This window comes from Dasypus novemcinctus, chromosome 3 (assembly GCF_030445035.2).
Source record: "Dasypus novemcinctus isolate mDasNov1 chromosome 3, mDasNov1.1.hap2, whole genome shotgun sequence".
Lineage (NCBI taxonomy): Eukaryota > Metazoa > Chordata > Mammalia > Cingulata > Dasypodidae > Dasypus > Dasypus novemcinctus.
In genome coordinates, this window is record NC_080675.1 from 124,947,159 (window position 1) to 125,070,983 (window position 123,825).

Genomic DNA, 123,825 nt, shown 5'->3' on the forward strand with positions numbered 1-123,825 from the left:
TTGAAATTTCAACTAGGCCTAGAGCTTCAGGGTGCCTAAGATTTACCTCCTGTGAGCCTCCATGTTGCTCAAATGTGACCTGTCTCTAAGCCAAACTCAGCAAGTAAATGCATTACCTTCCCCCCAGCATGGGACATGACTCCCAGGGATAAGTCTCCCTGGCACTGAAAGATTACTACCAGTCAGCAGCTGGTGATGCAACTAGAAAAGACCTTGAATAAAAGGGGAAATGGTAAAGATGAAGGAGTTTATATGCCTAAGAGACTTCAAAACGAGGCAGGAGGTCATCTGAGTTGTCGTGCTATCCATGTCTCAGCAGGATCCCATAGACAGCCAAAGTAGATACAACCCCAGGTAGAGGTGCTCCTGAGGGCTACTGAGACACTCAGGTTCTATGGTCATGGCAGATGGCTCTGGTATTCAGTGCCTTGCCAGTGCACCCTACTGTGGAATTTGTGATCCTGAGGTGATGAAGTTGGACTCAGATGTGACCTCCATACACATGCCTCTTCTGTCACTTTTACTGAACCTGTGGTTGGCCCTGGGTATTGTGTATGCCCTGGAGACTTTAATCTCTGGACTGTCCATGTGCCCACTGTGCTCTGAACCTCAGCAGAGTTGCAACACCTACTCTCCTGTTCGTTGGACTTACCCTGGTCAGTGAAAAGGGAGGCGAGGGTGGTCAACCACCACACCAGGGAACTGAGAGAGTCTACAACTGCAAGCAGGAGAATTCCATCCATCAGCCATATGGGATCTTAGCCCCCTCTCAATTTAGAGGTGGAGTGGACATCACTATCCCAGGGTCCTCAGGATGGAGGACTAAAATATGGATTAGTGTGGACTTACAGGTATTCTACTACAGAATTACTGTGACTCTAGCAATGGAAGAAATTATATCACTGATGTGGAGATAGTGACCACAGGAGTTGCTGAAGTCAGGGAGAGGGAAAAAGAGGTGTGATATGGGGGCATTTTTGGGACTTGGAGTTGTCCTGAATGATATTGCAGGGACAGATGCAGGACATTATATATCCTGCCATAACCCACTGAATGGACTGGGAGAGAGTATACACTACAACATAAACTATAATCCATGCTGTGTAGCCATGCTCCAAAATATACTCATCAAATACAATGAATGTACCACACTAATGAAAGAAGTTGTCAATGTGGGAGGAATGGGGGTTGTGGGGTGTGGAGTATATGAGAAACTCATCTTTTTTAATGTAACATTTTGTGTGATCTATATATCTTAAAAAACAAAGATTAAAAAAAGAAGTAAATGAGACAGGTTTGGTCCCTGTTTTCACATTCTTCATAAAAGGGAAGGGATTTAATCCAAGAACTTTAGCCAGCAGCCAAATTCTCCCATTTTACAGGAAGGACAAAGTCCTTGATAAAAACAGAAATGAGCATAACAAAAATAAACAAAAATACATAAAACAGCAATGAACATCCTCACCAGGGTCAATCCAAAGGCGTTCTTTTTCACCAGGCATGTCTTTCTCCTTCAGTCCTCTCCTTGGGGCACTCCTGCTTCATTTAATGAACACAGCAAAATGAGAGGTTTGAAGTAGCGACTATGGTTGGCTTTACTGTTGGTAATTTTACATTATCATCGATATCAAGGTGTTCACTGGGCATTTACCAATGGGTGGGCTTAGCCAGCATATTTAGGGACTTTGTGCTCTCTCGAGGCCTCAGATTTGGGGGCCATAAGTTCCATTCAAGACTGGAGGATGCTGGGTACGGAATGAGGCAGGAGAGGTTTTAAGCAGTAAGGAAAATTCTTTTGCTTACAATTTAGAACTTAACCTCCACTTCCTCCTTTCTCTATTTCTCGTCCACCTCCTTTTCGTTATTATTATTGCGTTTGGTGTCATCCTCATCCTCGTCCTCATGATCATCATCTCCTATCACCTACAATAGGAATTGGCAAACTTTTTCTGTAAAAGGTCATGAAGTAAATCTTTTTCTATGTGGGCCACACAGTCTCTGTCACAATTACTTGGGACTGCTGTTGTGTGATGAAAGCAGCCCTAGACAATATATAAACAAATGGGTGTGGCTGTGTTCCAATAACACTTTATCTACAAAATCATGACGGGGTTCCTCTATTTGGTCCGTGGGCCATGTTTTGTTGACCACCGACCTGAGATGGAGCAGGGCACTGGCCTCAGCGGTGCCTTTTCACTCATAAGGGTGTGTTTTTAGTGGCTGAGGTCCTGCTCCCCTGGTCTCTGCTTCCATCTTGTTGTAAACAGCATGTGTTATGGGAGGTAGCAGGGTATGTGTTCTGTCACTTGTACCTTGTGCAAGACACTTACCCTTGGGTCCTCCAGGAAAATGAGGATGTTGAACAAAGATGACTTGAATCTCTTTCTTTGCTCAAAAGGGCCAGTTTCATGGTCCTTAGCTAGTGTGATTCTAGATCTGTCCCTGAGATGTCTTAATGGATCTCATGTAGATTTAAGATAAATGTGCTCAGAAAAATATCAACATTGTCAGGGCAGGTGGGTGGGAAAGGGTCTGGAGGGAGATACAGGGAAGAATCATGAAAGAATCAGAAAATGACTTGCAAAAGCTTTGGCCAGAAAACATTCAGAAGTGTGTTTTCCCTGAGAGAGACATAGGACTTAGAAATGAAAAGTTCTTAGAGGAGAGCTTGGAGACTGTCTTGGACAGACCATACAGTGGAGAGGGAAAGGGGCCCTGAAAAAAGTTTGTTGTCATTTTTTTCATCATCTTCAAAAGATGTGATTAGCTAAATCCCATGCCTTCTCTTGAAATACAGTAGCAGGTGTGAGAACCAGTTGATAACAATTATTTAGTAACTTCTTTATTGAGATCCACCTGGAGGCTTTCAAAAAAAGACAAAAAGGTTTTTTGCAAAAAAAAAAAAAGACAAAAAGGTTTAGTTAATGATCCTAGGTAAGAAAAGACATAAACGTTAATAGATGACATGAAGTTTGAGTGCGTGCTTTGCGTGTTTGCATGTACAAGGTCCAGGGTTCAACACCCCAGTTCCTCGTAAAAAAATAAATAAATAAAGACTAATGTGGTAGAAAGCCTTTTCCATGGTGTATGTGGGGATGATGTGTAAAAATAGGTTTTCTGAAAAAAGGGGATGTAAGGACATTTGAAGTATAAGATGTGAACTCTTTCAAAGGCAAAGGAAAGATGTCAGCTTGGAATGGGGGAAAGGCCATCTGTAGCCCCTATGATGCATTTGTGTCACTAGGAATAGGCTTCTTTTCCTCTGGACAGATGCAGTCCATAGAGGGCAACTGGCTGAGAAGACAGGATGGGCTGGGCTGTGGCCTCACTTACGCCCTTGGCCAGTCAAGAAGCCGTGAAGGGGAGTGGGTGTAGCTCAAGTGGTTAAGCACCTGCTTCTCAAGTACAACATCCCAGGTTTGATCCCCAGTACCTCCTAAAAACAAACAAACGAATGAAACAATCATCTTTAATTGGAAAGTGGATGTAGCTCAGTGACTGTGTGCCTGCTTCCTATGGACAAGGTCCTGGGTTCAATCCCCAGTACTTCCTAAAAACAAAAGTAGCCATGAAGCCTGGATACAAACCAAATTATCTGGACTGCAAAGCACGTGACTTCTGTTTGGGGAGTAAGTTCAAATAGAGCCCTGAGACACAAATGTAAGAGGTGGATCTCATGACAATAGATGGGGAGCCATTGGAGGTTTTCCAGCTTGGCATATGAGTAAAATCAAATGGAGAAATAAACAGGTAGAGCCCACTCAGGCCACTATGATTCAGTGGATTTACTGGCTTAATCCACTTAGTGGTGTGAGTTTATACATAGCTTGACATCGTTTGACACTTTGCCTGATTATTAACTTTAGTTCTCTCTGTATTTACAATTCCAGGACACTGAAATGGCTAAATATTTTGAATCTTTGGTCAGAAATGACCCTTTCTTTGAAATTCCTGCCAAGGGGCACCTCGGCCTGGTTGTTTTTCTTCTAAAGGTAGTGCCATCATTTACAGCCTGCTGGGTATGATGCTACTCAGTATCCTTGGGTTGGTGGTTGCTCATCTTCTTGGAAATGTAAATTCTGGTCTTCTGGGGATGTGTACAGGGAGAGGTGATACAGACTTCACTTCTTTTTATCCTTCAAACAGGGTCCGAATTGTCTCACAGAAAGTGTGTTAAAGGAAATAGCTAAATCTGGGCATCTCTTCCTCATCCCGGCCATTCTCCAGGACAAGTTGATCATCCATTTCACTGTGACATCTCAGTTTACCACCCGGAATGACATCTTGAGAGACTGGAACATCATTCGAGATGCTGCCACTCTCATCCTGAGTCAGCACTGTACTTCCCAACCTAGCCCTCAGGTTGGGAACGTCTTCCCCCCAACCAGGGCTCCAGAGCCATGGCCAATGGAATGTCCTTTCAGTCTGTCAGTGGGGCAGGAGACAACCCAGCCCAGGCCAGGAAGATCATCAGGCAGCCTAAGTGCATGGGAGCCAGTCCTGTGAGAAGGGAAGATAGCTGCCAACTGGAAACCCACCTGGACCCCCTTGATGACTGCTTTTCAGAAGAGGCCCCAGATGTAACCAAGCACAAGCTTTCCTCCTTCCTGTTCAGTTACTTGTCTATGAAGAAGAAGAAGAAGACAGTGCGTTCTCTCAGTTGCAACAGTGTGCCTGTGAGCACTCAGAAGCTACAGCCCACAGATGGCTCTGCAAAGAATGGGGGCTCCTGTCGGGTTAGAATCTTTTCTAGGTTTCCAGAAGAGATGATGCTCCTGAAGAAAAGTGTCTTCAAAAAACTCATCAAATTCTATAGTGTCCTCAGCTTTCCTGAATGCAACCCTCAATGTCGACCCCAGCTGCCCTATTGCCCTCTGCAGGCCATGGTTTAACCTGGGGATCTTCAGCAGAGGTCCATAACTATGATTTTAGGGAGTCTGAAACCCCTCAAAATTGTGTGCCAAATTGTGTGCTTATGTGTATGTGCATTTTTCTTGGGAGAGAGTCCATAATTTTTATGAACTCATAGGGGTCCATGACCCACAACAGGATAAAAATGGAGTGTTTAAGCCAGCATGGTCCAGAAGATTGCAGCAGGCTGGTCAGAGAGAAAGGACCAAGGGTAACGTACTGACAGGTGGCTTCTGTGCTTTAGCTTATGGCATGAAATATAATGTAGAAATAAATTATGCTTTTCCCTGAAACAAAGCATATCTTGTGTGATTAATTGACCATTGAATCATTGATTAACTTAAATGCAGGGTACAACCTGGAACCTAACTATGTCTACATTTGGATTCTGGTTTCTAGGACTCTAAAAATTTGGATTTAACTTTAAGAAAATGGGTTTGGGTAAGCCCTTAGTATGAAGAAGTAAGGGAGCTTCTATTTCTAAGCGTCTATTATGAGTCAATGTAAGGGTAGCTAGAGCCAAATAAACAGCCTAAGCATCCTGGATACGTCTTTGCTTTATCTGGGACCCAGTGACACAGCAGAACTGCACTCAGCTTCTGGGCGATGAACTTGATCTGACTGACCCATGCACCAGCTAATCAGTATATGTAACATGATAGTATGCCACTGTAACAGCCAATGATATATTCTGATAGTTGTAACATAAAAGCAGCTCCCTTGTAAACAGAGGAGCAGAGAGAACAATGAAAGCTTAAAGGAGCAGAAGCAGGGAATAAACTCAATATGCATAAACTCCCCGAGGCTCTGAGTGCCTTCTTCTTTGCTAATGGCCCTGACTCCCCCACTCTGATTAAGGGGACCAGGTTGGACTCCAACAGTCAAGGATTGACTCATCATTATATGCTCATTGTGGATTACAGTTCATAAATGAGGAAACTGAGGCCCCGGGTCACATAGTTTGTAAGTGGGAACCCAGTTGTCCTTGGCTTCAGGGAAGCCATACTATTTCCACCATACCATTCTCTTCAACGTTGTCCTTGATCAGAAGCTCACAGTCCAGCAGGTCCCTTTCTGGTCCTCATGACATTTAAATGCTCTCTCTCTATATTAAGAACTTGTGCATTTCCCCCTTTTTTGGACCCTGTAGTCAAGTCGAATCTGTGCTCTCAGGCGACTTGTCTTTGGTTAGATCTTCCCATTTGAGATGGCCCTTCCACTGGGAGTGGCTCTGACATTGGTTTTACAAAGAGCTTAACACTCATGCTGCTCCTTGTTCTTTACCACAGGTTTCTGACCATGGCTGGACACTGGATTCACCCGGGGGTCTCTAGCAATAGTGATGCTTGGCTCCCACCCCCAAGCGTTCTGATTTCACTGGTATTGGATACAGCCTGAACCAGTGTTTGAGAACTGCCTCTCTAGAGTCTCTTGCTACTCAAAAGGTGGGCGTGGACCGGAAGCATTGGCATCCCCAGGTGATTCTGATGCACTTTAAAGCTTGAGAAGCTCTGCTCTAAGCCTGTGGCTTCTCTAACTGTAAGGTGCATCAGAGTCACCTGGAGATCTTGTTAAACCACAGATTGCTGGGTCCCACCCCCAGAGTTTCTGATTCAGTTCTGTCTGGGTGGGGGCTTAGAATTTGCATTCCTTAGATGATCCCAGGTGCTTGCGCTGTTGCTGGTCCAAGAACCACTTCGAGAATGACTGGTCTGTGAAGATGTATTCTTTTCCTGCTAGAGTGGGCTCAGTGCTTAAGGATGCCAATTAGTTCTGTGACATTAGGTCCTTTGGACCTCCCTTGGCCTCAGTTTTTTCTTTTATCTAATAGAGAGTTTTGACTGGATACTCTCTAGGATTACTCTAGTTTTGTTATAGCAATTACAATATGTATGTGTGTATCTGGTAAAAAAATACAAGTGCTTACTTCATACAAATTTTGAAGAATGCTTGCAGGCTAAAGAGGATGAAGAAAGGGAAACTGGCTCGCTGAAGAATGCTTGCAGGCTAAAGAGGATGAAGTGAGAGAAGCTGGCTTGCTGCTTTATGCCGGGCCTTTCCTGGGGTCTGCACTTTGAGTCACTTTAAACTATGATCTGAGCCTGAGTTAATAAAAGATCATCTAGCTCTGAAGAACTTTCTTATATTAATCAAGCACACACAATGTGTAACTCAAATTCTTTTTTTCTAGGTCAGTTGTTAGAGTGTGACCCCCTGACTATATCCCAGATAACCTAGGAATTTGTTAGAAGTGCAAATTCAACTCTAATTCCATCTGTGGGGAATAGGCCCAGTAATCGACTTCCAAATTACTCCTAATACAGAGATTTGAGAACCACTGCCCTATCATCTATTCGTTTTTTCTTTTTCTCCTTCTAGAAAGGCATGCATGGGAAACCAGATGCTTATGGGGGTTGCTTAATGAACAGGTAACAAATAGTTATTGCCCACTATGTGTCAGGCACTGGGCAGATATGTAATGATGAGCAAGATGGACACATTTCTTGCCCTCATGGAGCTCAGAGTCAAAGAAAATGAAATCTGAGCAAAGGGAAATTGTAGGGGTAGCTAGAACCCAATAAACAGTCTTACAATCCTGGATACTTTGCAAATATCTGGGATGCAATGACACAGCATAACTGCACTCAGATTCTGGGGGATGAATTTGATTCCAAGTGACTCATGCGCCAGCTAATCAGTATACGTAACATGGTAGATATGCCAGTGTAAGAGCCAATCATCTCTTCTGATAGTAGTAACATAAAAGTAGCTCCCGTGTAAACAGAGGAGCAGAGAGAACAAAGAAAGCTTCAAGGAACAGGAGCAGAGAAAGAGAGCAGAAAAGTGGAAAACAGCATGGAATAAACTCAATATGCATACGCACCCCCCCACCCATGGGTCCACGTGCCTTTATCTTTGCTAAGGGCCCTGATTCCCTCAGTACTCTGACTGAGGGGCCCGGCTCAGATCCCAACATTTGGCATAGTTGGCTGGATGTTTTAAGCATGGTGAGTGGATCTTCAGCCCTACTGGACCTGACAGTGCATAGTGGGGGTGTGCTTTGGCCGCCTTCAGGTCTTCGGTATCTGGTGTCACTGATTCTCCTGTAATGGGATTTTATTGCAAAGGTACTGGAATCTTTGGGAACTGCGTTAACCCTTTCACAGAAGAAACAGGCTGGTTGTTCCTGACTATGCCGCATAAATAGCGTAAGGAAATTTTGGCTGTGCAAGCCCATGTTTTGAGTCTTACAAGGTGGCAGAGGGACTGGAGGCCCAACTGAGGGCATTGGAGGAAGTGACAGCTCTCGGGGTAGCTAATGGTGCTGTGATTACTTGGGTTGAGCCGCAGGCTCCATCCCTAGTTGATCCCCAGGACTCTGTGTCAGATGATATGGCACAATGCTGGGAGGTTCCCAGAGAACATTAGTAAATGGGACACTTATATGGACCTGGTTCAAGTGTGCGTGCGATGGGAATGCACCAAATGATGTTCCAGGCAAAGTATATGTGCCCAGACAGTGAAATCTTTTCCCCCATATGAAGGACATGATTCTGGCTACAGCTCCATAGGTACTTTGGGTTTTTTGAAGCCTTATTTGTCCCATATGTGGATAAAGTGCTATCATGGACTACAAAAGTCCTCTCCCCCTTCTGGAGCATCACAAGGAGGGGCCGCATGGGGGAGCAAGGGACCAGCCCAACATATGCCCAGAGGAGCATCTTCTTTTTTTTTTTCCAAATTCTACTCAATTTATTCATTTTTTAAAAAATATTACATTCAAAAAATATGATGTCCCCATTCACCCCCACCGCCCCCACCTCACCACTCCTGCCACAGTAACACTCTCCCCCATCATCATGACACATCCATTGCATCTGGTGAGTACATCTCTGGGCATTGCTGCACCCCATGGCCTGTGGTCCACACCATAGCCCACACTCTCCCACGTTCCATCCAGTGGGCCATAGGAGGACATACAACATCTGGCAATTGTCCCTGGAGCACCACCCAGGACAACTCCAAGTCCTGTAAATGCCTCCACATCTCATCTCTTCCTCCCATTCCCCGCACCCAGCAGCCACCATGGCCACTTTTTCCACACCAATGCCACATTTTCTCAGTTATTAACCACAATAGTTCACGAATAGGATATCATTAAGTCCACTCTAATCCTTACTGTATTCCTCCTTCCTGTGGACCTTGGCTTGGTTGTGTCTATTCCACATCTATGTCAAGAGGAGGCTTAGATTCCACATGGATACTGGATGCAATCCTCCTGCTTTCAGTTGTAGGCACTCTAGGCTCCATGGTGTGGTGGTTGACATTCTTCAACTCCATGTTAGCTGAGTGGGGTAAGTCCAATTAATCAGAGTGTAGGAGCTGAAGTCTGTTGAGGCTCAGGGCCTGGCCATCATTTTGTCAGTCCAGAGATTCAAATCCCCTAGATATATCTTAAACCCCAGCACCAACTACAATTTCAGTAAAGGAGCATGAAAGGCTTGTGAAAAGAGATCCCATCTGAGTCCAGCTCCATCATGCAGAAACACCAGCTCCAAAGAAGGGCCAACTGACATGGCAGTGAGCCCCATCTGCCATGACCATAGAACCTGTGGGTTTCTTTAGCCCTCAAAAGGACCAGTACCTGGGGTTGTATCTACTTTATCTGTCTCTGAGACTCTGCTCAGGTGTGCATAAGGGCAATCCTTCTGACAACCTCCAGACTCTTTTTTAGAGACTCATAGCCATATGAACTCATTTGTCCTTTCTATTTTCCCCTTACTTTAGGTCAAACAGCATTTTAAACTCCTGTTATTATATGTAGACAGGGATATTCTGCTGGTCCCACTGAACCTTTAATTCAAGGTCATTTTCTAGTTACGTCATCAGCTGTTACTTGGTAGTGATCCCTTGGTGCCAGGGAGGCTCATCCCCAGGTGTCATGTCCCACGCTGGGGGATGGCATTGTATTTACATGCTGAGTTTGGCTTCAAGACTGGCCACATTTGAGTATCACGGAGGCTGTCAGGAGGGAACTCTTGGGCACAGTGCTGCTCTAGGCCTTGTTCTTATTTCAGGTGTATAGGCTCACAAGCATAGTCATTAGTATCAGGGGCTCACTGTTGGACCCTCATTCCTTCCTGGTCCTTATCGTTGCACCTGGGGGACTGCTGCTGCTCCCGTAGGGACCACAATAGAGTCCCCCCCAGCCAGGAACCCAGTACCCCCCCAGCTGTTGTTTTTAATTGTTTCCACTATGAGTATATCCAAACATTTCCATGCACCCTGGACACATGCCCTGTATAACTCCCTGTCAACCATATGTCCCCTGTCAATAACATCCCATACCAGTATTCCTCCACTGCCATTGTTGAACCACTCTGTGATCCAAAACTTCCTGAAAAGTGAAGCCCAATATAATGTCAGGTTCCCTCACTAGTAAAATGGAATATAGCAATGAGTTTAAAGGTTACATTCAGAATACATATTGATTTGGAAAAATTCTACATCTTATCTTTTTCTTTTCTTTTTTCCTAATTATTGAGCTTCTCTTCACAAGAGCTTTAGATCACAGTAATTCATATATACAATATACAGTACTCCCATATATCTGTTATAAAACCTTTTCCCTTCCACAGCGATAATCTTTTAACTTATTCGTATCATATTTACTGAAACTAATGTACAGCTATTGAGACAATAGCTTTCAAACAAGGTAACATTTGTGTTTACATTGTGGTTTATACTCTAGGCTATACAGTTTTCTAAATTTTTTAGTTATCCTATGTTTTACATTATGGTTTACATTATTAGTCTGTCATCCCCTATATGTTTTTGGTATAATATTACATGTTTTATAGCCATCCTTGTGTACTCTTGTGAAACACTTCTTTTGCCCTCACATTTACTTTGGTTCCATCTATTCAATATCTATTTCCCCCTCCCCTTGGGCCCCACAGTGACAGTCAGTCTTCATTTCTTGAGGAGTCATGTTCAGCGATACTTGCAACAGTGTTGAGGGCTTGACTTGCTCAACTGCCCTAATACCCTGCGAGCCACCCTTTCTCTTGAGAGATACAGTTCCCTCTATTTGATGGCATTAGTCCTCCCCAGGATGTGGGTCTACCTTCACTCTCATTATATGGGTCTCTACCCAATGGTATAACCCACTCTGGCAAAATGAGCATTCAGATATTCCCTAGGAATCTATCCTGCATCAGATTATCCCCTTTGAGTATCTTAAACAGGTAACTTTCCCCATTATATTTTGAAAAGGTTTTCTCAGCATTTTACTTTCATCCAACACCTGACAGTCTCCTATGTTCGTATGTTGTCCCTCCCTCCCCCCAATTTCTTGGGCAATATTACCCATCCGCCCATCCCTAGTCCCCCTCAAACCCACAAAGCCCCACCCAAAGGTATGTCCCCATTTTATCTCTTCCTTGTGCACCTACTTACCACCAGCTTATCATAGATTTAGCCCATGTAGATGTCAGCTTACATCCTTCCTCTACCCCCCGATTTCCTGTAAGCCTATCTTCCAATCTCTAGCTCTCCGAGGCAGCTTGCCTATTTCATATCATTGAGGTCATGTAGTATTTGTCCTTCAATGCCTGGATTGCTTCACTCAACATAAGGTTCTCAAGATTCATCCATGTTATCACGTGTGTTTGTAGTGTATTTGTTCTTAAAGCCGAGTAGTATTCCATTGTATGTATATACCACATTTTATTGATCCACTCATCTGTTGATGGGCATTTGGGTTGATTCCAACTTTTGGCGATAGTGAACAATGAGGAGCATCTTCTTGAAGCCACTGAAAGTGTCTCAATTGCAAATGTGGGAAAGCCTCATTGCTGCCAGTGTGAATCCAGATAAGATAAAGCAGCAATGTAATGCAGTGCTACTAGCTCTCTGGAAGGACCTGATGCTGGAACAGCAGTACACAAAGTTGTGGGGGGAGGGGAGGAGCCCCCACTAATGGGACATCCTCTCCATTTACAAGATGTTTTACAGGCAGAACCAGAGGACGATGATTATGAAAATTGGCAAATGGGTTGAGGAACCTGATTAGGGAGGTCGGAGAACCAGAGGCTGCACGTAGTTCCCTGTGCGGCCTGTCCAGAAGCCTGATGGAATGTGATGCGCAATGGTGGATTACCATGAACTGAATAAAGTGACTCCACCTTTATATGCAGCAGTCCCATCAGCGACTGAGATCATGGATCAGTTATTACATGTGTTGGGACAATATCATTATGTGGTAGATTTGGCTAATGCTTTTTTTCTCTGTAGATATTGTACCAGAGAGTCATGAAGAATTTTCCTTCATTTGGGAAGAACACCAGAGGACCTTTTTGGTGCTTTCACAAGGGTATATTCATAGCCCAGCCATCTGTCATGGTTTGATTGTGCAGGAGATGCTAACTCTGATTCTCTTTCAGATTTAGAAGAAGGAGCCAAGGACCTATGAGATAGGCTGATAACATGGGATTGGGCAGTCAATGAAGCACAGGTCCAAAGGCTGGAGTATCTGTCGAATTCTTGGGAGTTGTTTGGTCAGGTAAGAGAAAAGTTATCCCTGAGGCAGTCATAGATAAGGTACAAGTGTACCACCCAACCTACTACTGTAAAATGGTTACAGTCATTTACTGGCCTATTAGGATATTGGAGAGTGTTTATACCTCAGTTGGCAAAATCCTCCAGCCCTTGTATGGCCTCCTGAAGAAGGGAAGTGTTTGGTATTGGACTGATGCCCATGAATACGCTTTTCAATCTTCCAAGCAGGAAGTTGGTCAGACTCAGGCCATGCAAATTATTGATCATTCCCTGACTTTTCAACCTGATGTTACTTGTCATGATGCTGGGTATGGCTGGGGCCTCTTGCCAATACATGGGAAAGGCAGGGTGCCCATAGGGTTCTGGTCTCAACTGTGGAAAGGGGCAGAATCCCACTCCTCTCCCATTGAGTGCCAGATAGCAGCAGTGTATGCCACCCTTCAGGCCTGTGAAGTGCTTGTAGGACTGCAATGAGTCCTAGTACAAACCTCTCTCCCTGTGGCAGGATGGGTACATTCGTGGTTGAATGTCCCCAGAATGGGGGTGGTTCAAACATCCACATTGGCCAAATGGGGTGAATATTTGAAACAGTGGGCAACGTTGAGCCCTAGCCCCCTGTCTGCACAGTTGCAGGAAATGAAAGGATCAGTAGAGAAAGTCGAGTTGACCCCTTGGCCAGAGGGCTTCCTGGTCCCCAGGCTTTAGAGCCTAGCTCATACAAGGGTGGAATGGGCACTATACCAACTGATGTCTGGTGTACAGGTGGGTCCAGCAAAGGCATGGTGATGTCTTGGACCACTATGGGTATCCAAGTAGATATAGAAGATATCTGGTTTGAAACTGGATTTGGTCAAAGCAGCCAGTGGACTGAACTGAGAGCCATGTGACTAGTTACAATGCATGAACCTGGCCCCATTAACATGTGTACAGATAGTTGGGCCATGTACAAAGGACTTACTTTATGGTTGCCCCAGTGGGAGCAGCAAGAATGGATGACTGGTAAAAGACCTCTCTGGGGACAATATTTGTGGAAGGACTTGGGGTCCAAAGGGCAAGAGTGCAGCATAACTGTTTATCATGTTGCAGGGCATAAACCTCTCATAAGCCCAGGAAATGATGCTGTAGACAGACTAGCACAAGTAAGAGCTTTATACCATCCGATGGATGGACAGGTCACCTGGTTACATAAGCACCTGGCATGTGGGGGCTCGAAGGCTCCTGCAATTGGCCAGGCAATATGGTATCCCATTAACAACTGCAGATGCAATGAACATGGTAACAGCCTGTGAGCTGTGTGCTAAACAATACCCATACAGATGTCAGGTGCCTATGAAAAAGGGGCTGTAAAGCAAGGAGATAGACCCCCTACAGCTATGGCAGGTAGATTGTAGTGAACCCCTGCCCTCTAATAAAGGATATAAGCTCCTGTCCATAGCTGTGGATACTAATACAGGTTTAGTGTTTGCCCTTTCATTCTGAATAGTCACCTAAAAGAGTACCATTATAGCACTGAATATTTTGAGTGCCTGATATGGGCATCCCCTTGAAGTGTGAAGTGACAGAGGCACCCATTTCACAGGTTCCAAAGTAAATACCTGGGCAAAAAATGAAGACATTGTTTGGCATTTACATGTGCCATATCAACTGCAGGCTGCAGGCGTGATTGATTGGTATAATGCTATAATATAATGGACATATTATGCATGAATCTCCAAAGGAGTTGACCATGTAGGGGTGGGCTACCCACCTGAGGGCAGTATGCCTTCTAAATGAGCAGTCCAGGGGCAGTCACCCCTAAACTTGGTTGTATAGGATGTGCTTTGCCCTTACATGTAACAATGAATACCTCAGATCCTTGCATTTCCTAAAGTTTTAGATGAAACTTTGGTAGTGCCTGCCCCCACTGCTTTGGGGTCAGGATAAACAGTGGTGTGGACATGGCCATGGATTGTTGCAACTGAAGTCCCCACTTGGAGAGCTGTCCTGTTCCCATATGGTGATGGGAAGAGGGGATTGACCGTGACACCATGGGTTTGTAAATGGCCACCTGAGGTATGAGTTGCACTGCCTGAAAACTCAGGGGTAACCCTTCTGAGGGCAACTTTTGTCTTGCAAATGTGGCCCATACCATCATTCCCACTGGAGCTATCCCCTTTGCAGTTGACATAAGTGCGGGGAGGCAAGGTGTGGTATTACAGACCAGGGGGGCCACCAGTGCCTGCCACCATTCTGTCCCAAGATGAACAGGTTGCATGTATATTGCCTGAGGGATGTGATTTACCTCTCATGGTATCTTCGGCCCTACTGTCTTTCTGTATAGTTTGTATGCAGCCAATACGGTACTGTCATGGGCTCATATCTATGCCCTTGTTCACAATATAACCCAGTGCTGGGTATGCACTGACCTGCCAGCAGATGAAGCAGAAGGCTTTCCATGGAGCATTGACCCAGTGACCAAGGTTAATTGGACATGGCTTCAGACAACCAACTGGTCCACACCAAAATGGGAGACAGCATGAAAACAAGTAGAAGCACTGCTCCAGAGATATGGACAATACCCGCCCCCCCCCCCCAGTGGGTTATGCTATCTATAATGGGTGGAGGTGGCTTCCAGCTGAACAGGTAACATTAAGGGAAATAGTACTCCAGGGTATTGAACAATATGGCAATGATTCTTAAGAATAGTTGGGTGGACCCCCCAGTTGCTTTGTAATCCTCCTGTAGTCAATAGTTGAACTGGGTGGAAACATCTAAGATCCATTTGGAAATAGGTTGTGTTAATTGGCATTGGTTTTGTAATTTTCTTAGTTATGTTTTGTTGTGCCTTATAATGTTGTGGTGGCCTTTGTGCCCAGGGTGCTGGCCGTTTAAGGGGTGGATACTTCTTTGCTATATCTGGGATGCAGTGGCACAGCATTACTGCCCTCAGCTTCCGGGGGATGAACTTGATTCTAACTGACCCATTTGCCAGCTCATCAGTATATATAACATGATAGATATGGCAGTGTAAGAGGCAATCATATATTTTGATAGTAACATAAAAGCAGCTCTCATGTAAACAGAGCAGAGAGAACAAAGAAAGCTTAAAGGAACAGGAGCAGAGAAAGAGAGAGCAGGAAAAGGTGGAAAGGTACATGGAATAAACTCAATATGCATAAACTCCCTGTGGCTCCCTGTGCTTTTATCTTTGCTAAGGGCCCTGACTCCCCCACTCTGCCTGAGGGGCCCAGCTTGGACTCCAATAGAAATTGATGAATTAATGGTAACCATCCTGATTCTCAGGAGCTTCTGTTCTGCTGGTATTTTCTAGTTATATCCGCTCATTATTTTCGTTCCTTTAACACCACATCCAAGCACTGATTATGTGTTTCCATACAATGCACGTGATATCAGACCTGTTGAATGATTTACAAGGATATCAGTTTATGCATTTAAAAACACCCATTTGCACTTTCAAATGAAGAAGCTGATTTGTGCAGACACATCTGTGGATGCAATGCTTTAGGCTGGGCCCTTTCTGTGGTCTGTAGTCACTGTAAATCTAAGAGCTGAACCTCAGTTAATAAAAGATAATCCAGCTCAGAAGAACTGAATTACATTAACCAAGCACATACAACGTGTAGCTCAGAATGCATTTTCTGACCTTTTAAAAAGAGAGAAAACAGGCTTCAAATTGACCAGCTCTCGCAGGTGATGGCTTTGTTTTCGCATGTGGGCATGTGCACACATGGGCACTTCCAAACCCAGGTGTTGAGAATATTGTGCTAATACCCTTTCACCATGGTGCCTCTTTCCATCACAATGTGTAGCTGAGCGTGAGGGTTTCGTCCTCGCTCAGGCCCAAGAGTCGGGGGGGCTTGCTCCTGCCGATCAGCCGGCGGGGGGTGCCCCAAGAGGGAGCACCGGTTCTCCAGGCGTGGGGGACGCGCGGTTGGGGAAAAACCACGGAGACCGCTTGAGCGCAAGAACAGGTCTGCTTTATTGCGGAAGTACACTTGGTTATATAGGCAGGGAAGGGGGTGGAGTATGAAGGGGAGAGCAGGGCGGAGGGGTGGCTGCGGATTGGCTAAAACTGGGGGGGCAGACCTCTGGTAATACGCCCTAAGCAGTTACTGGGGAAGAGGGCAGATTGTAGGTTAGCAATATGGGCGGGACTGGCGGGAAGGACGGCGGGGGCTGGAAGGGGAGGAGGGGTGGAGAAAGGCGGCAACAATTGCTCCTTTTGTTTTTAAAAGGAAATAGAGGCAACAAGTTTTGGTGCGCACTGTGGGTGTGAATAACTCTGTGTGCGCAGCAACAAAAGACAAGGATTATGAGGAGGAGGAGGAAAAGGAGGTTATAAGGACGGGTACTGGAATAGGACGAGGGGTGGGGGGAGACCACGAGGACCGGCTGGCCGTGAGCGGACGACATAGCATCTGGCCAGGACGCATGTGCCCGCCATTAGGGTCGGCGCACGCCGGCGCCTGGCGCGCGCCGAGCCTTGCCAGCGAAACGGGCTCGTGATGTCCCCGGACCCCCCGCCCGAGGGGGAGGAACAGTTGGGGAGAAGTGAGGGGAGGAAGACAAGAAGCTATAGGCGTGCGGTCTGGAGTAGGTGGTGCGGGCGGAAGGGGCGGGGTGGACGGCTGGGGGGGGACTCAGCGGTGGCGAGGCGTTGGTAGTGGACTTGTACAAAGGAGCTGAACACTGCATTGGCTTGATCTTTGGCAAGGTGGACTATCCTTCTGATGGCCCAGGGGCCCACAGTGAGGGCTAAAAGGATGATGATATTTGGGCGGAGGCCGCGGGGGTTAACACCCTGAGGCTGCAAAGGCCCAAGTGGCAACAATGGCGCACAAGTCCGGCACGCGCGCACAAGGTGTTTGCAAGTTTCAATGGGTAGGTCGGGGAAGAGCTTCCGGATGGACCGCGCGGAGAAGTGGAATTGGGGATGCAGGAGCTTGGCTTGATTAACAAAGTCTCCAAGTCGCGGCCCGTCGGCAGGGCTTTCATGGAGGAGGACTGGGTTTACCTGGCAGCTGGACACAGAAGCATCAGCGAGGTCATTCCCTAGAGCCAGCGGTCCTGGTAGGCCAGAGTGGCTTCTGATATGAGCAATGAACCAAGGCTGCTGCCTCGCCTCAAGCAGTCGCTGTACGAAGGCGAGCGCTCGGTCAATGTTTGAGTCACTCGGTAAGAAAGTGGCAAGCGGGAGGCTGCGGCACACTTGAAGGGTGTCAGTGAAGATGCTGAGAGACTGGTTTGGGTGGAGGTTAAGGACTGCAGCGACAGCTAGAAGCTCGCCCACTTGAACAGAAAAGTCATTTGTGAACAGCAGTTGCCATGGCTCAGGATTCCCAGGAGTGTATATGATGGCAGCAAACGCCGTTTTTGAGGCATCTGTGAAGGCAGTGATGGCTGAAGGGATCGGGTTCCGTGCGGGCAATGGACGGAATGGGTTGGAAAACGCCAATTGAGACATTCCCTGCAGCAATTGGTGATGAGGATAGTGGTTGTCAAAGGAGCCGCGAAAGAGCTCTACTAGGCTCTGCATTTGGGCATTGTTCATGATGAGGGAGGTAACTTCCTTGGCATCTAAAGGCCAGACAATGGTGTGTGGCGGGATGCCATATGTTTGTATGGAGAGAAGTACTAAGTCAGTGGCCAACGCGATCCAGGCCCTTGTAAAAGGGCAGATTTTCAGGAGTTTGCTCTTTGACGTATGCAGAAAAAGGAGAGGGCCATCTTGCCACAAGAGACCTGTGGGAATGATTGGCGTTGGCAGAACTAAAGCCAAAATTGGAAGGTTAGGGGAGAACCGCTCCAGGCGGCACTGCTGCAGAGCGGCGCTAACTTGCTGGACGACTTCTCAAGCAGCAGGAGTGATGGTGATGCTGCGGGTGGCTGCAGTTGGTGGGCTGTCTTTGGTCTGCAAGAGCTCGAAGAGGGGTTGCATCTGCGTTGTTGTGATGGGCAGCGCCGAGCGAAGCCAATTGATTTGTCCGCAAAGTTGTTGGAGTTCAGTCAGCGTCATCTTGTGAGAGACATGAATTTGTGGGCTTGTGGGCTGAATGAAGTGATGAAAATGAAAGCCCAAAAATTGAAAAGGAGGTTGGAGGTTTATTTTGTCTGATTGCACGGTAAGTCCGAGGCTTGAAAGGTTTGTCATCACTGCAGAGAGCAGGTCATTGAGGAGCGCGCTGGAGCTTGCTGCTAAGAGAAGGTCATCCATATAGTGGAGAATGTATGTTTGCTCTGGATGAAACTTTGAGTGCAGCGGCTCAATGGCATGGTTGACATAGAGCTGACATATGGTTGGGCTGTTCCGCATACCTTGCGGTAGCACTCGCCATTGGAATCGAAGCGCTGCGCCCTGGTTGTTGGTGCGTGGGACTGTAAACGCAAATCGCGGACAGTCTCGCGGGTGAAGAGGAATAGAGAAAAAGCAGTCCTTGATGTCAATGGTTGCTGCATGAAAATGTTGGGGGACTGCAGTGGGGTGCGGGCATCCTGGCTGAGGTGACCCCATTGGTTTGATATGCTTGTTGATCTCGCGGAGATCATGGAGAAGGCGGTATTTGCCAGTGCTCTTTTTGCTGATGACAAAGACTGGTGAATTGTAGGGACTAGTGGATGACTCTATGTGCCCTGCCTGTAGCTGCTCTTGGACAAGGGCGGAGAGAGCTTGTAATTTGTGAGCTGGTAAGGGCCACTGCTCGACCCAGATGGGCTCCTCTGTGTCCCACTCCAGAGGAATAGGGTCAGGTCTTGAGATGTGAGCAGTGGCCCCTAGTGGGGGGGGGGGCAGCGCAGCTGAGAAGGCCTCTGTGGTAATTCGGGCTTTTAACTGGCTGAGGACATCTCTCCCCCACAAGATGGTCTGGACAGACGAAAGGACGAGTGGGCGAATTTGGCCTTCGTGGCCTTCCCGGTCGCTCCAATGCAGAGGCTGGGACGTTTTCCAGGAGGTAGCGGCTCCCGTGGCGCCGATGACTTGAGGGCCGGTCTCTAGGGGCCAGTGATTGAACGCAGCGACTTCGAAGGGAACACAGGAGACTTCAGCGCTGGAATCCAGGAGCCCATCGAGCCATTGCCCATTGATTTTAAGCTCCAATGAGGGTCTCTGGCGGTGCGTGATGGGCATCGTCCACATTATGGCTTGGGAACTCTTCTGGAGGCCTCTTGGGGGAGGGGCTGAGGCCTGCCCCACTGGGAGTTTAAAGGCTGCTGAGGACTTTGGACAGAACGGCAGTCATGGGCCCAGTGATATCCTTTCCCACAACGCGGACATGGCGTAGAAGGGCCCCTTGGTCGCCGAGACGGCGGGTCGGAGCGAGGCGCTGGGCCTGGCTGAGAGCACTCGCGGACAAAATGGCCGGGCTGGCCGCATCGAAAGCAGACGGAAGTGGAGGTGGATGAAACAGCCATGGCAGACGCAAAGGCAGCGGTGAGCGTTTTGACTTGCGGGTCAACGTCGCGGCAAGCAAGGACCCACTAGTGCAGAGCTTTATCACGTATGGGAAGGACTACGGCTCGGAATGGCGCAAGGCATCCGTCTATGATAAGTTCTTTGGTCAGCGCAAACTGGGCATCCTCGCTGGAAATTTTCCGCTGACAGGCTTCCAGGACGCGGGCGACAAATGCTGGGAAAGTCTCATTAGAGTCTTGAAGCAGTTGCGCAAGCTTGGTGGGCTGCTTGGTGGAGACTAGAGAGAAAGACCGCTGGATGAGGACTTTTACCCGGTGCCAAAACCCTGGGTCAATTTGGAGGTAAGAACGAGGGTCTGCATAATTGTTGGTCCCCGTGTATGCATCAGAGGGATCGAGGACGCCAGCTTGGGCATTCTCCACGATTTGCCGGTCAACAGCCGCTTGGTAATGGGCGCACCATTCAATAAATTGACCCGGTGTCAGGATGGCATGGGCTAGTGCAATCCAGTCATATGGGAGAACGAGTTGGGTCCCCAACTCCTCAAGTAGTTGCTGCGCATAAGGGCTGCCAATTCCGTCTTCCTTTACAGCTTTGCGGAGGGTCCTGACCTCTTCCGCTGTAAAGGGTAGCCAAGTTTGGGGTCGCTGCGGCGTGGGCTGCGGATTTAGTGGATACAGCTGGGGGGTTTGAGAAGACGTGACACCGGGGATTGATGGAGCAGCCAAAGCAGGTGAAGGGCTATTGCCGTACGGCGGCGGCAAGGGATAAGCGGAACACGGGTAAGAAAATGGCGGCTTAGCGGCTTCCGGGCGACAACAAAATGGCGGCGGGACCCTTCCGGGCGCCAGCCAAGATGGTGGAGCAGCCACATCCGGCAGCGGACAAAATGGTGCGAGGGGCATTTCTGGTTTAGCGGAAGATGGCGACCATGCAGTTTCTGGGCCCGAACCGGATGCTAACTGGGCAGGAAGAGGCGGGTAGAGGCGGGAGGAGGAGGACACTGGCGGAGAAGAAGCCGGATGTGCGCCATCTTGGGCAGAAGTGGGGGAAGAAGGCGGAAGTCCGCCATCTTGGGGAGCGGCAGGGGTGGTTTCTGTCTGCTGCGGGGAGCTCGGGCGGGGAGGTTCGCGCTCGAGAGCAGCAGCAAGTTGGTTAGACAGAGAGTCAGTGTCGGCGGACTCATCGGGATCACAGTCTAGAGGCCGTTTAGGAGAAGCTTCATAAACGGCCTCGGTCGGAGCGCCAAGGAGACAGGTGCGAATGGCAACGAGAACGGGTAAGAGGCCTGCTGGGAAGGTGCGTTTCTCTTGCTCCATGGCGGAGGTGACTCGATCTATGAGTCGCGAGTATGTGTCCGGGCTCCAGAGTTGGCAGGTGGTGAGCCACGGATTAAAAGGGAGCAAGAGATCCCAGTACTTTTGGAGCTGCCGCAAGGAGATGCGGACTCCATTGGCATCGAGCAGGGCAGCGAGGGCTCTGACTTGCGGCGCCTGACGCAATGACAAAGAGGCGCCCATGACGGGATAGGGACGGGACGACGGCGAGGGGTCCCTTGGAGCTCGTCCGGGCGAGGGTTCCCTACCTGGAGAGGAGGACGATCACAGCAGCAGCAGCAGCAGAGAGGGGCCGGGGGAGGAGCTGCCACGTTGGGCGCCAGTTGTAGCTGAGCGTGGGGGTTTCGTCCTCGCTCAGGCCCAAGAGTCGGGGGGGCTTGCTCCTGCCGATCAGCCGGCGGGGGGTGCCCCAAGAGGGAGCACCGGTTCTCCAGGCGTGGGGGACGCGCGGTTGGGGAAAAACCACGGAGACCGCTTGAGCGCAAGAACAGGTCTGCTTTATTGCGGAAGTACACTTGGTTATATAGGCAGGGAAGGGGGTGGAGTATGAAGGGGAGAGCAGGGCGGAGGGGTGGCTGCAGATTGGCTAAAACTGGGGGAGCAGACCTCTGGTAATACGCCCTAAGCAGTTACTGGGGAAGAGGGCAGATTGTAGGTTGGCAATATGGGCGGGACTGGCGGGAAGGACGGCGGGGGCTGGAAGGGGAGGAGGGGTGGAGAAAGGCGGCAACAACAATGGAGCTCTGGCCAGAATCAGACCAGGGAAACCAGAGACTGCGGAATTCACCAGGCTGGGAGAGCAAACTGTAGGAAACTGAGGACACAGGTTTCTGAGTTTCTAACTGGAAGTTTTAAAAATGTGGGTCAAAGGAGGTCAGGGCACCTGAAGTCTACATGGGTATTGTTTAGCACACAGCTCTCAGCTGTTACCGTGTTCACTGCACCTGCAGTTGTTAATGGGATACCGTATTGCCTGCCTATCTGCAGGGAGTTTCAGGCCCCCACATGTCCCAAGTCCCTATGTAACCAGGTGACCTGTCCATCCATCGTATGGTATAAAGCTCTTTCTTGTGCTAGACTGTCCACAGCATCATTTCCTGGGCTTATGAGAGGTTTATGCCCTGCAACATGATAAACAGTTATGCTGCACTCTTGCCCTTTGGACCCCAAGTCCTTCCACAAATATTGTCCCCAGAGAGGTCTTTTACCCATCATCCATTCTTGCTGCTCCCACTGGGGCAGCCATAAAGTAAGTCCTTTGTACATGGCCCAACTATCTGTACACATGTTAAGGGGGCCAGGTTCATGCATTATAAGTAGCCATATGGCTGTCAGTTCAGTCCACTGGCTGCTTTGACCAAATCCAGTTTCAAACCAGATATCTTCTGTATCCACTTGGATACCTACAGTGGTCCAAGACATCACCATGCCTCTGCTGGACTCATCCGTATACCCGGCATCAGTTGGCATAGTGCCCCTTCCATCCTATGGGCTAGGCTCTAAAGCCTGGGACCAGGAAGCCCTCTACCCGAGGGGTCAATTTGACACTCTACTGGTCGTAACATTTTCTGCAACTGTGCAAACGGGGGCTACTATTCAACATTGCCCACTGTTTTAAATATGTGCCCCATTTGACTAATGTGGGTGTCTGAACCATCCCAGTCCTGGAGGCTCTCATCTACAAACATACCTAATATGCCACAGGGAGGGAGGTTCATACTGGGACACGTTGTGCTCCTGTAAGCACTTCACATGCCTGAAGGGTGGCATACACTGCCACTAACTGCTGATCATGGGAGAATAGTGGGGTTCTAAGATTTTCCATAGATGGGACGAGAACCCTATGGGTATCCTGCATTTGTGTTTGTGAGATGCCCCAGCCATATCTGGTATCGTGACAAGTGACATCATGTTGGAAAGGCAGGGAATGATCAGTAACTTGCATGGCCTGAGCCTGACCAACTTCCTGCTTGCCAGCTTGAAAAGCATCTTCATGAGTATCAGTGCAATACCAAACATTCTCTTCTTCGGGAGAGCATGTAAGGGGTGGACCATCTGTGCCAAATGAGGTATAAACACCCTCCAATACATTAAGAGACCAGTAGTTGTATAGTAGTAGGTTGGGGGTATGCTTGTACCTTATTTTTCACTGTCTCAGGGATAACTTTTGTCTTACCCAACCAAACAACTCCCAAGAATTTCACAGATACCCCAGGCCCTTGGACCTTTGCTTCGTTGACTGCCCAATCCCATACTGTCAGCCTATCTCGTAGGTCCTGGGCTGCTGCTTCTAAATCTGAAACAGAATCAGAGGTTAGCCTATCCTGCACAATCAAACCATGACACATGGTTGGGCTATGAATATACCCTTGAGGAAGTACCAAAAATGTCCACTGGCATCCTTCCCATGGAAAGGCAAACTGTTCTTGACTCTCTGGTGCAGCATGTACAAAGAAAAAAGCATGAGCCAAATCCACCTCATAATGTTATTGTCCCAATACATGTGATAGGTGAGCAATGAACTCAGTCACTGATGGGACTGCTGCATGTAAAGGTGGAGACATTTATTCATTTCATGGTAATCGACTGTCATGTGCCACGTTCTGTCAGGCTTCTGGACAGGCCACACAGGCGGCTATTTGTGACCACCAATCCTCTGACTTCCCTATTCAAGTTCCTCGGCCCATTTGCCAATTTTCATATTCATTTTCCTCTGGTTTTGCCCATAAAACATCTTGTAAACTGAGAGGATGTCCCGTTAGTGGGGGTTTTTACCCCTGCAATTTTGTGTACTGCAGATCTGGCATTAGCTCCTTCCAGAGAGCTAGTAGTATTTCATTAGGTTGCTGCTTTATCTTATCTGGATTCACACTGTGAACAATGAGGTCTGCCCACATTTGGGGTTGAGATATTTTCAGCCGCCTCCAGGACTTGCTCCACAGGTGTGCGTAGAGCTGGTCCCTTGCCCACCCTTCTGGCGCTCCTTGTGAGGCTCCAGAAGGGGGAGGGAACTTTTGGACTCCTAGTTCATACTTTATCCACATATGGGGCTAAGAAGGCTGCAAAGAACCCAAAGTACCTATGGAGCTGCAGCCAGAATCATGTCCTTCATACAGGCGGAAAAGATTTCACCATCTGGGCCCATATAATTTGCCTGGAACATCATTGGGTGCATTCACATCACACGCACACCTGAACCAGGTCCATGGAAGTGGCCCATTTACTAACATTCTCTGGGAGGTCCCCAGCATTGTGCCATGTCATCTGACGCAGAGTCCTGGAGATCAAGTGGGACCAGCCCGGCGCTCAACCTGAGTCATCACAGCACCATCAGCCACCGTGCGAGCTGTCACCTCTTCCAATGTGCTCGAGTGGCCTCCAGTTCCTCCTGCCATCCTGTAAGTCTCTGAACACGAGCTTGCGCCCACAGAATTTCCTTGCGCTCTTTACGCAGCACAGTCAGGAACAACCAGGGCCCTTTCCCAGCCCATTCCTTCTTGGAAATTGTTAACGCAGTTCCCAAGGATTCCAGTGCCTTCGCAATAAACGTGGCAGTGGGATGAACCACATCCCAACTCTCCGGAGGGGTCCATTACAGGAGAATCACTGCCACCGGATACCAAAGGACCCGAAGGAGGCCATAGCCCACCTCCATCATGCACTGTCGGTCCACCAGGGCTGAAGATCCACCCACCCTGTTCAGAATATCCTGGTTACTAGGCCAAATGTTTGGGTCTGAGCTGGGCCCCTCAGTCAGAGTGGGGGAGTCAGGGCTGTTAGCAAAGAAGAAGACATGTGGAGCCACAGGGAGCTTGTGCCGATAGTTTATTCCATGCTCTCTTCCACCTTTGTCTGTTTTCTCTCTCTCTGTTCCTGTTCCTTGTGGCTTTCTTTGTTCTCTCTGCTCCTCTGTTTACATGGGAGCTGCTTTTATGTTACTACTATTAGAAGAGATGACTGGCTCTGACAGTGGCATACCCATCATGTGACATATCCTGATTAGTTGGTGCATGGGTCAGTTGGATCAAGTTCATCTCCCGGAGGCTGAGTGCAGTTATGCTGTGTCACTGGGTCCCGGATTAGCAAAGAAGTTTCCAGGACATTTAGGCCATTTAAATATTGGGCTCTAGCTATCCCTACAGCCATCCTCAACTGTCTAATGCACATAAGTGCCCAGGAATTGTTTACATTGGACATGATGAGTGTTGGGAGGGATTCTGATGAGTTTTTGTATGAGTCATGTCAAGGAATGGGGTTTTAAAAAATTTCCTATTACTGATGTGGGCTATGGGTGGCAGGCTCTTTGTCTCTTCAGAGATACCTAAACTATCTGTGACTTGTGGGTGTGGGATGATGAAAGGTTGCAGTCCTGCCCTTGGTGAGCAGGAGACAGTTTAATAATGCAAGGTCTATAAACTTTAAGTATTCAGGGGAAATGCAAAGCAAATATGCTAAAAGCTTATCGAATGCCTGAGGTCCATGCTAAAAGCTTACTAAGATGTGGAAATAAATGCTAATTCAAGCCTATTGAGAACTGAAACAAAAGGACCATTTGGCCTTTCCTCTTTGTATAAAAGGGACTAAAAAATCTTGTTCGGGGCTCGGGATTCAAACAGAAAGTTCCCGAGTCTGGCTGGCCGTCAATCAACCATTTTTCCTTGTCAAAATCATTCCTGAGTCCTGGCCTCTCTATACTCAAGTAATTGAACTTCTCTCAAATTCTACAACACTTTCACCTTTTCTACTCATTTCCAAAGATTAACACACATCATTTTTATCAATTCTGTATAAGTTAAGCCTCAGCTTTCCATTTTCTAGCTCATTCTGTTTTCTGGTGACCTATATCCTAGCTATTAACTCCATGAATTTACACAATATATTTAGCTCATAATAGAACAATCACACAGTATTTGTCCTTTTGTGTCTGGCTTGCTTCACTCACCAGTTTCATCCATGTTGTCATATGCTTCACGTCTTCATTTCTTCTTACAGCTGCACAATATTCCATCATGTGTACACGCCACAATTTGTTGATCCATTCATCGGTTGATGGACACCTAGGTTGTTTCCATCTTTTTGCAATTGTGAATAATGCTGCTATGAACATTGGTTGCAGATGTGTCTGTTTGTGTCACTGTTGTGGAATTTAAGAGAAGTTCAATTATTTGAGTATAGAGAGGCCAGGACTCAGCAATGATTTTGAGAAGGAAAAATGGTTTATTGACGGCCGGCCGGACTCGGGGGCTTTCAGTTTGAATCCCGAGCCCTGAACAAGATTTTCAAACGTCTTTTATACAGAGAGGAAAGGCCAAATGGTCCCTTTGTTTCAGTTCTCAATAGGCTTCAATTAGCATATATCTTCCACATCTTAGGTAAGCTTTTAGCATGGACTCCAGACATTCTAGATAAGCCTTTAGCACATTTGGTTTTTGCATTTCCCCTAAATACTTAAAGTTTATAGCCCCCGCATTGTTAAACATTTCCTGGGACTGGAGCTGCTGCCAGTCCCCAAGGGCAGGACTGCAGCCCCCCACCGTTCCACACCCACAAGTCAAACAACTTAGTTATCTCTGAAGAGACAAAGAGCCCTCCACCCACAGCCCACATCATTCCCCCCTTTCTGCCAAAGTTTAACTTGCTAAGCTTTGGCATAATTATTGTTGGAGCTATGAGGTGGATGGCTGTTTGTTGTCTTGATTGATTATTTATCAGTCTTTAGTACAGCATCCAGGACTGTTTTTAGAAGTTTAGAACTTTTCATTCTGGACAGCAGAATCTTGGGCTGGGGCCTCCCGCAGTTATTCTGCTGCCACTGGTACTCACGTGGATTTCCAGTCAGGTTCCAGATCCATCTATTACTTTTATTTAAAAGAGTTTACACCTTTAATTTAAAAGGGGTGCTGAAGGGAGACGATCTCTTTTCTGTAACTGCTTCCTGCTGGCCATGGGCTGTAGTCATTGCCTAATAAGGTGTAAAAACTCTTTAATTTATTCTAACTGGAGGAAGATGGATCTGGCATTCTGTACGAAGTTGGATGAAGTTTTCATATGGTTAATAAGATGTTCACTCTGAAAGAAACAAACTTAATTAAAAATTTGGAATACCCGTTTTTAAAAGAGGACACATTGGATTACAGAGATAGACAAGGTTAGATGCCTATAAAGATGGCATTCCTTAAAAGCTGGTGGGAACAGCATATATATTCTTTTTTAAGTTATCCATCTTTAGAGAGAAATTGCAACAGACACTTAGCTTTGTCTGAAGACACATTCCAAGCTGTTCAATGATTGACACTCATTCACTCTGTCAGATGCTCCTGGTGAACTGGCACTCCTTGGGCAACTGGCTTCACTCAGGATTATAACACTAATTTGGAAATACTCTTAGTTTTCACCTGTGGGAGTGATCAGAACTACAGAATAAAGATTTTTACACCTTGGTTTTCATTGTACAATTTCTAGCAATTTTGACTTGTTCAATAGGTGACTCACCATCAGCAAGCAAGCCTCACTTTTGCTACACAGCAGAGTACAGCAGAATATAGAAGTTGACTGAGACTGGCTGAGACTGCCACCTTATTCTATAGACATGTTATTAACTGTTTAGAAAATGATTTTACCAGGAATTTAACATGTCTAATATACTTCTGCACTTGATCCAAAATAGAAAAGATAACATTACAATTATTAGGCATATATTTAGTACAGGATAAAAGTACAGCACTTAATATTAACTAATGTATTACTTAATGCATAAGGATTCAGAGTTGCAATTATTAGTTTTGAGTTTCAGGTTTGTAATACCTTACATGTTATCTCTCCATGAGAGCAGGCCATAATGCCAATTGTGTTTAAGTTTTACTTACAGTATCCTGGTATCATGGCTCCACTTAGCATGTTCTTCAACGCAGTGAACAAGTTGCAGCATCCTTCATCTTAGAGAGATTTTCCAGTATTCTACTAGCCTGGTGCATAGTGCTCTCTGGCACCATGGAACAGTGCCAGTCTGGAGGCGATATCCATTGTACACTTGGCTGTACCGAGTCATTATTGGCTGCAGGAGCTTGAAACTGCAATATAGTTTCCATCAACTTCAGGAGCAGAACCAGAGACTGATATAGCACATATTTTTAATTGAGGGGTCAGTGACCAGCCTAGCCAATAACTCACATGGAGAGGCCACCTGTAATGTATACAAGGCCTGGTTCGAATGCACAAGAGTTTGACAATGTTAAAGTTTATTCCTTGTTTTATATATATATTTTAAACAACTTAATGCAATATATATATCAAATGACTATTTACTTACACAATTTTACTATGAAGATAACAGTAGGTACTTTACTTTAGTAATAGAGGAAAAATATTATTTTTCATTGTTAGAATGAAAACAGAATATTTCCAATAGAATCAAGACAACTTTTTATTACCATTTACTTAAATGTGTATTTTGCAGTGGCCTTCAGACAGGTTTATTATCATGAAGTTATTTCTGCTACCAATACCAATCTAAGTTTCTTTAGTTAACAATGACTTCTACAACTAGAACTATTTAAACATTTTCAGTTTGGAAGATGTTTTTCAAACTCTTTATAATTGACTATAACCGCATTGACTAGACACCTCATGTTTAAATAAACTTACTAAATTACAATTACCAATGAAAGAAATTTACTCTTTATTTAAGAGAGCATATCTACAATCTTTTTCCTTCAGCCTAATTTCACTCACTAAAGATTTCGTACATAATGTTAATTCAGTTTATAAATTAACTATGGGAGATTACACTCAAGTTAAATAAAATTGAAACCATAATAGTTTATGCAAGGAATATTCTCTTTTTCCCTTACAGGAAGCTAAAAACTTCTTTTCTTTAAGTTATGAAAATTATTAATTTAAAAGCATAAGTGACTACCAGGTTTTAAAACACATGCATACTGACTACCAGGTTTTAAAACACATGCATACTGACTACCAGGTTTTAAAACACATTACACAATTACTTAATTTTTTAAAAATCATAACCCAGGAAAGATCTCTCCATAGTTTTTATGGACTTTCCTTTACTTACTGAAATTTGTTAATAGAGCCACTAATTACCTTATTTTGTTGGAAAGAAATCTTCTGGAAGAAAATAAGGCTCACCAGATTGTGGAGAAGAAAATAATTTATTCTCAATCTTGCAAGAAGGGGCGCAGAGCCAGATATGGCTGGTGCCCCGAACAAAGAAAAATGACACAATTTATACCCCGAAGCCTAGCATGCAAGCTCTTCCTCTGTTTTTCCATAGATTGGATACTTCAGAAATTACAGCTTATCTGAGATTTAACTTTCCCACACAAAAGTTTGATTTAACTGCTTCCTCTATCACATTCCAACCATTTTAGTTTTTACCTGCTCCCCCCTTTTTCAAATAAGGAATAGAATTTAGTGCTGAAATGGCACCGACTTAGTTAGCTCCTTCTTGGGCATCCTTCCACTGCCCATAGGACTGGCCTAAACTGGTCTCCTCCACTGCTGTCCAACCCGGGAGTGGGAGACTGAGGCAGCAGGCCGCCAGGTTACATCAACATTTTTCTTATGTGAAAATTAACCTAATCTTTGTGTGTTTTTTTCTTTTGCAATTTATGGCTGACAAAGGTTTTAAACTGGGAAATTACCAGGCAAACTGATTCTTAATTCCCTAGCCTAGTAGATAGGTTTAATCTACCACACCTAGTCTTGCCTTAAGAGCTCTTGCAAAGAGGAGGCCCTTTCCCAATTGTTTCCATAATCAGATTTCTATGACTTTTTCATCCTGCTTAGTTCAATTTGGGCTTTAAGAATATTTATAAATATAACTGCATATTTAATTTTTAACAATTTGAATAGACCTCTTTTAAGAATTTTTATTTGTTAATTTGATATTATCCTGATGTATGAGGGCATACATTGAGCATTTTTTTAAAAATGGGCAGACACAAAGAGTTAGACACAAACACAACTCATTGATATTACTTGTAATTTGCATTATTTTATATACTGTTTAGCTTAATTAATTAGGGGTCCAGAAATACATATTACTTATATAACTGCATATTTAACCTCAACAATTTGAGCAAATAGGCAGACATGAATAGTTTGACACAACAACATGACTTTAGTTACTTTAAACTTTTCAAAGACTTTTGAAACTCTTCTTAATTTGCACTATGACCATGCAGTTTACCACAAGAATTTTCTTTCTTACTTAATGGATTCTAATAACCAAAATGTTCTCAATGCCTTAGCACCATTTTGTTTTAGAACTTTATATTTTACTTTGAAATTAGCAGAATTTTGGATAAGCAACAAGATTAATTATATATATATATACTGAGGCTATTTGAAGCCTCAGGGAGACAGACTGCTTTCTCTCATGAATTTCCATTCTTAGGAACACTGACCGTCAAGGCAGGAGACTTCTCCCCCTCCACCCCCCTTTTTGGTTTTGGAGATAATAAAACTCCAGTGGCCATTTAACCTTATTCTATCAGGCAGCAATTTATTTAGTTTACACTTGAATTCATGAGAGAAAGGGTTACTAATACCAGGAGAGGAGACAGTGATGTCCCAGCTCTTCTCAATTATGAAATAACCATAGGCAAAGGCAAAGGGTGAGGTTAGGCTTGAAGTAACCATAAACAAAGGAAAGGTTAGTGTAGAATTTACACTTAAATAATAGTTTCAGGCTAAATTCACCCAGCTATAATCTCAGTTATTGTCTTTCCACTGTTTTATAATATAAATGCCTTTATAAATGATTTTAACTCTTAGTTACAGTTTTTATTAATTTTTTAAAAACCTATTAATTTTATAACACCTTTAAATACCTTTCATTCAACTTATAACATATTAAATGAACTTAACCATTACTTTAATTTTTCCTTTAAAGTAAAAGAATAAATCTCTTGTAGTTAGTTTGAAATAAAAGGCTACTTTTCAGGATTTGATTTCTAGAACATAAAATGTTCTTTTAAAAGAGGTAAGACTCTTCTTCAAACATTGAGGATATGATGAGGTTAAAGCACAAGAAGCTATTGATAAAATATTTTCTTTGTATATTGATCTTACTCAATTTAATCATAAAAATTTCCCTTCCACAAACCTTCTACACTTTCAGTATTCATTCAGGTTCTGTCCCACACTCTACTCTTTCCAATAATCAATCATTTTATCTTAGGACAAAATCATCTTCTGTTGCCTTAACAATAAAAACACACTCCATATATCCCACATACTAAGTTACCAGGCAAACTTCTTACAACATATAATTGCCATTAATACTAAACAAGTTTGTTAAAATAATGAACTTTTCTTCACTTTAAATACTTAGTAGCATGTAATACCAGAAACAGTTTTTTTGGAAGCAAGTTGGCAGGGGAGATTGGCTGCCGAATAAGTTTGTTATAAAATTGCCTTTTATTATTATTATTATCAATTCAGTTTTGTTAAATAATGACTTTCTGCAATTAGCCACTTAAATACCTTAAACAATGCTTTGTAAAACTTTTATAATTATTTATACCCTTAAGACAGATTTTACCTTCACAGAACACATTCTCTCACTTAAGGTTACTACAATACCTTCTAAGAACCTGAGCAGAATGCAGACGTATTTTGGCTTTGACACCCTGAGGGAACTTTACTGCATTTATTCTGATTCTGCTTTTCACCTCCTTCACTTCCCCCCCTTCCAGGCAGTCAGGCGCACAACAAACAGGAATGCGGCTTATGAATAGAAGGGTGGACTCACTGGAAAGGGGCAAGCCGCTCCCCCCTTTCCAGCTTTCAGCCAAAATGGGCAGACAGAACCTACTCAAATTTGGCAACTCTCCCAGGGACCCAGCCACCCTGACTGGGACATCCCCAACAAACTTGGGTGCTTGGCGCGGACACAGATGGCCTCTAAGCCCTGGCAAAGGACCAGACCAGAGACAAGACAGCAGAGCATGCACAAACATCTAGACTCCTCAGCTTTTGCCCCAGAATCATTTCACCCCCTTGCCAATGGCAAGGGAGGGCTCCAGCTCAGCTGTAATTCTACTTTATGTAAGGACACAACTCCAACACTAACATTGAGCTGACACAGACAGAAGCACAAAGGTCACTAATCTGACTCACAAGTTTATATATTTATTTTCACCACGGCTGCCCCCACAGCCATCACAAACCTCAGAACACTTAACATTTGGTATAAAGCGAATTCATTCACAAATTAGTACCATAACAAAAGATTTTAGCTAGACTTTTCCACTGTTTAAACTTTACACCCAGACCAAGCTCCACCAGAAAAGCCGATCCATTTTCCTGTAACCAAGTTTTGTTTTCCTTAATCTAGACCAATTTCCAGGACATTAGGACTTGAACCTATAAATACCCTTCCTATTAAAATCGAGACTCCACTCCTTTAGTGGATATAAGACCAGTACCTGATTCTAACATGCAGTTAGACAAACCCAAAACACCAGGGCTTTTCCCCGGTTTTCCTCCTTTTCCCAAGCCTAGAGAGAACGGCTTCCCCCCAGCCTTCTGGGGCTACTAGGGTTCTCTCGGGAGGTGATCAGCCTCCCCTTCCTAGCAATTAAAGCTAGGGCCTTCCAGACTGTGCTCACCCGGGGAGTCTTACCTTCTTCCATGTTCGGAGTTCTTTTTCGTTCCCAGAATCTTTCTCTTCAGACCTTCCATTGCCCCTCGATTTTGTCGGGAAGATTCTGGTGGAGCCCACATCTTTTCTGGATTAAATTTAATCCAGGGGCGCCCAGATTTGGGGTTCACCCGAGTCCTCCCGGCTTCCTCGGGGATTTGGAAGGGGCAGCAAAATGCTACCGTCTCTGGCCTTCATTTATTGTCCCACCAGAGTCGCCAAAAATGTTGTGGAATTTAAGAGAAGTTCAATTATTTGAGTATAGAGAGGCCAGGACTCAGCAATGATTTTGAGAAGGAAAAATGGTTTATTGACGGCCGGCCGGACTCGGGGGCTTTCAGTTTGAATCCCGAGCCCTGAACAAGATTTTCAAACGTCTTTTATACAGAGAGGAAAGGCCAAATGGTCCCTTCGTTTCAGTTCTCAATAGGCTTCAATTAGCATATATCTTCCACATCTTAGGTAAGCTTTTAGCATGGACTCCAGACATTCTAGATAAGCCTTTAGCACATTTGGTTTTTGCATTTCCCCTAAATACTTAAAGTTTATAGCCCCCGCATTGTTAAACATTTCCTGGGACTGGAGCCGCTGCCAGTCCCCAAGGGCAGGACTGCAGCCCCCCACCGTTCCACACCCACAAGTCAAACAACTTAGTTATCTCTGAAGAGACAAAGAGCCCTCCACCCATAGCCCACATCATCACTGCTCTCAGTTCTTCTGGATACATACCTAGTAGTGATATTGCTAGGTCACATGGAAAATCTATGTTCAACTTCTTTGGGAACTACCAAACAGTCCTCCACAGTGGCTTTACCATTCTACATTCCCACCAACAGCAGTAAGTGTTCCTCTCTCTCCACATCCTCTCCAACACCTGTAGCTCTGTCTTTTTAATAGTGACCATATTGATAGGTGTGCAATGATACCACATTGTAGTTTTGATCTGCATTTCCCTAATTGCTAGTGATGTTGAGCATGTTTTCATGCCATTAGTATTTATATTTTAGACCAATGTCTTTTCAAGTCTTATTTAAATTGAGTCATTTGTCTTGATGTCCTTTATCTCTTTAGCCAAACTGTCTTTCAACACACTAATTTGATTTTGGAAATTTGTGTACATTTCATTGATTAGTTGTCTCAAATCCTGCATCTCTTCTGGGGCTTTAATATGTTCCTTTTCTTCGCCATTTCATCCATTTTCTTAGCATGGCTTGTAATTTTTTGTTGATGTCTAGGCATCTGTTTAGGGTGGTGAGTTTACTCAGAAGCTCAACTCAATTCCTCTCTCTTTTGTAGGGATTTAGTGGTAGGAGGCAGTGTACTACTGCTGTTCTTTGATTCTTGGTTTAAACTGTTATGGGTCTTTAGATTGTCCCTGTTAGTTGCTCAAATATGGGCCCTGGACTAGTAATGGGCTGCAGATCTGCTTACTAGGCCTTGGGGAAGGAGGCTGTAAAGGCTGGAAAACATCTGTCTTATTTACTTTTAATTTCCTCACATGCATTTCTTTGGGTTGCCAGCAGATGGTGATCTTGGCAGCTCTCTCAGTTCAGTGCCTGGTTGGCAGGTGTTCCCTGCAACAGGACTGGATCCATATGACAGAGGTTCCTGCCTGGAGGCTAAGAGCCTCATAATTGATATCATTTCACACCTGTCAAAATGGCCACTATTAAAAAGACAGAACTACAAGTGTTGGAGAGGGTGTGGAGAGATAGGAACACTTATTTGCTCTTGGTGGGAATGCAGAATGGTACAGCCACTGTGGAGGACTGTTTGGGAGTTTCTAAAGAAGTTAATATAGACTTGCCATGTGATCCTGCAACCACTACTGGGTATATACCCAGAACTGAGAGCAGTGACACAAACAGGCACATCTGCACACCAATGTTCATAGCAGCATTATTCACAATTGCCAAAAGATAGAAACAACCCAGGTGCCCATCAACCAATGAATGGATTAACAAAAGTGTGGAGTATACACATGATGGAATATTATGCGGTTCTAAGAAGAAATAAAGTCATAAAACATATGACAAGATGGATGAACCTGGAGGACATTATGTTCAGTGAAGCAAGCCAGACACAAAAGGACAATTACTGTATGATTGCATTACTATGAACTATATTAAGTAACATATTGTATGACTCCATTTATATAAAATGTAAATATAAATCAATTTATGAAGATGGGAAAAAAAAACAGCCCCATAATTCAAATTTTCTCAGAGGCTCCAACATTTGCTGGCAGCCCTCTTCCTTTTTCCAAGTAGGAAATATTCCACTCCCCTCTGTGTCCTCAACAACCAGTCACAGTCGGTAGAGAGGGAGATTGAGAGGGTTGGATCTCTTTAGGCCTGTCCAGCTCCCAAGGCAAACATCAGTGCTTCCCCACCTAGCTTGGAAAGGCTGTGGGTCACAGAAGATCAAATTTGAGTCAGCCTTAGGTTGCATCCCTCTCTCTCCCCTTTCCTGAGGAGGTGGATCCCTGAGGCGCCCTTTGTCTGCAGCCCCTGGCCTGGAGGCCTGAGAATTCAAAAGTGCCTATAGGGTGTGGGAAAATGCTGGCATTTGCAGCTGTGGCTTTTAACTCGGTTTTGCCATTGTGATTCTTTTCCTTTGCCCCTCTCTCCTCTGGGTGATATCCAGCCTTCCCCTGGTGTCCTAAACCCTAGATTTTTTCCCAGGCTGTTTCTGCCTGTCCTCTAGCTATTTTTCTGAGGAGAGAGTTTTGTGTCTTTCTAGTCTGCCATCTTCCTGGAACTCAAACTCGAGTTGATTCTTATATAGGGAGTAAGATAGGGGTCCTCTTTCATTCTTTTGGTTATGCATACCCATCTGTTGAAGAGACTGTTTTGTTCCATTTACATGGACTTGTTTAGAAAAAAAACAAAAACAAAAACATGGACTTGGTAGGTTTGTTAGAAAGAAATCTTCTGGAAGAAAATAAGGCTCACCTGATTGTGGAGAAGAAAAGAATTTATTCTCAATCTTGCAAGAAGGGGCGCACAACCAGAAAACGTGGCTGGCGCCCCGAACAAAGAAAAATGACACAATTTATACCCCGAAGCCTAGCACACAAGCCCTTCCTCTGTTTCTCCATAGATCGGATACTTCTGAAGTTACAGCCTATCCAAGAGGATCTAACTTTCCTGCGCAAAAGTTTGTGATTAACCGCTTCCCCCATCACATTCCAACCATTTTAGTTTTTACCTGCTCCTCTTTGCCAAATAAGGAGTGGATTCAGTGCTGAATTGGTATTGACTTAGTTCTTTCTTGTGCATCTTTTTTTACTGCCTATAGGACTGGCTTAAGCTGGTTTCCTTTGTTGCTGTTTAACTCAGGAGTGGGAGACAGAGGCAGTAGGCTGCCAGGTTACATTAATCAATATTTTCTTCCTTTATGTAAAAACTAAACTAATCTTCATTTCTTACAGGTTTGTGAAAAACCAGTTGGCTGTAGAGGTGAGAGTTTATTTCTGGAATCTCAAATCTATTCCACTGAGCGATGTGTCTATCTATATGCCAAGACCATGCTGTTTTGACCACTGTAGCTTTGTAATCAATTTCAAGGTCAGGCAATGAAATTCCTCTCACATTGCTCTTCGTTTTTAGAATGCTTTTGGGTATCAGGTGCCCTTTCCTTTCCAAATAAATTTGGTAATTGCCTTTTTATTTCTGTAAAGTAGGCTGTTGGAATTCTCATCAGTACTGCATTGAATCTATACATCAGTTTGGGTAAGACTGACATTTTCATGATATTTAGTCTTCTAATCCATGAACATGGACCATCTTTCCATTTGTTTAGGTCTTTGATTTTTTTTAAAACAGTGTTTTGTAGTTTTCTGAATATAGGTCCTGTACTTTGGTTAAATTGATTCTTAGGTATTTGAGTCTTTTTGTGTTATTATAAATTGTATTTTTTCCCTTGATTTCCTCCTCAGATTTTTCAGTGTTAGTGTACAGAAACATTACTGATTTTTGCATGTCGATCTTGTACCCTGCCACTCTGCTGAACTCGTTTATTAGCCAAAGTAGTTTTATTGTAGACATTTTGGAATTTTCTAATTCCATCCATTATCTGTCATCTGCGAATAGTAAGAGTTTTACTTCCTCTTTTCCTATTTGGATACCTTTTTTTCATCTCTAATTGCTCTAGCTAGAACTTCTAAGTACAATGTTGAATAACAGTGGTGACATTGGGCATCCTTGTTTTCCTCTTGATCTGAGAATGAAAGCTTTCAACATTTCCCCACTGAGTACGATGTTGCCCATGGCATTTTCATTATATGCCCTTTATCATATTGAGGAACTTTCCTTCTATTCCTATCTTTCAAAGTGCTTTTATCAAGAATGGATGCTAGATTTTGTTGAATGCCTTCTCTGCATGAATTGAGATGATCATGTGGTGTTTGTCTTTCAATTTCTTAATTTGGTGTAGTAGGTTAATTGATTTTCTTATGTTGAACCACCCTGCACACCAGGAATAAAAACCTCTTGGTTGTGATATATAATTATTTTGATACACTGTTGGGTTCTTTTTTTTTTTTTTTTAAATCTCTTCCCACCCCCTCATTGTTTGCAGTTGCTGTTTGTCTTCTTTGTTTCTTTAGGAGGCACTGGGAACTGAATCTGGGACCTCTGGTGTGGGAGCGAGGCACTTAATTGCTTAAGCCACCTCTGTTCCCTGCTGTTTGTGCCTCTCCTTATGCTTTTCCTCGTGTCTCTTGTTGCATCATCTTGTCACACCAGCTTGCTGTCCTGCTCGTCCTCTTTAGGAGGCCCCTGAAACCTCTGCTCCCTGCTTTGTTGTGTCCTCATTATGTCTTTCTTCTTGTGTCTCTTGTTGAGTCATCTTGTGTCAGTTTACCATACCTGCCCGTCACACCAGCTTGCAGTCTTCCTTAGAAGGCACCGGGAACTAAACCACAGATCTCTCATGTGGTAGGTGGAAGCCCAATCACTTGAGTAACATCTGCCTCCTATATTGAATTCTATTTACAAGTATTTTGTTGAGAATTTATGCATCTCTGTTCATTAGAGAGATTGATCCGTAAGTATCTTCATCTGGCTTTCATATTAGGGTGATGTTGGCTTCATAAAATGTGTTGGGCAATTTTCCCTTCTCTTCAATTTTTTGGAATAGATTAAACAGGTTTGGTGTTAATTTTCAAAATTCTTGGTAGAATTCAGCCATAAAGCCATCTGGTCTTAAACTTTTATTTTTTATTTTTGGACGATTTTTGATAACTGATTCAATTTCTTTCAATGTGATTGGCTTGTTGAGTTCTTGTATTTCTTATAGAGTCAATGTAGGTTGTTTGTGTATTACTCGGCCAAAAGGGTGCTGATACAAAATACCAGAAATTGGTTGGTTTTTATAAAGGGTATTTATTTGGGGTAGGAGCTTACAGATATGAGGCCATAAAGCGTAAGTTACTTCCCTCATTAAAGTCTATTTTCACGTGTTGGAGCAAGATGGCTGCCAACCTTTGCAAGGGTTCAGGCTTCCTGGGCTCCTCCCTTTCAGGGTCTTGTTTCTCTCTGGGTTCAGGGTAACTCTCGTCCCAGGGCTTGCTTCTTCCTGGGCTCAGGGTTCCTCTCTTCCTAGGGCTTTATTCTCTTTCCTCTGTGTGCTTACTTTCTGGGGCTCCAGCTTCAGATTTCAGCATCAAACTCCAACATCAAAAACCCTCAACTCTGTTCTTTGCCGTGCCTTTTATCTGTGAGTCTCCACCTCAACTCCCTAATGAAATGGCCTAATCAAAGCCCTAATCATAACTTAATCTCGCCCAGGTACAGACCAGACTACAAACATCTATTTTTGGAATTCATGACCATAGCAAACTGCTACCATGTGTTTCTAGAAATTTGTCCATTTCATCTAGGTTGTCTAATTTGTTGGCATAAATTTCCTCATAATATCCTCTTAGGATCCTTTTTATTTCTGTGGCATCAGTTTTAACATAACCCCTTTCATTTCTGATTCTACTTATTTGCATCTTTTCTCTTTTTTTCTTTGTTAGTCTGGATAGGGGTTTGTCCGTTTTATTGATCTTCTCAAAGAACCAGCTTTCAGTTTTGTTGATTTTCACTATTGTTTTTTTTTTCCCTCTCAATTTCATTTATTTCTGCTCTAATCTTTATTATTTCTTTCCTCCTGCTTGTTTTGGGATTGGTTTGCAGTTCTTTTTCTAGTTCTTCCTGCTGTGCAGTTAGGTCTTTGATTTTAGCTCTTCTTTTTAAAATATAGGCACTTAGGGCTATAAATTTCCCTCACGCCACTGCCTTTGCTGTATCTCATAAGTTTTTTTTTAACAAGTCAATTTTATTGAAACATATTAATAAAGCATAAATCCATCCAAAGTGTACAATCAATGGTATTTGGCGTAATCACATATTTATGCCTTTGTAGAGTATTCATTATTCCAAAAATAATAAACGAAAAACAAGCAAACAAATCTCATGACCTCTCAATCTTTCTATGCTTCCCCTACCATATATAGCTGCTATTCTTTTTCCTTCTCTCTAGTATATTTGTATTTATATTTTGTAAAAAGTCATATATGCAATATTACCCATATTCGTACTTTACATGAGGCTTAACTATCTTATACAGTCCCATGTTAGTTTTTAGCTTTCCTTTTAGTAATACACATGCCCTTAGATTTTCCTTTCAACTATTCTCATGTCCATATAATGACCCTACTAGTTACAAACACTATTATATGCTGTCACTATTTCTATTCATTTCCAAAGATTTATAAACAACCTGCACAGATAACCCTCAGCTTTCCATTTGCTACCCTCCTTCTATTTTTCTGGTGACCTGTAGTCTAATTATCTCTGTGAGTTTATAAAATATATTTAGTTGTATATCATAAGTTTTGATCAGTTGTGTTCTCATTTTCATTCATCTCAAGATATTTACTAATCTCTCTTACAATTTCTTCTTTGACTCACTGATTGTTTAGGAGTGTTGTTTAGCCTCCACACGTTTGCAAATTGCCCTCTTTCTTGTCTATTATTGATTTCCAGCTTCATTCTATTATAATCTGAGAGTGTGCTTTGGATAATTTCAATCTTTTTATATTTACTGAGACTTGCTTTGTGACCCAACATGTGGTCTATCCTGGAGAAAGATCTATGAGCACTTGAGAAGAACGTATTAATATAACCCACTGATTTGGAATGCAACATTCTGTATATGCTTGTTAGGTATAGCTTGTTTATCATATTGTTTAGGTTCTGTCTAATTGTTTAATGTCATATTGTTTAATTCTGTCTAATTGTTCTATCTAATGATGTGAATGGTGTTGAAGTCTCCAACTATCATTGTAGAGATGTCTACTTCTCCCTGCAGTTTCTTTTTTTTAAGATTTATTTTATTTCTACCCCCCTCCCCAAGTTCCCCTTTTGTCTGTTCTCTGTGTCCATTCGCTGTGTGTTCTTCCATGTCTGCTTGTATTTTCATTAGACAGCTCCAGGAACTGATCGTGGGACCTTCCAGAGTGGGAGAGAGGTGATTACTCTCTTGCATCACCTCAACTCCCTGTTCTACTATGTCTTCTTATTTTCTGTGTTTCTTGTTGCGTCATCTTGCGGCACCAGCTCTCAGTGTTGGCCAGCACTCCTGTGCAGGGCGGCTTTCCTGCACCGGGTGGCATTCCCACGCAGGGGGCACTCCTGTGTAGGGCAGCATTCCTGTGTGGGCCAGCACTCTGCATGGGCCAGCTTGCCCTCACCAGGAGGCCCTGGGCATCGAACCCTGGACCTCCTATATGCTAGACGGGAGCCCAATTGGTTGAGTCACATCTGTTTCCCTCTCCCTTCAGTTTTAATAGTCTGGTCTTTTAAGAAAGATTTGTGGCAGCTAACACGGAGGAACATTCAGAGAATAGAGCTGGTTGGGTACGCTTCAAACAGGAGAAGGGTCTGAGAGTGTTCACTCTAATTTCTAGAGGTTGTAAAGAGTGAGCTTGGATATAAGCCATAGGCCATGAAGTCTAAGCATGCTAAACAGATTAGCATTATAATATGTACAGAATGATAACTGATATCACAAAATATGTACAATTGTTTATATACAGTGTTAGCATTAGGTATGGAGTATAAGAAGCCAACTTAGATGAGCTATAGTCAAATCAGCTTTTTTAATAGATTTTGTTTTGTAGTTCTCAGTATCTATCTGAATTGTGGTTTGTCAGTTCCAGTATGTCTGATTCTTGTCTACCACTTTTTTTTTTTTTTTTGAGGTACCAGGGCCGGGATTGAACCAGGACTCCGTATGTGGGAACCTGGCATGGGCGCTCAACCACTGAACCACACTGGCTCCCCTGAGTTGTTTTTTTTTTTCATTTGTTTGCTTGTTGTTTTGTTTTTAGGAGGCACTGGGATCAAACCTGGGACCTCCCATGTGGGAAGCAGGTGTTCAGCCACATAAGCCACATCCACTCCCTCTATTGTGTGTTCAAAAAATTTTTATTTCCACCCCTTATTGTTTGCATTTGCTGTCTGCTCTATGTCTGCTTGTCTTCTCTTTAGGAGGCACCAGGAACTGAACTTGGGACCTCCCATGTGGGGGGAAAGGCAGTCAATCACTTGAGCCACCCCAGCTCCCTGCTTTGTTGTGTGCCTCACTGTCTTTCCTTTTAGTGTCTCTCTGTTGCATCAGCTTGCTGTGCCTGCCTGTCGCACCAGCTTGCTGTCTTGTCTTCTCCAGGAGGCACCAAGAACCAAACCCAGGACCTCCCATGTGGTAGGCAGGAGCTCAATTGCTTGAGCCACATCTGCTTCCCTCATCTACCATTTTTGATGAGAATAATCAGGTGGCCCACTAAGGGCTCCTTTCTTCGGTCCATCATTTACCTACCCATCAGGGGGCTAGGTATATTAGTTAAGGTCCTTTTGAGTTGCAACCAGCAATTTAAAAGGGACCAAAGTCTTCCTGGAACAGTGCCAAGATGACTCAATGACTCTAGAATCATGCTGATGACCTGAGCAGCACCAGGGAAGGAATGGATTGTTTGTTCCTGGCAGGCACACCCTGTCACTGGGTTCCTCTTTGTGCCACCACCTGCAAAAACTGGATTGTTCTATAGGACACACCACCCTATCTGGTATATCTTGTCATAGTAATTCCTGCTGCCATGTGGCAACTAGGTACAAAGAACACACCTGGTACCTCCTACGGTCATAGTCCTGCCGGTGGGACAAGGGAAGGGGTGGGGATACCAGGCAGGATCCAAAAGGGAGCCACAGGAGTTCAGTCAGAAAGCAGTGCCTCAGTCCTGGGGGTTCCATGCTGTGAAATAAGGAGTCCAGACTTCTTAAGGCACTACCTCCTTTGGGTTTCCACCACACTCCCCGTTTCCTCTTCTGTTCCTCAAGGTTCTCCACCTTCTCCTGGGACTCCTTTTTAGAGGCCTCCATCTAGGTCAGCCCTGGCAGCCACACTCTCAGCACCGTACCTTATTGTGCAGTTGTAAGGGCTTACAGAGGGCAGGACTTGGGAAGGATCACAGCGCTAGATATGTTTTGGTCAAGGTCCCAGCCTTTATACAGAGTGTTGGGTTCATAGCTCTTACTGCATTTTAGATATAAATAAGAGGATCATGCATGTATGGATCAATGATGACTATGCCAGCAACTGCTGCTGCTGATTAATGTAATGGTTTCTGTGTACCTGAGAGTTATAGAGTTAAGGAAAGGTCATATATTAAGGATTTGAACATCTATGTGCTTGGCTTCATGATGATAATGAGTTGGGGGTAGTAGAAGACAGGGATTTACGCTTTTAATAATTTAGGGCCCATTAAGGGAGACGACAGGTGTGAATGCAGGAAATGTGATAGTAACAACTATAAAAAAACTATAATACAAAGCAGCAATTTAAGCCAACTATGGAGTACAAAGAATGCTTGGCACTAAGAGGGAGCAAATTTTTTGTAACTTTGGGAAAGAGATAAGATTTAAGGTGGGCTTTGAAGGGTGGGGAAGAATGGTCTTGTTGGGGAAATGATACGATCAAGAAAAAGGTTCAGAGACAACACACAAAATGAACCCATGGCACAGTAAGATCAACTGGCATACCTCAGATAAGCAATGAGGTCCAAAGGACAAGGTTATAGAGAAAGAACATTTGGAAAGAGTTGACTCTGAGTCAAACAGCATTTACCTAGAAGAGCACAGCTAAAAACTGGAAATGCAGGACAAACTTGATGATAAATAAATTATCCTTCAAAGTAAACAGTACAGGGTATCAGAAAAAAAGTGCCTAATCTCCAAAGGACTATCACCTTTTGAGAAGTGCTATTTGAGGGACCTATGCCTTTATTTAAGAATTTGCACTTGAACCCAGAAGTGCAAATTGACCTTAGTCAGTGCTGCATCATGCTAATCATTCTTCCTTTTAAGGGCCCCAATGTTTAGCTTGCGAAACATGTTAGGAAACAGTGACATAATTATCACATGGGAAAAATATTTCTTCCTTCTTGAGGCTAGACATTCTGGTGAAAAACACTCCCTGAGAGAGTCTGAAAATAGCTATGATGATGTGAATGCAGTTAAAAGAGGAAGTTTTAGGTTGTATGGTACTAGAATAAACATTTTATAAAAACCCACAGGACTATACAACACAAGGAGTGAACCCTAATGTAAACTATGGACTATAGTTAATAATACAATTATAATAGTCTTTCATCAATGCCACTAATACAAGGTGTCCATACTGGGAGGGTGGGGGGGGAAGTTATATGGAAATTCTGTATTTTCTGCATGATTTTCTGTCAACCTGTAACTTCTCTAATAAAAAAAAATACATTTAAAAAAAAACAACCACTAAAAACCATCCCACTCCCTGAACGGTAATGCTTCCCCACTCGCTTGCCAGGGCTGCTTACCTTTAGGATGTTGCTTCTTATGCAAGGTGTTAACACGGGTGCACCTAGTCCTTAATTCACTCAAACCACTTGATCGATTCTAGGTTAAAGTAAAGCCTGAGCAAGTGTCTCCACATCGCCTTCCTCCTGAAATGCCAAAGTGAAAAAAAGTGCTGGAAGAAAAGAAGGCCATTAGCAGACCAGAAATCAAGGAATTCCTGGTAGACAGAAATCAGCTCTCATTACCATTCACTAACCTCTACAGTTAACCAAGGAAAAGTGAGGTATAAATGCTGATAGAAACAATCGTTGTTATTTGCTGATTACCTAGAAGTTTGAGAATCCACTGAAGAGTTAGATCTAATTAATAAGAGATCAAAACAGCCAGACTGAGACTCCACATCAGGGGATCTGAACTCTTTTTGTTCCATGGACCCTTTTGCCAGTCCATTAAAAACCATGGACCCCTTACTAAGTCCATACTATACTGTGTATTATTTAATAAATATATCACACCTATACCAACATGTCCCCACAATAATGTTGTTTTTGTTTTTTAATTTAAATTCAAGCTCACTGACCCCTTCTTAAAAACCCCCGCTCTACGTTATGGTGTTTTTGTTTTGTTTTGTTTTGTTTTGTTTTATGGCAGCCATACCAAATAATAAATGTTAAGAGGGAAAAACTGATTCTGTAACTCAGGACTGAATTTTCACTTACATCAAAAACTGGAAATAATAATAATTGAGTTGCATGTTCAGCCAGATCCAGAGACTTAAGCAGTGTTTCTCTATAGCCCATCCCACCCCCAAATCTCTGGATTTTGTGTGGTCTTCTCTTCCAAAAAATGAAACATTGTTATACGTAATATGTTTTAAAAGACAATAATCTCCCCCTGTTCTGGGTATAAGTGGGGGGGAGGGTGACTAGAAAAAAGGGTATTCTCCTCTTGCTGGGTAGGATGGGACACAGCAGGTCCACCCTAACTTGGTGATACAGGGCATATACCACTGGTTCTGAATTCTCATCATCTAACCTAGAGAAATACGCACTATGAACAGAAAATTAAGCAAAATGCTGAATGCTATAGATCTTTAAATTGTCTTAATTTTTTTCTATTAAAGAACAGGCTGTAGGTTTCTTAGTTCTCACAGAACTTCTATCATTTTAAACTGACTTGTACATTAAGGAAAAAAAAGATCTTAAGTAGGGTGTTTCATACTATTGCCTGACCCTCTTCTGTGATGGGTATTGTGTTTGATTGTTTGGGATTTTGTGTTTTTAAAAATGTAACACTTGACTTTTTTGCCAAGGGAAATAAATATTATTCCAGTTGGGGGGGGGAAGACAATAAAAAGGGGAATTGTTGACAATTCAAGTTACTCCTAAATACAATAGTCTTATTGAATCCCAAGGAAAACTAAGTTTTGTTTTCATTTTTAAGAGGTACCAGGGATTGAACCCAGGCCCTTGCACGTGGGAAGGAGGCACTCAATCACTGAGCTACACTGCTCCCCAATAAGAGCTGGTTTTTTCATTCATTTGTTTGTTTTATTTTGTTTAGGAGGTACTGGGGATTGAACCCAGGACATGCTATATGGAAAGCAGGTGCTCAACCACTTGAGCTACATCTGCTCCCAAAACTAAGATTTTTTGGGGAAAAAAACAACATAAATTAAGACTTCAAAGGTATTAACAATTTATTCAAGTCAGAGAAATAGATAAATTCTTACTATATGAACTTTAGAAACCCAGAAGTAGCAGGAATCAGATTAAGGAATTTTAAAATACTGATTCCTTATCAGAGGTTTTATCGTTACAATCTTGGTTAAACTGGGACAAGGATAAATTTGGTACCATTTTGTCCCTGAAACAATACCATGATAAATCAGCAGTACATGAAATTGTGGATAGAGGAAAGACTCATATTCACTCTTTTCCAAATGCAGCAAAACACCAAATTTCCCATTTGATAGAATGCAATTTTCAGCAATCCTTTGAAGAAATGATTCCTTAGACTCCCTGTTTCCCCCACTTAAAGGAGGGTACTCAGGAGTACGGCAACACAGAGAGCCTTTGTGCCTTTGCTCTAACACCTCCAGTACGTCTCAGGATTTAAAACACTGGCTGAATTAGCACTGCAGGACTCCTTGTACACATGCAGGTAAACAGGTCACAAAGAAGGCTGGTTACTTCTGTTCTTGTTCTCTCACATCTCATGTCTCCATTTAGTTGGACACAGGCTGATAGAAATGGATTAAGAACTTCAGAACTTATTACCAAGGGGTCCAGATATAGATAAAGATTACTGCTATGACGTTATGAGGACAGATGGGAACAGCAGCCTTTTCGAAAATGATGGCAGTAAGGATGACCTGAAGAAACGACAAAAACCATCCTATAAGGGAGATGTGGAACAGAAGAATCACATTGCCTCTATATGCTAAAAATCTGAACTCAATATGCTAAAATAGTAAGATAACTCCTTGATTTAAAAAGCAATAAGCGGGAAGCGGACTTGGCCCAGTGGTTAGGGCATCCGTCTACCACATGGGAGGTCTGCGGTTCAAACCCTGGGCCTCCCTGACCCGTGTGCAGCTGGCCCATGCGCAGTGCTGATGCGTGCAAGGAGTGCCATGCCACGTAGGGGTGTCCCCGCGTAGGGGAGCCCCACGTGCAAGGAGTGTGCCCCGTAAGGACAGCCACCCAGCATGAAACAAAGTTCAACCTGCCCAGGAACGGCACCGCACACACGGACAGCTGACACAACAAGATGATCCAACAAAAAGAAACACAGATTCCCATGCCGCTGACAACAACAGAAGCGGACAAAGAAGAACACGCAGCAAATAGACACAGAGAACAGACAACTGGGGGGGAGGGGGGAAGGGGAGAGAAAATTTAAAAAAAAGTAATAGCAAATAAAGAAATCAAATATCTAGGAATAAATTTAGCCAAGGGAGTAAAGGACATGTACACAGAAAATTATAAAACGTTGCTGAAAGAATTAAAGCAGACCTAAATAAACCAAAGGACATTTCATGTTCATGGTTTGAAAGGCTAAATCTTGTTAAGATGTCAGTTCCACCCAAAAGATTTACAGATTTGATTCAATTCCAATCTGCTTTGCAGAAATGGAAAAGCCTATGATCAAATTCATATGGAAGGGTAACCGCACAAAGTGAAACCATCTTGAAAAAGAATAAAATTGTAGGACTTACACTTTGATTTTAAATTTATTACAAATATACAGAAATCACAACAGCATGGTACAGGCAAAAGGACAGACATATAGATCAATGGAATAGAATTGAGAATTCAGAAATTAAACCTTACATCTATAGCCAATTGATTAAAATATACATATATATATATATTTTAAGAGAAGTTGTGAACGTAACAAAACAATCATGCACATGTGTGGAATTTCCATACATCACACCTCCACCAAAACACTACATTGTTGTGGAACATTTGTTCCAGATTATGAGATAATATTTTTAGACTATTATTACTAGCCATGGTCTATAGCAGGGTTTTTAATTTTTTTAAAAATTTCTTCCCCACCCCCCTCGTTTTTTGTTTCTTTTTTTGTGCTTCTTGTCTGCTTTCTGTGTCCATTTACTTTATGTTCTGTGTCTGCTTGTCTTCTCTTTAAGCGGCACTGGGAACTGATCCTGGGACCTTCCGGAATGGGAGAGAAGCACTCAATCTCTTGTGCCACCTCAGCTCCCTGGTCTGCTGTGTCTCTTATTGTCTCCCCTCTGTGCCTCTTTTTATTGTGTCATCTTACAGTGCCAGCTCTCCATGTGGGCCAGCACTCTGCATGGGCCAGCTCGCCTTCACCAGGAGGCCACGGGAATCAAACCTGGACCTCCTATATGGTAGACAAAAGCCCAGCTGCTTGAGTCCCATCTCCTTCCTTATAGCAGGGGTTCTTAACCTTTTTTGTTTCACGGACTCCTCTGCCAGTCTGATGAAAGCCATGGACCCCTATTTAAGTCCACACTGGGCGGCGGACTTGGCCCAGTGGTTAGGGCGTCCGTCTACCACATGGGAGGTCCAAGGTTCAAACCCCCGGCCTCCTTGACCAGTGTGGAGCTGGCCCATGCGCAGTGCTGATACGCGCAAGGAGTGCCCTGTCATGCAGGGGTGTCCCCCCGCGTAGGGGAGCCCCACGTGCAAGGAGTGTGCCCCAAAATGAGAGCCGCCCAGTGTGAAAGAAAGTGCAGCCTGCCCAGGAATGGTGCTGCACACACGGAGAGCTGACACAACAAGATGACACAACAAAAAGAAACACAGATTCCCGTGCAGCTGACAACAACAGAAGCGAACAAAGAAGACGCAGCAAATAGACACAGAGAACAGACAACCGGGGTGGGGGGGGGAGGGGAGAGAAATAAATAATTAATTTTTTAAAAAGTCCACACTATACTGTGTATTATTTAATAAATACAGCACACCTGTACCAACACATCCCCACAAGAATAATGTGTTTTTTTTAAAGATTTATTTATTTATTTTTCTCCCCCCCGGCCCCCGGCCCCAGTTGTCTGTTCTCTGTGTCCACCCTGCTGGGTCCCCCCCCCCACCCCCCCCCCCCCCCCGTCCCTGTCCATTCCCGTCAGCAGCTGGGCAATCTGTGTTTCCTTCTGTTGCGTCATCTTGCTGTATCAGCTCTCTGTGCGTGCATCACCATTCCTGGGCAGGCTGCACTTTCTTTCCCGCTGGGCGGCTCTCCTTATGGGGTGCACTCCTTGCGCGTGGGGCTCCCCTATGCTGGGGACACCCCTGCATGGCACAGCACTCCCCGCACGCATCAGCACTGCGCATGGGCCAGCCCCACACAGGTCAAGGAGGCCCGGAGTTTGAACCACAGATCTCCCATGTGGTAGACGGACGCCCCAACCACTGGGCCAAGTCCGCTTCCCAAAGTAATGGTTTTTTGAATTTCAATTCAAGCTCACAGATCCATTATTAAGAACATCTGCTTTAGACCCTATCAGGTTGAGATCTTTTATGGTCACAGCATAAACCAAACCTGGTTTATGTAGCTTTCTGAGTACCCTGTGCTGAGTCAATTCAATGATGTGGGCTATGGGTGGAAGGCTCTTTGTCTCTTCAGAGATAACTAAGTTGTTTGACTTGTGGGTGTGGAATGGTAAGAGGCTGCAGTCCTGCCCTTAGGGACTGGCAGCTGCTCCAGTCCCAGGAAATGTTTAACAATGCAAGGGCTATAAACTTTAAGTATTTAGGGGAAATGCAAAAACCAAATACGCTAAAGGCTTATCTAGAATGTCTGGAGTCCATGCTAAAAGCTTACCTAAGATGTGGAAGATATATGCTAATTGAAGCCTATTGAGAACTGAAACAAAGGGACCATTTGGCCTTTCCTCTCTGTATAAAAGACGTTTGAAAATCTTGTTCGGGGCTCGGGATTCAAACAGAAAGCTCCCGAGTCCGGCCGGCCGTCAATAAACCATTTTTCCTTCTCAAAATCATTCCTGAGTCCTGGCCTCTCTATACTCAAATAATTGAACTTCTCTTAAATTCCACAACACTGAGTCAATTCAAGCTCACAGATCCTTTGTTAAGAACCCCTGGTCTACAGCAATACATTTTAGCCAACTGATTTTTTGACAAGGGCACTAAGTCCACTCAATTTATTGAATATTATCTGTTCAATAAATATTGCTGGGAAACTGGATATCCATATGTCAAAGAATAAAGATGGACTCCTACCTCTTACCATATACAAAATTTAACTCAAAGTATCAAAGTTTAAATATAAGAAACAAATACTATAGGGAAACAGATGTGGCTCAACCAATTTGGCTTCTGTCTGCTACATAGGAGGTCCAGGGTTCAATGCCCAGGGCCTCCTGGTGAGGGCAAGCTGGCCCATGTGAAGTGCCGGCTCCGTGCAGAAGCACAACCTGGCGTAGAAGTGCAGCCCCGTGCAGGAGTGCTGCCCTGCATGGGAATGTCACCTGGCACGGGAAAGTCACCCGGAGCAGGAGTGCCAGCCGATGCAGAGCTGGAGCAGCAAGATGATGCAAGAAGAGACACAGAAGAGAGAAAATAATAAGACACAGCAGAACAGGGAGTTGAGGTGGTGCAAAAGAATAATCACCTCTCTCCCCCTCCAGAAGGTCCCAGGATTGGTTCCTGGAGTCACCTAATGTGAATACAAGCAGACACAGAAGACCACAGTGAATGGACACAGAGAGCAGACAATGGGGGAATGGTGAAGGGGAGAAATTTAAAAAAATAAATCTTAAAAAAAAAAAAAAGGAGAGAAATACTATAAAGCTCCTAAAAGTACATAAGGAAACATCTTCAGGACCTGGTGTTCTTAGAAGTGTCACCGACAACATGACCTTACAACAAAAGTGTGATCAACAACAACAAAAAATAGATAAGTGGAACTTTATCAAAATTTAAAAACTTCTGTGCTAAGGACTTTAAGAGGGTAAAAAGACAATTTACAGAATGGAAGAAAATATTTGGAAACCATGTATCTGGTACGGGTTTAATGCCCAGAATATATAAAGAAATCCTACAACTCATCAAAAAGACAATCCAATTTTAAAAATGGGCAAAAGACTTGAATAGACATTTCTCCAAAGAAGATAGTCCAATGGTCAATAAGCACATAAGATGCTCAACATTATTAGTCATTAGGGAAATGAAAATCAAAACCACAATAAGATATCATTTCAGAGCTGCTAGAATGGCTGCTATTTAAAAAAAACAGAAAATAATAAATGTTGGAGAGAATGTAGAGAAATAGGAACACTCATGCATTGTTGGTGGAAATATAATACAGTACAGCCTCCGTGGAAGACAGTTTGGGATTCCTCAGAAAGTTAGGTATATAATTACCATATGACATTACAATCCCAGATCTAGGTATATACCCAAATGAACTGAAAGCACGGATTTGGACAGATATTTGCACACCAATGTTCATGGTGTGTTTTTTTTTTTTCTTTTTTTCCAATCCCAGGGCAAGGGACTGAACCCAGAACCTCCCAGGTGGGAAGCAGGCACTCAACCACATGAGCCACATCTGCTCCCAATAGCTGCATAATTAACAATTGTCAAAAGGTAGAAGCAATGCAAATGTCCATCAACAGATGAGTGGGTAAACAAAATGTGCTATATACATACAGTTGAATGTTACTCAGCTGTAAAAAGGAATGAAATTCTGATGCATGCTACAGTGTGGATGACCCTTGAAGATACCATGTTGAGTGAAATAAGCCAGACACAAAAGGACAAATATTGCAGGATCTCATCTATGTGAAATAATGAGAATACACGAATTTATGAAGTCAGAAACTAGAATATAAGTTACTAGGGGCTGGGGACGGGATGGGAGGTGGGGAATGGGGAGTTAATCTTTAAATGGTACAGAGTTTCTGTTTGGGGTGATAGAAAAGTTTTGGTGCTTGAAGTACAACATTGTGAATGTAATTAACACCACTGAACTGTGTATCTGACGGCGGTTAAAATGGGAAGTTTTAGATGTATATGTGTCATCTGAATAAAAATTTTTTAAAAACCAGAACTGTACAACACAGAACCTTAATGCAAACTGGACTATGGTTCGTATAATTATAATATTTTCATTAGTTGTAACAAAGGTGCCACACTAATGCAAAATGTTAATAATGGGGAGAGCTACGTGTGTGAGGGAGGGTATACGGAAATTGTACTTTCTGTACGATTTTTCTGTAAACCCACAATTGCTCTAATAAAAAAGTGGAAAAAAACAGACTGGATAAAATGTAAATTGTGATGTAGTCATACAAAGAGTCTAAAATATAAATAGATAGTGATACATTCATTCAATGTACACATCAATTAATAGGAATACACCAAAACTATAACCATCAACATGGATTTTAAAAAAAGTAAAAGGAAACACCAATAGACAATCTATAATTAGGAACCTTTAATGAGTTAGAATTTGTAATAAGTAGTTCAATGTAGTGGATAGAGGCTGCCATTTAATCTTGTCACTTCATGAAGGGATACTCATTTTGAGTCACCTTCTTTCATAAACCAAGAGGAAGGTGGCTTACTAGATCATGCTCTTTTTTGAGCAAAGGGCAAATGCTACTGGGAAATTAAATCACTAGACTGAAACAATCCACAAGACTGAGACAGAGCAAGCGGCAACTTCAGCTATTCCCAGTAGGAATAATGGAGAGGAAGAGGAAAAGAACACCAGGTTGTGTGGCATTTTAACTGCCGGCTGCTGGGAGAGATGTGGGTGGAACCTGTTTACCCCAATTTGAGAACTTTGTCAATAATAATTGGCCGAAAATGAAAATAAAAATAATGCCTTCCCTCCCCCAATCAATTTCCGCTTTAAATGCAGAGAGCCGGAAGGGGCCAAATGCATGAAGACAAATGGCTCAAGTGGGATTCTTAAAAACTCAAAGCAAGTTCACACCCTGGGTGGTTGAGGACCAGCACAAGCATCCTGAAAACTCAGGGGTTCATGCTAACATCTCAAACTGTTCCTATAAGGCCAGGGTTCTAACTTAGATATTCCTCAGGTGTAACCCAACTCCTCACCACCGAGGTCCAAGGGGAAACTGCCAACAGGAGACCCGCCTAGTGCCTTCCCTGGTTCCTGGGATTTTAAAACAATTCCTGCTGGTTTGAATAGTTTGGTTGTCTTTATAGTGAGGATCACTTCAGTCATCGATTCAACTCCAGTAAGGAAAAGAGGAAAGAAACTGGGGGTATAGCCAAGAATTTGAGAGGCATGCTACGGGCTTCTGGAAGGGTGACGGTGCTTTCCTTGGTCAATAACTTGGTTTAAGAGCTGCAGACCACGGCTCTTACCTTCTAGCCTGAAGACCACATCTTGCTGATGGAGAGGCAGGAGATTAAGGAACTGCAGCTGAAAGCCAGGGCAGTTGGAAACGTACTCATTGAAGGCCAGGCACAGCTGATCAGAAGTTAAGGAGCCTGCAATCAGCACCACCGCTGAGCGGGCAGGTACACTCCTGACAACCATGGCCTTACCGGTGTGCGAACTGGACAAGGGGGAGGATGCTTTCCCTTTTAACGTTCTAGGCTGGTGCCCTCCGAAAAGAGTTTGTCTATTCAAAGGTGCATTTAATAGTCTTCACGGGCCGAAGAGAAAAAATCCACTTGACCAGAGCCATCCCACTGTTGTCTTTACCAGCTGGAAGTCTCTGCATGAGCAAAGCACCTTGGCACCTAAATGCCCCTAAAAGGGGTTGTCCGGCAAGGCCGAAATGTGGGGAGACCAGTTACTGTGCGACTGCTTCAGAATGGGTTAATAAGGGAACCTTTCTAGCAAGGCCGATTTCAGTCGGCTGACGCCACCAAGAGGAGAGATCCCGGATTTAACTCCCAACATCCCGGACCCGCTGAAACCAACCTTTCTCCTTCCGAAAGACGGGCGCCGCGGGGACCTTCTCGGGGGCCTTCCCGCGGCCCCGCGCGCTTACCCCCGGCCGTGCGCCCCCAGCCCGGCGCCGCGCTCCTCCACCAGCGGGGCGCACAGCGCCGCCACCAGGCGCTGGCAGTCTCTGCCAGTGTCGTTATCCTTAGGTCTTTCGTCAGTGCCGGGCGGTGTCTCCAGAAGCTTCCCCGCGAAGGTCACGAGCGCCACCCTGCGGCTCCAACTGAGCCGCGGCCGGGGACCAGCACCTCCTGCGCCACCTGTGCCTTGGCTGGGAGCGGTCTCCCGCGTAGCGGCTAGAGAAGAAGAGAAAGAGCGGATCGAGCCACTCGGCCCACGCAGCACCTCGGCCTCGGGCGTCGACGGCCCCCGCCCTGGGCTGCGGGGCTCCGGGGCGCAGCACTCCACGCAGGCGGGCAGCAGCGCGCCGTGCTCTCCCTAAACGCGCGCTCCGCGCCAGCCCCGGCGGCGGGCAGAGCCCCGGGCCTGCTTTCCCGCCCAGGCCCCCGCGGCCGTTTCCGCCCGGGGAGGGGCTGCCGCGCCCGCCCCGCCCCGTCCCCGCCCGGCGGCGATCGTTTCGCCGGGACTGGAGGGAGAACTTCCGAGGGGAATCCGACCCCCGGTGGTTAGAGTCGGAAAGGTCGAGGATCGGAGAGGGCGAGCGGTGGTCTGATGTTCACATGGAAGTCAGAGGCGGAGTGAGGCTGTTTTGTAGTTATTGTTTAGCTTAGAGTTTTAGAGACAAAGAATCCTTCGTGGACAATATTCGAAGAGAGTAGTGGGGCATGTCTGGGTAGTTGGATTGGGCTTTCGCCTCCTCCGAAGAGAATATGCCAAGGGGTCTCTAGATTGGAGGGACGCATTCGGGTGTGAACGGGAGACACCTTTCTTTGGGTCTGACACACGTGGCACGAACAGGCTAATTCTGTGGGCTGCTAGAGTGCCAATATTGGCATTAATTCACTCATTCACTAACGTTTATTAAGAGCCTTGGGGTGCTAGACCACCCCCCGCCCCCCAGCACTGGGGTATAATGGAGGCACAGGGTCCAAGCCCTCCAGGAACCTACCGGCTAGTGATTGATGGGTGCAGACAGAGAAACAGGCCATCAAAATCAAGCTTACTTGTTGCTGTAATAGAAGTTGAGGGTGTATTCATCTCTAGGGATAGTAACTGTTCATCATATCTACCATTCCTATATCCTTTAGAGTTCTCTTGTTAAGAGCCAATCCCTCATATGCCAATCCCTTGGTATAGTTAATATTTTATATTAAACTTTCTCTGTTCAAATTACTATGTGGCTTCTCTCTCTCCTGACTGGACCCAGGCTGGTACAGAATTGGTACCAGGAGTGAAGTTCCTGACGGTTCAGTGTTCTGGATCATGCTGAATATCCAATCCAAGGTGAAAGACAAATTGCTGCACCTTTCACCACCTACTATGAAGCAAGAGAGGGACAGAGCCGGGTAGCTATTTTGGATTTTGGAGGCAATTTATATTACATTTGAGTGTGCTACCCATGTATGGGCTCAAGAACATGGGAATTCTCTACCAAGGCTGACCTGGTTAATGCTTCAGTGAGGTATTTGCCAATGCAAATGTTTCCTGTTACAGTAAGGCAAATGAATTTTATCTAGAAGAGAATATAAATCTCTGTACATCAAATTCCTATTTGAACTGGTGTTGACATCTGATTTCTTCATTAATGTGTTAGATAAAAATTTTAATTCATGTTCATGCTTTATTTGCAAGAGAGTCATGATTTTGTCTTTTGAATGTTTTACTTCAGCAGCAAGGACACAGTTTTACTTAGATTTGGAGTGGCTTGGGGGTGAATGGTAAATCCTCTGACCCTGCCATCCATTTGTAGCTCAGTAATGATCAATCTGAACAAAAAAAAAAAAAAAAAAGAGTAAATGAATTAACCTCCATCCAGCATTTCAACCCATGTGACACAAGAAGGTAATTTATGGTCAACACTTGGGTTGAAATTTTGGCTTTGTCATTATAAGCAAGTTATGGTCAAGTTATTCAATTCTCCTAACATCAATTTCCCCATCTAAAAATGGAGATAAAATATCTGCATCATAGGGCTTTTGCAAGGATTATACATATTGATATAATCCACATAAACAAAAGCATTTTAGGGTCCTCAATAATTTTTAACAGCATAGAGTGCTCCCAAGACCAAAAAAGATTGAGAACCATGGGACCAGATGAATCTGTAATTGATGACAATTACGAATTTGATACATATGTGGGGACTTCCTATGGAGAGGGAAGTAGGAAAGCACGGGGAAAAATTGGTGTAAGTGAAATGCTTAACTCTGTGCCTGGCACATAGTAAAACTCATTGCAGGTAGTATGAACACCAAGGTTGCCACGCCCTTGTCCTATTTTCAGCCAAAACGAGAAATTTTGGAATGCCTTACCAATATAATTTCTGTTGCTTTATGAAATATTGAATATAGCAAGAGACTGCTCATTTCTTCCACATATTTTTAGCAACTTTATTGAAATATTCACATGCCATAAAATTCACCCTTTTAAAGTATAGAATTCAGTGTTTTTAGTATAGTCAGAGAGTTGTGCGACCATTAAGCAGAATCAATTTTATTTTATTTAATTTTATTTCTTTAAAGATTTATTTATTTATTTCTCTCCCCCTCCCCCCCACCCCGGTTGTCTGTTCTGTGTGTCTATTTGCTGCATCTTCTTTGTCTGCTTCTGTTGTCAGCAGCATGGGAATCTGTTTCTTTTTGTTGTGTCATCTTGTTGTGTCAGCTCTCGGTGTGTGTGTGGCACCATTTCTGGGCAGGCTGCACTTAATTTCGCACTGGGCGGCTCTCCTTATGGGAGGCACTCCTTGAGCATGGGGCTCCCCTACGCAGGGGACACCCCTGCGTGGCAGGGCACTCCTTGCGTGCATCAGCACTGCGCATGGGCCAGCTCCTCACAGGCCAAGGAGGCCCAGGGTTTGAACCGCGGACCTCCCATGTGGTAGGCGAATGCCCTAACCACTGGGCCAAATCTGCCACCCAAGCACAATCAATTTTAGAACATTTTCATTACCCCAAAAAGAAATGCCACACCCTTTATAAGGAACTACCCGTTTCCCATTCTCTCTCCCCCAGCCCTGGGCAACCACAAATCCACTTTCTGTCTCTATGGATTTGCCTATTCTGGATATTACATATAAATGGAATCATACAATGTGTGGCCTTTTGTGTGTGCCTTCCTTCATTTAGCATAATGTTTTCAAGATTCATCAATGTTGCAGCATGTATTTTATTCCTTTTTATGGCTAATATTCTATTGTATGCATATACCACATTTTGTTTATTTGTTTATGCATTTATTAGTTGATAGGTGTTTGGATTTTCCCACTTTTTGGCTATTATGAATAATGTTGCTATGAACATTCATGTACACATTTTTATGCAGGCACGTGTTTTCCTTTCTCTTGGGTAGGAGCGGGAGGCTGCCTGTTATCAGGGAGCACACAAAGGCTGAAAACAGGGACCTCTGCTTCATGGTTGCTGGTTTTTTATATAAATTTAACGTTCAGCAGTGGTGTGTCATTTAGAAAACCTCAGGTTCAAAGAAGGGTATTTCTTATTGTCTTCACATAAATGGTCACACCATACTTTCATTTAGTTGTTCATATTTTCATGCATTAAATTAGAGCTTTGTTCCTGATCTCGTCTCCTCACTAAAGTCTGAGTTCATAATGACACAAATATATTAAATACTTTCATTTCTTTCACCAGAATTGGGCCCGAACCAGCCCACTGGAGGCCAGAGTCCTCTGCAGAGATGGATCAAATCATGAAGGCCAGCCTACTTCCACTCAGTCTGTGGAACGCCCTGAAGAGTGACCTGATTATCTCCTAAAGCAGAAGAGAGGGTAAGTGGTCTAAAAACATGCTCTCACAACAGAACACACAAGGGCCTCAAAGACAAGGTGCACTCAGGTATTTCCCCAACATGCTCATCAGAATTCCTGGCCCACCTCAGTCCTACCCAGTCCCAATCTCCAGGGGAGGGGCCTTAAAGATCTGCATTTTTAACCTGCAGTTAAATCCGGAAGTTTTTACGAGCCCATACATTTAGGAAATGCTGTTCTACAAATCTCTGCTTAGTCAGCTCTCCCAGGTTTGGGGATCCAGGTGACAGCAATTTGGCCCCAAGCCCAACACAGGTAATGGAATCTACAGGCTGGGTTTACCCAGGAACCCCAGTGTTCCCCTTTGAAACGATTTTCAGCAGTTCCAGGTGATCTCTTACCCTCCTCGCTGCCTCTGTGGGCCCCTTCCAGGCCTGCCATGCTCCCTGTAGCTGCTGCAAATCCTCCTCTAAGAGCCCCTCCTAGAGGCCCCCTCTTTTCAGCTACCCTTGTCTCTTCCACTTTCTTTCCCAAATTCTCCAAAGGGCTTACTGGCCTCACGGAGGTCTCACACAGAGGCCCCTGAAAAGGGCTGTTAGTCTAGATCAGCTGTCCTCAAACCATGCTTCCCGACGCCTGGGGGTGCCTGAGACATCAAAAATATTTTCATAATAATATGCCTACTCTTTTTTTTTTTAAATAATTCTTATTCTCTCAGTAGTTTTCCAGGGGCTACATGGTGTCTGATGAAATTATCATCCAGATGGCTTAATGGAATTTGTGCTTCTGTGTATTTGTTGTGGTGGTTCGACCTGTATGTACCCCAGAAAATCATGTTCTTAAAGCTAATCCATTCCTGTGTGTGTGAACCAATTGTCAGAGACCTTTTGATGAGGTTACTTCAGTTAAGGCATGGCCCAGGGTGGATCTCAGTCCTTTTACTGGAGTCCTTTATAAGAGAATGAGAGTCAGACAGAGAGAGAGAAAGCCACAGAAGCAAGAAGCTGAAAGCAATAGAACCTGGATGAGAAGGGAGGGACCAGCAGACACCGCCATGTGCCTTGTCACGTGGCCGAGGAGCAGGGGTCACCACAGCTGGTCTTCAGGAAGAAAGCGCTGCCTTGATGATGCTTTGCTCTGGACATTCTCACAGCCTCAACTGTACAACTGCAAGCTAATAAATTCATGGTATCTGCTTTCAGCAGCCTAGCAAACTAAACACTTGTGTTTAAAAGTTTTTTTTTTCAGTTTTAATTTCTAATATGAACAGTACTGGTAGATACAATCCATATAAACAAAAGCTCTGTTATTATTTTTTTTAAAGATTTATTTATTTCTCTCCCCTTCCCCCCTACCCTGGATGTCTGTTCTGTGTGTCTATTTGCTGCGTCTTCTTTGTCTGCTTCTGTTGTTGTCAGTGGCACGGGAATCTGTGTTTCTTTTTGTTGCGTCATCTTGTTGCGCCAGCTCTCCATATGTGTGGTGCCATTTCTGGGCAGGCTGCACTTTCTTTTGCGCTGGGCAGCTCTCCTTACGGGGCGCACTCCTTGCGTGTGGGGTTCCCCTACGTGGGGACACCCCTGCGTGGCAGGGCACTCCTTGCGCGCATGAGCACTGCGCATGCGGCAGCTCCACACGGGTCAAGGAGGCCCGGGGTTTGAACCATGGACCTCCCATGTGGTAGGTGGACGCCCTAACCACTGGGCCAAGTCTGCCACCCCAACAAAAACTCTCTGTGTCCTCAATAATTTTTAAGAGTGTAGAGTAATCCTAAAAGCAAAAAATCTGAGAACCACTGGACCAGATAAATCCCTAATTGATGACAATTATTAATGTGATACACATGGGGACTACCTCTGGAGGGGAAAGGGGTGGAGGAGAGGAGAGGGAAAAAAGAGGAAGGGGAGGGGAAAAAGGAGGATGGGGAAGAAAGGAGACAAGAGAGAAGGGAGGAGGAGGAAAGAGAAGGGCTGGAAAAGGAGTGGAAGGGAGGGTGATGTAGAGAGGTAGGGGGAGGGCAGCAGCGGAGGGGGAGGGGAGGGGAGGATAGGGAGAGAAAAGAAGAGAGGGGAAGGAAGGAGGGAGAGGGAATGGGGGAGGCGGAGGGGCTGCCCAAGGCTGTGCTGTGCACCACAATAAGTTCGGCCCCAAATCCTCCAGAAAAAAAAGAAAAACTGGTTAAAAAATAAACTAAGCGTTATTCTCAATATGCAAAATATAATTTATTACATTGAGTTTATCCTTAGTAATCTCCACATAGTGTAATATATTCCAAATAAAGTATTCCATCAGTAAATACTAAACAACATCCATTGCGAGGTTTCATACTTGGGGGGGAGGAGGCTTACTGGCCCATGGGCTCTATGGGACACTTTCCCTTAAACTTGCCTGATTGGAAAGTTGCGGGCTGTTCTGCGCATACATGAAGACGCTCTCCGCCTCTCCCAACACAGCCTTGGGTTTGCACCCCCTAAAGTCTCCTTTGCCCTGTCCTCCACTTCTGGGAGCCGAAGGCCCAGGTCAGATGCAGTCACAGAAGCTCTGGGGAAAGAGGGTCCTCACTGCGCTGCAGCTGGGTGGGTCCCGGGCAAACTCTGGAAGGTCCTGGGGGCGGAGGTGGGAGTCCCGTGGGACGCACTTTGGGGCCTGGCCCTTCGGCTGGCAGGACCTGGGTGGATGCTGCCCATCTCTGCACCCTGCCCAGACTGGCAGTGGGGTGGGGGGGAGCGGCTGAGCATCGTTCCCTGGATCCCGCTCCCTCCCTCCACTCGGGGCTCTCTGGGGCAAGCGGGGGCTTTTATCTTTTTCTCTCTTCCCCAGTGCTGGTGTGTGGTAAAACCTGCATGTAATGTTTTCTGGGCAAATGACTGACTATAACCACTATGTTTATTTAAAAAGAGTTGGTTGAAAAGCTGGCCTGGTTGATTTTTGACCAACAGGCCCATTGTGACGCCTGACCAAGCAGTTCTGAAGGTGGGCCTGGCTCCCCGTTTAAAGGAGCCCGGGCCAGCGGTACGGCTGTGACGGGCTCGGGTGCTGAAAGGCCCGTGGAGGGGCGGGGTGGGGGTGGAGGCAGTGGGGGGACACCAAACAATCCGTGGGACTCCGAGGACACATGGCCCTCAGGCACGGCAGGGACCTGGCCAGGCAGCCCCAGGCTACCCCAGGGCGAGGCTCACCCAGGAATGGCTTGTGTCTGAGGTGACCTTTTATTTCCCTAAGTTTCCCTAAGTAATGCATGCCATCTTTATGACAGAAGTGTTTTCTAAAACATAATAAGCTTCTACAGCAAAAAAAACAACAAAAGTTCCTGTAACAAAAGCACTTGGCATCTTCCAAAAGGAAGATTGCATTTCAAATATTTCAAATAAAGGCAATATTTTTTGTTATTTTTTTCTCAATATTAGAGGAACAAAAACACCATCATTCAAGACCCATCAATGAACCTGTATTTTTAATTATACTTGCAAAGCAATAAATAAGAGTATAGTTCATATGGACAAGAACAACTTTAACCTAAGGGTTTCTATAATACTATTAACACGTTTTTAAGTAACTTTGCTGTTTGTGATACAAATGCTTCTCAGAGCAACCAAAACCTTTCTGTGTGTGCACAAAAGGCAGTACTCAGCCTTTCCCTCAAGCGAAAGACAATGCCCTGTCCAAGTGATACAGTGACAAATCACATCTCCACATGATTCAAAGATCCCTTTACAGATAGCTCTGCTTTGTTCGTAATCAGTTCACATACCTGAAAATGTTTTATCTGAAAAAAGACACTAGGAAGCGAGATTGAAAAAGATACTTTTACATTAAAAACATTTTTTTTAAAAGCGATTCTAATTAGATTTGGAATTGGAATTTTCTTCTTTCATAAACCAGTTAACATCATCTTCCTCATACAGTCCACGAAAACCAGCACTTCAAGAGGAAGTTTCCAAAAGTCACGTGCACGTGGAAAGAAATCAGAGGATTTTTAAGGTACTTTGCTAATAAATTTGATACAAGGAAATAATAAGGAATATATTAAAGGCTTAATTATATTGTGATAAAATGAGTTGAGGCTCTTAGCATAACCTTAAAAACATAATTAAAAAAAAAAAGTCTAAACTGATAAAACACTGTACTTGAAGCTGTACTTGTAGGGCTAAAGGCGCACACTAGTGCCTTTGTAGGGGTAGTTTTAATAGTAATATGCAGAGACACTTTGCCAGCTCTCAGCTGTGCTAAGTTGCTACAAGCCTTCATTTCCTCTAGAAGTAAAATCTATTTACACATGATGATTTCAAATTCCATCCTCAGGTACCTATGTGTGCATTGTGAGAAAACGATTAGGCCCAGACCTGCAAAGACACGAACAGATAATTTTCAGTCCCTTAGTAGTAATGACTTGTAAAACTTGAGCTTGAGAGAGAAAAATAAAAGTCTAGTAAACATGCACACACACACACATTCCATCCAAAATAGGGCACTCACACATCTCAGAAGGATGACACTTTACTCTTAGCAACCCAAAGATGCTTCCTTGCCCCGGACCCACGGCCCTCCCCACTTAAGCATGAAGCACATCTGTGGCCTCTCTACCAGGGGGTCATAACTTTTTCAGATTGACAACCGAAACCACTGGTATCCACACAGCTTACTGTGTACTTTAACATGACTCTACTGATTCAGGAGGAGAAAGTCACAAATAACTTTATGTTTATCTCAGGAACTTCCTAAAAGTCCATTTTCCTACTTATCCTAAGGCTCGACTACTCAACTTACCCTCTTAAGAAAAGATACTCACTTCTCAGCACAATATAGAGCATCAAATGACACAGTTCACTCTGTAAGACTTCCTTTGAAATCTGCCCCCTCTCCTCATCCTGTGTTCAGGGATCTTAAACTATTGTACTGCAAATTTGCCCAATCCTAATTAAGCATCCCCATCAAAAGATTGCCTTAAACTAGACCCCAAAACCTCATAAATATGTCTTTGCTCTCCCCGCCTGAGATGTTACTAAGACTTTGTTAAGTCTGTAATCTTCCACAGGAAGTAAGCAATAAACTTAACTTCCCTTTGTGAACGACTTGCAGGGATACTTTCAGAAGCCTGTATTTGACAAGGTCATAGAGCTCTTTGAGAATCTGATGTAATTTGGGGACAGTTTTCCCAGAAAAATGCACATGTACATAAAATTTAATATATATTTTCAAGGGCTTTCTAGGTTTCCTGAAGCCCCTTTGTGGGCCTTATGGGGTCTGTGAGCAACGAAGGATTTGCTGCTCAAAAGGGAGACAGGTCTGGTAAAATGTAGTTTGCCAAAGGCTAGAATCGCAAAAGAAACATTGTGTGTCATCCAGCCAAGCTACTCCCTCCACTACATGCTGAGACCTGCATGTCTAGTCTCTGCTGGGTTGATGGGGGACTCTCCACCTCTCCAGGCAACACGTCCCCTCTTTAGCTACGGGCAGAGCTAAAATGAGAGCTGTTTGGTTGACCAGGCACATCTTTGAGCCCTCTACTTTAAGGAAGGCCAGTCACCCTTCTCCTCTCCTCTCACACACACAGTACAATATAAAAACATCTCTCTTACTCTTAGGGTATGGTCCCATGATCCTGAGCAGAAAGCAGTCCCATCAGGGGAAACCCGCAGAGTACTAACTCGGTTTTCATGTCCAAACAGGATGGAGACTCGGGCCCCCTTGAGAACATCCCACACATTGATAGTATAGTCGTTATAACCAGCAAACAGCAGGCGACCTTGAATGAGAAGGATATTTGCAGGGTCATTGCAGTGAAATGCTTTTGCAGTTCGATGGTTTTTAAACCAGGGTCTTCTCTCCTATTTTCCATTTCATGACTGTCACTCACTTACTCATTCAATAAACAGTGATTTAGCATCCGCTAGGTGCGAGGCACTGTGCTTTGCCCTGGGGATTCAAAGAGGAGAGAAGCACAGTTCCTGTCCCATGTGGAGCGTGGGAGAGGAGATGGAGAAAGTAGACAAGAATCATTGTAGCACCATGAAGAAAGGGCTTTGTAAAGTGCTATGGGATCACAAAGGAAAGGAAATCAAGGAAGCCATCACAGCAGAAGGGACATTTGGGTTGGATTTCAAGGGCTGAGTAGGAGTTTTCCATACAGAGCGGGAAAGGAAAGCTGTTCCAGGCAGAAGTAGCAGATGCATGCACAAAGGCACAGATGCGGAATAGGGGGTTTGTGTCTGGGTAAACAGAACGGTCCAGTGACCCAGCCTCTCAGCACTGCCTTAACCTAGCTGTGGTGACATAGGAGCCATGAGCTTCAGGGCTCAAGAAAGGGACTCTGGCTTCACCCCGCCTACCTCTGAGAGGAAAGGAGAAAGTACAGAAAGGAGAATGGAAGGCTGGGGAGGAAATGCCAAGGGTATGTTGCAGATAGGAAGTCTTGACACGTTATTGCCTTGAAGAACAGCACTGTCCTTATTTCCCCTGAAGTCACCAGGCTGGGGAAACTGCTGCTGGCAGGGCGACTGACTGCTGTCTCAAAGCAGGGATGGGCAAAGTGAGGGACAAGGAGCACAGAGAAGAAAACTGGTGCAAATGTAGATTACTCAGCATAATGGGCCACAGGACGTGTACTTGGTAGGACGCCTGTTAGAGAGTCACGTTTCATTTATGTCTGGCTTTACAGTCTTGTCAAGTTTTCTGAAATAAAAACTTACCGCTGAGGGAGAAGTCTACGCTGGATGCTCCAAATATGATACTCTCCTTGGAATAGACGGCCACCTCCCTGTCTGCCCGGAGGTCATACAGGCGGCACTGAGGTGCAAATAAAGGACAAACAAGTGCTTATTTCTGGCTCCCGTTCAGTGAGGTGATAGCTGCAAGGCTTTATCAGGAGCCAGTGGCTCCTGTAGTTGGAGGGATGAGAGGGAAACCTCTTTAGTTTTCTCTCCTAGTATTTCATCCCACAACCCCAATTCCTAGGCATCTCTGTGCACCAGTGAGGATTCAAAGGACTCAGGAGATAGATTTCTTCAGGTACAAAACCAAACACACTCCCCATTTCCTCCCCAAAAGTGTTCTTTGTAGGCAGTTCAGAAAAATTCCGAAATGTGAAAGAAGGAAATAAACGTCGTTCCAAATCCCAGAAGTAATTACTATCGTATGGCCTATTTCCTTCAGTCTCATTACTCTTTTATGTGTGTATTTAAATGGGGTCACTGTTTCATTATTATTTCTATTAACACGTCATTAGTATTTTCCCACATCATTTTGTAATCTTCCCACACGGCTGCTGAGTATTCCTCAGGTGGATATATCAGGAGCGCTCCAGCCATCCCCACAGGTGTTCCGGGTGTGTCTCATTTTTCTTTTTTATGACTAATACAAGGGCCATTCTTATATAAAGACCTTTGTACATATCTCTGTTTCCTTAGAATAGCTAAGGAAGAGAATCCTTAGAACTGTTTCCAAGAAACAGCACAGCCAGATCAGGGGTTTGGGATGCTTTAAAAGCTCTTGATTTAGATGCAAAACTGTCCCCGAAAGGGCCGCGCCGATGGCCCTGGCCTGGGCCCCTCCGAGGCGCCTGTTTTGCTCGGTCTCCACCATGAATGCTTCTTTGCTACTCCCAGAGACAAAAGGGGTATCTGCGTGCCTAAACTTGAATTTCTTTAATTTTAAGTGGCTGAAACACTTTGGAGATACTGTTTTGTACACAGTCTGTGTTTTATCCTCTTTTCTATTGCTCAGGGTGCTCATCTAATTAATTATAAAGCCCCATTCGAATCTGAAGGTTTTCAACTGCTACATATAGTAGCAAGAAGTTTCCAAAATGTATACTCTTATATTTCTTATGTATTTTTTTTAAGTACAGAAGTTTTAAATGTTCATTATTATCAAAACTCCTAATCTAGTCCCTTGTAATTTCTTCCACTGCAGCAAATCAGAATGAAACCTACTACTTAATAAAATATTTGATATTTTGAGGGCACATAAATATATATTTTTCTCCTTTGAAAAATGAGTGACCATACTTAGGCACTTAGTATCAAAAGCCTTAAAACTGGGTTTATTTTTGACTCAGGAAGACATGTTTCAGAATTAATTCTAAGGAAATAATAAGAGATATATAAAAAATATTTACTTAAAAGTAAATAAAATAAAAAAGTAAATAGGAGGTTTTTTTTTTTAACTGAAAAAACCTCAACACTCTAGATAAAACCTAAATGCCCCAAATTGAAGATAGTTAAGTAAATTATGGCATGTCCAAAACATGGAATCCTATTCAATAAAATTCAAAAAATACAAGGATACTTATCAGCATGGAAAAATTTTCATGATCTATTGCTAAGTGAAAAAAAGCAAATTATAAGACATTTTAGGTTAAAAGAAGAAAGACAGAAAGGAATTTACCCAACTGATTTTTCTTGGGTAGTGAGGTTAAGGTGATTTAATCCCCCCCTGCCCCGCCCCAAGTTTTCTTCATTGAATGCATATTATTTTATAATCACAAAAAGGTTATTTTTTTAAAAAAGATTAATTGGCACATCTTTATTTTGAACAGGAAAATCTCTCAGCAACTTTGAAACATACCGTAGCATCATCTGACCCTGAAGCAAAGGCGTCTCCACTTGGATAGTATCTGCAGAGATAAAGTTTGGGTAGAAAGCACTTTACTTAGAGCAGTCACTCCCAAACCTGGCAGCCCATCATAACCATCTGGGAAGGCTGTCCCATGCTGGGCCCCTGGAATCAGAATCTCTCCTTCTAGGGTCACAAGGACTACCCATTACGAGAGCCAGAAAGGGAGGGTATGTGGCAGGCCCGCAGACCTCCCATTTCCTTACCTACGGAATGGGGACAGTGACCCTGGCCTCGCAGTGTTGGATAGGGGTAAATGAGATGTATATTCATTTGCATCCAGCACCAAACACAAAGCAGGCCAGGACCTGAGTAAATGTCAGCTTCCCTTGATCACATACCTAATTCCTGAGACCTGGCTCAAGGCTCAGGTATAAACAGACACTGGAAACATCTATGAACCACATTCAAATTTCTTACATCAAATATTTAACTACACGTGATACTTTTGGGTAAGTGATTTAACCTTCCTTAGCCTCAGTTTCTTCATCTGAAAAGTGAAGATAATGATATATATTCCCTATTTTAAAGATTAAATGAGACAATACAGGCAAAGCATGGTACCAAATGAGTAGCATTCAGTAAAAGATGATGATTATTGCTGCAGTCATTCTATCCTCAATGACTGGTATAAAATACTGGCACTAGAGCAGGAACTGGAGGCAGGATTAGAACCAAGGCTTTTGAGTCCCTGTACTCCACTGCCACCACTCAGCTTGTTTCCCACACTCTCCACCAGCAGTTCCACACCCTATGGGAGGAGGGGGCCTTTAAAGCAGCGTGTAGAATCCCCTCTCCAACCTTGAGGAAGGCGAGCACCAAAAGACCGGCAAGGGAGAGGGAAGCCTGATTTTGTGTGATCATTGTACAGAGGTCTGAAAGCAGGGGATGGAGAATAGGAAGTCTAGAAGGGAAATGCTAAAAAGTTTCACCTCTTCCCCAGTGCCCATCATGTTGTGAGCACATTATATTTTTGAAAGCACTATAAATTCATGGAGATTTAAGCACACCTATATTCCAATGTCAGATACAATTTATTTCTAGATTATCCTTCATTTGGGACCAAAAGGGCTTTGATTTCCCTCTACTGGTAAGAAATTCAGGGACTGAGAATAGGGTATAAATTTTATCTGGAAGAGACATTTGGTGCCCCCAATATCTAACCCCCTCCTCTCTCCTATAGCTGCAGTTAAATATGAGTGGAATTTTTTGATTGTCAGTAAAGGGTCAGTTTTTTTGGTTGGCACTAAGTGCTACTGGTATGTAATTCCTGGCAGCCAGAGATGCCAAATGTCCAGCATGGGACAGTCTCTTACAAGAACTATCCTATATAAAAATGCCAGGAGGGTCCAATTGAGAAATATTTTTATCCTTTCTTTTCTTTTCCCCTCCCTTCCTCCCTTCCTTCCTTCCTGGCACACAGCAGAATGAAAACTACATTCTAGTTTTCCTGCAGCCAGGTGTGGCCACCTGATCAACTTCTGGCTAAAGGAATATAAGCCCAACTGTCCTCTTCCCATTGGCAGGAAAGATGATGTGGTGGTAGGACAACTGGATCATCTTAGGAATAAAGTAGCAAAAAGATAGGATGAGCCATCAGAGCAGCTCTTCTATGTGCTAATAAACTTTTTTTTTAATTGTATTTTTTTGAAGATATATAGTTCACAAAAAAATGTTACATTAAAAAAAATAAGAGGTTTCCATATGCCCCCCGACCCTCCCCTCCGGTAACAAACTTCTATCTCATTCAAGCCATTGTTATTTTGGCCTCTGTCCAACAAGCCCATGTCCTAACTCAGGGTATAACCAAGGGCATGCTAAGAGACCAATGACTAAATCCAGTGTGACCTCAGCCGCTGAGGCGACACTGCAGTCAGTGTCTGTCCCCCTAAACATGGCCCACTGAGTGAGCCCCTGTGGAATCTGCTGATGAATCTCAGCATCAATCTACACCATTCCATAAGGTAACAACTGGAACTCCATCCACTCTAACAGAAAGTGTGGTCATTTAAAAAATTACATTTGGACTTTTCTACCAAGATAGGGTACATTTCTCCATGTATTAATACCTTCTTCTCTTTCTTCTATTAAGCGCTCATAAACATTTATTTTCTGCTCTGACTTCCTCAAGTACTTACTGAATCCACAGTCCAGTGGGGCAGATGGATGAATAAAATGGCCATACAGTGTGATTGCTGTCATAGGGGAGGGCATCTAACTCAGCCTAGGGGAATCCGGGAGGGCTTCTTGGAGATAGAGAAGCCCAAGTTGAGACCTGATGGTGATTTAACAGATGTTGGAGGAAGAGGGTTTGGGGCAGAAGGAACAGCATAGGTGAGAAAAAAGTGCATTTTTAGGCTGTATTATATGAATATATTGGGATTTAACTTATTTTTGTTCATTTATCTTCTATTCTTCTTTACTTTATTATCTATAGCAATTTCTGGGTTGACTTCCTTTGAGTCTCTAGGTAATTACTGCATGTAGTCTTCTTCCTTTCTCCTTACCTCACATGTGAAAGTGGGAAGAAGGACAATTCTTACTAACATTTCTAATACCAAGCTAAATAAATACCCTTATTTTGTGTTTGATTTTAAGAGGAACTAGTCCAGTGTTTTTCCACTAAGTAAGATTCTTGGTTGATTATACTTTACATACTGCCTAAACAGTGCCATCTTCCAAATTTACATGTCTAATGATCTCTCCTTTGGGATCCAGGTCATAGATCCTCCTGTCTAGTTGACATTTCTTTTCGGATGTACTCACCATTACATGCAGTCTAGTACTGAGTCCTTCCAGCTCTACTCTAGAGTATTCTTGACCCACACATTTCTTGAAAGGGGACAGTTCTCCACAGGTCATTTGCATTTCTCTATGTCTTGCAAGTGAGGTACTGACTGCACTTTGTTTGGGACTCCCCATCCCCAACAAAAAGAGATGCTTCCTGACTGCTGGGAGGGACTTAGGCAGAAGCCCAGATACCAGGGGAATGCAGAGGGGTCCCCCAAAGGTCTACGGGGCTCCAGAGGCCCCTAATCATGCTCGAGGGTGAGCCTTTTGAAGAGATACTGCCCAGCCTGGCCAACCTTACTGATAAATTTCACCCCTTGCCTAGGAAATTGTTCTCCAGGAAATTACAGAGATGAAGATGTTTGTTGGCAGAACCCAGGGCATACAGGCCGTGGCATCTTCTATGGCATCCAGGGGTTTACTCTACTTATTGGGATGGCTTCTGCACATCTTGGAGGAGGGTGTGGCCACCAGCTGGTTTTGCATCTTCAAGAGACACTCAGTGCCCTCACGCTTCTCCTTGGCTAAGTTGTAGAAGAAAGTGGTCCACATCCTTCAGGGTCACCTCATTTCAGGGAAACAGAAGCCTAGGGGGAGGTAGGTGCAGGAGGCCCACTGGTGTAGGTTGACCAGGCAGCTGACAGAGGCCTCCACTAATCTGGGAGCTCATGGTTGGTCAGCAATGACGACTAACCACAAAAAATGGTATTAGCTGGTTGTGGAAACAGGGGATGGCTGATAAGATGGTCCTGAAGACTGCAACCAGAGAGGAAGTTGGAGGGAGATCCAAGGCTGAAGAGGGGCTATAGTCCCCAGGTCTGTTCCATCCAAACACTGGTGAAGTAAGAGACATACCCATGGGACTGCTGGTTGTGCTGTCTGGGTCTATCCTTCTAATGTTGTTTGTATAGAAAACAGCTTTGGAAAATAGAGGTAGTAAGGCTTACTTCCTATCATAAAATATTCAGCTTCCCTAGGCTCAGAGTTCTTCTTCTTTGTGCATGGGTGTCATTTGTTCTTCATGTCACTCTGTGGAACTGGGGGCTCAGTAGCTCTGGCTAGTGCCACTGCTGTGAGTAGAAGATTGTTCTTCATCTCTGACCACATCCATGAAACTGTGGCAGGCTAAAATTAGCTTTCAAATAGATAAAATTTCAGACCCTTCATGATTCTTGACATTTCTCTATCTCCACTATGACTTACTTAATTCCCACCATCACTGTTTCCTTCTTGAACTCATACTACAACTCTGTACTTAGCCTCCGTATTTCCATTCTTGCTTCCCTACAATCTAGTCTCCTTGGAGCAGCCAGAGTGATCTTTTAAAGGCACAACATAGATCATGTTACACTTCAAATCTCACTCAAATCTCTCCATTTGGCCTTTTGTTAGGCCAAATGCTAACATGTTAACATTTTCCCCCATCTCTTTGCAAGCCTGGCTCTTTCATCATTCTGGCATCAGCTTAAATGTTGCCTTTTCACAGAGGCCTTCCCTGACCATTCTATCTAAGAAACATTACATCTCCCTGTTTTACTATTTTCATAGGACCCATCAGTCCCTTAAATTGTACATTTATTTATTTGTGCTTTGTCTTGTTTGTGTCCTCTAAGAGGTAGAGACCTTGCCTATCTTGTTTACAACTGTATTCCTGGTTATTAGAATAATATCTAGCACATAAGTACTCAATAAATATTTGTTGAATGAATGAATGAGAAATACCAATTCTTGATTTTAAATATATAGGACTTATCCTGTTAAAAACAAACCTTTCATTTCACACCTATTAGAAGGGCTACAATTAAAAAAAAGAAAACAGAAAATAAAAAGTATTGCACATTGTTTATAGGAATCAAATGGTGCAACTCTGTGGAAAACAGTTTGGTGGTTGCTCACAAAGTTAACTATAGAATTACTATAGGGCCCAGCAATCCCACTTCTAGGCATATGCCCAAAAGAATTGAAAGCAGGGACTCGGACAGATATCAGCACATCAGTGTTCACAGTGGCATTATTCACAACTGCCAAACGTGTCCACCAACAGATGAATGGAGAAGCAAAATGTGGTATAGCCATACAATAGAATATTATTTGGTCATAAAAAGGAGTGAAACTTTGATGCATGCTACAACATGAACATTAATGATATCATGTTGAATAAAATAAGCCAGACACAAAAGGACAAATATTGCATGATTTCACATATGTGAAAGAATTAGAATATGCAAATTCATAAAGTCAGAAACTAGAATATAGGTTATCAGGGACTGGGTGGGGTTGGGGAAGAAGAGTTGATGTTTAATTGGCACAGAGTTTCTGTTTGGGATGATGGAAGAGTTTTGGCAATGGATGGTGGTGACGGTGGCACAACATTGTGAATGTAATTAACATCACTGAATTGTCTATTTGAAAATGGATAAAATGGAAAATTTTAGGTTGTACTTAAGTTACTAGAAATAAAAAAACAAACCCATGGAACTGTACAATACAAAGTGTGAACCCTAATGTAAACTAGGGACTAGAGTTAAAAGTATAATTATAATAAAATTGCTCCCTCAATTGTAACAAAGATGCCACACTAATGAAAAATGTTAATAGGGAAAACTGTGAGTGTGAGGGTGGGAAGAATTAGATGGGAACTCTACTTTCTGTATAATTTTTCTGTAAACCAACAACTACTCTTAAAAAACCTTCTAGAAATAAATATTGCATTTACTTATTTATTCCTAGCATTTATTGAGACAATAATATGACTTAGGGAAAATAATATTAATTGCCCCTAGTGCAATTAAATTGAAATCTTCAAGATCCGAGTGCTATGTAGTTTCCAGACACATCAGCCTCTCTTGCTGGGGCAGCCCCTCTCAGCCAAGGAAACTGAGCTTGGAAGTGGTTCCTGGGCTAAGGGTTACCCAGGTGAAGCCTGCGGAACCGAGAAGACACATCAAGATTCTACTCACTGACCGGACACTGTTGATGTCAGACTCGTGTGTTTCAAAGGCCTGCACGCACTGGCCAGAGCGCATGTCCCACACCATGGCTTTCTTGTCACATCCCTAAAAATGCAAAGTTACCCAGAGTTATGGCCACTGCAAGGACTATTTATAGTTCCAGCTATGAAAGAGAAACCATTTACTTCCCACTAGTAAACGGCTCACAACAGGCCTCTCTGAGACTAGCTTTACCTAAGGCCACTTTCCTCAACTGATAAACCATTAGGCCAGAGTTAGGTTTTGGGGTGGGAGGGCACAAGAGAGGCTCCCCCTTTTAGCGTGCTTGCTTTCTTCTTTCTCACATTTCTGAGTGGATGTCAGCCCTCCAGGGCAGCCTCTCACCCTCTTCCTGGGCTCTCTGCTGCCCGTCCTTTGCCCTTCCTTCTTCCCTCTCCTTTGTGGCTCCTCACTGAGCCCAGAAGGGAAGGCAGGCAGATGGTGCATGCTGGCCCCTCGCTGGGACACTAGTCATTTCATTGGCAGTGCCCATGCTGAGGCACCTAGAGGTGTACAGGGCCGCCTCAGCAGTGGTGATGGGCCAGGCACAGCCTTGGCCACCTGTGTCCCTAACAGCAAGCCGAGTTGGGAATCGGCAAACCAGGGCCCAGTCGTGGCCGGTCCACCACTTAGCTGGGAGGCCTGGGCGAGTCAACTCCCTGAGCGTCCATCTGCACACCTGCACAGTTAGAGGTGATGAGCCCTGTGCTGCCCCTCACTCTGGGCTGCTGACAGGACCAGAGGATTGTAAGTATGAGGTTTTCACATTATGCCACCACGGTTCAGTGACCATTTTGATAAATTCCTGCAGGGCATGCCAGTCATCAGGTTTGGGTAGAGTAATTTAAACCCTCAATAGTCAAACAGAAGTAATGGCTTAAAATCAGTGTCCAAGACGTTGGTTTCAAATCAGAGCAAAGGCTGGGAAGAACCACCATAACTGGTATCTCAGAGAGACCCGCTGTGGGGTTTAGCACTCAGAGTGAAAAAAGGAATCGTTGTATTTTTGGGGGACATTAAATCGGATGGAGTGTAGTACTCTGAAGGAGACAATATACTGTACAGTGACATCAATAATATGGAAAAAACAAACAACCCCAGTGTAGGTGAGGAGGGGTAAATAGAAAATTACACAAAGACACAGGGGTGAAAAAATGCAGATGGGGCCAAATATCCAAGAACGCAATCTGCGTCCCTTGCCTGACACCCAGAATTGAGATGTGGGCAGCTTGGCTGTCCGGAGAAATTCCTGCCCTTCCCATTTGTATAAAACATTGTAAATTCTGCCATCTACTGCTCGTGATATCCTGGGGTGGGGATGGGGGGTACCATGATGCATTTTTCTCGATTTACAGATGACAAAAGTCAGGTGGCAAAACCGGTATCCGTGTTTCCTGACTCCTCTGTGCTGTCTTGTTTGCCTGACTCTGAGCCTTCAAATACTCTGTCCCCTACACTCCATGGTGGGGGGAAAGTGGGGGGCAAGAGAGCGTGTTCCACAAGCCCCAAGGCACCGGTCCCAGGGGCCTTGCCTCACCTCGGCAGCTATCTGGACCTCTTGGTGCCCCCGGGGTTGTCCCTCATGCTCTGCTGTTTGAGGAATGACATTCAAAAATGCAGCAGATGTGCAGCCTGAGCCAGCTACTCACACCCAGAGCACCAGGTCCCTTCTGTAGACTTCTGGGTGTCAGTGCTGGAGGCAGGCAGGCACCTGCTTCCCCTAGAGGTTATGAGGAGCCTGGAGCCAGACGCCACCACGTGGGGGCTGGCGGGGGGAGCTAAGGACAACCCTTGCAGACCCTTCCAGGGAAGTGTCCGGTCTGGTCCCACGAATTGACAAGAATCGCCTCGTGCACAAGGACCCCTAGAGATGTTCCTTGAATCTTTACCCCAGACACGAAGGTGTTTCCGGTTTCTGACGGAGCCAGGTCCAGGCAGAGGACGTCAGCCGCATGCCCGTGGAAGCTCTGCAGCAGCTGCCCACTCTCCACATCCCACAGGGCGCACGTCCCATCGCCACTTGCCGTCAGGATCTGCCCGCAGAAGAGGACGGCGAGAGGGTTGTTAGGATTACAAGGAAAAGTAGGTTCCTTAAACACACACACAGATAACCACACCTCACTGAATCCCAATTCCAAGCACAGAAACATTTCTCCCTTACTACGGAAGAAAAAGCTCATTTTGATACCAAGACTGCCCTTGAGTTAGCAGTTTATGGGCCACTGCCCCTCCAGGGCATGGAATCCAGGAGGCCTCGCTGCTATTTCTACAGGGCTCCGCACCTGTCTGGCATGTGGGAAGTACCCCATGAACTTGTTTTGTTTTTAAAGATTTATTTCTCTCCCCTTCTTCTGCTCTCTGTGTCCATTTGCTGTGTGTCCTTCTGTGTCTGCTTGCATTATCAGGCAGCACTGGGAACTGCATCTCTTTTTGTTGCATCATCTTGCTGTGTCAGCTCTCCGTGTGTGAGGCCCCACTCCTGGGTGGGCTGCGCTTTTTTTCACACAGGGCGGCTCTCCTTGCGGGGCACACTCCTTCACCCTTAGGCAGGGGCGCCCCTGTGTGGCAGGGCACTCTTTGTGCGGCAGCACTGCGCGTGGGCCAGCTCACCACACGGGTCAGGAGGCCCTGGGGATGAAACCTGGACCCTCCATATGGTAGGTGGACGCTCTGTCAGTTGAGCCACGTCCACTTCCCTCCATGAACATGTTGAACAGCGCTTTGCATGGCTCCAACAGGCAGCCCAGGGTGCTGTTGCTTAGGCCAGCGCTTCTCAGATTTTAATGTGCGCATGTCACCTGGGCTTCTCACTAAAATGAAGATTTAGGGTGGGGCCTCAGATTCTATCATGCATTTCTCACAAGGTCTCAGGTGATGCTGAGACCACATGGGAACATACCTGGGGATTTTGTTGGACATTCTCCTGTCCTTCCCCTAGAGCAGGATGCTGTCCTGGTAATCAGAAGTGTCAGAACTGGGGCTCCCAGGGCCACTGCAAGGTGCTGGGCGTTCATGCATGTGCAGATCCAACAAGCATTTGCTGTGTGTTCACAGCATCCAGGCATTCTGCTAAGCATTAGGATTTCTGCGAATACACTGTTTTAGCCTTTGCAGTCTTGGAGCTCAGTTTAACAGGCAGTAAGAACCGAAACCAACATAATTCCCCTGTCCCTGTGTTAACTACTCCTGGGACCATACTTTCTTGTTACTGCATTAAACAGTCTTGAGGCTACTACAAATGATGCAGCCAATTGCTCCAGTCACTACTGATTCTGGAGGATAAGAATGTGACCCAACTAAACCACATACTATCAAGACTAACTGCTTGGCCCAATGGATAGGGCATCCGCCTACCACATAGGAGGTCCGCGGTTCAAACCCCGGGCCTCCTTGACCCGTGTGGAGCTGGCCCTTGCGCAGTGCTGATGCGCGCAAGGAGTGCTGTGCCATGCAGGGGTGTCCTCCGGGTAGGGGAGGCCTGCGAGCAAGGAGTGCACCCCATAAGGAGAGCTGCCCAGTGCAAAAGAAAGTGCAGCCTGCCCAAGAATGGCGCTGCACACACGGAGAGCTGACACAACAAGATGACGCAACAAAAAAAGATCCCTGGTGCCGCTGATAGGGACAGAAGTGGTCACAGAAGAACACACAGCGAATGGACACAGAGAGCAGACAACTACAGGGGGGAAAGGGAGAGAAATAAATAAATAAATCTTAAAAAAAAAAAAAGACTAACTGCTTGCTAGTCGAGACTGGCTTCAAGACACTCCCCTTCCTGGGCCCACCAATCCAAAGCTATTACGTCATAAACCAATTTCACACCTTGAAAGACCCACCCCAAAATCACCCAGCTCTGAGAGTGGATGTAGCTCAAGTGATGGGGCATCTGCTTCCCAAATATGAGGTTCCGGGCTCAATAACATCCCTAAAAGAATTTTTAAAAATTCATGGACCTGCACAACACAAACAGTGAACCCTAAGTTAAACCACAGACTATAGTTAATAGTACCATAGGAAAAAGGTGTTCTCATCAGTTGTAACAACTGAACTATGTCAATGCAAGGTGTTAATAATAGGGTCATATATGGATCTTCTCAAATAAAAAAAAAAATCACCCGGCCTGGACCTTAAACCCTCTACGTACCCTTCCCTATTTCTCCATTTGAGACTTGACTTAGACTCTGTCAAGTTGGTGTTCTCCCTTGCTGCAGTAGGTAATAAAACTCAGCACTGCCTGATTACAAGTTTTTCTGGTAGTTTCTTGGGCAATTGACAGCAGACAAGAAAAGGATCAATTTTATGGGAGAGTGTGAAAAGTGCTGAGAAACAGGTAAGCATGCAGAAGCACACAGTCTGCCAATATCTCATCTGGTCTTAAAGGAAGGGTAAGAGTTGGTCAGGTGAAGGGCGGTGCAGTGCCCTCGCTGGAGCCTCAGGGCGGGGATTACCGATGGCCCAGGGAGGAAAAGAACCAGGCCATGAGGGCTGCTCGCACTCGGCGCACCTGTCACTGCACTGTGCCTTCAGCCTCCAGCGGCTGGTGGTATTTTCTCATCCTCTCCCTCTCTCTGCTTTGCCTGCTCTTTCCATCTCCTAGATGGAAGGCCTAGCACTTTAAAAGAATCTCTTTTTCTGCAGGGAGGAAACAGATTGTAAAGAAGAAATCTGCTCTCCCCCTGCCTCGTGCAGCTCAGCTGCGCCGTCTTGGCATGGCTTTCCTGCCAGGCAGTCGGTGGAGGCCTGAGTCTCCCTGCAGTCAGGGGAAGATATTTCCGAGCACCTCCAGGGAGCACAGGCTGGGGAGGTGGGAGCTCTTAGGTTCCATGGGCGTGGCCCCCAGGCCCTCCTAAAGCCCCACTCAGGGGCAGTTCTACAATATGGGGAATCTCCACGGCTGCAAAGCCCTGTAGCCGTCCACAGGATTCCTTCCAGGCTCGACTTCCCTCAGGAGGCCTATGCCTATATGACAAGATTAACGTGGTTGAAAAATGTCACTTATGAATGTGCTAGCTTGTGCTGCATCTTAATTTTGATATTTGTACTTTGCAAAATGCTCCAATTCCCTTGGCTCTCTCCTGGGCCACACACACCTGACTCCTCTCCTAACACTTGCAAAGGGACAATCATTTGCAGTCCTTCCCAAAAAGCACTTTAATGACCTGCTTTGAAAGATTACCCTTGTCTTGCTATTAACTTCAGGAATTTTCTATACACGCTGTTTAATCAAGGAAATGAATCATTTTTAAAAGCTAAAAGTAAATTCTTAATAGGGATTTGTTTGTTTTATATTTGTATGAGCCTCACTAAAATGTAAGTAAAAATAAAATTTGAAAACCAAGTACATCTTAAGATAAATTCTGGAATGTTGACAATTTTCAGATTCAATACCACATTCTTATACCAGCCATTTAATTTTATTTTTAATCCTAGATCCTGGAGATGAAAGAAAGCTTAATGTTTTTTAGTTCAATGATACCCAAACCAAGCTGTGCATCTGATTTACCTACAAAGCTTTGTTAATATTAATAATAAAGTAATAGTAAGAGCAAACACTGATATTTACCAGGGACTGTACTAAGTATTTTATATGAATCACCTCATTTAATCCTCAGAAAAACTTATACAGGAGGAATTTATGCTGAGAAAAATAAAGTGCACAGAAATTAAAAATCTGTCTAGAGCTGACCTACTAGAACATGGTGGAGCCAAGAACTGACTGGGGCCCAGACCTTCCACTCGGCCTTCCAGTCAGCCTCCCTGCAGAGACAGGCAGTGGATGTCCCACAGTCTTAGCCAGCTGCTTGGTGCAAGGCAGCGCTTTCTAGCCCACAGATGCCACTTTTAGCCCATCCCCAGCTCTGTGGCAGCACAGAGCAAGGATGGTTGGTCTCCACCAGTAGGACCTCAGATGCCTGATGACCGAATGTTCATGCATCCCTCTGAGCCTCCCCTTATCCAGACTAAATGTCCGGTTGCTCCAGCGGCTCCTCAGGCCCATGGGCATCTGGTTCTGGCCACTGTAGCAGCCAGTGGCCACAGAGCCCCTACTGCACGGATCTGCCCGACTCTGGGTCAGGCTCAACAACAGGTGCAAACACTCCCCACAGAGCACGCTCCGAGTCGGGACATCCCACCAGTCAACTTTATTTATTTATTTGTAAAGATTTAATTTTTTATTTATCCCCTACCCGCACCCCAGTTGTCTGCTCTCTGTGTCCATTCGCTGTATGTTCTTCTGTGACCGCTTCTATCCTTATCAGCGGCACCGGGAATCTGTGTTTCTTTTTGCTGCATCATCTTGTTGTGTCAGCTCTCCGTGTGTGCGGCACCATTCCTGGGCAGGCTGCACTTTGTTTTGTGCTGGGCGGCTCTCCTTACCGGGCACACTCCTTGCGCGTGGGGCTCCCCTACGCGGGGACACCCCTGCGTGACATGACCCTCTTTGTGCCATCAGCACTGTGCATGGGCCAGCTCCACACAGGTCAAGAAGGCCTGGGGTTTGAACCGCGGACCTCCCATGTGGTAGGCGGACACCCTAACCACTGGGCCAAGTCCGCTTCCCCCACCAGTCAACTTTAAACATTACTCAGTGGTACGGGATGAACTGTTCCCCCCGGCACCCCCACAAGATAAACTGAATCCCTGACCCCCAGCACTTCAGACTGTGGAAATAGTTGCAGATGGAACTGTAGGATGGCCCCTACTCCTTATAAGAAGAGGAGAAGAGAGAAGATGATGCCACGGGACAAGAGGCAGGAACTAAGGTGCAGCAGTCCAGGGACACCAAGGAGGTCTGGGGCCCACCAGACGCTCGGGGGCAAGGAAGGGCTTTCATCTGTAGGTTTCGCTTACAGGTCCTACTGATACCTGGACTTCAGACTTCTAGTCTCCAGAACTCTGAGACCACACGCTTCTGTTGGTCTAAGCCACCCAGGCTGCGGTACTTTGGTACAGCAGCCCAGTTATCCATCTCCCTTCCTTCAGCCCCACCTTCCCTCGTGACAGCAATCAATTGAAGCCAGATTAAGGCTTTAATCCAAATCAGATACCGTCCTCCTTAAAACCCAAACCTGACCTGGCCCCGGCAATGACTCTGCTGTCAAGGGGGTCATCAGGGGGACCTGGCCCTGCCCACTCACAGACCCCTTGCCCTCCTGCCTCCTGCCCCGGCTCCCCTCACACACGCTGGCTGCCCTGGTGGACTCTACCCCTCTTCACATGGCCAAGCCTCCTCATCTTCAAGGCTGACTCAGGCAGCCCCTTGCAGGAAGGCTGTGCCCTCCTCCTCCCTCCTGCTCTGAGCTCTCCAATTTCCTCCTTCCCCCAAACATTATAGGTTTAGGTGAAGGGCCCCAGACTATTCGCAACCTTAGGGCAGAGATGCCCCAGAGCTGGGTGGCATCAGGCACTTGGGTGCAGGCACTCACAAGGTTTGCTGAATTAATGTGAATAAACTATAGGATCCCTTGAAGACTTGCTAAAGAAAACTCCGTCGAGGCATTCAGGTTGTATTGTTTTTCCTTTGTGGGTTATTCAAAGTAGGGCACAGATTTAATATATGAAACATTCTCTTTTTCCATTTGTTAAAACAGGAGTATAAGGTATATACAGTGAGCTATGGAAAGTGCACAACTCAAAGTACAGCAGCTTGATGAAGTTTTACACATGAAAGCACCTTATCACCGCCACTCAGATCAGGATATAATTTCTACCACCCAGAAGGTTCCCTGTTCCACCCCCACCCCTAGTAAGTCAATGACAGGAGGATTTTCAAAAGGGTGTATGGTTTATCTCAACCAAATCAACCTCAATAGTCCCGACTACAATTACGGGACACTGTAGATCCCCCCAGGGCCCACTGGATGGAACGTGAGAGAGTCTGGGCTATGATGTGAACCATTGACTATGGGGAGCAGTGATGCTCAGAGATGAACTTACCAGGTGCAATGGATGTATCACGATGATGGGAGAGAGTGTTGCTGTGGGGGGAGTGGGGGGCGGGGGCGGTGGGGTTGAATGGGACCTCATATATTTTTTTTAATGTAATTAAAAAAATAATAATAATAATAAAAAAAAATTTTAAAAAAAATTGTCCCGACTTTCCCATTTTTTATTTTATTTTTGAAAAAAAAGAATAACAACCAATGAGACGCAAAAGGAGCTTTCTCTTAGAGCAAACTGCTGGAGCACACCATCCTGTTGAGAGATATACCTGAAAGCTTCCTCCCCTCGCATCTCCTCTGCTGCTTCTAAGCTCTCTAAGACTTACTCTGTTCCCTGGAAGACTGACCCAACTCAGAGGGCTGCTAATTTACCTGCATGTCAGAGTTGGTGAAGCTGCAGGCCGACAGGTAGTTGGTATGCATAGCAACAGACTTCTTTTTGGCAGCCATATTTTCATTTTTGTCAAAAGTCAGTGGATACACAGAACACTTATTATCCAAACCACTAGTATGGAAAGAAAGAAATGCCAGAGGTTAATATAGGGTAGTAGAGTATATAAACTTTCTCATTCACAAAGTGCTCTTATATAAACTTTTCAAAAAGTTTTCCTTTAGCAGTGTCATATATTGGAACATTTTCTCCAAATTAAAAAAAAATTGTTCCAAAATAATTTCAAACTTGTGGTACAGTGGCAAAAATAATGCAAAACTATACAGAGAACTCCAACATGCTCCCCATCCTCCCCATCAGATACCCAAATCCATCAAACTTTAAACATTTGCACATTTGCTGTATCAATTTATCTATTAATTTCTCTATCCATTCATTTTCTAAACATTTGAGAGCAAGTGTATATTTCATGATCCTTGAACACTTAATTTTTCCATGTATAATTTCTAAAAATAAGGATACTCACATAACCACCCCAAGTGCAATGATCAAGTTCAAGAAATTTAACATTGATATAAAGCTTACAGTTTGCATCCTTAGCTTTTGATATGTCCCAATAATGTCCTTTTAGGCATTTTCTCTTCCATTATTAGATCCAGTCTGGGATTAGGTTATTGCATTTAATTGTCTCTTTAGTCTTTTTTAAAATTGTGGCAATACATATATACGACATAGAATTTCCCATCCCAGTTGCTTTCAAGCATATAACTCAGTGGGATTGATCACATTCACTATGTTGTACTACCTTCACCATCATTCATTACTAGAACTTTCCCATCACCCCAAGTAGAAACCTTGCAACCACTGTCATTAATTCACCATTCTCCAGCCCCTGGTAATCTACCTTCTGTCTCTAGGAATTTGCATATTCTATACCATATCTTTCCCTTTGTGTATATGGTTTTTTAAAAAGATTTATTTGATTTTTTCCCCCTTTCTGCTCCCCTCCGCCCTGCTGTTTTTTTGCTGTGTCCATTCACTGTGTGATCTTCAGTATCTATTTCTTTTTTTGTCTTCTCTTTTCATCTTTCTCCTCTAGGATTCGCCAAGAATCAATTCTGGGGACCTCTGATGTGAAGAGAGGTTCCCTGTCAGCTGCACCACCTCAGTTCCTGGTCTCTGCTGCACTTCACCTTGACTCTCCCCTTTGTCTCTCTTTTGTTGCATCATCATCGTCCTGCATGACCCACTTGCTAGGGCACTGGCTCACCACACAGGCACTCGATTCACCACATGGGCTTTTGGCTCGCCACAGAGGCACTGGCTCACCGCATGGGCACTGGCTCACCACACAGGCACTCGGCTCATCACATGGGCATTTGGCTCGCCACACAGGCACTGGCTTGCCTCATGGGCACTGACTCACCACGCAGGCACTCGGCTCACCGCTTGGGCATTCACATGGGCACTTGGCTCGCCATGCAGGCACTCATGTGGGCACTCGGCTCGCCATGTGGGCACTTTGCTCATTATGCTGGCACTGTCTCACTGTGCAGGCACGCTTTCTCTTCTTTTTCACCAGGAGGCCCCAGGGATCGAACCCAGGTCCTCTCATATGGTAGGTAGAAGCCCTATCACTTGAGCCTAGCCACTTCCCTGTATGTGGTTTATTTTACTCAACATGATATCTTCAAGTATCAGAATTTCATTCATTTTTATGGCTGAATAATTCCATTACATGTATATACCATATTTTGTTTATCCATTAATTTGTTGATGGATTTGGGTTGCTTCTACCTTTTGGCTATCATGAATAAATGCTGCTATAAACACAAGTGTACAAACATCTGTCTGAATCCCTGCTTTCAATTTTTTTGGGTATACACCTAAAATTGAGATTGCTGGATTATATGGTAGTTCTATGTTTAACTTCCTGTGGAACTGCCAGACTATTTACCAGAGGCTGCACCAATTTACATTGCCACCTACAACATTCTAAGGTACATATTTCTCCACATTCTCACTAGCACTTATCTTCCACTTTTAAAATAATAGCCGTTCTACTGGTTGTGAAACAGTGTTCCAAATTTTATTTTGAAAATTTTCAAACCTATTGGAAATTTAAAGGCTAAACAGTACAATGAACACCAAGATCCCTTCATCTAAATTTGGTAATTTTAATTTAAATTTTTGCCATATTTGCGTAAGCTTGCTCTCTGCACCATTTGTTTTTGTTTTTTTAATAAATAAATCTTTTTTTTTTAAAGATTTATTTATTTATTTATTTCCCCCCCTCCCCCAGTTGTCTGTTCTCTGTGTCTATTGTCTGCGTCTTGTTTCTTTGTCCGCTTCTGTTTTCAGCGGCACGGGAAGTGTGTGTGGCGCCATACCTGGGCAGGCTGCACTTTCTTTCGCACTGGGCGGCTCTCCTTACAGGTGCACTCCTTGACCGTGGGGCTCCCGAACACCCCTGCGTGGCAGGGCACTCCTTGCACACATCAGCGCTGCGCATGGGCCAGCTCCACAGGGGTCAAGGAGGCCCGGGGTTTGAACCGCGGACCTCCCATGTGGTAGACGGACGCCCTAACCACTGGGACAAGTTTGTTTTCCTCTCTGCACCATTTGAATGCAAGTTGCAGATGTGACATTTTACTCCTAAATACTTCAATTTGCAAATTTACGTCTCCTAAATATAAGAACATTCTTCTTTATAACCACTACATCACTATCACACGATAAAATTAACAATAATTCCACAATATCATCCAATAAGCCATTCAGATTCAATCTTTCCAAATGTCCCCAGGATCCAAGGACCAGTCAAGGTTCTCACATTGCATTAAAAAGATATGACGCTCTAGTCACATCTTTTTGAGCTATTTTGGAATAGACCCTTCACCAATTTTTTTGTTGTTCAAGACAGTGACTTTTGTGGCGCTCTTAGGTCAGTTGTCTTATAAAATGTTACTCTTTGTGGATTTTCACATTGCTTCTTAATAGTTGGATTTAAGTTTAATATTTTTGGCAAAAATGCCACTAAGCTGATAATGTGTACTTCTTCCCTACTGCTTTTCTTTAGGAGGCTTGTAGTGTTTGCTGTCCCGCTGTTGGTGATACTAACGTTGGTCACTTGGTTTAGGTGGTGTGTAGGATTGTGTCATGTTCCCCACAAAAGGCATGTTATTATTAAAGTGTGGATTCATTTGTGAACAGGAGCTTCAAAGATCCTATCTGAGGAGCCCAAACTGGATCAGGTGGGCCTTAACCCATGTGACTGGAGTCCTTAGAAGACAGAGGAAATTCAGACACAGGCAGCCAGAAGAAACCAGAAGCCAGGAGTCAGAGGAAGTCAGAGGAGTAGACACAGGAGAGACGTGGCCGAGGACTGCCGGAAAGCTACAGGTTCCAGGAGGAAGCGAGCCTTGCCCATGTCTTGATGTTGAACTTCTGGCTTCCAAAACCAATAAACAGTAAGTTCCTGTTCTTTCAGCCAACCCATTGTGTGGTACTTGTCATCGCAGTCCTAGCACACTAAGAAGGTGGGGACCACAGATCTTTCTCTATTATAAAGATATAGTTCTCCCTTTGTAATATATAATTAACCATGGTGGGATACTTTGAGAACATGAGAGTATCCTATTTCTCAACAATCTTTTAGCATGATTGCTTTTGTTTGGATCAGATACTACTTTAGGGGTATAAAATGGTGATTTTCTAATTTGGTAATACGTTTATTAGCTGGTATTTTTCTGTAAAGAAGAGCAAATGCCTCGCCCCCCGCCCCCCCCAGGGATCCTTTTTTTCTCTTAAAAAAAATTCTCTTTATTTCAAAGTCACAAAAATAACAGAAAAAGGCAGCTCAACAAGTTATGGAAACATTACTGCTAAAAAGTTCTTTTTCAGGCACTTTTATCTCATCTAATTCCAATTGCTAATTCAGCTGTTTGTCTAGTGTTGAGAAACAGCTCCTGTTTCTTTTTGATATGACCCCATTGGTCTTCAAAAACCTCCTTTCTAAAACAAGAAGATATCTGAGTCTCACTTTGTTCTTTTCCTGCCCCATACCTAAAATCAGCCTCACTCCAAGGAGCCCTGCTTCCTTTTAGCAGGGAATGGTACTTAGAATGGGGTCCCTCTTTTCTGAGACCCAGAAGAAACTAGGGGAGCTCTGTGCCTTCCCAAATGCTTGGACGTGCAGGGGTAGATTTGGGTAGTTTACTATCAGTCATTAGCTAGCCAGCTTGTTTGAGGTGAGAGTGATGTGTACTTAGGCTGTGACCATGGACAAGCACGCTGAAGATAAAGTCTTCCCTGACTTTCAGAGCGTGACGTGTTCCCTGTTCTGAAGCTTCAGGGTATTTCTCTTGAGCTCTGCTGGGACAGTTATTGCTTAGGGTGATGGCACTGCCAGGAGAGGCAGAAATTTGCAGTGTGATGCACCTGGTGGTAAATCTCTACCTCATTACCTAATTTTGTGATCTTGGTCATGTTTCTTAGGTTTCTTTGAGCCTCAGTTTCCTCAGCTACAAAATGGAGTGAAACCTATTCACCTATCCCAAGGGGCAATTGCAAAGATTTAAAGAGTTCTTTTTTTTTTTTTAAGTTTTTTTTCTTAATTTATCCCCCCCGCCCCACCCCACCCCCGGTTGTCTGCTCTCTGTGTCCATTCACTGGGTGTTCTTCTGTGACTGCTTCTATCCTTATCAGCAAGCAAAGGGAATCTGTGTTTCTTTTTGTTGTGTCATCTTGTTGTGTCAGCTCTATGTGTGTGTGGCGCCATTCTTGGGCAGGCTGAACTTTCTTTCGTGCTGGGCGGCTCTCCTTACGGGGTGCACTCCTTGCATGTGGGGCTCCCCTATGTGGGGGACACCCCTGCATGGCAGAGCACTCCTTGCGTGCATCAGCACTGCGCGTAGGCCAGGTCCACATGGGTCGAGGAGGCCTGGGGTTTGAACTGCAGACCTCCCATGTGGTAAGCAGAAGCCCTATCCACTGGGCCAAGTCCGCTTCCCATATAAAGAGTTCTGAAGGCACCTGACACATGGTAGTTGCTGAATGAGTGGGCATCATCATTATTTTTATCTCTCTTCCTGCTTGGTGGCAGGAACTCTGTCTTATTCATCTTTGAGCTGCCCTGTGACACCCAGTTAATGCCAGGCACAGTCCCTCATAGTAAGTGTACTATACCCAAATGAAGGCTTCTTGGAGACATGGCTCTCAAAAAACATTCTTAAATATATAATCAATTAAGACACTTTTAGAAAGGGGACTGTAATGAAGCTGTTGGGATTTTGCTTTCAAGTTTGGAACCAACCCAGGAGTCAGGCAGACGGAGATCCAAACATCCCCTTTATTACCTATAAAGACATTTAGAGAATGTGGCTCAGGTGTGGCTCTGGGTGAGAATGGAGTCACGGGGATGTCCCCAAGCCACGGCTGGGAATCATTATGTGAGGCTTACCACTAAGAACCCCAAATTACTCGGAGTCATTCTTAGCAGTTCTAAGAAAAGGTCTGGGTAGGAAGATGGTACTTCTACCTAAGAGGAAGATTTAGTATTTCTCAGTTTAGTTTTTGATGCTCTCTCCTCATCCACTGGACCACCCATGTTTTTAAAAAGGTTACACAAATATTCACATCTTAGACTTCATCTGCTTGGTTCTCCTACCAACTTGCGAGCAGCCAGTATAGGTACCTACACCCACCACTGCCAGGCCTGGGGAAACAGGTGACTGAGGTGGCGGTACCAGCCAACCCTCCACGCTGAACTTGGTCTTCACCAGGGTCATTCACCAGAAAGCTTTGTACCAGGGCTGTGGGACACTGTCCTCTTCCCTCCCTGTGCCCCTGCTCTCCTGGAAATCCTTCCAACCGTTCAGTGAGGGTCAAAATAAGAAACAGCTTTACAGCATCAGCTGCTAAATTACCACGAAAGATACTATTCGTTATGTTATTATATTCATTGTACATTGCAGAAGGACCTGTTGCAATATATTCATTTTGTAATTTATAACCAGATATCCGATATCTCAATATTGGATATTGAGAATTACGTAACTCATCAAGCTCTATGAATTTAATACCCAATTAGAACCATTACTTTTTAAAAAAATGTAAATGTTTATTATTCCTATCTTATAATTGTGGTATATGTATATATATAATGTCTTTTATTATGGATATATATAATGCCTTTCAATATGGTCACCTTACATCCTTTTAGGAAGTAGATGGGAATAAATTTTATAGAAATATTGGCATCTAGTTATAAAATGGAGAAACAATCTACTCTTCTGAGTTATTTTTAAAAATTAGAAAATATGAAATACATGTACATGAGCATGTGTTCCAAAAGCACACAAGATCTTTACAAGTAGAGGGAGAGAGTGGGAAGATGCTCCCAAAATAGCAGCCCAAAGGGAGGAGACATCACGGAAGATGGTAGGTGTGACTCTGGCTGAAGAAGGCTCCAAAATTTTTGCTTGGAGGCTTAGGACTTTTGCTTTTAAGATAAAATTCTAGGGACAGTTGCCATAGTGGAGCCTTCTGGCTGTGGCCCAGAAGCTACACCACTGCCATGCCCCCCACTGGCGCCTCCCCCAACACGTCTCTGTCCATGAGGAATGTGGCCGACAACACCAGGTCTGAAGAGTTACATTGTGGATTTGGTCGTTATGGTCCTATAGTAATGTGTATGTTCCCCTTGCTTTCTACACTCGTGGTCCAAGGGAATTTGCTAGTGTTAAATATGAGGATGCTCAAAATGCTGAAGATGCATTACATAATTTGAATGGAAAATGGATTTTTGGACATCAAACTGAAATCCACAGAGGGATTGGAAGATACCAAATCAGACGAAAGCCAAGGAAGGGAGGAATGTATACAGTTCTTCACACATGATGATTATGATGGATATAAGTGTTCTAGAAGCAGGAGTTACGAAAGGAGGAGATCAAGAAATCAGTCTTTTGATTACAACTATAGAAGCTCTTATAGTCCTGGAAACAACAGACTGACGGGAAGACCATGGTGTGGCAGAAGCCATTCCGACAAGATTCAAACACCAAAATCAATCTTTTTCAAGACCTAAATCCAATTCGAGTTCATGGTCCAAGTCTTGGTCCAAGTCTCAGTCCAAGGAAGAAACAAAGGCTAAATCACGTTCTAGGTCTGCATCTCACACCAAAACTAGGGGCACCTCTCAAACAGATTCCAAAACACATAATAAGTCTGGCTCAAGATATGGAAAGGAATCAAGGAAAAAGAACCACCTAGATCCAAATCTCAGTCAAGACCACTCGTCTAGGTCTAGGTCAAAACCTAGATCAAGATCTTAGACTAGTCCTAAATTCAGTGGTCACTAATAGCCTAAACCATGCTATTTTTAGCCATGTATCATTCATTTATTTATAGTCTGGTTTACTTAAATTGTCAGGAATATAATGTTGCAATGATGCTTAAACACACACACACACACAAAACACTTGTTAGCTTTCCCTGTACCAGGCAAATGGTTGTAATTAAAATGATTTATTGTTGAGAAGCCACTCTTAAGAGTCCAGTTTGGAGAAGAGGATATGGCTCAACTGATAGAGCATCCGCCTACCATATGGGAGGATCCAGGGTTTGATACCTAGGCCTCCTGACCCGTGTGGTGAGCTGGGCCATGTGCAGAGCTGCTGTGCGCAAGGAGTGCCGTGCACCATGTGCAAGGAGTGCTCCCTGCAAGGAGAGCTGCCTGGCATGAAAAAAGCACAACCCGCCCAGGAGAGGCGCCGCACACACGTAGAGCTGACACAGCAAGATGACATAACAAAAAAGAGACGCAGTTTCCCAGCGCTGCCAAGGGTGCAAACAGACACAGAAGAAGATACAGCAGGTGGACACAGAGCAGACAATAGGGGGTGGGGGAGGGGGGGTGGAAGGGGGAAAAGGGGAGAGATAAATAAAAAAATAAATCTTTAAAGAAAAAAGGAGCCCAGTTTGTATAATGTTAATGGGCAGCTACTAATTTGTGGTGTCTCTGTATATTTTTGTAAAGATTCTCATTTTTTCATTCTTGAAGTATTGGGGAAAAGGCGATGGTTGACCATAATTTGCAACATTTGTTTTTATTCAAGGTAAACATTCATATCCATATTTGGTAGAATTGTTAACCTAGAAATGTAGCTTGTTAATTAGAATGACACAAAGTGAAGTTGTAGCTACAGTACAACATTGACGACTCAGACACATTTAGGTTCAGGGTGGACCTGTAATGTCTTGTCAAAATGTCTAGGCCCATTAGAACCGTTTATTTATAAAGCAGTGGGGAATAGTTCTTTTGGTAACCCCCACTGCCTTGGGGAATGATGCCAACTGGGTTAAGTAGCATTTTTAGGGAAATTGAGTTTTTGACTAAAACATAGAGCCTCCACTGCTTTTTTCTGATTTCTTTGAAAAAAGAAACACAAAAACATCAGAAGAACTCACCTTAAAGTAGGTCTTTGATGAAAGAAATAATCTTAGGAGGAAAGAATGCTGTTTTGCAGTTATTCTAAATTTTAAGGAGCACTGCTGATCATGGTATTGCTTAGCTTTCTTACTGCAGCTGGAAGCAAGTAAATTGTTTCAAAGTAGGTTTGTTTATGTGTATGCATAGAGTAAAGTAACTGAATTTTGATTATTATAGAACTCAGTTGGTGTGTACATTTGTATCAGAATCTGACTACCTCTGTATGAGGGAGGCTCTTGCTCTTCACAACTCAGTTGATTTTATGTGAGGCAAGTTGAAAGACAACACTCCCTTAAAATGTGATTCTGTGGCACCATGAAATTTTAATTTGGTGAAAAGGATTAGTCGGTTTTAAGCAAGAGTCACATCTTTTGAGTTTTTGATTATCAGTGTCTAACTGATAACTAGTGCATTATTATACTTGGCTAATGATGAGGAAATAATAGCTTTAACCATTTATCATTTCTCTGAAAGATTGCTTTGGGGACAATAAAAGTAACTTGATGACATGTCCAATTTCACTTCAGAATAAAAGCTAGCATCTTTAAAATCAGATTGCTTGCTTACAGACAGATATAAGAAAATGATTCCTTTTAAAGGATTATATTTTCTATTTTTGGTTTAGTAATCTAGGTCTGCCTGTCAAGAACAAAAGGTGGTTTTTAAATACTATTTGTGGAATGTGGTTGAAGGATTGATTCTAGAACGTTTGCATATTTGATAGCTTTTCTAACTTTCATTACTGTTTGCATTTAATGTTCATGTTCTACAATGCAATCGTTTATACGTATGTTTCTTTATTTTTTAAAGATTTTTCTGCATGTAGAGTTTAAACAACAAAAAGTCTATTTAAAACTGTAGCAGTGGTTTTTAGTTCTAGCAAGGAGGAAAGTTGTGGGGTTAAAGTTTATATTTTCTTTCTTATAGAAGCTTCTAAAAAAGGATTTATATATATATATTTTATAACAAATACTGTGTACAACCTTTATGTTAGAGGTTTGCAATAATTAACAAGCTGCAGCTCAGTTTCCCCTGATATGCACTGGGAAAAGGCTAACCCCATTCCCCATAAGCCGACATGTTTAAGGGCACGGCACTTCCCCACAGGTTAGATAAAGAAACCACATAGACACAGGAGTAAAGGGAAATGGAAACCTTCCCTACCTACATATCAGAGGGAAATAAAATTCCTACAGAACAAAGAAACATCTGCTCCTGCAGCATTCCAAGAAACTATAACTCCCTAACCCACTATCTTCTAGTCACTGTCAGGGAAAGTTTTCATCTCCAGGGCTTCCTATTGGTCCCTGCATCTCACTCGTACCCTCAACCCCCTCCCACCAACTATCATTTCCCCGCCTAGGAAAGTTCTGTATAAATTCAAATCACCCCCTTCCAGGAGGGGCTGAAGTCTCTCTTCAGACCTCCACCATGCTGGTGGGGGGGCTGAAGTCTGTTCTTCAGACCCCCTCCGTTGGGAGAGCCTCTCAATAAATCTTTCTTTGTCTGTAGTCAATCAGTCTCCGTGTCCCAGTAAGCGCCGTATTTTCTCCAACACTTTAAAACATCAATGTTCGGATCAAAACAAGACCTGGCTTATTTTCTGCTTGCTGTAAATTAAGCAAACATGCTATAATAAAAACAAAATGAAGGGAAAAATAAAATTCTTTCTCCTGAATATAAAATAATACCTAATTATTTTTAAAAATCAAAAATAGAGAAAACTATAAAGAAAAGAAAAATATTCATAGTCCCATCACAAAGAAATAATCATTATTGCCTTTTTGGTATCCCAGCCTTTATAATATATCTTTTTTAAACAGGTAGAAATATTTGTATGGTCCTAGTATTGTTTAACACGGATAGGAAATTTTGCTTTCGATTCTCACTGCCATCCCTGTTAAACTGAGCTCCAGGAGAAAAGAATACAAGGTAATCTTCCTAGTAAACTTGATGCTCTTCTCTCCTAATTAATAATTTTTCTTTTTCATGGTTGAAAGTATTCCATTCAATTCAGGTCCCACAACTTACTTAACCATTTATCTTTGATGGATATATTGTTTCCTTTTTTGTTCTTGTTTTATTTTAAACAATGCAACAACAAACGTTTCCGTTAAAAGGACTTTTCTATATTTTGGATCATTCCTTTAGAATGGGTTCCTAAGATGTAGAATACGAAATCAAAGTTTACACATTTTCCAAGGTTTCTGATATACATTCCCAACTTGCTTTTCAAAATGTCTGCACCAATATAGAGTCCCACCAAAAGTATTTTTAAGAGGAGGGGACAGGATTGAAACTTACACTATTGTCAGTCTGTAACGAAAATCATTATGAAAGAGCTTTCTGTGGTTTCTTTGATAAACTTCTTTGATAAAATTCAGGAAGAAATTTAACACATTGCTTAACATAGAAACAACAGAAAAAAGAGGAATCCTTGATGTTTGCTCGTTTTGGCCAGTAGAACGGTATTTTCTGGCTAACAGCAGATCTGGAAAGCTGCTGCAGCCTCTACTTACCCACAAGCAATGGCGCATCCAGATGGGGCGTAGGCGCACGCCATCACCCACGTGCAGGGCATGGTGACTGCATGTTCCTGAAACACAGTGTGTGCTGGTTAGGGAAGGAACAAACTCAAGGTGCTGCTACACGAGAGTCTTAACAGGTAAACTTTACACGTGAAAATCACCAGGGTTCCAACTGAATTGCATTATCATTTCAAAGGGAAGTGGTTTGGGGCAAAGAATACAAGCTTGAGATCAACGAGGGGATGCAGCCACACCATAATCAACCAAATTTTAAGTCATGGATTCTCAAAGTTAAAAATCCCTACTGGCAAAAAATATCTTTAATGTGTACTTCCTTCAAATATTATACTCCCTTGCTCTTGTGCCTGGATACAGGGGCTCCTTTTCTTCTAAAAGGTTCATCCCAATCTCCTTTCAGATATACACTTCATTCTCTTTTTTTTTTAAAGACTTATTTTTATTTTCCTCTCCCCTCCCCCCCAGTTGTCTGCTCTGTGTCCATTTGTTGTGTGTGTTCTTCTGTGTCCACTTGCATTCTTGTCAGTGGCACAGGAATCTGTGTTTCTTTTTGTTGCGTCATCTTGTTGTGTCAGCTCTCCATGTGTGCGGCAACATTCCTGGGCAGGCTGCACTTTCTTTTGTGCTGGGCGGCTCTCCTTATGGGGCACACTCCTTGCACGTGGGGGCTCCCCTACGCGGGGGACACCCCTGTGTGGCACGGCACTCCTTGCACGCATCAGCACTGCACATGGGCCAGCTCCACATGGGTCAAGGAGGCCCAGGTTTTGAACCGCGGACCTCCCATGTGGTAGGCGGGCGCCCTATCCACTGGGCCACAGCCGCTTCCCATACACTACATTCTTGAATGACTTTTCATGTGTATATTACAAGTTTGTTTACTTGTGAGAACAAGTGCCTCACTCCTCTGTGGATCCCAAAACAATTCCTAGAAAGGTACAGAATGGGGGTGATCTTGAGTTGTGCTCAAGAATAAAAGGAGCTCATAAAGCAGAAGCATTGAGAACTGAGTTTAAGAGGCCCTGGCTTCTGGCTGATGGCCAAGTCACCCATATCCTCCTGCAGAGAAGCAAACTACAAAATTAAAAAAAAATCCACAAAACACTGATTTCTGTGAGCCCTGCTCCTGGCCCTACACCAAGCTGTGTGACCCCAGGCAGGCTGGCCATTTCTCCTCTCTGGGCTCTCATTCTCCACCCGTGAAGTGAGGAGATCGGACCAGACGATTTCTGAAGTCCAGTCAGTGCTGGCCTCCTTTCCTATTATGATTCTCTGAGTTTTTGTGGGCTACCTGCCAAAGCTCTGTTATCACTAACGGTCACACAGCCCTTCAGATGTCAAGAAATTATCAACTGCCCTTCCCGTGATGAGTGAGGTCGCTGCTCTCCACACAGGACATCCCAGGTCCCCTTTCCTTGCCACTGAGGCTATGCTTAAGTGGTAGCTCCCAGAGTCTCCAGAAATCAGGAGACATACACCCTAAGAGTGTAAATAGAAACAGCAAACCCCACAGGCTCCAGAAAAGCTGAGGAGTGCTGGGGGTAGAGGAGGCTTCCAATGACGCACAGGAGAGCCCTTTGCAAACTGTTCCCTTGCAGTTACTCCTCAGGGGCCTGATCAACAGGACTTGGAGGAAGCGTTCTGGTCGTTTAACAGCTGCCTACTATGGCATTTGCTGGACGCAGTCAAAAGCGCTGACTATGAATGCTGTTCAGTTTGGGGCAGATATAGGATTTTTTATATATATAGTAGGAAGGAGGACTTTCTTTATAAATAAATATTGGAATCCATGTTCAATGCACAGTACTCTGTAGTAAACGCCAACACGACGCAGGCCTGCCAGCACTTCCACACGCTGACTTTGGCCTTTATCTTTAGACAACGTCTAGGTTTAGGTCTCACGTGGCGCTGTGCGGGCCCAGGCGAGATCCACAAGGGGCTCAGCGCCGCCTGCACCACAGGCTGGTTCAGTCCCACCTCGCCCCAGACAGGACCCAACACTGCTGCGGGCGGTCCTGGGGCTCCCACCACTAGGGGGCGCTCCCCCAGAGGCACGCGGCCCCTCGCACCGGGGCCTGGAGGGGAGTCGGGACACGGCTGGGTGGCTGGAGCAGAGCCCTTTAAACCAGGAGGAGCCCTGAGGCCCTCAGACGGACGGACAGACGGACGCAGCCGGGAACAACCTCCTACCTTGTTGGTGGTGAAGGAATCCCACACGATCACCTTCCCATCCTGGAAGGGAAAAGAAAGAAGTTCAGCCGTTGTCAAGAATTTCTAAGAGAAAACTGCAGAGTTACTCATAAAAGCTGTGTCCAGCTGGGCAACGTGAGGTGGAAGGCCAGAGTGAGTGTCTGGACAACTAAGGGCCTCCAGCCTAGCCTGAACGCCCAAATGCCTTTCCGGCTGAGCAGAGAGCAATGGCTCAACGCCTGTGCGCCAGGGTCCCATCCCAGAGCCCCCTCTGATGGGCCAGGGGAGCAACAACCCCGGGCGTCACCGAGCCAGTGGGCACTTCAGTGGCTTCCTCCACGCGATGCCTGCCTGTCTGCCCCACCACTCACCCACTGTGCTCTCTGGAGAGAAAAAGGCACGGAATGCGAAAAAAGGCCAAAATCGGTCTCATAAAACCAAATGCGGCCCCTTCAGGAGCACAGACGTCTGCACCAGGGGCCGACACAGCTCGAGGGAAAGCACCTCCACCCCCAAACCCTAATGCCAAGTGGCCAGGTGGATTAACCTCCTGCCTTTTAAGGGAGGAGGGCTGCCGATGAGTCACTCAAAGTCTGTTCCAGACCCTTCCTGCTGTTTTCCAGCCTCCTCCCACACCCCACAGCCACTCTGGCTTCCATCTCTACATCTCGTAAGGTGGAAGGACAGACAGTGCCTAGCAGTACCGAACGCTCCTCCCTCCATCCCTCCTTAATAAGAGTGGCATATGAGTGATAGAAAACCCACCGCATATTTACTTTGTAAGTACAAAAGGGTCCAAAGGGCTGGGTAGCAACAAGTACACCTTGGTAACCACTTTGTAAAAATGTGTGTTTGAAAAAAAAGACAAGAGAGAAATGTACAATAGTAATAATGGTTGTGACAGGGTGGTGGGAGTGCACCTTTTCCCTTTATTTTATTTTCCAAGGTTTATTATATAAATAATATTAAATTTATTATTAACAAAATAAAAAGGAAGCACAATGTGACAAACTAGATTCACAGGTAATGCCTGTCCTATAAAATATAACACTGACATGGATGTTAGAGCTTGTGGATTACCTAGAATGCATACAGTTTTTATATTTATAAGGGTGAGGGGGAAAAAAAATCCCTCCATTGAGAAAGCTGAGCTGAAGGCAGGTATTGGCAAAACAAAAAAAGGAAATATAGAATATCTCATGGAAGTTCAATCTATAGTTTTATGCTCAATACATATTACAAATAAACATATAAAGAACTAAGCTGTGGTAGTCAGCCTTGGAGAGGGTCCCCAGTGATCCCTGCCTCCAGGTATTCATGCCTTGTGTGTTCCCTCTGTGTATGGGGTGGTCTGTGTGACCAACAGAGGTGGCAAAAGGCGTCATAAAAGACAGTGTGGCTTCGGCCTCTGGCCCCCTCTCCTGGCTCACCTGCTCCGGGGCAGGCCAGCTGCCAAGTCGTAAACAGCCCTAGGAGAAGCCCCGTGGGTAAGGCAAGGAAGCCCTCGATTGCCAGGGGACACAGCCATCTCGGAAGAGGATCCTCCAGCCTCAGTCCTTCAGAGGACTGCAGCCTCATGAGAGACCTGTGCCAGGACGAACCAGCCAAGCTGCTCTTGGATTCCTGATTCTCAGGAGCCATGTGAGATGATAAACATTTGTGGTCTCAGGCTGTTAAATATTATTGCAATTTCTAATGCAGCAATAGAAACTAATACTTAAGATGTAAAATAAATTATGTACACTACGTGAAATTAATGAACAGATTATACTTCCCCCAAAAATGTATCATAAGGTTTTTATCCTTTAAGACATAAGAATTGCTCAATTCTTAAAGTGAAAGCCACTGATGGAATCTCAACGACTTATGCCCTCGCTTTAGGGGAAAAATAAACCTAGTGTTTTCAAAATGGTTTTACACACAGCTAAGACCTTGAAATTACACTCATTATTATTTTTGAATGATTCATCAAAGAAGTCACACACAGTCTACCACATTTCAGCTATTACCAATTCCAAATCTATCTGAATTCATTAATGTCTACAATATGCAAGAGAAGTCTTCAACTATGGTAAGTCATGTCCTTTGCAAAATAAGTGAAGCCATAAAGATTGGAAAAGGACTCTGGAAAGGACAGCTCTCTTCCTCCCTCAGCTGTGTACCAGAAACTTGCTCACCTGCTACACAACAGCGGGAACGTACCTGGGACGAGCTCACCATCCTCCTCTTATCTTTGCACCAGTCCATGCACAGGACTTTGTTCCCGTGACCTTTGAGGGTCCTTCTGGTCTTCATGACAAACTGCCCCAGGGCCTCCACCCGCTCCGCCACCTGGTGCACTGAAAGGACAACGGCCACAATCAGTCCCGTTACCAAGGACCAGGTTCTGGGCCGCTGGCCGGCCTGGTGAGGACATCATTGCCCGGGCAGCCCCGTCCGCTGAACTCGGCCACGGTTCCATTCCCTATTCCTTCCTATTCCACCTCACTCTTTCTTTTAGGGCAGAAACAACACTGTCATTCTCTCTCAGTGTTTTTCAAAGGACCACCCCATAGTTACAAAGCACCATGGAGAACGCTCCCATGTGAAGCCACAACCCAGGGAGGGCAGGGCAGGCGGCAGGGTGAGGCTGCCAGCCCCACTTAACAGGTGAAGAAGTCCAGCTGAAAGGGGCGGTCTGGCTAATACAAGCTCACAAACTAGCTGGGAGCCACACTGGGCTCGTTTTTCTACCACTTTCTAGTCACAAGGGAAAGTGACTTTACAAAAACCGCCTGGGCAGGTGCCATAACGTGCACCCTTGTTCCTGGACAGCAGGGGCTGTCTTCTCACTGCCACCCCAGCACCTGCCAGGCCTGGGAAATGGCAGGGACCCCAGACCCGTGCAGTACGTGAGAATGAAGGAGCAAAGAGGCTCTCGGCAAATGGAACACCTGTGAGTTTAGGGCAAAACTTGCAGTGTCAGAAGAGATGAATGCAATATCCGAAAAGTCTGAACACATAATGTACACCGGGTACTTCCAAAATCAGTCTCTCCGGCAGGGGCACGCTCTTTCCTGAGGCTAAGGAAGAGCTTTACAGGGGCTGAGAGAGAGACCGTCACTAGCCAGAGTGAGCCTTAAGGACCATCTAGTCCCGGCCCTCAGGGAACGGAGGTTCGAAAGGGTCTTTTGCCTCCCGTGGATTCAGATGGAAAAGTCTGGGCTCCTAACTCTCCATGCACTTCTCATTCCTCAAAACCTCCAAGAGGGGCCTTTAAAGATGGGCAAAATTCAGACAGATGGGTGGGTGGGGGTCCTTCCAGGAGCAACCTGAGGGAAGGTATGGTGTCTTGGACAGGGAGCTGCTTGAGCTTGAGGGGGAGGTGGCCCATCTCTCCTGAACTGGAAGCCTGGACCAGGAGCGGCTGTCCTGCAGTTTACGCCTTGTGAAATGGAGTCCCTTCTTGGAAAGTAATCCTCTCTTCTTGCTTGCATTCTTCCCCCAACTTCGTCAGTGTGTATTCCTTTAAAAAATGAACTCTCTTACCCAACCACAGTACAATGATCCAAATCAGAAGATTAATGTTGAAACAATCCTACTGTCTCATCTACAGACCTTATGGAGATATTGTCAATTGTCCCAACAGCATCCTTTATAGCAAAACAAAACCCAAGCCCATGCGTTGCATTCACTTGTTCTGTTTCTTTAGTCTCCAGTCATTTTGTCCCCCAGTTTGGGTTTGTTTGATGCCTCCTCCATATTCGGTTCAGGTACTGCCCCTTTGGCAGCATCAGGGAAGTGAGGCTGCGTCCTTGTGGGCGTGGCGCGCCTGGAGGCCCTGCTGCAGAGGAGTCCCACCGCTGGCAAGGTTTACTCTGATGCTTCTGTTAAGGTGGAGCCTGCCTATACTTTCCGCTGTACAGTTACCATTTTAACTTTTGTAACTTAAAAGTACCTTCCCAGGGTATAGTTTCAGAGTATTATGTTATTCTCAAACTTTATAATGTCCTAATATTAACATCCATTAATCAGTTATTATTCTGATGGTTGACAAGTGATGATTTTTCTAATTCCATCGTTCCTTCTGCATTTATTAGGTGGCTTTCTTGTTAGTTTGTTTTTATTTTTATTTTTTGAGTTCCTAATATATAGAGGAGTTTTCCCTCCTCTCCCCATTTCTTTCTTTCTTTATTCATTTATAGTGTGGACTTACGAATTCTTACTTTATTCAATAGGTTATAATCCTTTATGATGATTATTAATTTTGATGCTGAACTTGGCCCTGATTTTCCCAGTGGGAACCCCATCAAGCAGGCTCCTGGGACCCTTTGACATGGTCCCCTTATTCTCTGAGCACTTCTCATTCTAGCTCATCATGTTCCTTCCCTGCTTTAACTCTGGAATCAGTCACTTCTCCAAGAAGTCTTGACTTCCTTTAGTTGTTCATTTCTTTGTGATGAAAGAACAAAAGTGGGAACAGGCTAAAACCATTATGAAAGCCCAAACTGTAAAAAAAAAAAAAATATTTAATGAATGTTCAATTATTATTCCATTACTTCTGCTAAAGCAGTACTTTTTTTTGCCACAAATAGCACATTAATCTTTTACAGATGCATTCTTTACAAAATCACCCTGAACCGACCTAGAACTCTGGGTCTATAGGCTTTTTTTTCTTTCTCCCTGTAGGTTTTTCCCTGAATGCAACCAAGCCCCCAAGTTCCACACCTAGCACTCACATGGGTAACTAACCAGGCTTCTCATCTAGTCCCTCACCACCTTTTTTGTTTTAATTTTTTTTTTAAGATTTATTTATTATTTCTCTCCCCTCCCCCCGCACCCCAGTTGTCTGTTCTCTGTGTCCATTTGCTGCGTCTTCTTTGTCCGCTTCTGTTGCTGTCAGCAGCACGGGAATCTGTGTTTCTTTTTGTTGCGTCATCTTGTTATGTCAGCTCTCCGTGTGGGCGGCACCATTCCTGGGCAGGCTGCACTTTCTTTCGTGCTGGGTGGCTCTCCTTACGGGGCGCACTCCTTGCGCGTGGGGCTCCCCTACGCGGGGGACACCCCTGCGAGGCAGGGCACTCCTTGCACGCATCAGCACTGCTCATGAGCCAGCTGCACACGGGTCAAGGAGGTCCAGGGCTTGAACCACGGACCTCCCATGTGGTAGAGGGACGCCCTAACCACTGCGCCAAGTTCGCCGCCCTCCCTCACCATCTTGAGAGCATTAGTGCCCTGCATAGCAAGCAACTCAAAAACTTCTCCTTTTACCTAAAAAAAATTTACTCATCTGGCCCAGTGGTTAACAAACTCAGGTCCACTGCCCAAAACCAGTTGTGCCCATTTGTTTACATATTGTCTGTGGCTGCTTTCGTGCAAGAATAAAGAGTTGAGTGGTTGTGACAGAGCTCCTATGACCCCCAAAGCATAATGTTTACTATCTTGCCCTTGAAGAAAATGTTTGCCAACCCCAGATCTAGCCCAAAGTGATGTGCTTCTTGCTTATTATGGAACAACTTGGGTTTCTCCTTCTTCTTTCAACACAAATGAAATGAAAAACCAGAGTTTTCTGAATTCTTACAGGCTTTTTATATAAGCTGATACCAGCTCAGAGTTGAAAGCACATTTGATTTAGCATTAAAACTTCATCTCCAATATTAATGCTGCTTCTCCCAATTCAGCATTAGGATAGCCACAGCAAAGGGAGGGAGGGAAGGAAAGCTCAATAAACCATACGTAACAGGGCCCTCCTTACATAATCATGTAAATCTGAACACATCCCAACCACTATTTTTTTCTCACTGCAAATTCCCTTCCCACCTATAGATTAATTCCCAACCTACTCCATCCTGTTTCTATCTGCCGAATTTTAACATCCACTGGATTAAAGCACTCAAAACAAACCAAAAAATTAAATGCCTAGAAGGAAAAAAACCCCTCAAATAAGTTGAATATAGACTGTAGATAATTTGTGGGGGCTCAGATCAGGGCAGATGTAGTTCTCCTTTGCCTTCTAATGCACCACCTCTCTAGGATTTAACTTTTTAAAAAAAGAAATGATGAACACAACCACCTAGTTTCTATAATAAGAATGTGTTAGGTTATAAATGATAATCTGTCAAGACATTGCACTAGAAGGTAAGGAGTCAGAGGTATTGTCTTGTTCAATCCTTCATCTGAGGCATAATGAGAGCAGGCTCTGCAGACGGGCTTCTTGGTGAAAGCCCATCTCTGCCCCACGCCAGCTGCGGGACTGTGAGCAAGCCACTCACCTTCTCCTGCTTCCTGTCCCTCAAGGGACTGCTGGGACAACTGTCAAAGCCTGCAAATGTTTGCTATTCTGCAGCCTGGAGCACAGTGGGTGTTCAGTAAATATTTATTGAAAGAATAAATGGAATGCTTATTATTTATTCACTTTCAGCTACCTGTAGGAATCCTAAGCATCAGTTTTTGGTGTACCAAAATAATTTTTGAGCCCCTTCCCAATCTTTTTCTGTACCTCTCTCTCTCTCCCTCGCCACCAGTCTGTCATCCTTGCTTCAAATGCAAAGCAATCCATAAATCAGGACAAATTCAGTAGCACTGGGAGTGGGAAACACAAAGTGGTTTTAGACATATTTTCTGATCTAAGGAGCTCAACATCCAGCTTTCATTTTTCGTGTGTGTGCCTACTTCTTTCCTAGCAGCTTATTCTGTTCCCTGAATAACTCAAACTTGACCTGTTCTATAATATACACAAACCTTTAAACCATTTAAAATCTGCTCTCAAGTTCCTTCCTGGTTTATCCCAGTTCAGGCTGTGTGAGACCTGGGGAGCTGTATGGAAGTCTGTTCTCCATGGAGAACACAGAGCCTTTCAGGATGACTCAGTAGTACGTGTGACTTGTACGTTAGAGGTACAGACAGGGAGCTACTGCCCCCGAGGTGGGGCAGTACACTGGGCCTCTGGGGGTGATATTTGAGCTCAGTCTAAAGGATAAGAGTGAGTCAGGTGAAAGGGGGCTATGGGAAGGCATTCTAGGCCAAGAGAACAGCAAAGGCAAAGGCCCCAGGGGTATGAAATAAGCAGGTATTCTTAGGGGTACCACAAGCAACTTGCTACCAGTGGCGTGGGGAGGGTGAGAGGGGCAGGCACAGACAAGTAATGGCATGCAGCGGGGCTCAGGCTTTATCACATGGTGATGCAACCTGCCGGAGGGTTCTCATAAGGGGAGTGATTCAGGAATATTTGCCTTCTGAATGAATATCTTCAGCTGCAAATATATATATTGTCTCCATGAGCAGGGCAGTATTCATGGAGACAACATTGGAGGAGGGAAACCAGTTAGGAGATCCACCTTTCCTTGGAGAGCATGGCCATTCTCTGCAACACCCCACTGCCCCACAGTCCCTCCCAGATGAGCCTGGAAAAGCACAGTCTGTAGGGCAGGAGGCCAGCAGTGGGTAACTGCTACCCGTGCAGTGTAAGGTGGCTAATAGAGGCTGTCACCCAGGTGCCAGAGGATAATGTGGCTGCTCTGCTGGCAGGTGTGGCCATCAGAGGAGGTGTCATGAGTTCTGAAAAATGTGTAGGAGTTGGGGTAGGGAAATGGTGGGAGAGAGGCTGGCTTTTTAACATTTGAATTTGTTTGCTATTAGTAAAATGGAGAATAATGACCTAATCTATGGGGTGTTCTGAGGATTAATTGGGAAGGCAACTTTAAGTGCCTAATAGGTACCTGGCAGGTGGGAAACCAAAATTCAGAATTGAGGTACGAGGGACTGAGGACTGGAATGTCAGGCAGGGGAAGTGGTTCTGAAATGGAAGGGCCCTAAAAACTAGAGATCACGTTTAGGAAAGGAGAGAATGGAAAGTGAAAAAATGGAATTATTGACAGGGAAAGGTTTTCTTTTCTTTTTCTTTCATAGTTTTTTATATAATTATAGTAGTAAATATATGCTTATTGAAATAATCAGAAAATAGAAACATATGATGACTTATAATTTCATTTAACCTGACCATTCCTAGCATTTTGGTGTATATCCTTCCAGACCTTTTCTCTATGTGAGCACACATGTGTATATGTGTGTAAGAGATCACACTCTACATCTAATTTGGGGGATCCATTTAAATCCTACATATTAATGGATGTTTCTCCATATCAAATATAATTAAAAATTAATGACACCATAACATTACCATACAGATGTACCTACTGATAGACACTTTGATCCAGTGCTGCCACCATCATATGTCATCACCTCTTTAGATAAATTCCATTTAGTGGAACTTCTGAGTCAAAGGAAAAGCACATTTTTAAAAGCTCTCATTGCAAGTTGCCAATATCCACCATTTATTGCATGCCTCCTGGGTGACAGGTGCTGGGCTGAGAGCTTCACACAACCAGCCCAAGGACACAGGCTTAGCTCAGGGCAGCTAAGGACCTTATGTACACGCACTCAGATCCCTAAGAACAGAAGAATACCTTGAAGAGTGGGATAAACTCTGGGCAGCAGCTGTGATTCCTCAGAAAATTAAGGCCCAGGTGAAGCAGTGATAATAGCTTCTCAGTCTAAGGACACACCCCCCAACCTTGGATTCCCAATACTTCTTGAGCATGGGTCACAGACTCAGGGACTCTAGGCCAAGAGCCAAGACACCAGCCCTGGTCCTGCCCAGCCACCATGCAGCTGGGAGAGTCGTGGAAGGTTAAAGTGAGGAGAGACCTTAGTAACTCAATGAGCGGTACTGAGCACCTCCCAGGGGCCCTCCCCGGCGCTGGGCACAGACATGTAGGACTTACCAAGATGGACAGGGTCTTGCCTCATGGAGCCTGGAGTTTGGCAACCATGTGGAAAGTGGCTTTCAAACTTCTATTTTAACTCTAGGAGTCCCTCACCCCAGTTTTTTTCCCCATAGACAACAGTGGAAGGAGGAGGGCTAGGCTCAGAGACTCATCTGTGTAGTGTGCCTTATCTGTACAGTGTGCCTGGTATGTGCTGTGTACTTCATCTGTGCAGCATGCCTGGTCTGTGCAGCATGCCTCATCCATGCAGCAGGCCTTGTCTGTGCAGCAGGCCTCATCGGTGCAGCAGGCCTCATCGGTACAGCGTGCCTCGTCTGTGCAGCGTGCCTCGTCGGTGCAGTGTGCCACGTCTGTGCAGCGTGCCTTGTCTGTGCAGCAGGCCTCATCTGTGCAGCAGGCCTCGTCTGTGCAGCAGGCCTCGTCTGTGCAGCGTGCCTCGTCTGTGCAGCATGCCTCGTCGGTGCAGCATGCCTCGTTGGTGTAGCATGCCTTGTCTGTGCAGCGTGTCCCTGAGGTCCAAACAGCAAGTGTGAAGGCCAATGAGCTACACTATCACTCTTACTTCTTGGAAGAGGAAAATGAGGACTGGGGGTGGTGGAACACATAATTTATCAATCAGTGGTAAACCAATGTCTTCTGGGAGCCTATGTTCTGGCTCTATATAATTTTAGTATTTATCTAGATGGAGTCTTGGAAATAATCTGTAATTCTGGTTTCAGGTGAAGACTAACTTTTCATCAAGATGTGGTTTCTTCTCAACTTTCAGGGAATACCTTTGCTATTTATTTTATAATCTGTGCACACATGAATCTGCAGCAAAATGTATTTTGTGATAGTCAATACACAAGAATTCAAAGACCACATAAACTCATACAACCAAAATATGCAAAATGGTCCTTCTCATTATTCCATAAGGTCATGAAAAAAATTACCAGAGCATGAACAATGCTCGAAAACCTTCCAAAAATGAACATTTTGGAACTGATTTTAAATATAGAAGGATTAAATCAAAATGAGCTCAAAGGCAAGTGAGATGTCTTAAATAGAAAAAACAGAACTATTTAAAAAATAATCCTGAAGCACTTATTGTCCACAAAAAAGTTCTACTCTGAATTCCTTAATTGAAAGTTGGAAGTGTTAATTTATGGAACAGCCTTTAATTTAGAAAGAATATCATATAGTTATAAAGAACAATTGAAAAAAAGATAAATAACATGAAAAGCTTGTCAAACTAAGCTCATCTCTATCTCTGGTACAATCCCCAGTGTGCTTATAAATATACACGAAACCATAGAAATATAAACTATGAAATATACCAAAATATCAAAAGTGCCTCCTTTTGGAAGATGGGGTTATGGATGAATTGTTTTTATGTTTTCTGCTAACTTTCCAAACTTTCAATAGTGAGTATTAGCTGATTGTGACATTATTTCAAAAACATTTTTCAGGTAGCCACTCGTGTGTACTTAGGAGTGCACAGCAAAGGAAGGGGAGAGGAAAGAAGAGAAGGTCTGCTTTCTGCTCTGACAGCTGCAGGCAGCATCTGGAAGGACTGACAGGAAAGAGGATTACTCTATAGAGAAACTAACTTGTATAAGTCTCAGTATAGAGAATGAATTATCCTTAGAGGAAGGAAAAAATAAATTGTTGTAGACTTATCAGAATTTGGTTTTCCTAGATTCTCCCTAAACCATAAAATCAGAATAGACCAGGGTTACAGCCATAAAGTATGCCAAAATAAAGACTTTCACAAAATTATATTGGGAAGAGATAGAAAAGTCAATAGCATATGATGATAAATCCTGTGCTTTGCGCAAATTCAGTCTGGATTGTATTTTTTAAAGTTATATAAATTTTCTTTGAGTAGTTTGTATTAGCTATCTAATACTAAAATCTTCCCCAAAGCAGCTGGAGATCTGGATGAAGCTTCCACAGAACCACAGGAGGCTGCTACATATGTCAGTGGAAATATACACTGAGTCCTTCCTGCTTCATCTGCTTTCAGCCTGCCAGATCATTCCTCAGTTTAACTTCAAGTTAAGGATTCTTTATTTCTTTATTAGAGAAGTAGTGGAATTACAGAATAATCATGCATAAAAATAGGATTTCCATATACCACCCTACTTACACCTTCCATTGGTGTGGAACATTTGTTACAATTGATGAGAACACATTTTAATAATTGTGCTATTAACTATAGTGTATGCTTTAACTTAGATTGCACTGTTTGTAGTGCAGTTCCATGAATTTAAAAAAAATTTATTAACATATATACAATCTAACATTTCCCCTCTTAATCATATTCAGATATATATTAATATTTCAGTGCTGTTAATGGCATTCACAACGCTGCGCTACCATTACCACCTTCCATTACCAAAACATTTCCAACATTCCAAATAGGAAAACTATACATTTTAAACCTTAACTTCCCAATCCCTATTCCTACCTCATCCCCTGGGAACCTATAATGTAGATTCTGACTCTGAGAGTTTGTTTATTCTAATTATTTCATTTCCGTGAGGTGAAACAACATTTGCCCTTTTGTGTCTAGCTTCTATCACTCAACACGATGTCTTCAAGGTTCATCCATGTTGTAGCTTGTATCAGAACTTCATTCCTTTTTATGTCTGAATGAAATTCCATTGTGCGTATATACCACACTTTGTTTATCCATTCATTGGTTGATAGACACTTGGGTTCCTTCCATCTTTTGTTAATTGTGAATAATGACACCATGATCATCAGTGGGAAAATATCTGTTCAAGTACCTGCTTTCAATTCTTTTGGGTATATACCTAGAAGCGGGATTGCAGGGTAATAGCGTAATTTTAGACATAAACTTCCTTAGGAACTGCCACAGTCCTTCCACAAATGCTGCACCATTTGACATTGCCACCAGCAATGAATAATTGTCCCTATTTCTCTACCTCCTTTCCAACATTTATAATTTCCTATTTTTTTAAATAGGAGCCATTCTAGTGGGTGTGAAAAGTTTCTCACTTTGATTTGCATTTCCCGAATGGCTAATGATGTTGATCATCTTTTTATGTCCTTTCTGGCCATTCACATTTCTCCTTTGGAGAGATGTCAAGTCTAGTCTTTTGCCCATTTTCAACTGGGTTCTTTGTCTTTATATTGTTGAATTGTAAAATTTCTTTGTATATTCTGGATATTAAACCCTTATGAGATGTGTCGTTGCCAAATATTTTCTCCCATTGTGTAAGTTGTTGGTTTACATTCATGATAAAATCTTTTGAGGCACAAAAGTTTTAAATTTTGATGAGGTACCATTTATCTTTATTTTGTTTTGTTGCTTGTGCTTTGGGTGTAAAGTCTAAGAAACCATTGCCTAACACAAAGTCCTGAAGATGCTTCCCGATGTTTTTTTCTAGTAGTTTAATAGTTTGGATCTTATGTGTAGGTCTCTAACCCATTTTGAGTTGATTTTTGTATAAAGTGTGAGATAGGGGTCATCTCCTTCTTTGTTGTTGTTTGCAAAAGGAGATCCAGTTTTCCCAGCACCATTTGTTGAAGAATCTATTCTTTCCCAATTGAGTGGCCTTGACCCTATTATCAAAAATCAGTTGGCCATAAATGTGAGGGCAAATTTCTCAACTCTCAATTTTATTCCATTAGTCTATATGTTGGGCCTGTGCCCACACCATGTTGTTTTGATTACTGGTATGAGGGTGATGTTGGCCTTGAAGAATGAATTAGGGAGTATTCCCTCCTCTTCAATTTGTTGGAAGAGTTTGAGCAGAATTGGAGTTAAGTCTTTTTTTAAATGTTTCCTATAATTCCCCTCTGAAGGCATCTGGTCCTAGGCTTTCATTTTTGGAGATTTTTAATGACTAATTCAATCTTTTTACTAGTAATTGGTTTGTTGAGATCTTCTATTACTTCTTGAGGCAGTTTGTGTGTTTCTTGAGTTCGTACATTTCATCTAGGTTATCTAATATATTGGCATACAGTGGTTCATATTATGTCCTTTTTATTTTACTGGGGTTGGTAGTAATGGTCCCCCTTTTATTTCTGATTTTTGTTATTTGTATCCTGTCTTTCTCTTTGTCAGTCTAGCTAAAGGTTGTCATTTCAGTGATCTTTTCAAATAACCAACTTTTGGTTTTACTGATTCTATTTTTTTTCTTTGTTTCATTCATCTCTGCTCTAATTTTTGTTATTTCCTTCCTTCTGCTTGCTTTGGGTTTAGTTTTGTCTAATTCTTCCAGTTTTGAGGTTAGGTCTCTGATTTGAAGTCTTTCTTCTTTTTTATTGTAAGGATTTAGCACTATAAATTTGTCTCTCAGCACTGCCTTTGCAGCATCCCTTAAGTTTTGGTATTTTGCATTTGCATTTTCATTCACCTCAACATATTTCCTAATTTTGCTTCTGATTTCCTCTTTATTTAAGACTAAGCAATCATTGGTTATTTAAGGCTATGTTGTTTAATTTGCACATATTTGTGAACTTTTCCTTTCTCTGTTACTGATTTCTAGCTTCATACCATTGTGGTGAGAGAAGATATATTGTATAATTTCAATATTTTTAAAAATTTATTGAGGTTTGTTTTGTGACCTAACATATCACCTATCCTGGAGAATGATCCATGTGCACTTGAGAAGAATGTACATTCTGTTGCTGTTGGATGAAGTGTTCTATATATGTCTGTTAGGTCTAGTTGGTTTAGAGTACTGTGCATGTCTTGTATTTCCTTAGTGATCTTCTGACTAGATGTTCTATCCATTATTGAAAGTGGTTCATTAAAGCCCCTTACTATTAATGTAGCACTATCACTTTCTCCCTTCAAATCAGTCAGTATTTGCTTCACATATTTTGCCAGAAAGCAGAGACTGGAGCGTTTAATCCATTCACATTTAAAGTCACTACTGATAATGCATTATCTTCTGCCATTTGCTATTTCACCTTTATCTTACATTCTTTTAAACACTCAATTCTTCCATTAATGCCTGCTTTTATATTTATTTGATTTTTTTGTGTTGTACTATATTGAGAGCCTTCTCTTTTCTATTTGGATATATCTCTCATGTATTTTCTTTATAGTTCTCATGGGGTTAAAATTTAACATCCTAAATATATGACAATCTTATTTGGGTTGATACCAACTTGACTTCAATAGCATGCACATATACTTTTCCTATGCCCCTCTGTTCCCCCACTTTTTTTGCACTTCTTACCAATTATATCTTTGTATGTCCAAAACCATAGAATTATCATTACCTTTTAGGCATTTGCATTTTAGCATCTATAGGAAGAAGTGGAGTAATAAATCAAACAATATAATAATACTGGCATTTATGTTTACCCAAATGGTATACCACAGGTCTTCATTTCCTAATGCCATGCCACTTTGAACCTCTAACTATAGTGTCCTTTTGTTTCAGTCTGAAGAACTGACTTTAGCCTTGCTTGTGGGGCAAGGCTAGTGGTAATGAACTTCCTCAGCTTTTGTTTATCTGGGAATGTCTTAATCACTCTCTTATTTCTTAAAGAAAGTCTCGCCAGATATAAAATTCTTGGTTGGCAATTGTTTACTTATAGCACTTTAAGTCTCAGCCCACCGCCTTCTTGTGAACCCTGAAGACACTAAGGATGGGGTAGGGTTTAGGGTCGGAAGGAAGACTCAAGGCCTGTGCCAAAGTCCTTAAGAAACAAGGGATCCTGGCAAGGAGGGAGGTCAGGAGACAGCAGCATGCGGTTAAAGAAGAGGAGGGCACAGTCAAACGACAGGGCCCTCAGAGGAGCAAGGGTTGGATAAGGCAGTCAGAGGTGGTCTGGAAGCTGCAGTGGGAAGAAAGAGGAACACTATCACATGACTTCCAGCCTTTTCAACTCAGAGATTCTGACTCACGCACAGGTGGGGATAGATGCTTCCACTGCCTCTGAGGACATCATGCACCATCGCTGACCAGAAGTATGTGGGGTGTAAGAATGAACAGCTATCGCAGGAGATGGCTGTGGTGCTACTAAATGTTATACCTCACTCACCGGGCATGTTTATGAAGGTCTACTGAGCACAAGAAACACTTAATCAAGTGTAGAGAGACAAAACTGTGAACTACAACGCTGGCTCTTAGAACTGCATTACAACAGTGTATTTGAGAAGAGGAATTGTCCCCCAGTCTTTTTACTCCTTCCACACACACACACACAAGCCTGGGGCAGGCCCTGTCACAGGAGGCATCAGACGTGGAACTGAACCCTAGCATGTAATGCTGTCAAAGGTCTTATATACTGTACTGGCTCCAGGACATAGCGTCCATACCACTGGAAGACCACAAAAGTTCCTGGTTGATGGCCCAGGTCATTCTTGACCTTTGCAGCCAATGATGGCAAGAGGTCCTTGTTCCGTTTGCCAGGGGGGCAGTATTTTCTCTTAAAATGAAACTTGGCTTCTTTTTTAATTTTAGCTCTGCCACTATATTAGCTGTGGCCTTTAGCAAGTTACTTGACCTTCCTGTTCCCTGGTGTTTCCTCATCTGTTAAGTGGGAATAAAGGCCACTTTGCCAGCACAGAGCCTGTCACATAGCAGGGGTGGAATAAATGTGACACTTTTTATCCCCTACCATGCCAAAGGCCAGGGTTTAAGAAATTTGGGCATCTGTAGCATTTGATTCATTCACTTAAAAATACCACATAAAGGCAGAGTAAAGGGGAATCTGATCCTGAAAAGTTATTTAACTTATTTAATTCTCACTCATAAAAATCACAGAGTAGATTCTGAATTATGGTGGTGGTCAATAACGTAAATTTAAGATTGCTACTGTTTGTTCTTTTAGGCCAGTCACACCACGTTTATTCAAAAGCTTTCTAAAATAGCCTTAAATGAACTAAATGGTGGTAACTGGTAAATGCCTCTGCTTCTCTTCCCACATCCAGCCCCCCCCCCCAAAGGCGGGGACGGGAAACTGAAGAAATTAGCTTTTAAATCAGAGTCTGGTTTCTCAGCAAAACTGAGGAAAAACACAACGGTAATGGAGAAAGCCAAATGATGATTATAAAACAAAAACAGGAAATTTACCTAGGCCAAGTCCCGCACCAGCTCACTGTGCTTGGCATCACGGAGCCACTCTCCTACCTGTTCCGTCCCCACCCACCTCCCGAGGGCAGAATGAGATTATTTAGCGTCTTCTAGGCAGGTGACGGTAATTGGTCCCAAGATAGTCGGAGTGACAGCTGCCAGGGGCTGCGGCCACCAGGCGCCTCCGCCCAGGGGCGGGCCAACCTCCGCCAGAGAGCCGGGGGACGCACGCAAGGTGCCCGCAGCCTCCGAGGGCCGGCCCGGCTCCGGCCCGAGACCCGCTCGCCCGGGACGACCCGGGCCACCACCTCCGCCTCAGCTGAGCACCCCGGCGCCCGGGAGCCGTTGTCCAGGAGCCAACGCCCCGGCGGTGGCGCGGGCCTTGCTCTCCGCCCCGGGCCCAGGCCGTCCCCACCCCGGGGGCTAGGAGCCTGTCCAGGGCACTCCACCAGGACCCCACCAGGACCCCGCGAGGCCGCCCCGGCGCCCGCGGCGGCGACCCCTCCCCGCCCCCCGGGCGCCGCCCGCGCGCGGCCCGCACTCACGCTCCACGTCGTGCAGCTTGGCCCGCTCCTCCTCCAGTTTGCCCTTGAGGCTCTCGGCCTCGCTCTTGAGCGACGCCAGCGTCTCGTTCTCGTGCAGCCCGTCGGTTGCCATCTTCCCGAGAGGGCGCGCGGGGAGGGAAGCCGGGAGAGGCCGGCGGGTGAGCGGGCGGGCGGAGGCGGCCGAGCGGCGGCGGCCCGCGGCGGCGGCGGGCGCCCCCCAGCCCGGCTGGCCCCGGCGCGGCCCCGCCCTCGCGGCGCTGACGCTGCGGCTGAGAGCCCGCCCCGGCCGCCGCCCCCACTGCTGCGCGCCTCGCGCGCGCGCCCCGGCGCCCTCCGCCTCCTGCTCCCCGCGCGCCCCGCGCCTGCTGCGCGCCCGGCGCTGTGCCTTTGCGCTGCCTGCATTAGGGCTGTGCGAACATCACTGCGGGGAAGTCGGGAGTGTCGTATCCGTGTTATAGGTGGGGAAACTGAGGCTCAAAGATGGTACGTGGCTTGCCGAGGACGCACACGTAGTGAGGACAAGCTGGGATTCCAACTCAGGACTGCCGTGCCCCTGGGGCGCCTGAGGAGCCCAGTGACACAGCACCCTCCAGCCCCGCTCCCCCAGCGGGACTTGATACACGGCCCCGGGACTTCTACCTGCAGTAGACAGGACAGAAGAGGACAATGAGTCTCGGCCTGCGCCGGTGCTCCCCCACCAACAACCGGAAACTTTCCTCGTTTATTGACTTAAATATACAAAAATAAAGCTAGTTCTGGCCTCCGAGCTGCCCTGGGGTCCCAGTGGCATTAGAAGTCCCGCCCTTGGCTTTGCTTTTTCTTTCCTTACACGGGAATCATGTCCCTGGCCTGGGGTCCCGCAAAGGGAGGTGACGGAGGAGCCAGACCCGAGGCCAGACCCGAGGCCAGACCCGAGGCTTCGGAGGCCAAGCCCAGCGGTCCTCCACGTGTCACCCTTGGCAGCTTCCTCCGCTTTGGAAGGCAGGGTCGCTACATTTCTCAAGGACGCAGATGGGGTGATGGATCCTATGGCAGACTGAAGCATCCCCCTCTCCCTAAGCCCCTGCAGCGCCCGGCTCTAAGTGCTTTACTTGTGTAAATCATTTAATCCTCTCGACAATCTCCCCGAACGGGCACTGTTATCATCTTATTTTACAGATGAGGAAGCCCAGGAGCAGGAATATTAAATAACTTGCCCTTGGCCACACTGCTAGAAATTCAGGGACAACGTTGGCCCAGGCAGCCCATTCGGCTCCGGCCTCTGGACTTCAGCACGGGGTCCTCAATTCATACCTTCTCCCTTCTGTGTGTGTGTGTGTGTGTGTGTGTGTGTGTGTGAGAGAGAGAGAGAGAGAGAGAGAGAGAGAGAGAGAGAGAGAGAGAGAGAGAGAGAGTGTGTGAGAGAGAGTGAGAGAGTTGCAAGACAGATCAAGATACAGATTCTAGAATATTACCAATCAGAATTCCAGGTGAGTCCCTTTTCTGTACCCTTCCTCTGGGGAATTCAGCCTCTACTTCCTGTCCTGGGCCCTCTTTACCTGAGGAAAGCTGAAAGTCGTCTATTTTAATCTATTCAAAGTTGGCTTGGAGGTTAGATTCTGAGCTCCTTAGTTTCCTTATCTGGGAAAGGGGGCTAGTATCTACTCCATAGGGCTGTTATGAGAATTAAGAAAAATAACCAGAGTGACACTCTTACCAGACTTCTCCAAACATAGTAGATGTAATTAAGTGCCACTTCTGGTCTCCCTTCCACATCAGTACAGCTTTATTCATTGTTTATTCTGAGTATTTAGCATAATATCTGGCCTATGGTAGATGCTCAAGTAATGTTAGTTTATTAAATGAATGTATAAAACTGTATAATATCACCATACATAACAGGAAAATGTATATATGTATAAAGTATGTATAAACTATATATAGCATGAAAATAAAAATAAAATATAAAATAAAACATGGCTATTTTATAAAATACAATATATTTATATAGATCCAAGTAGTCATATAAATATAAAAATACGTAAAAGCAAAAACATTACCTCTGTTTCAGAGGTTATAGAGCAAAATATTAAGTGCATAGGCTCTAGATAAGATGGCCTGGGGGAAAATCCTGGCTCTGCTGTTTGACTTTGGAGATTTACTTAACTTCTCTGTATCCAAGGTTCCTAACCTATAAATGGGGGATAACGGCTACCTCAAAGGGACCTCATGAGAGTTTAATATTTAGAGCATTCAGACTGATGGGTGGCAGACAGTATGTACTCCTTGTTATTGGGCTGCCTGACACACTTGAGCAATTCACATGAAGTAGTTTAAATGAGACATTAGGTCACGGGGGTGGAGGAGCATTTCTCACAAGGACCGCCTCGGGAGGCCCAAGCAGGGCAGCATCCTCTCATCACCCCGAGGTGCGTCTTGGACCGTACTGTGTGTGTCTGGCTTAGGGTCTGCCTCTCTGTGAAGACCTGGGGAGGGGGTGGAACATCACACTGGTGTGTGCCCTCCTCTGGGGGTTCTCTGTGAAAATAAACCCCAAACATCCTCCAATCTGGAGAGTCTACTGTCTAGAAATAATGAGGTCATGTAACTTTTTATAAGTGAGGAAGCTGGAGATTGAAAAAGTTGAGGCCTGCTGCATTTCAGCAGTGGCCCACTCATGAAAAGTGTCTTTTGGGGGCTGTGTCATACAACCCCAAACACCCAGCTGTCAGTCATTTGGATGTCTCCTCAGTCAAAGCCTGCTCTCTGAGTTTTTGGAAATCTCCAAGTGTTTGTGGTGAAGAAAGCCAGTAACATTTGCCTGGGAGAGTACCTCCAAGCAGGCTCTCCATCCTGGAGAGAATTCGATGCTATAGCAAATCCCACATCTGAGATTCTGGCCTCTTTTCTCCTGCCCACAGAGGAAGTTGTTTAGAAAACACCTGTTCAGATTAATAGCACTGCACCAAGAGAGTAGGGCCACCAGAAAGCAGGCTTGTCTGCAGAACTGAATGTCCTCAGCTTTATGATTTGTAGAGTCACATTTAGAACAAAATGTGCTTCTGATAGAAGCCCATTACACTAATCCTGGAATGGCATCAGAAGCACTATTCTGTACCAAAGCTTTTATGTCACCTTCAGCTGTAGCTTTATGAGAATCATTTTTTAAGTGTAATCAACTGTGAATGCTTATAATAGAACCAGGAAGCTAAATACTGAAAATACTTTTCAGTTGAATGAAATGGAAAAATCATCTTTCCTCTCTTTGATATATCTATCTATATAATATATATAGGAAGTATGAAGGATTGAACCCAGGACCTCTTACATGGGAAGCAGGCACTCAATCACTGAGCTATATCAGCTCCCCGATGACATATATTTTTGTAATGAATTGATAATTTGGGTTTCCCTACTGGGCTTTTGCAGAAGAGTGCTTTACCATTCTTCACCAGTTTGGGGCTCTGCTCAGCTACACTATTTAGAGCAATTTTTCAAATCCTCTTTAAGTCCTAGAGCACTTGATTTTGTATACTTTGAAAAATGCAAAGGTTTGTGTCCAGTTTCTAGTCCCTGCCAAACGCTTAGGTCCAAGGAACACTTTTTCCTGAGTTTAATTTTGCTCACTACTGAGGTTCCATATGGCTGAATTTAGAGCCGTTCCTAGGCACAGCTGGGACAGGGCCCTTGGAAAGGTACTCCTGGAGGTGTATTTGCCTGAGTTCCTTTGGTTGCTAGGTAGTGTGTTAACATTTTATCAAAATAACCCATTTGACCCTCACAAAAGTCCTAGGGCATAGATGCTATTATCATTGCTATTTTACAGATGGGAAAATAGGCCTGATGAGAGAGGCAAGAACCAGGGGCACACCACATCAGGGAACATAGCTGGGGTTTATGCCCAGGAAGTCAGATGCGAGGGTACACCCTGAGCCCCCATGCTACACTGCCTCACCAAGCTTGGGCATGCTGGACATGTTTGTGTTGTGTAAACAGATTCTGTGGTGCCCCATCTGTCACAGAACTCTCACATTAGATATCATTGTAAGACAGGGTAACTAGTCAAATTTTAAAAAATAAGGCATTACTTACTATTTCTGCACATATTGAACAATAGTTGAGTTGTTGAGATTTCTTAAACACCGGCCTCAGAGCTCTTTGTTTGAAACATTTGTCACAGGAGCCAAACACATTAACTAGAAAGGTCTGATCACACATCTTTTACCCAAGATGATGCTAAAAAAGAAAAAAAGGAAGAGAATATGAAAAGCCAACAGAAACGGCTTTCTAAAACCTCATCTTCTTTTATCATGGTAGTTGCTCAGACCTCTACCTGTGGAATAAAGTAAATACAGTTAATTTGTAACCTTTGGTTTATTAGAACATGCTCAGTCAACAACCTACTCATTTATTATTTAGTCACTGAGAAAACATCAGACAATAGGTTTTAAAATTTATCATGATTAAGTTTAACCAGTTGTGGCAGCTTGCAGATGTGTCACAGTGGATCATGGCAGAACTCTCAGTCCTGTGGGTTTCACAATGGGAAGCAGAATTGTAATGGACACTATAATTTAAAGCTTCGGAAAAAACATGCTCCTCCCCTCGGTGTGAACTTTGAGAAGAAAGTCAAGAGTCACCAAATGGCAGAGCTTCATTCTAGCCCAAACCCCCAGTTAGTGTGTTGTTGGTGCTCTGTGAGGCATACGTCCACTCAGCAAACATTTGACGGCCAAAGACCCCGGGTCCCTGCCCAGGCCCAGTGGGGGAGATTTACCCAGAAACCAACAGATAGACCCAGGGCACCGAGGCTAGGCAGCCCTGATGGAGCCCAGAGGGAGAGACCCCAACTCTGCCTGCTGGCCAAGAGAAGGCTTCAGGAGGACCTGAATCCTGAGGTAGGGCCGGGTGAGTGGTAGGTAGAGTGGGCGTAAGGGGAGGTGTGATAGTTAGGTTAATGTGTCAACTCTGCCAGGCAATGGCGCCCGGCTGCTTGGTCAAGCAAGCACTGGGCCAATTGTAATACAAGGGCACTTCATGGACTTTAATCACCGGCAAATTGATTGCATAGATGGCTGGTTACATCTACAACCAAGTGAGGAGTTTGTCATCAGCAATGAGTGACATCTCATCCAATCAGTTGAAGGCCTTGAAAGAAGTGATTTCAGCGTTCAGAGAGAGGGTCCCCATTTCTACTTCAGCCAGCCAGCATCTCCTGGGGAATTCAACGAGATCCCTCATCTGAGTCCCTGGCTTGCAGCCTGCCCTACAGAATTTGGACTTGTGTATCTTCATGGTCACGTGAGACAATTTTATGAAATCTCATCCTATTTACAGATCGCTCCTGTCTCTTCTGTTTCCCTAAAGAACCATGACTAATACAGGAAGGATATGCATTCTGGATTGGGAGGTGGGGAGAAAAGGGGGCTGCAACACCTGGGGACCCCACCAGCATGTCTGGAACATGAAGTGCTGGTGAGGAAGAAGTGGGAAATGCAAATAGAAAGATAAGAATGAAATAATACCACCACCACAACTAACCATTACATTGCATTTATTAAGTGCCAGGCACAGTTTAGCACTGAATGTATTAACCCATTTAGTTCTTTCAACCACCTAGTGTGGCAATGAAGCATTGGGAGGGGTGACATAATAGATTAGCATGTTAAGAATATCATTCTAGTAGCAAAAACATCCAGTGGCTAAGGGTGTGGGCTCTGGCTGACCAGATCCTGGCCCCCCTACTTAGACAAGTTGCCTGACCTCTCTGAACCTTGACTTGTATTCCCCAAAAAGATATGTTCAAGCCCTAACACTTGGTCTCATGAATGCGATTCTATTTGGATATATCTGTTATCACTGAAGATGAGGCTAAACTGGATTCATTTTGGGCCCTAATAAAGTATGACTGATATGTGCATAAAAAGAAATTTGGACACAGACACAGAGACAGAGAAGACACCCATGTGACAAAGGCAGAGATTGAATTATGCTACTAGCTGAACAGTGCTATGCCCATGCACCACTGCAGAACTGCAGACTTTGGGGGAAGCATGGTCCTGCTAACACCTTGACTCAGACATCTAGCTTCCAGAATTTTGAGATGATGAATTTGGTTGTAAGCCACCCAGTTTGTAGTACTATGTTATGGTGGCCCTAGGAAATGAAGACATCCAGCAAATGGGGATCTTAAAATCTACAGGGAAGGGAGCATCTTAGCCATGTCAACGTAACAGCTTCCAAACACTGAGCTACTTGAAGCATCAAAGAATGACCCCCTGAGTCTAAAGATATTTTGGGGCATACATTTCAACAGAGCCAACATTGAGAGGGATTTGCTTTTGGGGGAGATGGCAATGGGGATACTTCTGAGGGGCTGGAGAGAGAATGGCGAGCCAGTGAGTTGGCTGAACTCCTGCAGTGAAGGGGCAGCTAGTGTAGCTCTTGAGAACTCTAGGAAACAAGTAGAGAGCCATAGTTGAATGCTCACCAGAGGGCAGTCCTTGAGAGTGGGGTTACAAGGGAAACTGCCCTCCACCACGGGGGGGCCCCACCACCGGGGCAGAGCCCTGGCTCATAACCACCCTGGGAGGGAGGCAGGACTTCTGTGTAACAGACAAGGAAGTGCAGAGCTCCTCGTCAGCGATGGGGCCTGACTCTTAGGTGGAACTCCACACCCTTACAGGCTGCTCTGCTTTATCACAAAGAGGGAGCTAAAGAACGTGAAAGGGCCTGCCCACCAGAGTGTGGCCCACGGCGGGGACTTGTGGAGGTTGGTCCCCCTCCCGCCCCCAGGTCCTGCGAAGGTGGCCAGTAACGACGAGGTTGGGCCGAGGACTCTGAGTAAGAGCATTAGGGCGGTGAGCAGTGTGTGTGTGTGTGTGTGTGTGTGTGTGTGTGTGTGCACGGGAGTGACGTCAATCAAGTGGATTATTCCAGCATTTGTGCTTCCAGAAAGAGGTTAGAGACAGAATGAGCAGCAGGAAAATCAGCTAGGTCAAGAGACTGTCATCATGTTTTGGGAAAGAGGAAATGATCTCCAGACCACAGAAGCAGCTACAGGAATGGAAGGCAGGGACCCAGAGGAGAAGGAATGGAAGGAAGAAGGATGACTGGGAGCTGTGGCAAAGAAAGTGAAAGTTTAAAAAAAAGTCAATATTCCAAATGTGGAGAGAGACAATATTTTTCTCTTCAGACCAAATAAAGGTGTTTGTTTTTCTTTTCAAATTATAAAAGCTATACATGTTCATTATAAATAACTGGAAACAGGAATGAAGAAGGAAAAGCAATCACTCACAGTCCTACACCTACAAATAACTGGACTCCGTTAGCATTTTATGCTTCCTTCTAATATGTTCATAGATATATATGTACAATTTTTTAAAAATTGGAAAGCATATGACATACACAATTTTGAACTTTAGTTTTTTACTTAATATAATAGTTTTTCATCTTCATGTGCCATTGCATGTTCTTGGAAAACACCATTTATTAGTGAAGACCACAATTTTTGATAACCTTGTCATATCTCATAGCTAACATTTGGACCTATTTGGTTCAGCATGGGCAATCTGCAACTAAATAAAAAAGTTTATAGTATTTTAAAGTTATAAATGTTATACATGTTCATTGTAGAAAGTTTTGGGGGAAAAAATCGCCTGATTCCTCTCACCCACCCAGAGAGACTCATAATCACTTTTGGCATAAGCAAGAATAGACTTTTAAGTCTATTGGGTTGATACTGTTTATGTATACTGTCTATATTTTTATATACTGATATTTTTAATATTTATATCACAAGCTAAATTTAATTTTAATACATTCTATTGTACTAATTGCCAATAATCCTTTCTATGATGAATTTTTTGCAGCTAGAACAAATGCTTCAATGAGAATTTTGACAAGAAAACAATTTTTAAAATACCCTATTTTAATAGGTTTTGGTATGAAGTTGCTATGAAGTGGAAGTTCTACAAACTTCTCAAACATTCCCCCAATAACTCTATACCAATCACAAAATTTCTTTGATGTCTGTTTCACCTCAATATGTGGTTTGAATTTTTCAAAAGAAATATATGTTTATTTTAAAAAGAAGTCAAATAGTACCAATAACCAGGAAGTCAAAAGTGAAAATCCTCATCTCCAGCCCTCCATTCCCATTCCCCTTATTTAATGTATACTTCCAGACTTTTCCGGCACAAACACGTAGATGTAGTTTACATGTGTTGTACAAATGGGACTGTACAGCTGCTTGTTTTTTTCACCTAACTTATTTTGTTATTGTTTATAGATCTACCTTTTTAAAATAATATCTTTAGTATTTGTTTATACTATGGAGTATCATAATTTATTAAACCAGCCTCCTATTGTTGAATGTAAAATGTAGCTCCAATTTTTACTATTAACATAATGCTTCGTTAATTTAAAAATGAGCAAAAGAGCCCTCAAAAAGTATTGTGGAAAACGGTTTGCTAGTACCTCAAAAAAGTTAAATGTAGAGTTACCATATCATCCAGCAATTGCACTCATAGGTATATACCCAAGAGTATTGAAAACATATGATCCTATGATGTGGACCATTGACCATGAGGTGCAGCAGTGCTCAGAGATGTATTCACCAAGTGCAATGAAGGTTTCATGATGATGGAGGAGGTTGTTATTATCGGGGAGGAGTGGGGTGAGGGGGTGGGGGGTATATTGGGACCTCATATTGTTCGAATGTAACATTAAAAAAATAAAGACCAAAAAAAATAAAGTTGCAGAGAACTTAAAAAAAAAAAAGAAAACATATGACCCCATAAAAACTTACATACAATTGATCAGAGCAGCACTATTCACAATACTCAAAAGGCAGAAACAACCCAAATGTCCATCAACTGACGAGTGGATAAACAAATGTTGCGTAGCCATATGATGGAATATTATTAAGCCATAAAAAGGAATGAAGTACTGACGCACACTACAACATGGATAAGCCTTGAAAACATTCTTAAGTAAAGAAGACAGACACAAAAGGTCACAAAATGTATGATTCCATTTATGTGAAATATCCGAAATAGGCAAATCCATAGATGGAGAAAGTAGATTAGGGCTGCCAGAGTCTGGGGGAAGGGGAAAATTGGGATTTACTATTAGTAGTAAATGGGTATGGGTTTCTTTTGGGGGTGAAAGAAATGTTATGGAATTAGATAGTGGAGACAGTTGTACAAACCAATGAATTGTACACTTTAAACTGGTAACTTTTATGTTATTTGCACTATATCTCAGTAAAAATTATTTTTGAAATGGGCAAAAGACTTGAATAGACAAAGGAGAATATTTATATAGTCAATAAACATAAAATGAAGAAATGGGAAAAAAACCACAGCATGATATCACTACTTACCCACCAGAATAACCAAAATTAAAGACTGACAAAACCAAGTGTTGACAAGGATAGCGAAAACTGGAACTCTTTCCTTGATGGTGGAAGTATAGATTGGTACAACTGTGTTAGAAAACTGATTAGAAGAACCTACTAAAACTGAACATACATACAGGTTAAAGCTAAGCATACATATGTCCTATAACCCATCAATTCTACTCCTGAAAATATGCTCAACAGAAATGAATGCTCATAAACTCCAGAAATAGCAGCTTTATTCATAATAGCCACACATTGGAAAAATTCAAATGTTTTCCAAAGTGGAATCGATAAATTATGATATGTTCATATAATGGAACACTACTAAGAACAGAAAGAATGAATGATACACACAACAATGTGGATGTATTTCACAGACTTACTTTGTTAAATATTCAAAACTTTCTATTCTATATATTGCACACTGAGACTTCATTGACATATAAAATATTACCTGGATCAATTTTAAACATGCTGAATTTTTCTCATGATGCCAATACTAAATGTATATATTTTAAAATCATCTTTTATTATTTCAAAATAAACATGGGAACTGTAAAAAAAATTAGAATATAGAGATGAAACAATGGAAAACTCTCACCTGTGATCCCACCTCACAGACAGCTCTGTTAACATCCTAGTGTATACACATCTGGACATTTTCTAAGCATTTAAGAATGCCTGAGTAGTCTAATTTGATGTGAACAAGTACATACCTTCCTCAGGGTCAACGTGTGATCAGCACAAGGTGAGAAGTTGGTGCTGCAACCTTGAAGGTGGGAAAGCAACTGCAGCACGTCTAATCTCCTTATCTGCGCATTACAGCTCAGCTCGCTGAATCCCTCCCCTCCTGCAGTTCTGTGTTCACTACCTGGGCGCTCACTGTCGCTTTCTGCCCATCTGCCCTGCCTGTTCTCTTCACTACCTGTCTTGACCATGGCTTTCTGGGGCCCAGGTCTCTGGGTAGCACAGGAGGCAGAGTTCAGCTGGTTTGACACCTGCACCCCATCCCCCTGCCATGAATCCATGCCCTCTCCACTGAGCAACCCTAAAATGCACCTGTGTCTGAATATTACCAGCATCTCCTTGCCTCTTCGCAGCCCTGATCCCATCCTTCCCACCTTCAGCTTTACAGAACTGATCAAGACTGTGGGGTGAGTGCTTCCTCTCCCCACTTGTCCACATTGGCCTTCACATTCCCTTTATTCCCAGTCGAGATCTCCTGCTTCCCAAGGCTGATCCTCACCCCTACACACGCACTCCAATCCCTGACGCCTCCATCAGCATTTTCCTCCTGCTCTCTCCCAACTCACCGGCATCAAGATGAATCCAGAGAGATATGGAAGGTGTGGTCCAGCCTCCAGGACCTCACAGGCCAGCAGGGGAAACAGCAACAGCACTACTGCCTGACAGCCCAGGGTAAGTGCTTTAAAACAAGCATCCAAGCCTGGGGAAGGTCAACAAGGTCACGGAAAAGGCCATGACGGAGGATCAGAAGCCCAGGCACTCTCTGTCAGGTAGCCCCTCATTTAAAAAAAACAAATCAATTTTATTGATACATATTAACAAAGCATACAATTCATCCAAAGTGTACAATCAATGGTATTTGGTATAATCACATAGTTGTGCATTCATCACTTAATCATTTCATTATTAGAGCAATAATAAACAACAACCAAACAAGAAAATTCTTCATCTCTCAGTCTCTCTACACTTCCCCTGCTGTACATAGTAGCTATTTCTGGCTATTCTTACACAATTATTTATTTTTTTATGAAGCAGTTTTGTTGAAATATAGTCACATACCAGATGGTCTATCCAAAGTGTATAATCAATGGTTTTTAGTATAATCACAATGTTGTGCATTCATTGCACATAAGAAATTTTTAGAACAACTTCATTACTCCAAAAAGAAAAACTCTACACCACTTAGCAGGCCTTCCGTAGCCCTACGTAACCATAAATCAAATTTCACGTTTATAAATTGGTTTATATTTACATTTTATATAAATGGAAACACATTATATAGTACTTTGTGTTTGCTTTCTTTTACTTAGCATTTTTTTGGTCTGATATTAACATCTTGTAGTATTAACATGCATTTGTTCAGTTTCAAAGAAAAACAGCCTTATATATGCAATTTTACCCATATTCATATTTCACTTACAGTTTTACTATGCTATACGGTCCCATGTTACATTTTCTAGCTACCTTTTAGTGATATGCATGACCCTAGACTTTCCCTTTAAACACTGTCATTCCCATATTGTTAGCACTGTTAGTTACAAACATTATGTTGGGCTTTCACATTTTCTATAGAGATTAACGCACATCCTTTTTACTAATTCTGCACAAGTTAACTCTCAGCTTTCTATTCTCTAACCTCATTCTATTTTCTGGTGACTTATATTCTAGTTATTAATTCTATGAGATTACACAATATGTTTAGTTCCTAGTAGCACAATCATACAGTATTTATCTTTGTGTCTGTCTTACTTCACTCAGCATAATCTCCTCCAGGTTCATCCATGCTTCACGACTTAATTTCTTCTTATAATATTCCATCATGTGTCTACACCACAGTTTGTTTATCCATTCTTCAATTTATGGACACCTGAGCTGTTTCCATCTTTTGGCAATTGTGAATAATGCCATTTTGAACATCAGTCTGTTCGTGTTACTGGTCTCGGTTCTTCTGGGTATATACCCAGTAGTGGTATTGCCGGGTTATGTGGCAAATCTATGTTCAACTTCTTTAGGAACTGCCAAACTATCCTCCACAGTGGCTGTACCATTCCACATTCCCACCAACAGTGAATAAGTGTTCCTACCACTCTACATCCTCTCCAACACTTGTAGTTCCCTGTCTTTTAAATAGTGGCCATTCTGATAAGTGTGAAATGATTCCACATTGTAGTTTTGACTTGCATTTCTCTAATCGCTAGTGATATTGAGCATTTTTTCATGTGTGTGTTTTTTTTTTTTTTTTGCATTTGCATTTCTTGTTTGGACAAATGTCTATTCAAGTATTTTGTCCATTTTTTAGTTGGGTTCATTTGTCTTTTTATTGTTGAGTTGTAACGTTTCTTTATATATCCTGGATATTAAACCCTTATCAGATATGTGATTTCCAAATATGTTCTCCCTTGAGCTGGCTGCCTTTTCATCCTTTTGACAAAGTCCTGTGAGGTGCAAAAGTGTTTCATTTTGAGGAGGTCCCATTTATCTATTTTTTCTTTTGTGTGCATGCTTTGGGTGTAAGGTCCAAGAAACCAACACCTACCAAAAGATTAAGACTAAGATGTTTCCTTACATTTTCTTCTAGTAGTTTTATGGTCCTGGCTTTTATATTTAGGTCTTTGATCCTTTTTGAGTTGATTCTCGCATAGGGAGCGAGACAGGGGTCCTCTTTCACTCTTTTGGTTATGTATATCCAGTTGTCCCAGCACCATGTGTTGAAGAGACTGTTTTGTTCTTTTAACATGGATTTGGTAGGTTTGTTGAAAACCTGTTGGCCATAGAGGTGATATTTATTTCTGGACTCTCAGTTCTACTCCACTGATCATTTTGTCTATCTTTCTGCCAATACCATGCTGCTGTTTTCTTTTTTTTTAAAGTTTTTTTAATTGTCTTTTTTAAAAAGATAAATAGATCACACAAAATGTTATGTTAAAAAACATAAGAGGTTCCCATATACCCCACTCCCCACCCCACCCCACTCCTTCCACATCATCATCCCCTTTCATCAGTGCGGCACATTCATTGCATTTGGTGAATACACCCTGGAGCACTGCCAAACTGCATGGACCATAGTTTACATTGTAGTTAACACTCTGCCCCAGTCCATCCAGTGGGTTATGGCAGGATTAACAATGTCCTGCATCTGTCCCTGCAATATCATTCAGGACAACTCCAAGTCTCGAAAATGCTCCCATATCACACCTCTTCCTCCCTCTCCCTCCCCTCAGCAACTCCCGCAGCCACTGTCTCCACATCAATGATACAATTCCTTCCATTGCTAGTCATAACAGTATTATAGTAGAATACCAGCAAGTCCACTCCAATCCATATTATATTCCTCCATCTTGTGGACCCTGGGATGGCAATGTTCACTCCACCTCTAAATCGAGAGGGGGCTTAGATCCCACATGGCTGATGGATGCGATTCTCCTGCTTGCAGTTGTAGACACTCTCGGTTCCCTGGTGTTGTGGTTGATCATTCTTACCTCCCTGTCAGCTGACCTGGGCACATCCAAAGAACCAGAGAGTAGGTGTTGCAACTTTGCTGAGGCTCAGTTTTGACCACTGTATTTTTGTAATGAGTTTCAAGGTCAAGCAGTGAAATTCCTCCCACATTGTTCTTCTTTTTTAGAATGCTTTTGGCTATTTGTATGCACTTTCCCTTCCAAATGAATTTGGTAATTCCCTTTTTTATTTCTGTAAAGTAGGCTGTTGGAATTTCATTGGTATTGCATTGAATCTACAAATTAATTTGGGTAAGATTGACATCTTCACGATAATTAGTCTTCCATTCCATGAACATGGAATGTCTTCCTATTTGTTTAGGTCTTCATTGATTACTTTAACATTGGTTTATAGATTTCTGCACATAGGCCCTGTACTTCTTCAGCTAAATTGATTTCTAGGTATTTGAGTCTTTTTGTTGCTATTGTAAATGGAATTTTTTCCCTTTGTTTCCTCCTCAGATTGTTCAGTACTAATGGACAGAAAAATTACTGAGTTTTGCATGCCGATTTTGTATCCTGTCACTTTGCTGAACTCGTTTATTAGCTCAAGTAGCTTTGTTTAGATATTTCAGAATCTTCTAAATATGGGATCATATCATCTGTGAATAGTGAGAGGTTTAGTTTCTCTCTTCCTATTTGGATTCCATTTGTCTAATTGCTCTAGCTAGAACTTCTAGTACAATATTGAATAACAATGGTGGGGCATCCTTGTCTTGTTCCCAATCTTAGAGGGAAAATTTTCAACCTTTCCACACTGAGTACATTGTTAGCTGTGGGTTTTTCATATATGCC

At 43.9% G+C, this 123,825-nt stretch overlaps 1 protein-coding gene and 1 pseudogene across 1 annotated transcript; one reads left to right on the forward strand and one right to left on the reverse strand.

The window, feature by feature from the left end:
• Nucleotides 1–59,297: 59,297 nt before the first annotated feature.
• On the reverse strand, nucleotides 59,298–109,632 carry GNB5 (G protein subunit beta 5). Its single transcript, XM_058294219.1, has 11 exons — nucleotides 109,405–109,632; nucleotides 95,254–95,390; nucleotides 93,052–93,093; nucleotides 90,835–90,911; nucleotides 79,803–79,935; nucleotides 73,380–73,523; nucleotides 71,465–71,556; nucleotides 65,663–65,711; nucleotides 63,787–63,883; nucleotides 62,677–62,843; nucleotides 59,298–61,440 (listed from the first exon to the last, which is right to left on the reverse strand). Exons 1-11 carry the CDS (start codon nucleotides 109,514–109,516, stop codon nucleotides 61,429–61,431), a joined length of 1,062 nt encoding a protein of 353 aa, XP_058150202.1. The 5' UTR covers nucleotides 109,517–109,632; the 3' UTR covers nucleotides 59,298–61,428.
• Nucleotides 86,399–87,185, forward strand: LOC139438203 (serine/arginine-rich splicing factor 10 pseudogene; annotated as a pseudogene).
• Nucleotides 109,633–123,825: the final 14,193 nt, after the last annotated feature.

Bases quoted from the DNA above. Each gene is read 5' to 3' on its own strand.
- GNB5 (XM_058294219.1), bottom strand. From the start codon at position 109,516: ATGGCAACCGACGGGCTGCACGAGAACGAGACGCTGGCGTCGCTCAAG. The intron at 73,524-79,802 runs GTAAATTAGCAG...TTCTGCGGGCAG, and splicing joins TCACCAACTCTGACATGCAG to ATCCTGACGGCAAGTGGCGA. The intron at 63,884-65,662 runs GTATGTTTCAAA...TTTGCACCTCAG, and splicing joins CAGGGTCAGATGATGCTACG to TGCCGCCTGTATGACCTCCG.